We start from the raw sequence: 144,179 nt of genomic DNA, 5'->3' as shown, positions 1-144,179 counted from the left end.
ATGGGGGTGGAAACATCATGCTTTGGGGCTGTTTTTCTGCAAAGGGACCAGGACGACTGATCCGTGTAAAGGAAAGAATGAATGGGGCCATGTGTCGTGAGTTTTTGAGTAAAAACCTCCTTCCATCAGCAAGGGCATTGAAGATGAAACGTGGCTGGGTCTTTCAGCATGACAATGATCCCAAACACACCGCCCGGGCAACGAAGGAGTGGCTTCGTAAGAAGCATTTCAAGGTCCTGGAGTGGCCTAGCCAGTCTCCAGATCTCAACCTCCTAGAAAATCTTTGGAGGGAGTTGAAAGTCTGTGTTGCCCAGCGACAGCCCCAAAACATCACTGCTCTAGAGGAGATCTGCATGGAGGAATGGGCCAAAATACCAGCAACAGTGTGTGAAAACCTTGTGAAGACTTACAGAAAACGTTTGACCTGTGTCATTGCCAACAAAGGGTATATAACAAAGTATTGAGAAACTTTTGTTATTGACCAAATACTTATTTTCCACCATAATTTGCAAATAAATGCATTAAAAATCCTACAATGTGATTTTCTGGAATTTTTTTCTCAATTTGTCTGTCATAGTTGACGTGTACCTATGATGAAAATTACAGGCCTCTCTCATCTTTTTAAGTGGGAGAACTTGTACAATTGGTGGCTGACTAAATACTTTTTTTCCCCACTGTATGTGCGGTGCGCATTTTAAAATAGTATTGCATTTTGGAACATTTGTGCTTAGGCCTACCGCCATGTGCACATTGCTGCACTCAAAATATGAATAACAAGTGCTCAGCATATGTGGGAACACCTTCAAGACGTTTGGCAAAGCATTCCAGGTGAAGCTGTTTGAGAGAATACCAAGAGTGTGCAAAGCTGTCATCAAGGCAAAGAGTGGCCATTTGAAGAATCTCAAATATAAAATATATTTTGATTTGTTTAACACTTTTTTGGTTAATACATGATTCCATATGTGTTATTTCATAGTTTTGATGTCTTCACTATTATTCTACAATGTAGAAAATAATAAAAAGAAAGAAAAACCCATGAATGAGTAGGTTTTTTTTTTTTTTTACTTTTGACCAGTAGTGTATGCTTTGGAGGAGAACCTGATGTGGTAACAAACCACATCCCCATTGATATGATGAAGTGAGCTTGTTATTCCCTTTGGTTTGATTGTCTGGTGTGTGGCTGTCCTGTGCCCAGGGTGATGGTGACCCATACAACATTTTACCATGGTACACTATGTTACGTACCATGGTGCACCGTGGTATACCATGGTGCTTTCATGTATACCATGGTAGTACCGGTGGTGGAAAAAGTACCTAATTGTCATACTTGAGTAAAAGTAAAGATACTGTAGCTTAATAGAAAATGACGCAAGTAAAAGTGAAATTCTACTTGAGTAAAAGTCAAAAGTATCTGGTTTTAAATATACTTAAGTATCAAAAGTAATCATACATTCTAAAATATACTTAAGTATCAAAAGTAAATGCTATAAATCATTTCAAATTCCTTATATAAATCATTATTTTATTTTATTTTTTGTGTTTACGGATAGCTATGGGCAAACGCATCTGTGTTTAGTGAGTCCCGCAGATCAGAGGCAGTAGGGAAGATCACCTGTTCTCTTGATAAGTGTGTGAATTTGGGCCATTTTCCTGTCCTCCTGCTGTGCATTCAAAATGTAACGAGTACTTTTGGGTGTCAGGGAAAATGTCTGGGAGTAAAAAGGATATATTTTCTTTAGGAATGTAGAGGAGTAAAAGTAAAAGTTGTCAAAAATATAAATAGTAAAGTCAAGTACAGATACCCCCAAAAACGACTTAAGAAGTACTTTAAAGTATTTTTACTTAGTTACTTTACACCACTGGTGTCACGTTCGTTGAAGGACGGGTCAGACCAAGGCGCAGCGTGATATACGTACATGTTTATTTACACTGAATAAACACACGACAAAACAATAAACCAACGACACGTGAAGTCCTAAGGTAACACACAACAAACCTTAAACGGAACAAGATCCCACAACTCAATAGTGCCAATAGGCTGCCTAAGTATGGTCCCCAATCAGAGACAACGAGCGACAGCTGCCTCTGATTGGGAACCACACCGGCCAACATAGAACTATACATACGAGATCCCACATAGAAAATACTACATAACAAAGAATATACACACCCTGACTCAACATATACGAGTCCCCTGAGTCAGGGCGTGACAGTACCCCCCCAAAGGTGCGGACTCCGAGCGCACAACATAAACATAACAGGGTAGGGGCCGGGTGGGCATTCCGCCTCGGAGGGGGCTCCGGCTCGGGGCGTGACGACCTCTCACTCTCCGCCTCCCTGTTGCGCCCCTGGTCTGGTCTGGACCTCGGCGCGCTGCTTCCCCTCTCCTTCCTCCCACAATACGCCAGGCCCTGTCTGGACCCTGGTGTGGGAGACCCCGAACCTGAAGAGGGGCTGACGTCATGGTCTGGACTGGAGCCGCTGACCGGAGCTGGACTGGGCACCGGTGGAGCGGACTACTCTGGCTCCGGAGTGGAGCCGCTGACCGGAGCTGGATCAGGCACCGGTGGAGCGGACTGCTCTGGCTCCGGAGTGGAGCCGCTGACCGGAGCTGGATTGGAACCCGGTGGAGCGGACTGCTCTGGCTCCGGAGTGGCGCAGCTGACCGGAGCTGGATCAGGCACCGGTGGAGCGGACTGCTCTGGCTCCGGAGTGGAGCAGCTGACCGGAGCTGGATCAGGCACCGGTGGAGCGGACTGCTCTGGCTCCGGAGTGGAGCAGCTGACGGGCCGTGCCAGACTGGACAAACGCACCACTGGTCTGGTGCGAGGAGCAGGCATGGGCCGGACCTGACTAGGAACACGCACCACTGGCTTGGAGCTAGGGGCAGGAACGGGCGGGCCGGACTAGGGACGCGCACCACTGGCTTGGTGCGAGGAGCAGGAACAGGCCGGGCCGGGCTGGCGACGCGCACCACTGGCTTGGTGCGAGGAGCAGGAACAGGCCGGGCCGGACTGGCGACGCGCACCACTGGCTTGGTGGAGGAGCAGGAACGGTCCGGACCGGACTGTGAAGGCGGACTGGAGGTCTGGAGCGGAGAGCTGGCACAACCCGTCCTGGCTGGCTGCCCACTTTCGCACTACACGTGCGGGGCGCTGGCACAGGATGCACTGGACTGTGCACGCGCACTGGCGATACAGTTCGTAGAACTGGCGCAGGATATGTGGGACCGAGGAGGCGTACTGGAGACCAGGAGCATTGAGCCGGCACAACCCGTCCTGGCTGGATGCCCATCTTCGCACGCCACGTGCGTGGTGCAAGCACAGGACGTACAGGACTGTGCCGGCGCACTGGAGACACAGTACGTAGCTCCGCATAACACAGAGCCTGCCCAGTCATACACTTCCTCGCGTGAGTACAGGGAGTTGGCTCTGCTCTGACACTAGGCTCCGCCAACCACCCCGTGTGCCCCCCCAACATTTTTTATTGAGGCTGCTTCTCGGGCTTCCTCCTCGACCGGCCTCCTCCGTGTTGCCGTTGCTCCTCTCCTGCCTGGGCATCTACCTTAGCCCATGGTCCTTTCCCCGCGAATATCTCTTCCCATGACCACAATTTGCCCACCTGTGACATGGCTATTCGCTCCGCCTGGGCACGCTGCTTGGTCCTCGTTTGGTGGGATCTTCTGTCACGTTCATTTAATGACGGGTCAGACAAAGGCGCAGCGTGATATGCGTACATGTTTATTAAAGTAATAAACAACACGACAAAACAACAAAGGAAACGAACCGTGAAGTCCAAGGTAGAACACACAACATACCTTACAAGGAACAAGATCCCACAACCCACTAGTGCCAATAGGCTGCCTAAGTATGATCCCCAATCAGAGACAACGAGCTACAGCTGCCTCTGATTGGGAACCACACCGGCCAACATAGATCTACACATAATAGATCGAAACATAGAAAACACACAACAAAGAATATACACACCCTGACTCAACATTTAAGCATCCCCTGAGTCAGGGCGTGACAACTGGGTACTACTATGGTACTTTCACCCAGTAGGTTTGTGTTGGCTGACCATGTCAGGTCGGACGAGATGTTTATGCCCAGGAACTAAAAACTGTCCACCAGCTCCACGTCAGTGCCACCTATGCTCACCGCAATGTGATTCCCCCCTGCGTCCTAAAACTCACAATGATCTCCTTTATTTTCTTTGTTGTTTTCACTGCACCAGACTATTAGACATTGCACTTCATGTCTATCAATATCTGTCTCGTCATTGTTAGTGATGAGCCCTATGAAGTTGTTAGTCTCACACAGTATTTTGAGGAATCCCCTTTCTGTTTTATTTTTTGTGCTGTGAGAACGCAAACCAACTACCTCCAATGGCCTATCAAAACCTTTTCTTTGAAAAACAGAAGACGGGGCATTCTGCGTGAAAAATGTACTTTTTTATTGTCAATGACTTGGCACACAACCATTGATACGCAATGCGACCTGTGCAATGCATATCGGCCAAGTACGCGATCACAGTAAAATGTATTTAGTGGGCTGGGCCTCAGAAGAGGAACTCAGCAGAACTTTCGTCTCTCTCTCCCCACTCAGCTATGCAGGTGTGCAGGTGGTAAAGTCCTTGGCAGCCAAGACTATGGCACAGTGACCGTAGAGAGACACACCGATGAAGTGTGTGTCAGTCATGCTGGTGTCAGCAGTAGAATAGAGAGTAAAGAGAGACAGGCCGCTGCTGCACAACATGCTGGTGCTCTGTTGTTCATTAGGGGATTTGTTTTCTTGGTCCTGGATACACAGAGTGATAGCCTTACAGAACCTTCCCTTTATTCTATGATTTTTCCCTTCCCTTCTTCTTCTGGGACACATGTTCAGGTTTAGAGATTGGCACTGGCAGCTCTTCCATCGCTACGTGAACAGACGGATCATTCACCTTTCTGTTCTCTCCTGATCTCAGGGGCTCCTCCTCAATACGATCATCATCCAAACTCTGTTCTCTAATGATCTCAGGGGCTCCTCCTCAATACGATCATCATCCAAACTCCGTTCTCTCCTGATCTCAGGGGCTCCTCCTCAATACGATCATCATCCAAACTCTGTTCTCTAATGATCTCAGGGGCTCCTCCTCAATACGATCATCATCCAAACTCTGTTCTCTAATGATCTCAGGGGCTCCTCCTCAATACGATCATCATCCAAACTCCGTTCTCTCCTGATCTCAGGGGCTCCTCCTCAGTACGATCATCATCCAAACTCTCTCTGCCTTCTTCTGTCGTCCGATCGATAAGGTGTGTTAGACGTGATACCAATTCTGCAACTTTGTTTTTAACAATATGATGACCAAAACATTCACTACTATTGGGCCTACCACCACCACCACCCACATTGGCAACATTCCTGTGTCCTCAGAGTGCTTTTCTTGAACAGGGACAGCATCTGGAATTCCCCTCTGATAAATGCCCTGATCAGAAAGGCTTAAGTTGGTGAGGGTGAGGGAAAGGTCTCCCTGTCGGTAAGCATCTTGATATTTGACACAGATACCCTGTCCTAAAATCTAGGGCCATAGGTAAAATGATCTCATATGACAGACAAAACATTATTCTGATATTTTTCCAATAGACGTGTACCTCACTGTCAGGAGTTTGTTTTTCGGTTGAGCCATGGCAAGTAAGCTTCACGTTATCTCCAACATGAGCAGATTTTACATTGGGGACCAAAACGACTAGTTCTACCTCCTGTAAAATGTTGTTGTTGCAGACACACTCATAGTAGCCCTTGTCATTGTACACAGCTGAGGTAATGGTGAGAGAGAGGTCTCAATTCTGGAGTTCAACCCTGTTCTCATAGCCCTCTCCTGGGGTGAAAACCTGCTGCTCAAGTTTAGCCACCATCTTCTGGTTATCATGCCGTCTCCACTGGAGACTACCATGACATGATCCAGAGCAGGGGAGCATTTCTGGTTCATTCGAAATCACTGTTATAGTGATAGGAAGAGACAAGGATGATTTTTTAATAAGTGCAAGTATGAAAATAGTAATGACTCTACTTGCCTTTATAATCATAATCTTCTTCTTCGAGGCAGTTCTCTCTGGCAAGCCTTAGCAGCACTCAAGCCAATCTGAGTGTTCCTGAATTCTGGCTTCGGGCCCTGTGTAGCTCAGTTGGTAAGGCAACCAGTTGCAATAGGATTGTGAGTTGGCTCAACAACATTTTCACAGACAAACTTTTGGTTGTGAGTTTGCTCAACAACATTTTGGTTGAGCAAACTCACAATCCTATTGCAGCTGGTTGCCATATAATTGTACATTGAATCAATGTTTTTATTTTTTACAGTGCATAGAATCATTCAACTAAGCACAAATCTGGTATGAGATGGGGCTGTTCCTATAGGGAAAATGTAGGGGTGACAGTCTGTCTATGCAGTTTACTCCTATAACTGCACTTCAGAAATTGGAGTCAGGCTTTTACAGTAGACAAACCAGTTGCCATAGAAACCAATCAAGGCTTTTGGCTTTCAACATCACACTATAACTTGGCAAAAATCATTAGAACTTTTTGGAATGTGGATAAAGTATCTTTCGCAGTAGCACCTCTAACTCAGGGGTGTAGATCAAGCCATTTCTACCAAAAACATTCCAAATAGAGAAGTTTTAAATGTTTATTTGCAAGCTTACATGAACATATTGAAATATAAATAACAGATCTGTGTTCTACCATAGTAATTCCTGAAGTCTTTTTTTTATTTCTTTGCTCACAGGTAGGGCTGTTATGGTGACCGTATTACAGACACACTGGCGGTCACTAGTTATGACCACAGTCAAATTCCACTTGACTGTTTAGTCACGGTAACTAGGCTTCTCCAAGCTCTGATGCTGCTGATGGTCATTAGTAGCCTACCAAACTTGCTAACTGCCTGGTACTCAGCACTCTATTGTCCCTCTAATTACTCTGACATCAATGCAAATGTTTTCGAAAATCAAACACTTCATGAGAGCCCATGAGCTCATGTTGCGCAATATTTCTATAGGCTATGCAATTGCGTGAGAAAACAGAGTTTTGATGGCCTCTTTAAAAAGAGGAGGATCCCATCAAATTTCTATAGGCTTACTATATTTATTTATCAACTTTCTCAATATTAAGCATATTGCTTTGCTTTACAACAGGAGTATAGTATACCTGGCTGGCATGAAAATTAACCACGGGAAAAGTGTCCTCCGTTCGCTATTTAAGTGCATAGATGACATGTATTTTTTCAATGCCACTGTTCCGAGACAGGTGCATGATAATGATCCATTCCTAATCAAAACTAATTTAACACATATAGTATTTAGTATATGTAAAGACAACATTAAATTAAGAATAGTCTGATGGGTGACAATATTAGCCTATCACTTGAGAATGATGTATTATCAATTGTAAATTATGCCCAGCTTGTGCAGTAAGGCAAGGCAAGGCAAGAAACAGCGCAGGCCTTTTTTTTCCAACTTTTTTTAAAAATCATAGGTGCACACCTCATGTAGCCTAGCCCATAGGCCTATATGTTTTGATAAGGTTTGTATCACAACTTATAATATGCGCTTATAATATGAAGAAATAGTTTATCAACATTTTAAGCAAAAAATTCTGATCTGTTGCATCAGCCTCATTGCTTTTAAAAGGTTTTCTTGATGCGAGTGGTTGTATTAATTTGGGAAATAGTTGTCACTTTTTGCAATGTAAAAATTACAATAAATACCATCAAAGTTAATTCGAGTTGCCTCTTCATTAATTCTCCTGCCCCCCCCCGCCCATCTCTCTCACAGAACTAGAATGAGATTTACTTTCTATGATCTCTCTCCCTCTCTCTGCTCTGATACACCTGAGCCTGCAACTCTAATCTCTCCAGCATTGCACTTCATAATGTATTTCCTTATAGAGCCAAGCGAACGGTTCTGGAGGAGCTGCAGCATGTCTGATAAATGGAAATAAATTTGCCAACGTTAAAGAGTTACTGCTGTCTGTTCAGAAAAATGAAATAATTCAGAATAGCCTACTACACCATGAGAAAGACAACATTTTTGCCACAGAGGATACATAGCTGTGGAGTGTAGCCCAATAACAAGGCAAAGCCTACAGTCGGGAACGAGCAGTAAATCTGTCAGTGAACAAAAAGCATGTAGACAAAACTGGCCTTTCGCAATATTTCAAGGGAAAACACAGGTTGGAAAGCAAATGGCTCCTGCTGAAAAGAGAAGACTCTAATCTGTCAGCTGTAGGGTAACAAAATATTTGATCAACTTCTAAATATTGTTTTACAAGGTAAAACAAGAGAGAGAGAGAGGCTTTTGGCACGAGCGCATATGCCATCACCAGCAAGTGAGCTGCACATCATTAGGTGAGTCAGTGACACTGGAAAGCATTTTTAGGACTATAATTTGCTCCTCATATTGTAGCATACAATATGTCTCCACACACCTAGGCCTAGGATATTGATGGATTCAAGACAAGGTCATTTTCATTGATCGCAGATTCTCAGTTTGTCAGTGTCAGAGTAGCCTGTCATTTCGATCATTTGTGCGGTATTATGGTGCTTTCAAGACAACTGGGAACTCTGAAAAAAACCAAGGTTGAATCATGACGTCAGTGATCTTCAGGTCGGAAAGTCGGAGCTCTAGAAAGAGGCCAGAGTTCCCCACTTGGAATTCCAAGTTGGATGACCGTTCCCAGCACCAAGTTCCCGGTTGTTTTGAACACGTCATTAAAAAAGATTATGCCAAAGTCTCCAGTCATGTAAAATGACGTAGAATTGCATGAAATGCATTTATAAAAGGCTAAACATTTCCCGGACCCTAGGCCACAAATTTTTTTCCCATATGTGCAACTTCAGTAAGTGCCTCTACTCTACTGCTTTATGCCACTACGCAAATGTGATCATATGCATGCAATGCTTTATTATAAAGGTGATTTTTTTTCTCTCATTCGTTCCAGTACCTCAGAGCTCCCCAAGTCACCCCCTCTCGCGCTCACTTTTTGTTCCGGCACCTCCCGACTTACAAATTAAGCGCTGATAATTATAATATTCAGCCCAAGGGCACAATCGCCACTTTGGCCGCAAAAGGCATGGATTTTTTAGGGAGCATTACGGCAACATAAGGGGGATGCCGCTGGGAAATTTGAGACTGATGAAGTGTGTGCACAAGAAACAAATCAGAGCTCATGCCTTTCATGCAACTTTTTTCAAATCATCATTAGAGTCGCATCATGCAGCCTCATAGTGTATTAAAAATCAAACCATACGGGCCTCCTGAGTGGTGCAGCGGTCTAAGGCACTGCATCTCAGTGCTAGACGCGTCACTACAGACCAGGGTTCGATCCCGGGCTGTATCACAACCGGCCGTGATCAGGCGGCACACAATTGGCCCAGCGTTGTCTGGGTTAGGGGAGAGTTTGGCCGGGAGGATTTTAATTGGTTTATCACGCTCTGGTGACTCCTTGTGGCGGGCCTCTTCAGTTGAAAGGTCTTTCCTCCGACACATTGGTGCGGGTGGGTGTTAAGAAGAGGGATTTGGCGGGTTATATTTTGGAGGATGCATGACTCGATCTTCGCCTCCCGAGCCAGTTGGGGAGACAAGATCGAAAAAGGGGGTGAAATGCAAAATGCTTTTTTTTTATCAAAACATATAGCCCAATGTTTGTATCACAGCTAAAGTTGCATTAATTACTCTAAATGAAGCATATAGGAGGACCTGTTTCTTTGTTAACCGCTCAACACAGAATAGCTGCATGTGTGCACTTACTTGGAAATCGTTTGGAGAAAATATCCTATTCTGTTTTTTATTTTTTATACATTTGCTAAACTTTCTAAAAACCTGTTTTCACGTTGTCAATATGGCGTATTATGTGTAGATTGATGAGGAACATTCTTTATTTAATCAATTTTAGAATAAGGCTGTAACGTAACAAAATGGTGTCTGAATACTTTCTGAATGCACTGTAGCCCTATCATGGCCTAACATAAGGACAACACAGAGTATGCTCTTCTGTACCTCTGAAACAGATTACATTTTCTTCATTTCAATTTTCTTTAGACCTGTCTAAAATAAATAATGGATTTATTGTGATGGTGTAAGCTATATTAAATTGATTTTTTTGATTTTTTTAAATGTAGATGTTCCAAAGGTCTGCATCAGTGGCTATGCGTGGAAGCCAGGAAATGCTAAACGTGTTTATGTTTATTGCCATTCAATTACCGTCAGACCGGCTGACAAAATGTCATGACCACCACAGCCCTACTCACAGTTAATTTGAGCATCATAAATCTTCTGGGACACTTGACCTGATAGTGAATTAATTATTTCCTATTAGACAAAGTGTGCACTGTCCTGGTCTCTGAAGGCATGTTGCATAATGGTGGTACAGCACAAGCAGTAGCTCAGGCAACATGCTTTAGGTTACATCTCCTGAAAGCTTTTATCAGCAACCAACCTTTAGGGAGTCAGCTCAGGAAAAAAATTTCTTGAATGTTGTGTGGGTGGTAATTGTTTTAGAAGCGCTCGGTTAAGATGATGTGAAACATGCTATTAAACTATACCCTGAGGAACTCTCAAAGTCCTGTTTTTTAACATTACAATGAATCTTCCATGATAACATGATGTGGTGTTAAAGTGTCATGTTCACTGTCAATAATGGAGATGTGCCTCCAGGAAAAGGGATCACAGGTGTTTAATTTGTCTTCTATTCCGTTTACCCTAGAGCATATACAACCAGATTAAGTAAAAAGGCTGATTAATAGTAAACCCTGCTGAGAATATTGTCAAATATCAGCAAATTACTCATTTGTACTAGCAGATATATATCCTATTTATTTTCCCTGTTAAAGATTAGATTAAAATGGAGGCAAAAGAAACGCACACCTTTTTAGGCGAGGTGCTGGCTAATGGAGTAGAACACTTGAAAAATAAAAGGAGAGCCGCTCACTCTAGGAGCTCAGATGTTATAATTTAATAACCTAATAACCAACGTTTCGACAGACAAACTGTCTTCATCAGGGTATAATGACAAACACTGCGGGTCACTAGTTTATATAGTGTCAAAGGACACACACAGGTGTCTGTAATCATGGCCGGGTGTGGCCTGATATCATTGGTTAATTCACAGATAAACAGAACATACAAAAAACATGAATAGATAGCATACGATCATAGATACAACTTGGCTACATAGGCCCACAAACATTTACAATGAATAGAAAAATCACAATAATCACAAGAATGGCTTCAAATCAAGTCTACGTTGAGACCGAAGGGAGCAAGGTCTTTAAAAATTAAAGATCCAGGCAGCCTCTCGTTTTAACAATAAGTTGTCGAGGTCATCCCCTCTCCTAGGGAGGGTGACATGTTCGATGCCGATATAACGTAGGGACTAAATCAAGTGGTTCGCTTCCAAAAAGTGGGCCGCGACTGTGTACTCCTGAGTGGCGCAGTGGTCTAAGGCACTGCATCGCAGTGCTAACTGTGCCACTAGAGATCCTGGTTCGAATCCAGGCTCTGTCGCAGCCGGCCGCGACCGGGAGACTCATGGGCGGCGCACAATTGGCCCAGCGTCGTCCAGGGTAGGGGAGGGAATGGCCGGCAGGGATGTAGCTCAGTTGATAGAGCATGGTGTTTGCAACACCAGGGTTGTGGGTTTGATTCCCACGGGGAGCCAGTATAAAAAAAAAAAGACATGTATTCACTAACTGTAAGTCGCTCTGGATAAGAGCATCTGCTAAATGACTAAAATGTATGTTGAGTTTGGCACCTAATGGTGCTGCAATGCTCAGAGATTCATACTTTTAATTTGCACTTTGTTTTACCCACATCATTTTTACCACAACGATAAGATAAATAACTGCCTTAGTGGAGCACGTAATAACACCTTTGATTGGGATCTGTTTCCCTGTTTGGGGGTGTTTGAAAGATCTACAGTGGCTTGTGAAAGTATTCACCCCCCTCTTCATTTTTCCTATTTTGTTGCCTTACAACCTGGAATTAAAATGGATTTTTGGGGGGTTTGTATCATTTGATTTACACAACATGCCTACCACTTTGAAGATGCAAAATATTTTTTATTGTGAAACAAACAAGAAATAAGACAAAAAAACAGACAACTTGAGCGTGCATAACTATTCAACCCCCCCCCCCCCAAAGTCAATACTATGTAGAGCCACCTTTTGCAGCAATTACAGCTGCAAGTTTCTTGGGGTATGTCTCTATAAGCTTGGCACATCTAGCCCCTGGGATTTTTGCCCATTCTTCAAGGCAAAACTGCTCCAGCTGGATGGGTTCCGCTGGTGTACAGCAGTCTTTAAGTCATACCACAGATTCTCAATTGGATTGAGGTCTGGACTTTGACTAGGCCATAACAAGACATTTAAATGTTTCCCCTTAAACCACTCGAGTGTTGCTTTAGCAGTATGCTTAGGGTCATTGTCCTGCTCGAAGGTGAACCTCCGTCCCAGTCTCAAATCTCTGGAAGACTGAAACAGGTTTCCTCAAGTATTTCCCTGTATTTAGCGCCATCCATCATTCCTGCAATTCTGACCAGTTTCCCAGTCCCTGACGATGTAAAACATCCCCTCAGCATGATGCTGCCACCACCATGCTTCACTGTGGGGATGGTGTTCTCGGGGTGATGAGAGGTGTTGGATTTGCGCCAGACATAGCGTTTTTCTTGATGGCCAAAAAGCTCAATTTTAGTCTCATCTGACCAGAGTACCTTCTTCCATATGTTTGGGGAGTCTCCCACATGCCTTTTGGCAAACACCAAACGTGTTTGCTTATTTTTTTCTTTAAGCAATGTCTTTTATCTGGCCACTTCTCCATAAAGCCCAGCTCTGTGGAGTATATGGCTTAAAGTTGTCCTATGGACAGATACTCCAATCTCTGCTGTGGAGCTTTGCAGCTCCTTCAGGGTTATCTTTGGTCTCTTTGTTGCCTCTCTGATTAATGCCCTCCTTGCCTGGTCTGTGAGTTTTGGTGGGCGGCCCTCTCTTGGCAGGTTTGTTGTCGTGCCATATTCTTTCAATTTTTAAATAATGGATTTAATGGTGCTCCGTGGGATGTTCAAAGTTTAGGATATTTTTTTATACCCAACCCTGATCTTTACTTCTCCACAACTTTGTCCCTGACCTGTTTGGAGAGCACCTTGGTCTTCATGGTGCCGCTTGCTTGGTGGTGCCCCTTGCTTAGTGGTGTTGCAAACTCTGGGGCCTTTCAGAACAGGTGTATACATACGGAGATCATGTGACACTTAGATTGCACACAGGTGGACTTTATTTAACTAATTATGTGACTTCTGAAGGTAATTGGTTGCACCAGATCTTATTTAGGGGCTTCATAGCAAAGGGGGTGAATACATATGCATGCACCACTTTTCCGTTATTAATTTTTTTGAGTTTTTTGAAATAAGTTATTTATTTCATTTCACTTCACCAATTTTGATTATTTTGTGTATGTCCATTAAATGAAATCCAAATAAAAATCAATTTAAAGTACAGGTTGTAATGCAACAAAATAGGAAAAACACCAAGGGGGTTGAATACTTTTGCAAGGCACTGTACTTTTGTAAGTGCCATTGCATTGAGCGCAGCCATTACACTTGTAGTTTCCATCCGGTGGAGGTGCAAATAGACGTTGTGCAGGGATATTTAGAGCTGGTAAATCCGAGTTCACCAATTGATCTCTGAGATTTCTGCCCCGCGAGAATACAACCAAGGGAGGGTCCAAAAACACATTACCGATACCGTCATCAGATCTTAGAATGTGCCAAAGTTTGAACGATTCCCTTATTTTATTCAGAGCACTTTGAATAGCGTGTAGTTAGAACACAAGAATGCTTCTTTTTGCGAGACTGTCCTTGAAAGAGATCAAGTCTCGATTTGTTTAGAATTTTCTCAATGGCAGTATTAATCTGACCATTTTTGTACCCCCTCTCCTTGAATATTTTTTTGCTTCTCAGCCATATTTCTTTTGAAATCTGATAGTTTTTTGCAAATTCTTTTGATTCGACACAATTGGCTGTAGGGCAAACTGTTTTTCAAGGGAAACGGATGACAACTATGAGCCCTCAACAAACTGTTACGATTAGTAGATTTCCTGTAAAGATCAGTGTATAGAACATTATCCTCACACAAAATCAGAAGATCAAGGAAACTGATTTGATGTGTGTCAGATTGTATAGTAAATCTCAGGTGCTCAGAACAAGAGTTAACAAAAGCATGAAATGCCTGGAGCTGTTTTGAATCACCCCTCCATAGAACAAAAATATCATCAATGTACCGTTTCCAAATAATGATGTTAGGCAAGAAAACATTTTTGAGAGGCTTGAAAATTGACTGTTTCTTCATGTAACCCACATACAAATTAGCATAGTTAGGAGCCATAGGGGATCCCATAGCAGTACCCTTCGTCTGAATAAAGAAATAATTTAGAAACATGAAGCAGTTGTTTGTGAGTACTATTTCAGCCAATGTTTGTGGGCCTATGTAGCCAAGTTGTATCTATGATCGTATGCTATCTATTCATGTTTTTTGTATGTTCTGTTTATCTGTGAATTAACCAATGATATCAGGCCACACCCGGCCATGGTTACAGACACCTGTGTGTGTCCTTTGACACAGCTTGTCTGTCGAAACGTTGGTTATTAGGTTATTAAATCATTTCATCTGAGCTCCTAGAGTGTGCGGCTTTCCTTTTCTTTTTCAAAGATTAGATTAAAATTATCAAATCAAATGTTATTTACCATGAAATGCTTACTTACGAGCCCTTAACCAACAATGCAGTGTTTTTAAAAAAATAAAGAAGAAGAATTTGCTAAATAAACAAAAGGAAAAATAGTAGCCATAACGAGGCTTTATACAAGGGATACCGGTACCGAGTCAAAGTGCAGGGGTACGGGTTAGTCAAGGTAATTAAGGTAATATGTACATGTAGGTAGGGGTAAAGTGACTATGCATAGATAATAAACAGAGAGTAGCAACAGCAGTGTATCTGAAAAGTGTAAAGGAATGTGAATGTGTGTGTGTGTGTGTGTATCCTCTTGAATATACATTATGTATACACAGCACCTTTATGATGGAGATTTCAAGTAAAGTGTTATTAATCACAAATGTACCCTTAAGTCTATATTCTGTGAACTTCTGCAAGGTCTTGTTTATGGCTAAGTTTTCTTCTTACAGATGAACTACTAGAAACACTGATTACCACAGCCAGACTCGGCCCTGCTTCCCAGTCAGATTTCATACAAACTCTGCACCTGTACATTTCACCCTGCGCTCCTCCAAAGAACAGGAAGCATGTACCGGTGTATAAGGCCCTGAGGATGCCGCCCGGCCCCACTCCAACATAGTATGTGGAGAATAATGAGCAGACTCCTAGCTGGTGCTGTGAGCATGCCAGTGGCAAATCTGCTATCCATTTGGTTCTCCAAGCATGAAAACTGTGGATGGGGAGGCCCCAAAAAATATCCACACTTGCTCGGAGGGACCATGTGAGTAAGCAAACGTGATGGAACACAGACCGACATTCTCTGGTTTTGTTTGAAGGAAGAACAGTACTTTCACATGGTTAAGAGCAGTGTTTCCCTAACTCCTCGAGTAGCCCCAACAGTTTTGTTGTCGCCCCAGACAAACTATCCTGATTCAACTAATTGAGGGTTTGATGATTAGTTGACAAGTTGAATCAGGTGTGCTTTTCCCGGGCTACAACAAAAATGTGTGCTATTGGGGGTACTCGAGGACTGGAGTTGGGAAACACTGGTTTAGAGCCTGATGACAGTCCTTTGTCACAATCAAACAGGGCCTAGATGGAAAAATGAACAGGGGAGAGGAATTGCAATCCAGGAGTTGCAATCCAAATCTCAGCCAATAACTACAAGTTTTGCACTGTCAAAAATGTTGAATAAAAATAGGTTTCTAAAATAGGTTTTCTAATTTCTAAAGCCTTTAATGCAGGGGTGTCAAACTCATTCCACGGAGGGCCGAGTGTCTGCACGTTTTTTGTTTTTCCTTTCAATTAAGACCTAGACAACCAGGTGAGGGGAGTTCCTTACTAATCAGTGACCTTAATTCATCAATCAAGTACAAGGGAGGAGCAAAAACCTGCAGACACTCGGCCCTCTGTGGAATGAGTTTGACACCTATGCTTTAACAGATAACACAATTGATATCTGGCAAGGCATTCCAATTTATTAAGGCTTCCATAAAAGTTGGGGACATCATAGTGGAATTAAAGGAACAACATGTGAAAGGTTCTATGGGCACTGTCAGGAAACTCCCAATCAAATGTCAAACATGTTTGGTATGTTAATTGCCCCCGTTGCTGCACACTCCAAAGAACATCCACCATTCTGCTGTGAAGTCATTACTGTTAGAGGAATGCTAACAACTCCGTTCTCAGAACTCTCTCCAAGGCTTGTTATGTGAAAGGTAGTGTGGTCATAGAATTTCAAAAAAGCCTGAAGTGTGTTGCAGACTTAACAGGATTTTACACAGAGAGGCTCTGAGATTAAGCTGGCAGTATACCATCCCCCCCATGATGGAACAACCTACTAACACTATGAGGTATGATGGACCAGAGAACATGTGAATGTGAGAATGCATTTGGAAGGCACTGCTAGGGAACATGGGGTTGTGTGTGACTTGTGTGAGATGTGATTGATTGTGTAGTTATTGCTAAGGACTCTCTGCCGGCTGCCTCTGGGAACCTTTTCGAACCATCCACTGTCTGTTTGTACTGCTGTTCATACATTTTAAAGCCTGCACTGAGACCTGCTGGGAGCATAAACAATTGCTTTATTGATGAATTCCCCCATACGAGGAAGAGCACCACAGACCAGTATGAGACTTGACGCCACATAGAATCTATTGTTTTACTCTCATTGTTTGAGCAGAAGTTGAATGTTAGCATTTCTTTAGTTCTGAGTATTGTCCTTAAAAGTTAAGTATAGCAGTTACAAATTGTACTCCGTAAGGCATTATTGTTCCCTACTTGACTAGTGATGTGAACTTTTCAATAATAGGAGTCACAAAGTCTGTAACAACACATGCACTGAAATTTACATTTGGAGTAGAGCTCAGATAGCCTGGTAGGCTGAATATCAGAGCTTGTAGCAGTAAATGGTCAAACAATATACTGTATCTGATACTTTAGCTCATAATTAATATCAAAGGCATTTGCACTTGATTGGTTTGCAGATAGGAAATGTATGATTCATTATCCAGTGAAGTAAATTAGATGTGATAATTTCACACAGCTAGTGTGAAAGCAGTCTTCATTCTCCCTATAATTATTGTTATTATTGAGAGGCAGGATATGCTCATTCTATTTTCAACCTGCCACTGAATAACTATTTTCTGCACATTCAGTGTTAAATGTGTGTTTTCACTTCACTGCTCCCTGAAAATCAAAGCAAAGCTCTTATTCCTGAAAGCACTGTCTTTTGGAGAAACTACATAGGGATTAACATTAAAATTGTTTAGATGACACTATGGCTACCTTTTCATCCCTGAGGTAGATCATTTACTGTACATAATTCACATTGAGAGTGTTTATTGTAGAATGTGTTCAAATGACCTAGGCTTTCTTATAACGAGATAACAACTGTGGTTATAGTGTATAGCACTATAGTATTGTTTGAAAATGCTCCTGGACTGAATGAGAGTACTTGGTGAGGTGTTAAGTGGTAATGAAAGGATTACCTTAGAGCGAGAGAGGATTAGGCTGCTTAAGAGACTGTGACAAGCATAGAATTACACTGAGGTATGTGTGTGTGTAGGGGGGAATCATGTAGTAACCAAAAAAGTGTTAAACAAATCAAAATATATTTTATATTTGAGATTCTTCAAAGTAGCCACTCTTTGCCTTGATGACAGCTTTGCCCACTCTTGGCATTCTCTCAACCAGCTTCATGAGGAATGCTTTTCCAACAGTCTTGAGGGGGTCCCACATATGCTGAGCACTTGTTGGCTGCTTTTCCTTCACTCTCCTTCACATATTTTGATTTGTTTAACACTTTTTGGGTTACTACATGATTCTGTATGTGTTATTTCATCCCAAATCATCTCAATTGGATTGAGGTCAGGGGATTGTGGAGGCTAGGTCATCTGATGCAGCACTCCATCACTCTCATTGGTCAAATAGCCCTTACACAGCCTGGAGGTGTGTTTTGGGTCATTGTCCTGTTGAAAAACAAATGATAGTCACACTAAGCGCAAATCAGATGGGATTGCGTATCGCTGCAGAATGCTGTGGTAGCCATGATGGTTAAGTATGCCTTGAATTCTAAAAACATCACTGACAGTGTCACCAGCTAAGCACTCCCACACCATCACACCTCCTCCTCCATGCGGAGATCATCCGTTCACCTACTCTGCATCTCACAAAGACACAGCGGTTGGATCCAAAAATCTCAAATTTGGACTCATCAGACCAAAGGACAGATTTCCACCGGTCTAATATCCATCGCTCGTGTTTCTTGGCCCAAGCAAGTTTCTTCTTATTATTGGTGTCCTTTAGTAGTGGTTTCTTTGCAGCAATTCGACCATGAAGGCCTGATTCACGCAGTCTCCTCTGAACAGTTAATGTTGAGATGTGTCTGTAACTTGAACTCTGTGAAGCATTTATTTGGGCTGCAATTTCTGAGGCTGGTAACTCTAATGAACTTATCCTCTGCAGCAGAGGTAACTCTGGGTCTTCCATTCCTGTGGCGGTCCTCATGAGAGCCAGTTTAATCACAGCACTTGATGGTTCTTGAAATGTTCCATATTGACTGACCTTCATGTCTTAAAGTAAAGATGACCTGTCGTTTCTCTTTGCTTATTTGAGCTGTTCTTGCCATAATATGGACTTGGTCTTTTGACAAATAGGGCTATCTTCTGTATACCACCCCTACCTTGTCACAACACAACTGATTGGCTCAAACGCATTAGCATGCACATTTCACAAATTAACATTTAACAAGGCACACCTGTTAATTGAAATGCATTCCAGGTGACTACCTCATGAAGCTTGTTGAGAAAATGCCAAGAGTGTGCAAAACTGTCATCAAGGCAAAGGGTGGCTACTTTGAACAATCTCAAATATAAAATATATTTTGATATGTTTAACACTTTTTTGGTTACTACATGTACAATGTAGAAAATAGTACAAATAAAGAAAAACCCTTGAATGAGTAGGTGTGTCCAAACTTTTGACTGGTATTGTATACAGCTGAAGTCGGACGTTTACATACACCTGTAAGGTTCTGTATTTATTTTCTTAGTTCACCTTGTGTTCTTGAACGTAGCTCTGTTTCTTTGTGTTCTTGAACGTAGCCCTGTCTATAATTTTTCTACATTGATTTCACCTGTGTTAGTTACTCACCTGGTCTCATCAGCTCCTTATTTAGTTCAGTTATTTCTGTTTGTGCCTTGAGAGGTATTGTTCGTTATGACTCTACTAAACCTTTTCCTAGCTCGATTGTGAGAACCAGTTTTAGCCTTCAGTCGTAGTTTAGATTCACCTGCCTGTTTGCCTACCTGTGTATGACCTTTGCCTGCCTGTGACTACGATTCCTGCCTTCTGAGAAGGCATAATAAACACCTGCCGCGCTCTGCGCTTGAATCTACACCTTTTTCTCCCTGAGTATTCGTTACAACAACTTAGCCAAATACATTTAAATTCAGTTTTTCACAATTCCTGACATTCAATTCTAGTACAAATTCCCTGTCTTAGGTCAGGATTACCACTTTATTTTAAGATTGTGAAATGTCAGTGGGTCAGAAGTTTACATACGCTCAATTAGTATTTGGCAGCATTGCCTTTAAATTGTTTAACTTGGGTCAAACGTTTCGGATAGCCTTCCACAAGCTTCCCACAATAAGTTGGGTGAATTTTGGCCCATTGATCCTGACAGAGCTGGTGTAACTGAGTCAGGTTTGTAGGCCTCCTTGCTCGCACACGCTTTTTCAGTTCTGCCCACAAATGTTCTATTGGATTGAGGTCAGGGCTTTGTGATGGCCACTCCAATACCTTGACTCTGTTGTCCTTAAGCTATTTTGCCACAACTTTGGAAGTATGATTGGGGTCATTGTCCGATTGGAAGACCCACTTGCAACCAAGCTTTATCTTCCTGACTGATGTCTTGAGATGTTGCTTCAATATATCCACATAATTTTCCTTCCTCATGATGCCATCTATTTTGTGAAGTGCACCAGTCCCTCCTGCAGCAAAGCACCTCCACAGCATGATGCTGCCACCCCCTTGCTTCACGGTTGGGATGGTGTTCTTCGGCTTGCAAGTTACCCCCTTTTTCCTCCAAACATAATGATGGTTATTATGGCCAAACAGTTCTATTTTGTTTCATCAGACCAGAGGACATTTCTCCAAAAAGTATGATCTTTGTCCCCATGTGGAGTTGCAAACCGTAGTCTGGCTTTTCTATGGTGGTTTTGGAGCAGTGGCTTCTTCCTTGCTGAGCGGCCTTTCTGGTTATGTCGATATAGGACATGTTTTACTGTGGATATAGATACTTTTATACCTGTTTCCTCCAGCATCTTCACAAGGTCCTTTGCTGTTGTTCTGGGATTGATTTGCACCAAAGTACGTTAATCTCTAGGAGATAGAATGCGTCTCCTTCCTGAGCGGTATGACGGCTGCGTGGTCCCATGGTGTTCATGCTTGTGTACTATTGTTTGTACAGATGAACGTGGTACCTTCAGGCGTTTGGTAATTGCTCCAAAGAATGAACTAAACTTGTTGAGGTCTACAATTCCTTTTCTGAGGTCTTGGCTGATTTCTTTTGATTTTCCCTTGATGTCAAGCAAAGAGGCACTGAGTTTGAAAGTAGGCCTTGAAATACATCCACAGGTACACCTCCAATTGACTCAAATGATGTCAACTAGCCTATCAGAAGCTTGTAAAGCCATGACATCTTTTTCTGGAATTTTCTAAGCTGTTTAAAGGCACAGTCAACTTAGTGTATGTAAACTTCTGACCTACTGGAATTGTGAAACACTGAATTATTGTTCTTTAAAAGTAATTTCCTCTCAATCTTAAATAAACATGCCCCATTCAAAAAATACAGAACTAAGAACAGATGTAGCCCCTGGTTCTCCTCAGACTTGACTGCCCTTGACCAGCACAAAAACATCCTGTGGCGTACTGCATTAGCATCAAATAGCCCCCGCGATATGCAACTTTTCAGGGAAGTTAGGAACCAATATACACAAGCAGTCAGGAAAGCAAAGGCTAACTTTTTCAAACAGAAATGTGCATCCTGTAGCACTAACTCCAAAAAGTTTTGGGACACTGTAAAGTCCATGGAAAATAAGAGCACTTCCTCCCAGCTGCCCACTGCACTGATGCTAGGAAACACTATCACCACCGATAAATCTACAATAATCGAGAATTTCAACAAGCATTTTGCTACGGCTGGCCATGCTTTCCACCTGGCTACCACTACCCCGGCCACCAGCTATGCACCCTCCGCTGCAACTTGCCCATGCCCCCCCCCGCTTCTCCTTCACACAAATTCAGACAGCTGATGTTCTGAAAGAGCTGCAAAATCTGGACCCCTACAAATCAGCTGGGCTAGACAATCTGGACCCTTTCTTTCTAAAACTAGCCGCCGAAATTGTCGCAACCCCTATTACTAGCCTGTTCAACCTCTCTTTCATAACGTCTGAGATCCCCAGAGATTGGAAAGCTGCCGCGGTCATCCCCCTCTTCAAAGGGGGTGACACTCTAGATCCAAACTGTTACAGACCCATATCCATCCTGCCCTGCCTTTCAAAAGTTTTTGAAAGCCAAGTCAACAAACAGATCACCGACCATTTCGAATCCCACCGTACCTTCTCCACTATGCAATCCGGTTTCCGAGCTGGTCATGGGTGCACTTCAGCCACGCTCAAGGTCCTAAACGATATTATAACCGCGATCGATAATGGACAGTACTGTGCAGCCGTTTTCATTGACCTGGCCAAGGCTTTCGACTCTGTCAACCACCGCATTCTTATTGGCAGACTAAATAGCCTTGGTTTCTCAAATGACTGCCTCGCCTGGTTCACCAACTACTTCTCAGATAGAGTTCAATGTGTCAAATCGGAGGGCCTGTTGTCTGGACCTATGCCAGTATCTATGGGGGTGCCACAGGGTTCAATTCTTGGGCCGACTCTTTTCTCTGTGTATATCAATGACGTCGCTCTTGCTGCTGGTGACTCTCAGATCCACCTCTACGCAGACGACACCATTTTGTATACATCTGGCCCTTCATTGGACACTGTGTTAACAAACCTCCAAACAAGCTTCAATGCCATACAACACTCCTTCAGTAGCCTCCAACTGCTCTTAAACACTAGTAAAACTAAATGCATGCTCTTCAACCGAACGCTGCTTGCACCCGCACACCCGACTAGAATCACTACTCTCGACGGGTCTGACCTAGAGTATGTGGACAACTACAAATATCTAGGTGTCTGGTTAGACTGTAAACTCTCCTTCCAGACTCACATTAAGAATCTCCAATCCAAAGTTAAATCTAGAATCGGTTTCCTATTTCTCAACAAAGCCTCCTTCACTCATGCTGCCAAACATGCCCTCGTAAAACTGACTATCCTACCGATCCTTGACTTCGGCGATGTCATTTACAAAATAGCCTCCAACACTCTACTCAGCAAATTGGATGTAGTCTATCACAGTGCCATCCATTTTGTCTCCAAAGCCCCATATAATACCCACCAGTGTGACCTGTACGCTCTTGTTGGCTGGTCCTCACTACATATTCGTCGCCAAACCCACTGGCTCCAGGCCATCTATAAATCACTGCTAGGCAAATCCCCGCCTTATCTTAGCTCATTGGTCACCATAGCAACACCCACCCGTAGTCTGCGCTCCAGCAGGTATATCTCACTGGTCATCCCCAAAGCCAACACCTCCTTTGGCCGCCATTCCTTCCAGTTCTCTGCTGCCAATGACTGGAACAAATTGCAAAAATCTCTGAAGCTGGAGACACTTATCTCCCTCACTAACTTTAAGCATCAGTTGTCAGAGCACCTTACCGATCACTGCACCTGTACACAGCCCATCTGAAATTAGCCCGCCCAACTACCTCATCCCTATATTGTTATTTATTTTACTCATTTGTACCCCAGTATCTCTATTTGCACATCATCTCTTGCACATCTATCATTCCAGTGTTAATACTAATTGTAATTATTTTGCACTATAGCCTATTTATTGCCTTACCTCCATAACTTGCTACATTTGCACACACTGTATATATATTTATTTCTGTTGTATTTTTGACTTTGTTTTGTTTTACCCCATATGTAACTCTGTGTTGTTGTTTTTATCGCACTGCTTTGCTTTATCTTGGCCAGGTCGCAGTTGTAAATGAGAACTTGTTCTCAACTGGTTTACCTGGTTAAATAAAGGTGAAATAAAATAAAATAAAAAATAAAAATAAAAAAAAGAAGTGAAATAATCAGTCTGTAAACAATTGTTGGAAAAATTACTTGTGTCATGCACAAAGTAGATTTGCTAACCGACTTGCCAAAACTATAGTTTGTTAACAAGAAATTTGTGGAGTGGTTGAAAAACGAGTTTTAATGACTCCTACCTACAGTGAGGGAAAAAAGTATTTGATCCCCTGCTGATTTTGTACGTTTGCCACTGACAAAGAAATGATCAATCTATAATTTTAATGGTAGGTTTTTTTGAACAGTGAGAGACAGAATAACAACAACAAAATCCAGAAAAACGCATGTAAAAAATGTTATAAATTGATTAGCATTTTAATGAGGGAAATAAGTATTAAACCCCTCTGCAAAACATGACTTAGTACTTGGTGGCAAAACCCTTGTTGGCAATCACAGAGGTCAGACGTTTCTTGTAGTCGGCCACCAGGTTTGCACACATCTCAGGAGGGATTTTGTCCCACTCCTCTTTGCAGATCTTCTCCAAGTCATTAAGGTTTCGAGGCTGACGTTTGGCAACTCGAACCTTCAGCTCCCTCCACAGATGTTCTATGGGATTAAGGTCTGGAGACTGGCTAGGCCACTCCAGGACCTTAATGTGCTTCTTCTTGAGCCACTCCTTTGTTGCCTTGACCGTGTGTTTTGGGTCAATGTCATGCTGGAATACCCACCCACATCCCATTTTCAATGCCCTGGCTGAGGGAAGGAGGTTCTCACACAAGATTTGACAATGGCCCCGTCCATCGTCCCTTTGATGTGATGAAGTTGTCCTGTCCCCTTAGCAGAAAAACACCCCCAAAGCATAATGATTCCACCTCCATGTTTGACGGTGGGGATGGTGTTATTGGGGTCATAGGCAGCATTCCTCCTCCTCCAAACACGGCGAGTTGAGTTGATGCCAAAGAGCTCGTTTTTGGTCTCATCTGATCACAACACTGTCACCCAGTTCTCCTCTGAATCATTCAGATGTTCATTGGCAAACTTCAGACGGGCCTGTATATGTGCATTCTTGAGCAGGGGGACCTTGCTGGCGCTGCAGGATTTCAGTCCTTCACGGCGTAGTGTGTTACCAATTGTTTTCTTGGTGACTATGGTCTCAGCTGCCTTGAGATCATTGACAAGATCCTCCCGTGTAGTTCTGGGCTGATTCCTCACCGTTCTCATGATCATTGCAACTCCACGAGGTGAGATCTTGCATGGAGCTCCAGGCCGAGGGAGATCGACAGTTATTTTCTGTTTCTTCTATTTGCGAATAATCTCACCAACTGTTGTCACCTTCTCACCAAGCTGCTTGGCGATGGTCTTGTAGCCCATTCCAGCCTTGTGTAGGTCTACAATCATGTCCCTGACATCCTTGGAGAGCTCTTTGGTCTTGGCCATGGTGGAGAGTTTGGAAACTGATTGATTGATTGCTTCTGTGGACAGGTGTCTTTTATACAGGTAACAAGCTGAGATTAGGAGCACTCCCTTTAAGAGTGAGCTTCTAATCTCAGCTGGTTACCTGTATAAAAGACACCTGGGAGCCAGAAATCTTTCTGATTGAGAGGGGGTCAAATACTTATTTCCCTCATTTTTGACATGCGTTTTTCTGGATTTTTGTTGTTGTTATTCTGTCTCTCACTGTTCAAATACACCTACCATTAAAATTATAGACTGATCATTTCTTTGTCAGTGGGAAAACGTACAAAATCAGCAGGGGATCAAATACTTTTTTTCCCTCACTGTAAGTGTATTTAATCTTCCGACTTCAACTGTATATACTGAACAAAAATATAAACACAACATCTAAAGTGTTGGTCCCATGTTTCATGAGCTGAAATAAAAGATCCCAGATATTTTCCATACGCACAAAAAATGTATTTCTCTCCAATTTTGTGAACACATTTGTTTACATCCCTGTTGGTGAGCATTTGTCCTTTGCCAAGATAATCCATCAACCTGACATTTGTGGCATATCAAGAAGCTGATTAAACAGCATGATCATTAAAAAAGATAACTACTATTAATTTGAAAGGAATTAATATGCCTATCAAATGTAAAAAAAAGAATTGACTCAGCTTAAAAGAAAAAAAGGTACAGATTGCTCTCCTAATTTGCTGTTTTATAACTGGGCTTGTCATGCTCGCATAATTGCAGAACGGCTCAGAGATTAGAATTGCTCTAACTGGGTCAGTAATGACTCCTGTTTCACATCTCCATACTCATTAATCAGTCTTATGACTGATGATAGAAACTCAGTCAGCACAGAAGTGAAACATAATCCGATTCTTAACAGCACCTTTAAGATCTAGAGACATACAGTGGCTTGCGAAACTCTTCACCCCCCTTGGCATTTTTCCTATTTTGTTGCCTTAAAACCTGGAATTAAAATTGATTTTTTGGGGGTTTGTATCATTTGATTTACACAACATGCAAAAACTTTGAAGATGCAAAATATTTTTTATTGTGAAACTAACAAGAAATCAAAAAAAAACAGAGAACTTGAGCATGCATAACTATTCACCCCCCCAAAGTAAATACTTTGTAGAGCCACCTTTTGCAGCAATTACAGCTGCAAGTCTCTTGGGGTATGTCTCTATAAGCTTGGCACATCTAGCCACTGGGATTTTTGCCCATTCTTCAAGGCAAAACAGCTCCAGCTCCTTAATATGCCATTTAGCAGACACTTTTATCCAAAGAGACTTACAGTCATGCGTGCATACATTTTTGTGTATGGGTGGTTCCGGGGATCGAACCCACTACCTTGGCGTTACAAGCGCCGTGCTCAACCAGCTGAGCTACAGAGGACCACGAGTTGGATGGGTTCCGCTGGTGTACAGCAATCTTTAAGTCATACCACAGATTCTCAATTGGATTGAGGTCTGGGCTTTGACTAGGCCATAACAAGACATTTAAATGTTTCCCCTTAAACCACTCGAGTGTTGCTTTAGCAGTATGCTTAGGGTCATTGTCCTGCTGGAAGGTGAACCTCCATCCCAGTCTCAAATCTCTGGAAGACTGAAACAGGTTTCCATCAAGAATTTCCCTGTACTTAGCGCCATCCATCATTCCTTCAATTCTGACCAGTTCCCCAGTCCCTGACGATGAAAAACATCCCCACAGCATGATGCTGCCACCTCCATGCTTCACTGTGGGGATGGTGTTCTCGGGGTGATTAGAGGTGTTGGGTTTGCAGCTGGTCCTATGGACAGATACTCCAATCTCCGCTGTGGAGCTTTGCAGATCTTTCAGGGTTATCTTTGGTCTCTTTGTTGCCTCTCTGATTAATGCCCTCCTTGCCTGGTCTGTGAGTTTTGCTGGGTGGCCCTCTCTTGGCAGGTTTGTTGTGGTGCCATATTCTTTCCATTTTTTAATAATGGATTTAATGGTGCTCCGTGGGATGTTCAAAGTTTCAGATCTTTTTTTATAACCCAACCCTGATCTGTACTTCTCCACAACTTTGTCCGACCTGTTTGGAGAGCTCCTTGGTCTTCATGGGGCCGCTTGCTTGGTGGTGCCCCTTGCTTAGTGGTGTTGCAGACTCTGAGGCCTTTCAGAACAGGTGTATATATACTGAGATCATGTGACAGATCATGTGACACTTAGATTTCACACAGGTGGACATTATTTAACTAATTATGTGACTTCTGGAGGTAATTGGTTGCACCAGATCTTATTTAGGGGCTTCATAGCAAAGGGGGTGAATACATATACACGCACCACTTTTTCGTTATTTATTCTTTAGATTTATTTTGAAACAAGTTCTTTTTTTTCATTTCACTTCACCAATTTGGACTATTTTGTGTATGTCCATTACATTAAATCCACATAAAAATCTATTTAAATTACAGGTTGTAATGCAACAAAATAGGAAAAACGTCAAGGGGGATGAATACTTTTGCAAGGCACTGTATTTTCAAACACCTTCGGAGAAAGGATTACTTTTCTGCTCTGACTCCCCTTATTAATAACAAGGTATTTTCCCCTGGCATCTGTTAGCATTTTCCACCTCTGGCACCAGAATGGTATAAGGTCAATATCAGATACAGTATGTTTGATGGTGACACATTGCTTTCGTTTCAGCAAATCCCCCCCAAAATTGCTGAACCAAAAATATGTATTTTTGGGTATCTGCAAGTATGACATTTAATTGAATCTAAGATGGTGTTCCTTCCAAAGAACCCAATACAAACCCCAGTGTATTTGTATTTGTATTTATTATGGATCCCCATTAGCTGCTGCCAAGACAGCAGCTACTCTTCCTGGGGTCCAGCAAAATTAAGGCAGTTATACATTTAAAAAACATCACAATACATTCATAACAGACTTCATAACATATTAAGTGTGTGCCCTCAGGCCTCTACTCTACTACTACAAATCTATAACACAAAATCCATGTGTACATGTGTGTATATTGCGTATGTTATCGTGTGTTTGTATGCATGTGGACAATCTCCTGTTGAAAGCTGAAAGACCTAAACACTTTATCTCTTCATTTTATGCTGCCATACACTCTAATGTTGAAAGTAACTCAAGTGCTCTGATTAGGGTATGGGAAATGGAGCTGGGGAGAGGCCCAGAAATTCAAAATTGGACAAAGGCTATGCTTGAAGCAAGAACACTTTTCACCTGCAACAAGGCGCAATAGATGCAATATAAGATTATGCAAAGGGTTCATAGGTCTCCCATTATTTGGAATAAAATGAAAGCAGAATTCACTGATAACTGTTGTAAATGTAAGAAGAAAAAGGCACTCATGGCCATCTGTTTTGGACTTGCCCATTAATTAAAGTTTTCTGAGAAAATGTCAAAAATGGAGCTGGAGGGCATGTTCATATGTCCTATAAGAATGGAACCATGGCTATTTGTACTGGATGTCGTCGGCAATGGGCCATCACTTACCTTAGCAATCTTAAAGAACTACTATTTTTGGCCGGCAAATACATTCTTCTTAACTGGATAAAAGACCAGCCACCAACAATAAATCAGTACTATTGTGAGATCTTTAGTGTTACCACAGGAGAAAATGAGTGCTATATTTAGGAACAAGGAAGGAGATTTCTATACAATATGGGAACCCTTTTTGCTGTCTCTTCCCCCTACTCTTGCAGATACCCTAAGAAATGTCATTATAAAAAATGAATTTATGGGTCAACTGGACCCTGGTCGCTTTTTTGTAGAAAATACATATCTTGTCGTATAGGCCTCTTACACTCTGTTAGGGGTACAGTGAGGGAAAAATGTATTTGATTCCCTGATGATTTTGTACGTTTGCCCACTGACAAAGACATGATCAGTCTATAATTTTAATGGTAGGTTTATTTGAACAGTGAGAGACAGAAGAACAAAAAACAAATCTAGAAAAACACATGTCAAAAATGTTATGAATTGATTTGCATTTTAATGAGGGAAATAAGTATTTGACCCCTCTGCAAAACATGACTTAGTACTTGGTGGCAAAACCCTTGTTGGCAATCACAGAGGTCAGACGTTTCTTGTAGTTGGCCACCAGGTTTGCACACATCTCAGGAGGGATTTTGTCCCACTCCCCTTTGCAGATCTTCTCCAAGTCATTAAGGTTTCGAGGCTGACATTTGGCAACTCTAACCTTCAGCTCCCTCCACAGATTTTCTATGGGATTAAGGTCTGGAGACTGGCTAGGCCACTCCAGGACCATAATGTGCTTCTTCTTGAGCCACTCCTTTGTTGCCTTGGCCGTGTGTTTTGGGTCATTGTCATGCTGGAATACCCATCCACGACCCATTTTCAATGCCCTGGCTGAGGGAAGGAGGTTATCACCCAAGATTTGACGGTACATGGCCCCATTCATCGTCCCTTTGATGCGGTGAAGTTGTCCTGTCCCCTTATCAGAAAAACACCCCCAAACCATAATGTTTCCACCTCCATGTTTGACGGTGGGGATGGTGTTCTTGGGGTCATAGGCAGCATTCCTCCTCCTTCAAACATGGCGAGTTGAGTTGATGCCAAAGAGCTCGATTTTGACCACAACACTTTCACCCAGTTCTCCTCTGAATCATTCATATGTTCATTGGCAAACTTCAGACGGGCCTGTATATGTGCTTTCTTGAGCAGGGGGACCTTGCGGGCGCTGCAGGATTTCAGTCCTTCATGGCGTAGTGTGTTACCAATTGTTTTCTTGGTGACTATGGTCCCAGCTGCCTTGAGATCATTGACAAGATCCTCCCGTGTAGTTCTGGGCTGATTCCTCACCATTCTCATGATCATTGCAACTCCACGAGGTGAGATCTTGCATGGAGTTTTCTTCCAACTGTTGTCACCTTCTCACCAAGCTGCTTGGCAATGGTCTTGTAGCCCATTCCAGCCTTGTGTAGGTCTACAATCTTGTCACTGACATCCTTGGATAGCTCTTTGGTCTTGGCCATGGTGGAGAGTTTGGAATCTGATTGATTGCTTCTGTGAACAGGTGTCTTTTATACAGGTAACAAGCTCAGATTAGGAGCACTCCCTTTAAGAGTGTGCTCCTAATCCCAGCTCGTTACCTGTATAAAAGACACCTGGGAGCCAGAAATCTTTCTGATTGAGAGGGGATCAAATACTTATTTCCCTCATTAAAATGCAAATCAATTTATAACATTTTTGACATTTTTTTTTGTGCAAATCACTTTATTCATAGTAGATGAAACAGTTAAGTTGAAATTCATTAACCCTGACACAATTAGCATAAGCCAGCTATCATTCTCATCTAGATAAAAATATTTTTCACATCTAGCCTTCACTTGTGTAAACCTTTTACAAAATAAAAGAAATGAACCCTTTAGACGTCATCCAATGAATGTGTCTGGTGTAAAACTGGTCCACTCACTCAGTGTGGAGATGAAGGTGAATGAGAAATATTATTTCTGCAGCCAATACCACAGGTAATGTGATTGATCACCACAGTATAGCAGGTTAACATTTAAGAAATCTCCACCAAACCACTATACCAACATAATAATAGTAGTGTTATTAAATGCCAAAGCCCTTATGATGTCCTCTGGGTAAATAGAATTATGTAGATTTTTTCTGTACTGCTATACAGTATACACGATTAAATCGATAAGAGAAGAGTTGTTATCATACAGGTTTTGGTAACACACACTCACACACAGGAAAATACAATTTCCTCTGTCACACGCAATACAAGCACTCACACTCTTTCAACTCCAAGGCATAACCACTACAGAATGACTGTGTAATTGTTAATAAAACATAACATTTGTAATTACATGATAGATCTATGGACAGACAGTTGGAAAAATAACATGCGGTGTCGGTGTGTGTCTACTTCAACAGTCTTGTGTTAAAAGGAGGGATCCCATATTGGATGGAATGTGAGACCACAGCTAAACTTCTATCAGCTCTTCTTCTCCAACCCCTCCTGTCTCCTCTCCTCTCCTCTCTCAGAGCCACCAGAAGCGGACGTAGACAATGAGCATAAGGAAGACCCCTCCGGCGGCCAGCTTAGCGTAGGTGGAGCGAGTGTTCAGGTACTTGGCATCACTTCTGTACTTCTTTGACAGGCTGGACAGATTACTGGCCTTGGAGTCCAGAGCAGACAAGGCCTCCCCTCGTTGCAACACTTCCTCAATGTTGGCCACCATGATCCTCTGGACATCCTGCAGCTCTGTGTTGATGCTGCCCAGGTTCCTACGGGCTCGGCTGTCTATGTACGACTTCTTGGTCTTCTGAATGTAGGTGTCAAACTCAATGAAGGAGTACGGTCGAGACACAGTGGGGACTTTCTTCCCGTGCTGTTCATGGAACTCTGCCTGCAGGTCTTCCAGGTAAGCAAAGGCAAGTTTTTTGGGAAAGCTTGCTTCAGACAGCACTAGGTAGACTACTCCTTTTTCTATGACGTAGTGGAAGGACATGGAGCCAGCCTCTAATGTGCAACGTGTGGGACTCTGGTCATTGAGTTTCCTAAACAGCTGTTTAGCCTGGCTCTGGTACTGTTGCAGGTCTCGACTCAACTGTTCGTCCTCTTGCATTGATGCGGCCAGCGGCAGTCCATCCGCCAACCGAGCGATCATTGTCAGCAGCACCATTTCGGGATTGAAATGTGTTATTCTCAACCTGGCAGTGATAGCCACAGTGTGAAAGCTACTGTAAATTATGACAGGCAGCAGCCAGATTGACAAAGGTCTGTGTTATCCGGGATCCCTGGGACGTCCCTACCCCCATTGAAGATTACATTTAAAATGGTTAGGTAATGTTAGGGTTAGGGTAGGGTTTAAGATTAGGTTTAGGTTGAGGGTATGGATGTCCCAAGAATCCCGGATAGTATTAACCGATTGACAACACAACATTTCGGACGGGTTGTCACTAGTTACCACATGTAAACAAAAATGAGCTTTTTGGTCTTAATTCAAGTTAAGGGTTAGGCATAAGGTCAGCAGTGTGGCCAGGGTTAAAATCAGATTTTAAGAAGATAAATTGTAGAAATAGGCGGGGTTTAGCCATAGTTATAACTTTGTGGCTGTGGTAACTAGTGACAACCCTCCGGACACGCTTTGCCCACAGACATTTCTTTGTCAGTGGGCAAACGTACAATATCAGCAGGGGATCAAATACTTTTTTCCCTCACTGTATATACTGTAGTAAAGTCATTGAACACTGGTCACTGTAATTTTATTTACATACTGTTTTACCCACTTTATATACACACTGTCTTCTGAAAATATTCAGACCCCTTGACTTTGTGTTACGTTACAGCCTTATTCTAAAACTGATTAAATAAAACAATTCCCTCACCAATCTACACACAATACCCCATAATGGCGAAGTAAAAACAGGTTTTTAGAAATATTTGCAAATTTATTAAAAACAAAAAACAGAAATACCTTATTTACATAAGTATTCAGACCCTTTGCTATGAGACTCGAAATGCATCATGTTTCCATTGATCATCCTTGAGATGTTTTTACAACTTGATTGGAGCCCACCTGTGGTAAATTAAATTGATTGGACATGATATGGACAGGCACACACATATCTATATGAGGTCCCACAGGGGACAGTGCATGTCAGAGCAAAAACCAGGCCATGAGGTCGAAGGAATTGTCCATAGAGCTCCAAGACAGGATTGTGTCGATGCACAGATCTGGGGAAGGGTACCAGAACATTTCTGCAGCATTAAATGTCCCCAAGAACACAGTGGCCTCCATCATTCTTAAATGGAATAAGTTTGGAACCAACAAGACTCTTTCTAGAGCTGGCCTTCCGGCAAAACTGAGCAATCGGGGAAGAAGGGCCTTGGTCAGGGAGGTGACCAAGAACCCGATGGTCACTCTGACAGAGCTCCAGAGTTCCTCTGTGGAGATGGGAGAACCTTCTAGAAGGACAACCATCTCTGCAGCACTCTACCTTATTAGGCCTTTATGGTAGAGTGGCCATGACAGTTCGCTATTAGTTTGCCAAAAGGCACCTAAATGACTCACAGACCATGAGAAACAAGATTCTCTGGTCTGATGAAATCAAGATTGAACTCTTTGGCCTGAATGCAAACGTCACGTCTGGAGGAAACCTGGCACCATCCCTACGGTGAAGCATGGTGGTGGCACCATCATGCTGTGGGGATGTTTTTCAGCGACAGGGACTGTGAGACTTGTCAGGATCGAGGCAAAGATGAACGGAGCAAAGAACAGAGAGTTCCTTGATGAAAATCTGCTCCAGAGCGCTCTGGACCTCAGACTGGGGCGAAGGTTCACCTTCCAACAGGACAACGACCCTAAGCACACAGCCAAGACAACGCAGGAGTGGCTTTGGGACAAGTCTCTGAATGTCCTTGAGTGGCCCAGCCAGAGCCCGGACTTGAACCCGATCAAACATCTCTGGAGAGACCTGAAAATAGCTGTGCAGCAATGCACCCCATCCAACCTGACAGAGCTTGAGAGGATCTGCAGAGAAGAATCTGAGAAACTCCCCAAATACAGGTGTGCCAAGCTTGTAGCGTCATACTCATTTATTAACCAAAAAAGCGTTAAACAAATCAAAATATATTTTATGTTTGAGATTCTCCAAATAGCCACCCTTTGCCTTGATGACAGCTTTGCACACTCTTGATATTCTCTCAACCAGCTTCATGAGGTAGTCACCTAGAATGCACATCAATTAACAGGTGTACCTTCTTAAAAGTTAATTTGTGGAATTTCTTTCCTTTTTAATGTGTTTGAGCCAATCAGTTGTGTTGTGACAAGGTAGGTGGGGTATACAGATACAGATAGCCCTATTTGGTAAAAGTCCAAGTCCATATTATGGCAAGAACAGCTAAAATAAGCAAAGCGAAATGACAGTCCATCATTACTTTAAGACATGAATGTCAGTCAATACGGAACATATCAAGAACTTTGAAAGTTTCTTCAAGTGCAGTCGCATAAACCATCAAGAGCTATGATGAAACTGGCTCTCATGAGGACCGCCACAGGAATGGAAGACCCAGAGTTACCTCTGCTGCAGAGGATAAGTTCATTAGAGATATCAGCCTCAGAAATAGCAGACAAAATAAATGCTTCACAGAGTTCAAGTAACAGACACATCTCAACATCAACTGTTCAGAGGGGACTGTGTGAATCAGGCCTTCATGGTCAAATTGCTGCAAAGAAACAACTACTAAAGGACACCAATAATAAGAAGAGACCTGCTTGGGCCAAGAAACACGAGCAATGGACATTAGAACAGTGGAAATTTGACCGTTGGTCTGGAGTCCGCATGTGTAGTTCCCATGGTAAAGCATGAAGGAGGAGGTGTTATGTTGTGGGGGTGCTTAGAATTCAAGGCACACTTAACCAGCATGGCTACCACAGCATTCTGCAGTGATACGCAATCCCATCTGGTTGGGGCTTAGTGGAACTATCATTTGTTTTTCAACAGGACAATAACCCAACACACCTCCAGGCTGTGTAAGGGCTATTTTACAAAGAAGGAGAGTGATGGAGTGCAGCATCAGATGACCTGGCCTCCACAATCCCCCGACCTCAACCTAATTGAGATGGTTTGGGATGAGTCGGATGGCAGAGTGAAGTAAAAGCAGCCAACAAGTGCTCAGCATATGTGGGAACTCCTTCAAGACTGTTGGAAAAGCATTCCACGTGAAGCTGGTTGAGAGAATGCCAAGATCAAGGCAAAGGGTGGCTATTTGAAGAATCTCAAATATAAAATATATTTTGATTTGTTTAACACTTTTTTGGTTACTAAATGATTCCATATGTGTTATTTCATAGTTTTGATGTCTTCACTATTATTCTACAATGTAGAAAATAGAAAAAGTAAAGAAAAACCCTTGAATGAGTAGGTGTGTCCAACTTTTGACTGGTACTGTATATGTATATATATACATTATATGTGTATTGTTTTTATTAGATTTTTTGTTGCTAGGTATTACTGTACTGTTGGAGCTAGAAACACAAGCATTTCGCTGCACCTGCAATACCATCTGGAAATCTGTGTACGCGACCAAAAATCTTTGATTTTATTTGATTTTAATAATAAATATTTCAAGAAAAACAGGTTTAATTCTTGCAAGGGTCAGCTTGAGGCTCATGGTGATTCAACAGGGGGCTGGTGAAATGGAATGCTGAAATATTTATCAGAGCATTGCATACTCAGCTGAGGGTTCTTTGTGAGTGCTCGTGTGATCTTCCGTAAAACGTTTACAAATTAAATATTTAAAGCACCCCAGCGAGAGATGGTGAGTAAGGAGAGAAGCCAGTGGTGTGCTATCAGGGATGATGTGTGTGGTGTCCCGGGAGGCGGGGGTGTGTTGAACCTATCGGTGTCCAGATATGAGAGTCGACTCAACGCAGTATCTTCTCATTCGCACAGAGTGGAATCAGCCTCAGTGTAAATGGCACACTGTGGCTTCAGAGAGCCAGAGAGGCACACAGAGACGGTGTCATCACATCTCTCTCTGTGGCTGAAAAACTACAGTGGGGAGAATGTCACACAGCAGAGATATAGGCATACCTGAAAATATTGATTTTGGCTTGCATTAATATTTTACAAACATATTTACCATTTTCTCTTTTGAAAGTACCACCGCCAGAGAGCCTGTGACCTCTTCAAATGGCAACACATTTGAGTCATTCCTAGTTCAGTGTAGAATTTTGGTTAAGCCTCCAAAGGCAAAGTAAGTAACATTTGTCATGGGTGGAAAGAAGTTGCTTTTCATTGTCTACCTTACATTACTTGGAGGCGCAGGTTAAAAACTGGGAAGGGAAGTCGATTTGTGTGGTTCGGTCTACCACTTCCAGGATGAAAGTCAACATCATATTAATTGACTTTCTTCTGAAGAGTTTCTGAAAAGAAAATCTGAAAATAAATTCCCACAGGCCATGTCAGAATGGCTGGTGATATAATTTTTCACTTGCCACGCAGGAGGCCCATGTTCACTTACTGCCAATGAAACTCTATTCATCCACCAACTCATTTAAAAGTCTGTCAAATTGTGCATGAACATCTATAGTTTTTTTCGATTTCCAAAGCTTCTGAAGGAAAGTATTTGTACTATACGTGAACCTCTGTTTCAGCCCTTGCTTTGAGCCTGTGTATGAAACCAACATGCTGAAAAAGCTTTGTTCTGCTAAAATGATGCAGTGATATTCTGAAAAGGGCCAACCTGCTGAGCGGAGGACATCTAAAATGAGCCAAACATAATCAGCAATTAAAATTGTCAGCATGTGGGAGTGTTATACATGTGGGAAGATAACTCTACATCCACAAAATAGCTAGCATGTGACAGAATGGCTCTATTGATGAGCACAACTCAGCTTGCACCCTGAATAACTCTGAGATCCACTGAGGTAGGACTTGTTCAGTTTGACTGTTCAGAGTATTTCAAAGAATATGCTTCAAAAGATGATTTGAAATGTCTATATATGTAAATATGTTTCTAGATAAGCCGGTGCCATGGTGTCAAATAGACCCATCGACTCGTGGCATGTTTCAATCCATACAAAACATACATACCATGTACACAAGCACAGGTCACAGAGGTCAGAGCAGACCCTGCTGTAATTCCTTATAGAAATAGGAGAGAAGGGATCAGATCTGGTCCTCTCTCTAATTTTCCCTTGGAAGCGAAACCATTTAAATGGACCCATAAAGAGGATTAAGAACAACATGCCTGCACTCTCCCCTCATTACACTTGGCTATGGACTTCCTGGTGGTGAGAAGGCAAATCTAACACACCCAGATGCGTTATGGTCCAGGCTCTCAATGCAATAGGAATAGGAATAGGAGGTATAAACTGTGATATATTATGTTTGACTGAATCTGAAAAGAAATTGCAAATGAACTGAGGATTCAAAATGAGTTGTAAGACCCCCCTCTTGAAATTAGAACTATTTTGGCTAAACTAAAACACCTTGTAAATATAAGAAAAGCCACAAACTCCTCACAGAGCTGCACAGTTGCTGTCGCAATTGTATATGTTTTCATTTGGTGATATTGCCTTTGTAGACAATATTCATGTTTATGAGTAGGCAAACGTGGAGAGGAATGAGGGATCATTATTTTACATAATTTGAACATGTCACTCACCCTCCCATCATCTTATCATCATCTGGTCGTCTGGGGTCGACAGGGATGAAAAGTGGATCCTCCAGAGCTGCCTGTCCTCCATTGCAGACTCAATCTGCTCGTCTTCCAGTCCAGTGTCTATCCTGAGCTGGTCCATGTGATCTCTGGCCTGCCCCTTCTGCTGGTACCATGCTGTGGTTGCCAGAGGATCAGGTCACTAGCAGAGGTGTCCTTCGACCTGTATAAAACAATATCATAATAGGTCTAATTTCACTTCAAATTAAAGAATACTGTAGGGTTGGAATCAGTTAAGATGAAAGAAAGTTGATCTACACCACCTCACAAGAGAGCTCTAGTAAATGCAGTAGCTCAGCACTGTTATCCGTCACAGACTCACATTAAAGAAATGGTATTGCCTCAAACCTCTGAGACTGCCTCTCGTAGTGCAGCTAATTGGAGGGGAAGTCTGTGGCAGGTCAGGGTTGTGTTGGGAGGTACTTTCTCTTTTTAATTAATACCAGTGGGCCTCCAAAGGACTCTGAATGAGAAGTCATGAAAGGTGAATGCTCAGTCAACCATATTGTTCCGACAGGGTGGAATCCACAAGCATCGGACAAATGTTTGTATTTATCTTTCTGTGCAATGTATAGGCCTACACAATATATTCCTACCGATTTACTGCACCGTTTACGTTGAGATTACACAACTACTGACACATTCCTGACACATGTTTATGATGTGTTGAAAGTGAGTGCTTTGGAACTTTACGAATTGTTCTTTAGTATTGTATGAGCAACATAAAAATATTCAAAGCTGAGTCAAAACATTTGCCCATATGTAGACTATATAGCAGGGTTTCCCAACTGGCGGCCCACGGGTGGTTTTATTTGGCGCCCCAAGTTTTCAAAAATAAAAAATAGAAAATGATGTAATGTTTTGAATTATTTGAATTTTCATTGTTGTACATAAAATACTGTAAAAACACCAGGAAATCAGTTCCAAGTGATTTTAATTTAGGAAATCTGTTCCAAAGTATTCCCACGTATAATAGAGAGATGTGATCGTATACAAATAATAAATAATAATTGATTGGATTTATATAGCACTTTTCTACTAACTGAGGTACTCAATTCACTTTACATAGTAGGGGGAAACTCACCTCATCCACCATCAATGTGTAGCACCCACCTCAGTGACGCACAGTGACCATTTTGTGCCTGAATGCTCACCACACATCAGCTATCAGGTGGAGAGGTGAGCAGTGATATATGCCAATTAGGAATGAGGGGGATGATTAGGTGGCCATGATGGAATGTTGCCAGGTTGGGAATTTAGCCATGACACGGGGGTGAAGACCCCTACTCTTACAACATATGCCATGGGATTTTGAATGACCACAAAGAGTCAGGACACCCGTTTTAACGTCCCATCTGAAAGACGGCACCCTACGCAGGGCAATGTCCCCAAATGTAATCAAGGTTTGAAATTATTATGTTTTAGTCAAATATTTGTCACGAACAGAAGAGGACCCAAGAGCGCAAGTTCAAATTCAGAGTTCTTTATTCAAGGTTACAGGCGGGAAGAGGAGTCCCAGGGGTGTCAGGGGTCTTTCAGGGTCCTCCTGTGGGTACCTGTGCTCCGGGGGTCACCAAATGTCCGGGGGTGTCCAGTCCAAGTGCTTAGTGTGTGTGTTCCCCAGTGATGGAGCGGCGTATCGGGCTGAGGGTGGTGAAACGTCTGGGCACGCTCATCTGGTGGTCGGAGACCTGGGGGAACACACACACACAACAGCAATATGAATGGCAGGCAGAAGTACAGATCAGGGCTGGGCAAATATCGTGGTGAGAGACAGAAGGCAGAAACGAGTTACCGGAGGGGCTGAAGATCGGAGAGTAGTCGAGGTCCAGAAGGCAGGTTGGGATAGACGGGGCAGTAGAACAAGGAGGCAGTCAAGAAAGGATCGGTATCACAAACAGGAGTCAGAGCGCAGACAGGCAGGTTACTGGTCCGGGTTTGAAGACGATCTGACAGGGCTTGGCTGAAAAACAGGGCTTGATATACTGGGAGAGGTAGTGGGGAAATGCAGTTCAGCTGGCAGAGTAATTAGAACAGAGTGAGGCAAGGTGAGGATGGTGAGTGGGAAATGCAGTGCAGCTGGCCAGGTAACAAGAGCAGAGCAGGGCAGGTGGAGCTAGTTAGGCTGAGTAGAGAGAGGGAGGTGAGCAGAGTGGAAGATAATTGAATGCAATCAATGTTGCTACCAGGGAGAGAGAGTGCTCATGACAGGACCCCCCCTCCAAGGGACGGCCCCAGAAGTCCCAAGAACAACATCAACCGGGAGGGTGGAGGGGAGCAGGCGGCGGGTCAGAACTCCTCCGAGCGGTCCGAGTGAATCTCCTCATCCTCAGAAGGAGCTGGAGGGTCACGGTCGGGAGACAGGACAGGCACTGAGACAGGAGCAGGGCGGGCCGGACGGCTAGGAACCCCTCTTGGACGGCCCCTACGGATTGCAGGCTGATCAGGATGTAGTCGGTGGAAGTCAGTGATAAGGGTCCGGTCCACTATCCTCCTGGCCGGGATCCAGGTCCTCTCCTCTGGACCATATCCCTCCCAATCAACGAGGTACTGGAGACCCCTACCCCTTCGCCTAGAGCGGAGCAGCCGCCGGACGGTGAAGACAGGACCGCCATCTACGAGGCGCGGAGGAGGTGGCGCCGGAGCTGCAGGGACCAGGGGACTTTCATGGACCGGCTTGACCTTGGAGACGTGGAAGGTGGGGTGGACCCGCATGGAAGCGGGCAACTGAAGTCGGACCGCCGTTGGACTGATGACTTTCTGCACAGGAAAAGGACCAATGAAGCGAGGGGCCAGCTTTCGTGATACAACCCGCAGCGGCAGATCCCGGGCAGACAGCCAGACCTTCTGACCAACCCGGTAAGTAGGTGCTGGGGTCCTCCGTCGGTTGGCACCGACGGCGTAGCTGGTTCCAGACTTCAGGAGCACAGTGCGAGCCTGGGCCCAAGTGCGGCGGCAGCGGCGGGCATACGCAAGAGCAGACGGACAGGTGGCATCCGCCTCCTGGCTGGCAAACAGTGGAGGTTGATACCCGTAGACACACTGAAAGGGGGAGAGCCCGGTGGAGGAACTGGTGAGTGAATTATGGGCATATTCCACCCAGAGCAGGTGTTGAGCCCAGGCCCGGGGATTTTGGGAAGCCACACACCTCAGTGCCTTCTCCAGCTCCTGGTTCATGCGTTCAGTCTGGCCGTTTGACTGCGGGTGGAATCCAGACGATAGGCTGGCGGTGGCCCCAAGGAGATGACAGAACTCCTTCCAAAAGGTTGCTGAGAATTGCGGGCCCCGGTCTGACACTATATCCTGGGGTAGGCCATGGATACGAAACACATGTTCCAGGACCACCTGGGAGGTCTCTTTAGCAGAGGGTAGTTTGGGAAGGGGCACGAAGTGGGTCATCTTACTAAAGCGGTCAACAATGGTAAGGATGACTGTGTGTCCGTCAGAGGGCGGAAGGCCCGTAACAAAGTCCAGTGAAACGTGGGACCAGGGCCTCTTGGGTATGAGTAGGGGTTGCAGCAACCCAGCAGGAGGCTGGTTGGGAGTCTTGTTACGGTTACAAGTGGGACAAGCTCGGATGAATTCTCGGACATCCCGTCTCATCCCCCGCCACCAGAACCGCTGGCGGACCAGATGAAGGGTGCGAGTGATGCCGGGATGACAGGCCAGACGGGATTCGTGCCCCCACTGAATCACAGGTGACCTGAGATTTGCTGGAACAAACAGACGGTTGGGGGCGCTGGTGCTTGGACCTGGCTGGTCCCGAAGAGCCTCCATGACCTGCTTCTCGATCTCCCAGGTGAGGGCCGCTACGACCAAGTGGCTGGGAAGAATGGGAGCTGTCATGGCGGTGGTCTCGTCCTTCTGAAACATCCGGGAAAGAGCATCAGGTTTGATGTTGCGAGATCCCGGGCGGTAGGAGAGCGTGAAATTGAAGCGCGTAAAGAACAGAGACCACCGCTGTTGACGGGAGTTCAGCCTCCTGGCTGTTTGGATATACTCCAGGTTCTTGTGGTCTGTCCACACTACGAATGGTTCCTTTGACCCCTCTAACCAGTGCCGCCATTCTTCAAGGGCGAGCTTGACAGCCAACAGCTCGCGGTTCCCAATGTCGTAGTTGCATTCGGCAGGGGTTAGCCGACGGGAGTAGAAGGCACAGGGGTGCATCTTGCCATCCTCAGCTGCTCTTTGAGAAAGCACTGCACCCACTCCCACGTCCGAAGCATCTACCTCCACCACAAACTGCCTTGCTGCATCTGGCATCTGGAGGATGGGAGCAGAAGTGAAACATGTCTTGAGGATATTGAAGGCCTTATCAGCAGCTGATGTCCATTGGTACGGTTGTTTAGTGCTGGTTAGCGCCGTGAGGGGTGCAGCCACTGTGCTATAGTTTCTGATGAATCTCCTATAAAAGTTGGCAAAGCCCAGGAACTGTTGCAACTTCTTCCGAGACTCAGGAACTGGCCAGGAAGTGACAGCCGACACCTTCGTGAGATCCATCTGAATGCTGCCCTCGGTCACCACATACCCCAGGAATGAAACGGTCTTGGCATGGAACTCGCACTTCTCTGCCTTCACGAAAAGAGAGTTCTCCAGCAGGCGGCGCAGGACCAACCGGACGTGGTGCGTGTGTTCTGACAGAGTCTTTGAGAATATTAAAATATCGTCAAGGTACACAAATACGAACGTATTTAGCATGTCCCTGAGGATATCATTCACTAGGGCTTGAAAAACTGCTGGGGCATTGGTGAGGCCGAAGGGCATGACGAGATATTCATAGTGGCCGGTTGGTGTGTTGAACGCTGTCTTCCATTCGTCTCCCTCCCTCATCCGCACCAGATGGTAGGCATTGCGAAGGTCCAGCTTAGTGAATACAGTGGCTCCCTGCAGCAGTTCGAAGGCAGACGAAAGTAAGGGCAGTGGGTAGCGATTCTTAACCGTGATGTCGTTCAGACCCCGGTAATCTATGCATGGACGAAGAGAACCGTCCTTCTTGCCGACAAAGAAGAATCCCGCTCCTGCGGGGAAGACGACGGTCTAATTATCCCGGAGGCAAGAGAGTCATTAATGTAGTCCTCCATGGCCTTTCTTTCCGGGGCTGACAGTGAATACAGACGACCCTTGGGAGGTGCTGTGCCAGGCAGGAGATCAATCGCGCAGTCATAGGGTCTGTGTGGGGGTAGAGATGTCGCCTTGGATTTGTTGAACACCTCTTTCAGGCTGTGGTAACAGGCCGGAACATTGGATATGTCGGAGGTAGCGCTAGATCCTTCCCGGTGAACGGGCAGGGTGGCCCCCCTTAAACAGGTCTGGTGACAACTCCTTCCCCACTCACGGACTGTTCCTGTCTCCCAGTCGATGTGGGGGTTGTGCTGACGGAGCCACGGGTATCCAAGAATGAGTGGTTGGCCAGGTGAGTGTAGGAGGTGAAACTGGATGGACTCCTGGTGGTTTCCTGACAGCAGGATTGTCACAGGGGGCGGAGATATGAGTGACAGTGCCAAGATGATGCCCATCCAGGGCTCGTGCAGGAATGGGTTGTGTCAGTTGATGATGGTTCACGCCCAGTTGCTGTGCAAGCTCAGGGTCCATGATGTTTGCTTCGGCTCCGGAATCCACAAGGGCGGCCAATGTATGAGTCTTGTCAGAAAGCTGAAGGCGGAGATGAAGCAGGGTCTTTCGGATGGAGGGAGACTGAAGGCTTGTTGAGCTCACCCGGATCTCCCCTACACCTGGTGAGCTGCGGCTTTTGCCGGACAAGTAGCGACACGGTGATTCTCGCCACCACAGTAGAGGCAAAGGTTGGAGCTTAGACGGCGCCGACGCTCCTCGGGAGTCAGAGAGGCACGGCCAATCTCCATGGGCTCAGGCTGATTGAGTTGGCTATGGGACTTGACAGGCAGGGGCTGGACAGAAGCGGTATCGACCCGAGTACGGATGGCAGGTTGACTGAGATGGCCCTTCTCCCTCCTCCGGGTCTGTATACGGCGGTCAATGCGAACGGCAAGGTCAATGGCGGCATCAAGCGTTGAGGGCGGGTCATGGGAAACAAGCTCGTCCTTGATATAGTCCGCCAGGCTATGGAGGAAGGCTTGCACCAGTGCCTCTGGGTTAAACGAGCTTTGACTGGCCAGGGTACGAAAGTCAATGGAGAAGTCTGCCACTGTCCGATTGCCCTGACGGATGGTGAGCAGAGCTTGTGACGCTTCGGCTGTTGGCGAGCCTAGGTCAAAGACCTTTAACATCTCCTCCTCAAAGGCACTGAAGGAGGCACAGGCTGGGGTTTGCCGGTCGAATTCCGCCGTTCCCCACAACCGAGCTCGACCGGTGAGATGTGTGATGACATACCCCACCTTGGCTCCCTCTGTTGAGAAAGTCCTGGGCTGTAGTGCAAACTGGATTCGGCAGCTGCTCAAGAATGGTCTTACTTGCTTCTGGTTGCCATCAAAACGTTCCGGGTTCCCAATCCTTGGTTCAGGAGCGTGGGGATCTGGTGGCAGCACTGCCGGGCCTGCAGCATTGGGACCTCCAGCGGAGGGATGAAGGAGTATCGGTGGTACAGGAACAAAAGGACCAGGGGGGGTGCAGGTGGAGTAGCCGGGCTTGAGAGTAGTTGCAGGGCTTGGGCTAGCTGTTGTTGCTGCAGTTGGAACTGTTGTTGCTGCTGGTTGAATAGCTGGAGAAGGGAAGCGATGTCGCCAGCCATCCGATTTATGTCTCCCTCAGAGCGTTCCAGTCGCTGTAGGGCAGTCTTCTCTGGCTCTTCCTCCATCGTGGTCAGGGAGTGCGCTGGGTCCATGATGGTCAGATCGTTCTGTCACGAACAGAAGAGGACCCAAGAGCGCAAGTTCAAATTCAGAGTTCTTTATTCAAGGTTACAGGCGGGAAGAGGAGTCCCAGGGGTGTCAGGGGTCTTTCAGGGTCCTCCTGTGGGTACCTGTGCTCCGGGGGTCACCAAATGTCCGGGGGTGTCCAGTCCAAGTGCTTAGTGTGTGTGTTCCCCAGTGATGGAGCGGCGTATCGGGCTGAGGGTGGTGAAACGTCTGGGCACGCTCATCTGGTGGTCGGAGACCTGGGGGAACACACACACACAACAGCAATATGAATGGCAGGCAGAAGTACAGATCAGGGCTGGGCAAATATCGTGGTGAGAGACAGAAGGCAGAAACGAGTTACCGGAGGGGCTGAAGATCGGAGAGTAGTCGAGGTCCAGAAGGCAGGTTGGGATAGACGGGGCAGTAGAACAAGGAGGCAGTCAAGAAAGGATCGGTATCACAAACAGGAGTCAGAGCGCAGACAGGCAGGTTACTGGTCCGGGTTTGAAGACGATCTGACAGGGCTTGGCTGAAAAACAGGGCTTGATATACTGGGAGAGGTAGTGGGGAAATGCAGTTCAGCTGGCAGAGTAATTAGAACAGAGTGAGGCAAGGTGAGGATGGTGAGTGGGAAATGCAGTGCAGCTGGCCAGGTAACAAGAGCAGAGCAGGGCAGGTGGAGCTAGTTAGGCTGAGTAGAGAGAGGGAGGTGAGCAGAGTGGAAGATAATTGAATGCAATCAATGTTGCTACCAGGGAGAGAGAGTGCTCATGACAATATTATATACAGTGGGGAGAACAAGTATTTGATACACTGCCGATTTTGCAGGTTTTCCTACTTACAAAGCATGTAGAGGTCTGTAATTTGTATCATACGTACACTTCAACTGTGAGAGAAGGAATCTAAAACAAAAATCCAGAAAATCACATTGTATGATTTTTAAGTAATTAATTTGCATTTTATTGCATGACATAAGTATTTGATACATCAGAACAGCAGAACTTAATATTTGGTACAGAAACCTTTGTTTGCAATTACAGAGATCATATGTTTCCTGTAGGTCTTGACCAGGTTTGCACACACTGCAGCAGGGATTTTGGCCCACTCCTCCATACAGACCTTCTCCAGATCCTTCAGGTTTCGGGGCTGTCGCTGGGCAATATGGACTTTCAGCTCCCTCCAAAGATTTTCTATTGGGTTCAGGTCTGGAGACTGGCTAGGCTCTGGCTCCAGGACCTTGAGATGCTTCTTACGGAGCCACTCCTTAGTTGCCCTGGCTGTGTGTTTCGGGTCGTTGTCATGCTGGAAGAGCCAGCCACGACCCATCTTCAATGCTCTTACTGAGGGAAGGAGGTTGTTGGCCAAGATCTCGCGATACATGGCCCCATCCATCCTCCCCTCAATACGGTGCAGTTGTCCTGTCCCCTTTGCAGAAAAGCATCCCCAAAGATTTCCACCTCCATGCTTCACGGTTGGGATGGTGTTCTTGGGGTTGTACTCATCCTTCTTCTTCCTCCAAACACGGCGAGTGGAGTTTAGACCAAAAAGCTCTATTTTTGTCTCATCAGACCACATGACCTTCTCCCATTCCTCCTCTGGATCATCCAGATGGTCATTGGCAAACTTCAGACGGGCCTGGACATGCGCTGGCTTGAGCAGGGGGACCTTGCATGCGCTGCAGGATTTTAATCCATGACGGCGTAGTGTGTTACTAATGGTTTTCTTTGAGACTGTGGTCCCAGCTCTCTTCAGGTCATTGACCAGGTCCTGCCGTGTAGTTCTGGGCTGTTCCCTCACCTTCCTCATGATCATTGATGCCCCACGAGGTGAGATCTTGCATGGAGCCCCAGACCGAGGGTGATTGACCGTAATCTTGAACTTCTTCCATTTTCTAATAATTGCGCCAACAGTTGTTGCCTTCTCACCAAGCTACTTGCCTATTGTCCTGTAGCCCATCCCAGCCTTGTGCAGGTCTACAATGTTATCCCTGATGTCCTTACACAGCTCTCTGGTCTTGGCCATTGTGGAGAGGTTGGAGTCTGTTTGATTGAGTGTGTGGACAGGTGTCTTTTATACAGGTAACGAGTTCAAACAGGTGCAGTTAATACAGGTAATGATTGGAGAACAGGAGGGCTTCTTAAAGAAAAATGAACAGGTCTGTGAGAGCCGGAATTCTTACTGGTTGGTAGGTAATCAAATACTTATGTCATGCAATAAAATGCAAATTAATTACTTAAAAATCATACAATGTGATTTTCTGGATTTTTGTTTTAGATTCCGTCTCTCACAGTTGAAGTGTACCTATGATAAAAATTACAGACCTCTACATGCTTTGTAAGTAGGAAAACCTGCAAAATCGGCAGTGTATCAAATACTTGTTCTCCCCACTGTATGTTTGGGCTTCTTGCGGTCAATTTGCAGTCTAAAATGTGTTTTTATTATGTTTTGGCCACACGACCGTCCGCTCAATAAAAAATTGGCCCGTGGCTGAATCTATTTTGATGATCCCTGCTATATGGTATGCCTCCAATAGTGATCTACTTGTTGTGTGTATGTACTGACATGTATGTGTAACTGATAGATGCGCACACACGCACACTACCTGTTAATGTTTGTAAATGCATGTACATTGTAAAGTCTTTGGCGTCGGCTAATGGGGATCCTAATAAATAAAAAATCTAATACTGTACTTTCTATCTTTATGTTCAACATTGAGCAATATTGTGTTCTCTACATTCTGTATGCCCCAGATCAATCTGTATTAATTATGCAGACTGTTAGAGAGCTTGATGATAAGCGTGTCTGCACAAATATCGGAGATTTAGTCTCAAATGATACCTCTAAATTAAGCAAATTGATTAAAAAAAATTATGATAAACAATTAGGTGTTGTGAATGTCAACGTGAAGAGCAATCCTTACAGACCCCTGCAGAGACCTGAAAATTGTGCATATAAGTAGTCAGCACCTGTGTAGTGTAAGGCTATAACCTGCTGTAGATGTCCTGGAGGGCAGGCAGCGTTACCCCGGTGATGCGTTTGGATGCCCGCACCAACCTCTGGAGAGCCATGTGGTTGAGGGCGGAGCAGTTGCCGTACCAGGCAGTGATGCAGCCCAACAGAATGCACTCAATGGTTAGAAGTGTATGAGGGTCTTAGGGGCCATGCCACATTTCTTCAGCCACCTGAGGTTGTAGAGGCGCTATTCCCCATGATATCGGTGTGACGAGACCATTTCAGGTCCTCAGTGATGTGCACTCCGAGGAAGCTTTTGACCCTATCCACTGCTGCACTGTCGATGAGGATGGAGGTGTGCTCTCTCTTCTGTCTCCTGTAGTCCATGATAAGCTCCTTTGTTTTGTTGAAGTTGAGGGAGAGGTTATTTTCCTGGCACCACTCCGCCAGGGTTCTAGCCTCCTCCCTGTAGGCTGTCTCGTTGTTGTTAGTAATCAGACCTACGACTGTCGAGTCGTCAGCAAATTTGATGATTGAGTTGGAGTCGTGTGTGGCCACACAGTCCTGGGTGAACAGGGAGTGAAGTAGGGGGCTGAGCACACACCCCTGAGGTGCCCCAGTGTTGAGGATCAGCGTTGCAGAGGTGTTGTTACCTACTCTCCCCACCTGGGGTCGGCCCGTCAGGAAATCTAGGATCCAGTTGCACAGGGAGGAGTTCAGACCCAAGGCCCCGAGCTTAGTGACGAGCTTGAAGGGCACTATGGTGTTAAAAGCTGAATACAGTAAATAGCTTAAAGTTAAAGCTATCTAATTAATGTAACATTCAACCTGAAAATGAGTACCACATTCCACGGCCACATTTTGAGCTTACTGTAACTATACATTACAACTAACAATTGGCTGTCTTTTTGAATGAGTGAATATAGGTTGTAAACTCGTTGATCAACGTCTCAACCAAATATTACCCCGTTATCCACATTGAAATGACGTGGTGTGCCCAGTGGGTGCCTTCTCTGACTGAAGAACAAACTGAGTGGAGTTTGATACTACTCCTCTCTCCGGCATTGGGTTGCAGGGTGGCAGATCGCCAGCTAGGGAATGGAATCATTGGCTTGCATGGACCCATGCATGTTATGGAGCACTCAGAAAGTATTTATCATCCGGCACATGCTTTAGAATGGTACAGGTGGATGAGAACAATGCTCAGTAGGAGACAGCAATGTTTTCACAATCGACTGGGTGTGAAACCACAGCAGGTTTCAGTTTTAGCACTGAAGTGAATCTGATGACTTCATGTTATCTTGAATTCTAAATTTCTTCGTTTTTTTGTTGTTGACAGGATTCGGAATCTCTGAGCGCTAATGAATAAAAGTTTGCACCTTTGGTTTTTGTGGTTTCATTTTTGGATGTGTGATGACTACTGACTTGTTTGAACTGCATCAGCTCATCTCTTCATTAAGTGAACTGCAATCTATCTTACAAACTATAGGCTAGAGATATGATACATGATCTGATTTGCTCTTCAAAGGTCTTAGTGTTGAGTGAAGTGGATGCAACACAGCATACTGTATATTGTCATTGACTGCATCAGGATTGTTGTAAAGATAAAACAAGCAGTATAGGATATCAGAAATTCAACAAACTCATTGCATCTTGTGGAATCGTTAGGGACATTATTAACTGACTGTATATAATATAATAATAATATAATATGCCATTTAGCAGACGCTTTTATCCAAAGCGACTTACAGTCATGCGTGCATACATTTTTGTGTATGGGTGGTCCCGGGGATCGAACCCACTACCTTGGCGTTACAAGCGCCGTGCTCTACCAGCTGAGCTACAGAGGACCATATCAGTATGGGAGAAAGTTCCAAGTACTAATATAAAACAATCTGTGTTGTCCTTGCAAGCATCAATATTTATTCTAGTCATCCACACCTCTAAACAAACAGCTAAGCTAATTTCCTGACTTTTGTCTGGGCTTTTCCTCCATCCATCTCTGATGGGTGCCTGCAGTGAATTAGTTTGTTAGACACTGCTGGAGGTGTCTAATGGTTAATGTTTCCAAGGCAGTCTAATTTGTATTGTCGTATTTTATCTGCAGCTCATGTCTTTATCCCCATCTAACCTCTCCTCAGATCCTCTCTGGATTTTTCCTCTGCATCTTTAGGGGAGCCACTGTAATGAAATTGCTGAATGTATAAAGGAAAATTGAAAAACTGTGAGTTCATACATAGTTCAATGTGGGTATTAAAAGTCAACTTTCATTCAGATGTACCTTTATCTACACACACGCCTAATACATACATAAACACTTTTATTTCTGTTGATAATTTGTTTAGATTATATAATTATGAAATTATGCATTTTATTGGAAAAGGAGCAGCAACATTAACAATACATCACAATGATGGGCTTTGACTTATAACATATTTTTCCACAGACAAATAATGATCACAACACCTGTGACGTAACATGGTATAATACCATTCCAAGTGTGAATTTACTACCCCACCATTGTTGATGCCCATGGCTGTATCTTGCAGCCATTGTTAACCTGTCAGTGTCGAGGGTTGAGGCCAACATTCCTAGAGGCAGCATTTCCTCTCAAAGTGTCGCTGTTAAAATTGCATGAATACATTTCCACAGTAATGTTCTATCTATTACGGTTGACTGAAGAGCCATTAATTAATGATGCTTGAGAAGAAATGTGTGTTAGGCTACTTCACTGAGTTTTCTAGGCAATACCATGTGTTACATTCAAAAGCATGGCTCTCAAGATAATTACAGGGAAAATTGTCTATTGTGTCTTTACAACGCTCAACAATAAGCATCTCAGCACCTGACTATCAAATCAAATCAAATCACATTTTATTGGTCACATGCTTCGTAAACAACAGGTGTAGTCTAACAGTGAAATGCTTACTTACGGGCCCATCCCAACAATGCAGAGAGAACAAATTAAGAAATAATATAAAAATAATAACACAAGGAATAAATACACAATGAGTAATGATAACTTGACTATAAACACAGGGTCCCAGTACCGAGTCGATGTGCAGGTGTACTAGGTAATTGAGGTAGATACAGTACATGGGTGTCCACATACAAAGTATGTGGACACCCCTTAAAATTAGTGGATTCGGCTATTTCAGCCACACCCGTTGCTGATAGGTGTATAAAAGCGAGCACAGAGCCATGCAATCTCCATAGACAAACATTGGCAGTACTGAAGAGCTCAGTGACTTTCAACGTGGCACCGTCATAGGATGCCACCTTTCCAACAAGTCAGTTCATAAAATTTCTGCCCTGCTAGAGCTGTAAGTGCTGTTATTGTGAAGTGGAAACATCTAGAAGCAACAACGGCTCAGCCTCAACCCCATCGAACACCTTTGGGATGAATTGGAACGCCGACTGCGAGCCAGGCCTAATCACCCAACATCAGTGCCCGACCTCACTAATGCTGAAGCAAGTCCCCACAGCAATGTTCCAACATCTAGTGGAAAGCCTTCCCAGAAGAGTGGAGGCTGTTATAGCAGCAAAGGGGGGACCAACTCCATATTAATGCCCATGATTTTGGAATGAGATGTTCGACAAGCAGGTGTCCACATGCTTTTGGCCATGTAGTGTATGTACATATAGGTAAGGATAAAGTGAGTAGGCAAAAGGATAGATAATAAACAGTAGCAGCAGCGTGTGTGATGAGTCAAAATAGTTAGTACAAAAAGGGTCAATTCAGATAGTCCGGGTAGCTATTGGTTAACTATCAGCAAAGGGAGTGAAGGACCTTAGATTCATGCTCAGCTCAGATTAGCTAAATCCTTTCCTTTTCTACCCCTTACTAGCTCTGACTTTGCTGATCGCTTCTGTACTGAGGAAAATGTACTTACTATGACTGTGATATGTGGTTGTCCCACGTAGCTATCTTAAGATGAATGCACTAACTGTAAGTCGCTGTTGGTAAGAGTGTCTGCTAAATTACTAAAATGTAAATGTAAAAATTCAGAATCGCTCTATAAATTCTATGAACAAAGAATCGAGTGACACAGATATGTTATGGGAAATTAGAACATGGCATTGCCATTCATTTCTCCTGGAGCAGCAAATAAACCATATGGCTCTTCCACACCTTCCTGCCTTTGAAGTGAGAAATCCCAGCAGGAAATCCCCCAAATGAGGGATCAAATTCTGTTTGATGCCTTCTCCAACTGCATTGCAACATAAAACAATTAACTGACATGTTTTTGTGGTGGGCCACTGACTAGCATATAACCAAACTTGACATATTCCTCTCCACCCATGCAACTGCTTATGACCCGCAGCTGCAATATGACACCACATTCAGGTTGAAATCATGTCATGAAGCCATCTGTTTAAATGGGGCCTACATTTGCATATGTTTTAAATTGAGTGCTCACAATTCATAAGGCTGGTTTAAATGTGAACTGGTAACATTGTATAAACAACATTGTAATATTATGGTAAATAATATATAATATCTGTTTTATTATTATACCAATTATTATTTAATCATTAATGAGCAGAAGGCTACATATTAATTCAATCAATCAAGTTTATTTATAAAGCCATTTTTACATCAGCAGTTGTCACAAAGTGATTATACAGAAACCCAGCCTAAAACCCCAAAGAGCAGGCAAGGCAGATGTAGAAGCACAGTGGCTATGAAAAACTCCCTAGAAAGTCAGGAACCTAGGAAGAAACCTAGAGAGGTACCAGGCTCTGAGGGGGGGTCAACTCTTTTCTGACTGTGTCCCGGGTGGAGATTATAAGAGTACATGGCCATTAAGGCCAGATCCTTCTTCAAGATGTTCAAACGCTCATAGATGACTAGCAGGGTCAAATAATAATCACAGTGTGGTTATAGAGGGCAGAACAGGTCAGCACCTCAGGAGTAAATTGGTTGGCTTTTCATAACCGAGCATTCAGAGGTCAAGACAGCAGGGGTAGTAATCATTCATACTACTTTCTTAAGTGTGTTAGTATCTTGTTGGTACGTTAGTAATTCTGTTAGAATGTTTATAGATTTAATGATATCATATATGACAGCAGCAACCACGAACACAATGGAAATTGCAGTGCTGTGCTCACAGACTTATTGTTGACCTGGAAAGCAGCATCTTTATCGGATTACAAGACGGCACTCCGGGACATACAGATACTGCAGAGTTGAGTGCACATGGTGTAAGAGCTGCCAAATGTGCCATGGTGTCGACCACCCTGTTTTTACAAACCCAGTACTCCCTTTCACAAACATGGTCATCTGTTATTTATCCAGCTGTTTTGCTCTGACTTGAGGTTAAAGGATAGACTACTCAGCCTATGGAAGCTGTGAATATCTAAATAGAATTTTAGGCTCATACCACAATTGTGACCTAAATTCATCAACATTCCCTTCAGTAGGCCTACACTTTTAACTGTAGCATATGTGTGAACGTTATGCTCTTACATTTGCTGTGCTGGTATAACAACATGTAATTGTGAAAAGCAACACTTTTTCTGATTTTAAATAATGAATGTAGGCCTACTATGATAATATTAGTCTGTGAGTACTCCTATACCACAACAAACTGGTCTCTATTTCAGGCATAAAGCACAACATCTAAAGTAAATCCCCAGTGACGTCATGTGGTGATCACATGCGGATTGTGACTGTTGCATGTCATTTTCCCTACCTAAATACCCACTCGCTCATTTTGATAAAGATAGTCAGAATTTGGCTATTAAAATGTGTAGGCCTACTTTACGCCCCACACTGAAAACATCACACTGAAAACATGTTTTTGCCACGTTGTTTCCACCAATGCCTAGTTAATTACATCGCATTGATTATGCAAACGCTGTTTGTGAGAGCATACCGCGATTTAGCAACAGTAGTCAGCCATATCCCCTGATTGTAGCTCATTACAGTAACGTTTTTGTCAAGACCTTTATTTTCTCTGCCTTTGAGTAATTTGAGTTAGCTATAATTCCAATATTCAACAAAGGTGTTTCTTACCTGTATCAGGTAAGACACAGGGGAGAGTGGGTAATAGTTTGGGAATGGGCGTAGGCCCATCCATTGTCGTCGTGAAAACAGGTGAGTTTACTTTTGAGAAAAGTTTGTAATTCTCATAACAGTGTTTATTGTCATGTTTTCCTTCCTTATACATACCTGTTATCATTTGTCAGATACATGTTCATGCATTTAGTGGTTTTGTTCCAACATGTAGGCCTGAAAGGAATGTTGTGATAACAACATAGGCCTATTACCTGATGCCACCTATTTATAATATGGGGGTAGTATATTCCACTAGCTCGGGCTTCCTGACATAGAGGGTATTTAATTCATTTGGTTTCAGTCCTTTGAGTTTGACCAAGGGGCCAGGGTTCTATTTACGCTGATCTTAACTTTTTTTTGCACATAATGTCTCCGGCATCATTTCCTATAACCGGAAACAGCTTCTGGACATCAGAACAGCAATCACTAACCTTGATTTGGATTAACATTTCTACTTCAACAAGTCAGAAGCTCTGGACATTATGCTTATTCCGTACCAGGCCCTAATCCCCGAGACTCGAAAAAGGAAGCAGCGTCAAAAGAGAGGCATGTGAGGCGGCATCCTGACGATACTATGTAGGCGAGCAAATAGACCGCCAATGCCCTCTGTTCTATTGGCGAACGTCCAGTCACTTGAGATCAAACCGGGACCTGAAAAACTGTAATATCACATGTTTCTCTGAGTCGTGGCTGAACGGAGACATGGATAATATGTATCTCGCTGGTTTTTCTATGCATCGTTAAGACCGGACGGCAGACTCAGGTAAGGGAGGAGGGGTGTGTCTCTTTGTTAACAACAGCTGGTGCGCAATCTCTAATGTTAAGGAAGTCTCAAGATTTTGCTCGCCTGAGTTAGAATAGCTCATGATAAGCTGCAGACCATACTACTTACCAAGAGAGTCTTACCATCTCTATTTTTCATAGCTGTATATTTACCATTCCAAACTGATGCTGGTGCTAAGACTGGACTCAACAAGCTGTATAGGGCCATACGCAAACAAGAAAATGCACATTCAGAGGCGGCTCGTGGCCGGTGATTTTAATGCAGGGAAAATTGAAATCCGTTTTACCCCATTTTTACCAGCATATCACCTGTGCAACTAGAGGCGACAAATCTCTAAATCACCTTTGCTCCACACACAGAAACGCCTACAAGGCCCTCACTCGCCCTCCCTTTGGCAAATCAGACCATAACTCTATCCTCCTGCTTCCTGCTTTCAAGCAAGAACTCAAACAGTGACGCGCTCAATATGTAAGTGATCCAATGAAGCGGATGCTAATCTACAGGATTGTTTCGCTAGCACATACTGGAATATGTTCCGGGATTCCTCCGATAACATTGGGGAGTTTACCACATCAGTCACCGTCTTCATTAATAAGTGCATCGACGACGTCATCCCCACAGTGACCGTACATACATACCCCAACCAGAAGCCATGGATTACAGGCAACATCTGCACTGAGCTAAAGGCTAGAACTGAAGCTTTCAAGGAGCGTAACACTAATCTGGACGCTTATAAGAAATCCTGCTATGACCTCCGAGACATCAAACAGGCAAAGCGTCAATACAGAACTAAGATCGGATCCTACTACACCGGCTCTGACACTCGACGGATGTGGCAGGGCTTGCAAACTATCACGGATTACAAAGGGAAACCCAGCCGCAAGTGCCCAGCAACACGAGCATACCAGACGAGCTAATTGCCTTCTATGCTCGCTTCGAGGCAAGCAACACTGAACCATGCATGAGTCACCAGCTGTTCTGATGTGAGTAAGACCTTTAAAAAGGTTAACATTCGCAAGGCCGCAGGGCCAGACAGTGTTTTCACTGACATTTTCAACCTATCCCTGACCTGGTCTGTAATACCAACTGGTTTCAATCAGACCACCATAGTCCCTGTGTCCAAAAAACGCCAAGGTAACCTGCCTAAATGACCATTGCCCCGTAGCACTGACATCTATAGCCATGATATGCTTTGAAAGGCTGGTCATGGCTCAAATCAACACCATCATCCCAGACACCCTGGACCCACTCCAATTTGCATACCGCCCCAAAATATCCACAGATGACACTTTCTCTATTGCACTCCACACTGCCCTCACCCACCTGGACAAAAATAATACCTATGTAAGAATGCTGTTGATTGACTACAGCTCAGCATTCAACACCATAGTCCCCTCCAAGCTCATCACCAAGCTCAGGACTCTGGGACTGAACACCTACCTCTACAATTGGATCCTGGACTTCCTGATGGGCCGCTCCCAGGCGGTGAGGGTAGGCAACAACATATCCGCCACGCTGACCATCAACAAGGGGGCCCCTCAGGGGTGTTTGATTAGTCCCCTCCTGTACTCCCTGTTCACACATGACTGCGTGGCCACGCACGACTTCAACAGCATCATCAGGTTTGCTGACAAAACAATGGTGGCAGGACTGATCAACAACGATGATGAGGCAGCCTTTAGGGAGGAGGAGAGAGACCTGGCAGTGTGGTGCCAGGACAACATCCTCTCCCTCAACGTCAGCAAGACAAAGGAGCTGATCGTGGACTACAGGAAACGGAGGGGCGAGCTCGCTCCATCCACATCGATGGGGCAGTAGTGAAGCGGGTCGAGAGCTTCAAGTTCCTCGATGTCAACATAACTAAGGAATTAACATGGTCCACACACACCCACACAGTTGTGAATAGGGCACGACAGCGCCTCTTCCCCCTCAGGAGACTGAAAAGATTTGGCATGGGCACTCAGATCCTCGAAATGTTCTACAGCTGCACCATTGAGAGCCTCTTGACTGGCTGCGTCACTACTTGATACGGCAACTGCAAAGCACCCTACCGCAAGGCGCTACAGAGGGTGGTGAGTACGGCCCAGTACATCACTGTGGCTGACCTCCCTGCCATCCAGGACCTCTATACAAGGCGGTGTCAGAGGAAGGCTCAAACATTTTTCCAAGACTCCAACCACCCAACCCATAGACTGTTTTCTCTGCTACTGCATTTACATTTAGCAGACGCTCTTATCCAGAGCGACTTACAAATTGGTGCATTCACCTTATAGCCAGTGGGATAACCACTTTACAATATGTTTTTTTATTTTATTTTTTTATTTTTTATTTTTTGGGGGGTTGGGGTGGGGTAAGGGGTGGGTAGAAGGATTACTTTATCCTATCCCAGGTATTCCTTAAAGAGGTGGGGTTTCAAGTGTTTCCGGAAGGTGGTGAGTGACTCCGCTGTCCTGGCGTCATGAGGGAGCTTGTTCCACCATTGGGGTGCCAGAGCAGCGAACAGTTTTGACTGGGTTGAGCGGGAACTGTGCTTCCGCAGAGGTAGGGGGGCCAGCAGGCCAGAGGTGGATGAACGCAATGCAAGTGGACCACTGCAAGTCTGGAACCAACAGGACCCTGAACAGCATCTATCCCCAAGCCATAAGACTGCTAAATAGCTAATCAAATGGCTACCCGGACTACCTGCATTGACACATTTTTGCACTAACTCTCTTGCACTGACTCTATGCACATACTTTGGACTCTACCCACACACTCACACATACTTACACTGACACCACAACATACACATACACATACACATACACACACGCACTACATACGCCCACACACACATAACATGTGCACACATACATACTGAGGCCACACTCACACACACTCACACATTCACACACACACACACACACACACACACACACACACACACAACACACAAACACACACACAAACACACACACATACACACTTCCACACACACAAACACACTTCCACACGCTGCTGCTACTGTCTTACCTATCCTGTTGCCTAGTCACTTTACCCCTACCTGTACCTCTGTTACCTCGTACCCCTGCACATCGACTCGGTACTGGTACTCACATTATTTAGCCATGTTATTTTTACTCATTATTGTTATTCGTTATTCACTGTGTATTTATTCCTTGTGTCACTATTTCATTTGTTCTTTTTTTTCTTTATCTTTAACTCTGCATTGTTGGAAAAAGACCCATAAGTAAGCATTTCACTGTTAGTCTACACCTGATTAGGCCCACTCAGCACTTTTATTCAATAAATCCGGTGGCACCTTTTGGAAATCCTGTGCCTACCCATCACCTCCTCCCTTGGCCGTGAGAAAAGGTACCCTCTGACACATCAACCATGTTAAGCATAATGAAGGCCTACTATTTTGCTACATTGTATAACGAGTTATAGCCCCACAGACTAGACTAGCTGTTTCCATATCAGACATGAAAAAATATATAGCATATGAGCACTTCATAAGCCATGGCAAAATGTCTCCCGAGTGGCGCAGTGGTCTAAGGCACTGCATCGCAGTGCTAGCTGTGCCACTAGAGATCCTGGTTCAAATCCAGGCTCTGCTGTAGCCGGCTGCAACCGGGAGACCAATGGGGCGGCGCACAATTGGCCCAGGGTAAGGGAGGGAATGGCCGGCAGGGAGGTAGCTCAGTTGGTAGAGCATGGTGTTTGCAACGCCAGGGTTGTGGGTTTGATTCCCATGGGGTATGAAAATTAAAAAGAATAATGTATGCACTAACTGTAAGTCGCTCTGGATAAGAGTGTCTGCTAAATGATGTAAATGTAAAATGTTTAGAATTACTGGACATTTGCTTTACAACTGCAAAATTGTCTGTCTGCCCATTGGCAAAATGTGTAGAATAGCATGAGATTAGATACAAAACTGCACATTTTTCTCTCTGCCCCATGGCATAATGTGTAGAAGTTTGCTGCCTTGAAGAGCCTCGCAAAACTGAGGTAGCTTGTCCACTGACTCTAGCCTCAACTGTAGGCCAAACTCAAATCTAGGCTGTCTTCACACTGGCTCAGTTCGGATGTCCTGTTTATTGGTTGCACACAGGCTACGTTAGAAGCCTACAGCTTTCTGAACCATTGAGCTTTCAACACATGATACATTTTTTTGTAGGATATTGCATATAGGCCTAGAGCTAAATAGATGTAGTAGATATAGCTAAATGCACTAGCCCTACTGTGGAATACATTTGAATTGGGCTATTGACTTTGAATCCTGGTCTTAATTTAATAATCATCTCAGGACGATATGACTTTCATAACATTCACTATGCAATCACCATGAGGTATTACACAAATTACCCTGACAGTCGTGAAATAAAACTACAGCTGAAACTCCCTCCATTTGGATGGCTGTGACTAATTCCAAATGGGCAACGCATATACATTACCGTGTGCCATGTTATATATATATATATAAAAAATGGATCTATTTGGCTTTGAATGTGGAAATTAGAGTATGCAGGGTGTGTATTGAGAGCCTGACCGGTGGTGCATTTCATTTGCCCGCGTGTTTTCACGTGTCACCAGTGAGCGCTTCACTGCCTCTGCACAAAGGCTGAAGCCCGGGGATGCGCAGAATGTAAATACATCTCAGCTCAGAGATCACTCTGTCACAGTATTCCTCCAGACTGGCACCATTTCTGGAGTGTCTTAGTTGTTGAAAGCACCTGTGAGTGAGAAGGCGACGTCGGAGCTGGAGCTGGAGCTCTGTGACTAGCTAATTGCGTGGGACTTGCGGGACTTTTTACGAGAAGTGTAGTGTGCTCGGACTGGGATTCTGCGGACCAGCGTTTATGCACAACCTCTCGTTGGGATCCTGAATGAGAGCGCCAAAGCTGTTATGAAAATGTATATTTTTTAGAAAAATACCACCGCTTATGTCCGGCTCATTTCTCTGATCATACAATTTCATGAAGAGGAAAAAACATTCTGTTTAACAACTCGGTAAGTATTTATTAGTTGACTTGATAAGCTTCTACATAGGTCAAAAAGCTATTTTAAATGTCTCTCATAATAGTGTATACATTGCATGTGAGTATGAGTGTCTATCAATTCCACAATCCCTCATAGGCTATAGCCTACTAGTATTTTTCGACATGCTGGGAAGTTTATTTTTCATTATCAGTAATTGAAAAGGCAGTGTGAAATATCCGAATTATTTCATAGTTAACAATGTTATGGTAACCGCAACGTAAATCACACGGTGCCTATAGCCTATAAGCACATTGTTATGGTTGGTTTGTCATGCTTCCCATTTTCACTTATGGTCAGTGGCAAGAGTGAAACATAGAAACAACACCCTGATTCAAGCATTTATTCAACTTCCTATCTTCTGAATTGTAGAAAACGCTATATATATATATTGAAGTGTGTGAGGGGGCACCAGCAGACATTACGGGATATATAATGGTTGTGCATGATCATCTCATGCATAATGCTGATATAGTAGGCTGCTCCAGGCTACTGAGATTTATCTTGCTGCTCAGGCTCAGGGGCTGCTTTGCTTTGTGCCATGCGGTCAGGGAAGGTACTGGAGTCTTCATAGCTCTTGACTGCAGATAGGCTATAATGCTGTTGGTTGCAACAGAGTCCCTTTCTCCACATACAATTCAGTCAGATACACCTTGTGGCTCTTTTGCACACCAGCTTTTCAATTTTAAACCGTGATTAGTCATCCAACACATAATTAAATTATGCTTTTAATTATGTTGTTATGCTTTTAATTATGTTGTTATGCTTTTAATTATGTTGCTGGCATTGTATTTTTTATTGTATTTTTTTTAATTATGTTGCTGGCATTGTATTTTTATTGTATTTTTCCTGATAAGTACTTTGACACCTCTGACTGTGTGGAATGATTGCCTACAGGCTGCCCTCTGGGGGACCTTTGTGACCAAAACCGTCTCACGTTTGTTCTATTTCCTCTAGCTAAATACATATATTAATGTCTCAAAACTCTATCTCTTCTGGTTTGACCATATTATGGACCCCTTAAAAAAAGACAGAACACCAGCTGCAGCAGAATTGCACATGCTCAGCCAATAAACATCTTCAAAGTATGAGCTATTCATGAAGGATTTTGATCGTTCTCTTCTCTATTCATGTTTATTTATAGATTTCTCTCACATGCTTTGCTCATCTCATTTTGTGGCTAACAAGCACAGCCAAATGAGAGGTGAAAACATCATAAGCACCTATGGTTCTGAATTATTCCTGAACACTGCAATATACCCCTGACATCTATTACTACAGAGGAAAGGGTTGTGTCCCTTTTTATTTGAGCTCAATTGGTTTTGAAATCCCTTCTGAAGAACATCAGAGTGGCAATCTTGGTACAGTAAGTGCATTTCTGTTTGGAAAAATCTATGAGGTTTGAATATAGTGCTGTAAATTTAGTCATTTAGCAGACATTTTAGTCATTTAGCAGACGCTCTTATCCAGAGCGACTTACAGTTAGTGAGTGCATACATTTTCATACTGGCCCACTGTGGGAAACGAACCCACAACCCTGGCATTGCAAGCGCCATGCTCTACCAACTGAGCTACAGGGGACTAAACGGTTGCAGATATCCAGAGATCTAGGTCTAGTCTAGAGAGAATGTTCCCTCTACCTCTCTTCATGCCACACCTCCCTCCAACCCAGTGATGTATCTATGGCTATTTGGATGGGGGTCTGGCGATATGCCTCCACGATGATGGGGTTGTTGAATGGATCACTGCTCCCTGTCTCACTCTGAGGTTTTGTATCATTTCAGCCAGTAGTTTTGAAAGTAGTGCTCATGAGCCAAAACAGGTCCCCGAAATTTGTGCACAATTGTGAACTACATCATCCGTCAATTCGTACAATATGTTACAAATTTGTAAGTGCTTAAAATCCCAGACTGCCTCTTTAAGTGCATTTACTTGTCTGCCTGGCCCCATGGTTTGCAACAGCTGTTGGGTTCACCGATGCATTGGCCCCTTGGTTAACATCTGAGGGAATGACTGGATTATACTGTTTGTTGTCTTTTGAACAGTGTGGCCTTCCATGAATTATTATGTTTTTCACAGTTATAAGAACCTTCCTTCTTTGGGTGACCAGATAATTATCAATCACCTCACCCTTTGTGCACAGCTGTTATTGGGGGGTTAAACAAACTTTCTTCTCCTGAAAATATCTTGTTACATAAAATGTAGTTTAATGGATTACATTTGTGACATATTGATTATGTCTTCAAATGCAAGATTGTTGATAAAAATCGTAATCTTTACAAATCATTTTCAATTTTGAGGTTTGGCGTTACTTTCTCGTTTTCAGTTAACAATTTATCTGTTATACTATACTGTAGCTACATAGAACAATTGTGACTCAACATCACTATAATGTTTCTTTGACTGACAGAAGTGAGAAACGTAATAACATTCGCCTCGTCTTTGAGCTCGGTCTATATTACTCATTGATGCGATCTGTGCATTTTTGGTCTTAGTCACAGCCAGTTTGTCAGTTTCTAATCACATGTTATCTTATGCACACATGTACGTAACGACATGCCAATCAGTCATCTTTATGGAGCGTCTCAGTGTTCTGCATTATGTGATGTGCTTCCATGGCAGCCGCACTTGAAACAGCAGACAGAGATATCTCAGGAGAGGTATTCATTTGATTATGTAAAACCATTATTTCATTGGATGGAAATGGTACAAAGCTGTAAGGAGAGGAAGGGAGGCAGTAAAATAAGAGGTTACAAAATAAGTCAATACACTGAATTGGTCTTGGACAAACACCATTCAGTTACTCAGCTCAGAGCGTTTAGACCATCATTGCAAAACAATCTCAAAGACTTCTTTCAATGGCCTTGTTCCATTTGATAAGTCTTTATTACCCAACTTTGATATACTAACCATGTGCAATGCAACATTTATTCATACTCATTGGCCCATGTGAAATTAAGTCTACTCAGCAGCCGGATCACTGGATAAACTAAACAGTGAGGCACACTCAGATGACGATGATCTCATAATCTTTCTTGGGTAAATCACAGCTCATGGTGGAACTTTGAACTGAAATCATGTCTCTGGTTGATGCTGACCGTAGAGATTTTCCAGCGGAGTGCAATAATAGTGATTACACCACAATTATATGTATCCTGTCTTAAAAAGAGACAATCTTCAATATGAATGAGGTTTTAGATGAGGCTGTCTTGTCATACATCTGATTTTCTAATCTAACTGTGTAACAGTGTCTCCTTTTGAGATGTACACTACAGTACTTGCTGGTCCAGCTTTGTTTGCCATAGGTCTTGTTGCATCAGAAAACAGCTCACCGTCTCTCTCATGTTGTGATGGAACCTCTCTCCTTTACTCCCGCCCTTATTGGATTCTTTGCAATTATGCGTCCCCTCAGGGAAAACGAATGCCTTTAACCACCTCGCCTATCATTTATGCGCCAAACAACAGCCCCTCTAACCAAGAAGTCATCTCATTTACTCTGGGATACGTTTAGACAATGACTTTCATTAGGCTTAGCTATTGTGAAGGTGAAACTGTGATGCCTCATTACATTTGGCAGAGCAATCTTGTATTCATAATTTCACTTCACCTCCGCCAGTGTATAATGATATCCAGCCACCCTTACCACTACAGTACATGGCCAAATAGAAGACAGACAGTAATTATAATGCATACCTACACTGAGTGTACAAAACATTAAGGACACCTTCCTAATTGAGTTGTGACCCCCCCCATGCTGACTCATGTTGACTCCAATGCTTCCCACAGTTGTGCCAAGTTGGCTGGATGTCCTTTTGGTGGTGGACCATTCTTTATAGACACAGGAAACTGTTAACTGTTAAGCATGAAAAGCCCAGCAGCGTTGCAGTTCTTGACACAAACTGGTGTGCCTGGCACCTACTACCATACTCCGTTCAAAGGCACTTACATTTGTTGTCTTGACCATTCACACTCTGAATGGCACCCATACACAATCCATTTCTCAATTGTCTCAAAGCTTAAAAATGCTTCTTAACCTGTCTCCTCCCTTTCATCTACACTGATTGAAGTGGATTTAACAAGTGGCATCAATAAGGGATCATAACTTTCACCTGATTTACCTGTCATGGAAAGAGCAGGTGTCTTTAATGTTTTGTACACTCAGTGTATTTGCAGTATGAGCTCTTCATTTTTGATGAACTCAGTGGAGATATTTTGCTTGACATGTTGACTGCCAAGCTTGACTTCTCTCACAAGCAGGGGATCCAACATGTCAAGCAATGTCTCCACCAGAGTATGTGAGCGGATCAGAGCTGGAGCGGAGCGTGCCCAATTTGACTGGAGCGTGGAGCGAGATTCCAAAAGGCTGGAGCGTCGGCCTTCTTGCCCGCTCCAATTTCGCTCCAGTAGTGCTCCAGTAGCGATCACTTCACGAGTTCAGAGCATGCCCGCCCCAGCATGCATTTGTAGTCTACTTGTGTGCTGCTAATAGCCCCTTGCTTTAGCTACTGTCATGGAGTTCACTAAATGTTTTCATTAAGAAACTGATAAAACACACAGGTGCTAAATCAAGGTGACTTACAAAGATGAGGACCAAGTGCAAGAGAGGGAGTGCGGTGATGTAGTGCCCACAACTAAAGAGTAATTGTGGAATCTGAAAAGACACTTATCCCAAAAGTATGATGGTGTACTTACTACGTGCACATGCTAAAAGAAAGGAATGAGGTTGGTAGATAACTACAGTTGAAGTCGGAAGTTTACATACACTTAGGTTGGAATCATTAAAACTTGTTTTTCAACCACTCCACAAATTTCTTGTTAACAAACTATAGTTTTGGCAAGTCGGTTAGGACATCTACTTTGTGCATGACACAAGTATTTTTTCCAACAATTGTTTACAGACAGATTATTTCACTTATAATTCACTGTATCACAATTCCAGTGGGTCAGAAGTTTACATACACTATGTTGACGGTGCCTTTAAACAGCTTGGAAAATTCCAGAAAATGATGTCATTGCTTTAGAAGCTTCTGATAGGCTAATTGACATCATTTGAGTCAATTGGAGGCGTACCTGTGGATGTATTTCAAGGCCTAACTTCAAACTCAGTGCCTCTTTGCTTGACATCATGGGAAAATCAAAAGAAATCAGCCAAGACCTCAGATTCTTTTTTTAGACCTCCACAGGTCTGCTTGATCCTTGGGAGCAATTTCCAAACGCCTGAAGGTACCATGTTCATCTGTACAAACAATAGTACGCAAGTATAAACACCATGGGACCACGCAGCCGTCATACCGCTCAGGAAGGAGACGCGTTCTGTCTCCTAGAGATTAACTTACTTTGGTGCGAAAAGTGCAAATCAATTCCAGAACAACAGCAAAGGACCTTGTGAAGATGCTGGAGGAAACAGGTACAAAAGTATCTATATCCACAGTAAAACGAGTCCTATATCGACATAACCTGAAAGGCCACTCAGCAAGGAAGAAGCCACTGCTCCAAAACCGCCATAAAAAAAGACAGACTACGATTTGCAACTGCACATGGGGACAAAGATCGTACTTTTTGGAGAAATGTCCTCTGATATGATGAAACAAAAATAGAACTGTTTGGCCATAATGACCATCGTTATGTTTGGAGGAAAAAGGAGGTTACTTGCAAGCCGAAGAACACCATCCCAACCATGAAGCACAGGGATGGCAGCATCATGCTGTGGGGGTGCTTTGCTGCAGGAGGGACTGGTGCACTTCACAAAATAGATGGCATCATGAGGAAGGAAAATTATGTGGATATATTGAAGCAACGGCTCAAGCCATCAGTCAGGAAGTTAAAGCTTGGTCGCAAATGGGTCTTCCAAATGGACAATGACCCAAAGCATACTTCCAAAGTTGTGCCAAAATGGCTTAAGGACAACAAAGTCAAGGTATTGGAGTGGCCATCACAAAGCCCTGACCTCAATCCTATAGAAAATGTGTGGGCAGAACTGAAAAAGCGTGTGCGAGCAAGGAGGCCTACAAACCTGACTCAGTGACACCAGCTCTGTCAGGAGGAATGGGCCAAAATTCACCCAACTTAGTGGGAAGCTTGTGGAAGGCTACCTGAAACGTTTGACCCAAGTTAAACAATTTAAAGGCAATGCTACCAAATACTAATTGAGTGTATGTAAACTTCTGACCCACTGGGAATGTGATGAAATAAATAAAAGCTTAAATAAATCATTCTATTATTCTGACATTTCACATTCTTAAAATAAAGTGGTGATCCTAACTGACCTAAAACAGGGAATTTTTACAAGGATTAAATGTCAGGAATTGTGAAAAACTGAGTTTAAATGTATTTGGCTAAGGTGTATGTAAACTTCTGACTTCAACTGTAAGTGTGTATTTGTATCAAAGTATTTATAAACTAAATGTCAGATCTGTTAAACGTTTCGTTCATTTTTGTTCTATTATCTATACAATAGGCCATCATTGATTTTGGCCCAATAGGCCTGGCATATTCCCACGTTCAAGGAGCTTTCCATTTTGATTTGGTTATTTTGCCTAAAAACTCTGCATCTCTGCTCATCCTGGCAAGAGTGGCCAAAAGGGTGTTTAGTATCCCCAGTGGCTCTGCGAATGTGGAGAGTATATTCTCCAGTGCTGATGAATTCAAAGGCACTAATAAGTCATTTTTCGTTTAATTTGTATTTAATTCTAAGTAAATCACAACCTGTATGCACCTATATGCACCATTTCTAGACTATAATGATTGAATACAATTAAATGTTGTTTAAATGCTGAGCGTTTTATGTCCCTACCAGCCTACTGTGTTGCACTCACTAATGCTTCACAATGTATTCCTTTGTAGGCTATAGCCTTGAAATAATAGAAATAATATAGCCTAAATAATTTATTTTCGTTCCTTCTTAGGCTCCCTGTCTGGCTCCTGACCTATTTTGAGTGTTTATATGCTGTGTAATATAAAATGTAGCCTATTTGAAATTATGTTATCTTCTTACATTCACCTTTTCATGTTTATTCAAATGTCCTTAAAAAACAATTGGTAGATTCAGGTAGTGACAAAAATAGATGAGTGTTGGTTAAATTGTGATTTTTATGAATGGAGCTAACAGTTTTTTTTTCCTGTGAGCATGGAGCGGTTTTTAGCGGAGCAGTAGGAAAAGACATGGAGCACAAGCACCGCTCCACGAGCCATGAGCATGTGTTCCAACTGCTCAACTCTGCTCACATGCTCTGGTCTCCACTGAGTTTGTCAAAATAAAGCACTCATCTTGAAAATACTAGAGGAATGCATTATAAATGCATTATAAATACAGTCTGTCCTCTTTGGGTCCCTGCATTAGACTGGGAAGGATAGGATGGGATGACTGAGATGGCAGACAAACTGAGGAATGTGGCACACATCTCTACCCAGTACGATCTCAAAGCGTGTAATCCAATGTGACACGATTTACAGTGGCATAATGCCCCCTAAAACTTGAAAGACACCAGGAAATCCATTCTGAGACACACTGTGCCCCGCAATTACAGCAGATGAGGAACAATTACTGGCACCAGAACCATGGTGCCAAACCAGCACTGGCCGGAATATTATGTAATCTGGAACCAAATGAGATCACCCCCCTGAAGAGTGTGTTCTGGGCGACAGTATAGGTGGCTGCAGGAGGCTGGTGCTTCTTGCAAAATGTGACTCATAACAATGGATGTACAATAACAGCTAGGCCTATATTGCTCCCTTTAAACTGCACACACAATTCTGTAATTGTAGCTATTGCAATGTCTTGGTTTGTAAAACATCTTAAGACGATGAAACCATAGTTTTATATGCGATGCTACTGCTATATTAAGAATGCAAAAGATAATAGTAGCCTACTGGGTTAATCCACAAAAGTGTCACATTCTCAGTATATGGAGAAAGGTTAGAATGCTTAATCCTGAGAGGCATATCAGTTACCAGTGGTAACAGGGATGTAGGTGAAAGCTTTAGGAAAGAAAGCTTTTACCATTGGAATAATGCTAGAATTGGAATTGTAGAACAATAGGCACCACTTCCAGATCAGAAGGCCCATTAGATTTAGATTTTTAGTCATTTAGCAGACGCTCTTATCCAGAGCGACTTACAGGAGCAATTAGGGTTAAGTGCCTTGCTCAAGGGCACATTTACGTCATTTAGCAGACGCTCTTATCCAGAGCGACTTACAAATTGGTGCATTCACCCTATAGCTAGTGGGATAACCACTTTACAATTGGTTATTTTTTTATTTTTTTATATATATATATTTATATATATATATATATATATATATATATATATATATATATATATAATTTTTTTTTGGGGGGTAGAAGGATTACTTTATCCTATCCCAGGTATTCCTTAAAGAGGTGGGGTTTCAAATGTCTCCGGAAGGTGGTGAGTGACTCCGCTGTCCTGGCGTCGTGAGGGAGATTGTTCCACCATTGGGGTGCCAGAGCAGCGAACAGTTTTGACTGGGCTGAGCGGGAACTATGCTTCCGCAGAGGAAGGGAGCCAGCAGGCCAGAGGTGGATGAACGCAATGCCCTCGTTTGGGTGTAGGGACTGATCAGAGCCTGAAGGTACGGAGGTGCCGTTCCCCTCACTGCTCCATAGGCAAGCACCATGGTCTTGTAACGGATGCGAGCTTCAACTGGAAGCCAGTGGAGTGTGCGGAGGAGGGGGTGACGTGAGAGAACTTGGGAAGGTTGAACACCAGATGGGCTGCGGCATTCTGGATGAGTTGTAGGGGGTTTAATGGCACAGGCAGGGAGCCCAGCCAACAGCGAATTGCAGTAATCCAGACGGGAGATGACAAGTGCCTGGATTAGGACCTGTGCCGCTTCCTGTGTAAGGCAGGGTCGTACTCTCCGAATGTTGTAGAGCATGAACCTGCAGGATCGGGTCACCGCCTTGATGTTAGCGGAGAACGACAGGGTGTTGTCCAGGGTCACGCCAAGGCTCTTCGCACTCTGGGAGGAGGACACAACGGAGTTGTCAACCGTGATGGCGAGATCATGGAACGGGCAGTCCTTCCCCGGGAGGAAGAGCAGCTCCGTCTTGCCAGGGTTCAGCTTGAGGTGGTGATCCGTCATCCATACTGATATGTCTGCCAGACATGCAGAGATGCGATTCGCCACCTGGTTATCAGAAGGGGGAAAGGAGAAGATTAGTTGTGTATCGTCAGCGTAGCAATGATAGGAGAGGCCATGTGAGGATATGACAGAGCCAAGTGACTTGGTGTATAGGGAGAAAAGGAGAGGGCCTAGAACTGAGCCCTGGGGGACACCAGTGGTGAGAGCACGTGGTGCGGAGACAGCTTCTCGCCACGCCACTTGGTAGGAGCGACCGGTCAGGTAGGACGCAATCCAGGAGTGAGCCGCGCCGGAGATGCCCAGCTCGGAGAGGGTGGAGAGGAGGATCTGATGGTTCACAGTATCAAAGGCAGCAGACAGGTCTAGAAGGACAAGAGCAGAGGAGAGAGAGTTAGCTTTAGCAGTGCGGAGAGCCTCCGTGACACAGAGAAGAGCAGTCTCAGTTGAATGACCAGTCCTGAAACCTGACTGGTTTGGATCAAGAAGGTCATTCTGAGAGAGATAGCAAGAGAGTTGGCTAAAGATTAGATTACTTGTCAGACAATATTATGCGTGATGCATTGTGAATTCAGTTCAGACTTTGCGAGCATGGCATACGCTCAATGGAAAAACGTCCCTCTAGCTTATGTCTGTGAAACCAGGTTTGAAAGCTTTTGAAAGGGAATATTGAAAACCTTAGTAAGTAACCCTATGCTTTAGGGACATATCACACAGGTCTAAGCAATAAATAAATAAAACATAGGAGTGAAATAATGTAATATACTATATAATTTCAATGGATTATAAGGTAATGGAATAAATATCCGCACACTCAGGACCAATGCACACATTTAAATTAATTAGGCTAAGGTTTCGGATGCAAGACCTTCATCAGAGCATGGATTATAAGGTAAAATGACAAGCAATATCCCACCTCTGCAAAAATGGGAGCATAAAACCTTTTTCTGCCAGTCAAAGGAGATCGAAAGTGTTTTGAAAGGAAAATGTACACTACCGTTCAAAAGTTTGGGGTCACTTAGAAATGTCCTTGTTTTCGAAAGAAAAGCCTTTTTTTTGTCCATTAAAATAACATCAAATTGATCAGAAATACAGTGTAGACATTGTTAATGTTGTAAATGGCTATTGTAGCTGGAAACAGCTGATTTTTAGCGTAGGCGTACAGAGGCCCATTATCAGCAACCATCAGTCCTGTGTTCCAATGGCACGTTGTGTTTGCTAATCCAAGTTTATAATTTTAAAAGGCTAATTGATCATTAGAAAACCCTTTTACAATTATGTTAGCACAGCTGAAAACTGTTGTGCTGATTAAAGAAGCAATACAACTGGCCTTCTTGAGACTAGTTGAGTATCTGGAGCATAAGCAATTGTGGGTTCGATTACAGGCTCAAAATGGCCAGAAACAAATAACTTTCTTCTGAAACTCGTCAGTCTATTCTTGTTCTGAGAAATGAAGGCTATTCTATGTGAGAAATTGCCAAGAAACTGAAGATCTCGTACAACGCTGTGTACGAGTTTATCTAGAGCAGGTGTTATGGAGAACATTTGAAAGTGTCACAGATGATGGCTGGCTATGCATCTATACCTGGTATTCAAATGTGTTGCATGCCTATTTTCTTTTTGATATATATACAGTATGTCCTTCCTTACTTACTCACAATGTGTCAACATTTGTATTTTCCATTACATTTAGTCATCAAAGGGCATACAGTATAATTAATAATGTAATTATTCAACCATTGCATACAGTAACGTCGTAATGTGCGTATGTTGTCCTTAGTGAGTGGATTTAATTTACAGTGCTTTCACTGTTTGTTTTTTACTTAATGTATTCTAAAAACTATTAAAGAATAAAGAACATGAATAGTGCAACTTTAGCAATACTGGAATAATGTTCTGATGTTGAATGCTTGAAATATTTGGCTCATAATGTCTTATTTTAATTATTTCTATAATTACTTTCCCCTCAGATTAAGATTCTCGTAATCAAGGGAGAACATTCCATTCAGAAGCAATTGGATGAGTCGTATTTGCCCTTGGCAACTGAAGATGATGTTACTATGGAAACGACTTCTGCTGCTATCAATCATTGGTTGCCTTGCCGGTAAGATGTTCTACTACACATTTTATTCAAGATGAAGTATTTACTGTTATAATCCTACAAACTCCTAATCATATATGATTTTCCATTAGTGGGATGATTAATGTTTATATTAATGTTATTACTTGCACAATATTAGTAGGCCTTATTGCTCTTTTTGTTACAAATTAGAAACTGGTATACCTTTTTTGCAAGTTTACTGCAATACCGCTCAATGGAGCACTGATAGTTTGAAGTTGACAGTATGACACTGATGTGTGTTGTCTCTTTGGTCTCATATGGAAATGTAGGGATCTCATGCTTACAGTGTTGCCTACATCATTTTAAAGTGCTATATGCATTCTCCAGATTTGGCTTGAAAGAACGCTATGAACTGAAATGAACCATTCTGTGCACTGACTACACAATTCTACAGATTTAGTATTGCATTACATTTGATGGCAGTCAGATACCAAGCCTAGATCTAATCTTCTCTTTTGCTGTTTATAAGAAACTGATAGAGACACCCACACATTATTTGCAACCAAACATATCATCTTTTATACTGACAAGGTTCAATTGATTAGAATGCAGTTTTTCATTTACGGTAGGCTACTTCCCCTGTTGCCCTTCAGCCATCCCTTGAGCAGCCTACTGCATTTGCACCTCCAGGGACATCTGTGATTCCATTCCTATTCCTGTGTATGAGATGTCAGAGATCCTTATCAGGATCCTTGGGATGGAACTGCGCCTGTATTTCATCACAATCCACTTGCCACACTGACCCTGTGGTCACCTGGGATTGGGATGAAAATCTCTCTCTCACTCTCTCACTCTCACTCTCACTCTCACTCTCTCTCTATCTCTCTCTTTTTCCACTGAAAGGCAACCATAACAAATAATAATTATAAATAATAATAATTTATTCAACTTTTATAGCGCTATTCATTACATTAAATACATCTCAAAGCGCTGTAACAAAGAGGAGGTTGAATTGTTTTAGCTTGTACAAATGACATTGCAAATCCCAATGTATGTCATTTTAATTGTTTTGAAATAGCATATTGGTAATTTACACCTATTTCTCAAGGGAAGGTAGTGTAGACTAAATCAGCATAGCTAATATACCCATCAAACTTAGCATGTGACTTTTGTATCAATGGGACTCAGTAAAATGGGGAAGGCAGCACTACAGGCACTAGGGTTGTATGTGAAAAAGTCCAGAGGATATTGAGATAAATCAACCTCACTAGGTATTACATGTCTAAATCATGTTGAAACCATTCCTTACATTTTAAGAAGTAAGTGCCACTGCACACTGGGAATTCAATGTTCTTCAATGATTGATGCAGCAGTGTTTGGAGACATCACACTCGGTTGGCCAAAAAGTTGAAAAGTGTGTTATTGATTGGCCACTTTTGATGGACTGCACTCTGCCTATTGATGCAGCATTCCAACAACTAATCGAACGTGTAGGCTTTAAGGAGCTCAACAATCAACACATACAATGGGGAAAAAATGTATTTAGTCAGCCACCAATTGTGCAAGTTCTCCCACTTAAAAAGATGAGAGAGGCCTGTAATTTTCATCATAGGTACACGTCAACTATGACAGACAAAATGAGAAAAAAAAAATCCAGAAAATCACATTGTAGGATTTTTAATGAATTCATTTGCAAATTATGGTGGAAAATAAGTATTCGGTCAATAACAAAAGTTTCTCAATACTTTGTTATATACCCTTTGTTGGCAATGACACAGGTCAAACGTTTTCTGTAAGTCTTCACAAGGTTTTCACACACTGTTGCTGGTATTTTGGCCCATTCCTCCATGCAGATCTCCTCTAGAGCAGTGATGTTTTGGGGCTGTCGCTGGGCAACACAGATTTTCAACTCCCTCCAAAGATTTTCTATGGGGTTGAGATCTGGAGACTGGCTAGGCCACTCCAGGACCTTGAAATGCTTCTTACGAAGCCACTCCTTCGTTGCCCGGGCGGTGTGTTTGGGATCATTGTCATGCTGAAAGACCCAGCCACGTTTAATCTTCAATGCCCTTGCTGATGGAAGGAGGTTTTCACTCAAAATCTCACGATACATGGCCCCATTCATTCTTTCCTTTACACGGATCAGTCGTCCTGGTCCCTTTGCAGAAAAACAGCCCCAAAGCATGATGTTTCCAGCCCCATGCTTCACAGTAGGTATGGTGTTCTTTGGATGCAACTCAGTATTCTTTGTCCTCCAAACACGACGAGTTGAGTTTTTACCAAAAAGTTATATTTTGGTTTCATCTGACCATATGACATTCTCCCAATCCTCTTCTGGATCATCCAAATGCACTCTAGCAAACTTCAGACGGGCCTGGACATGTACTGGCTTAAGCAGGGGGACACGTCTGGCACTGCAGGATTTGAGTCCCTTGCGGCGTAGTGTGTTACTGATGGTAGGCTTTGTTACTTTGGTCCCAGCTCTCTGCAGGTCATTCGCTAGGTCCCCCCGTGTGGTTCTGGGATTTTTGCTCACCGTTCTTGTGATCATTTTGACCCCACGGGGTGAGATCTTGTGTGGAGCGCCAGATCGAGGGAGATTATCAGTGGTCTTGTATGTCTTCCCTTTCCTAATAATTGCTCCCACAGTTGATTTCTTCAAACCAAGCTGCTTACCTATTGCAGACTCAGTCTTCCCAGCCTGGTGCAGGTCTACAATTTTGTTTCTGGTGTCCTTTGACAGCTCTTTGGTCTTGGCCATAGTGGAGTTTGGAGTGTGACTCTTTGAGGTTGTGGACAGGTGTCTTTTATACTGATAACAAGTTCAAACAGGTGCCATTAATACAGGTAACGAGTGGAGGACAGAGGAGCCTCTTAAAGAAGAAGTTACAGGTCTGTGAGAGCCAGAAATCTTGCTTGTTTGTAGGTGACCAAATACTTATTTTCCACCATAATTTGCAAATCAATTCATAAAAAATCCTACAATGTGATTTTCTGGAAAAAAAATTCTCAGTTTGTTTGTCATAGTTGACGTGTACCTATGATGAAAATTACAGGTCTCTCTCATCTTTTTAAGTGGGAGAACTTGCACAATTGGTGGCTGACTAAATACTTTTTTCCCCCACTGTAAGTATCCGAAACATAACGTCTTAGGCTACCAATAAAAACGTCCAAAATATTTTGAGGTTGGCACAATGATGTAACACTAAGAAAGCAGGCAGAGATTAGTTGGTTTTCATAAATCGTACTGCTTCCAAATGGATTCACGCGGGTGCAAGCATGTGACTGACCTTTCAACGTCACATGAAGTCTCCACGCTTTTTGCAGTGCTCAGATGCTTTTTTGTAGTGCCAACATCGAATTAGTTCTGCCAACAATAACGTTTTTCATGGATAAGCTATTATAATTATCGGGGTTAGTAGCACACTATTTAATAAAATAATGGTTTCCTTATCTCTCGTCAAAATCGAATATTTTAATGGCCCTGTCGCACTTGTACAGTGTATTAACATCTTGTAATTAAAGACATGGTTTTCAAATGTGTCATCAGTTTTTGTCACCTCTGTTAGCGAGTGCTGGCGTGTCACGATTCACAAGTTTTCACCCTCTACCTGTTTGTTCAGACTAATTTGTTATCCTTAGATGTTAGATGACTGAAATGTCACACATTGATGAAAACCAATTGTTTAAGGCCTGAGTATCACAGCACATGTTTCTTATCTTCTCCAGCTCGTGCACAAGATGTCCTATTCCAAGGGCCAAAATGGAGGACAGAGCCCAGTGACCTCATTCTCCCCAACAACTCCCCTGACCAGGAAGCCACCATTACATGTGAGGCAGAGGGGAACCCCTCCCCACAGTACAGGTACTGGATTCCATCTATTTACACTATAATTCCACAAGTCAGTGTGGAACTGCCATTAGCTGCCTATTAACAAGTCAATCAAACAGGATACTGATAGCATTAATTGTTATTGATGTGTAGAGAAAAACATTGGGCTGGCCATATTTGCAGTAGAGATACTACAATATCCAAGAAACAAGATTAACCAGACAGTTAACCAGACAGAAAATGATTCATAGGGCATGCTCATTCCAAAACCCACAGATACTGTGGGGAGGTCAGCCAATCATTAGCTTATAAATACTTCAGAGATGTGAGTGTAGTTATCTTTATTACAAATTTGATTTAGGTTGCTCTAGGATTGAAGCTAATGTGTGCTGCACTGCTTAAGAAATCATTAGTAATGTTGGGAGATTTCAGTGACTAATTCTACTCTAGATTCTCTGATATCCCTCCGGTTATTCCCCGGTGGTGAGTCTATCTGAAAATGGCATCCCGCACTGGTTTTGTGGTAGACTGTGTTTCGTAGCTTGGTCAGCATCATGTAAATGCACAGCAAGCAGTCGAGAGAGGCAATAACCTTGTGAGTGACATTCCCTTCTTAAACGCTTACATTTCCTCTAATGCGTCTGTGCTGAAAACATGGTCTTAGAGCAGCAGCAGGGGGTATCATTATACGTGTTGTGCAAGCTGAGCGATCCAAGGATGAGCTGAACCATTACAACTTGAACTGCTTGAAAAAGAAGTCGAGTGCATGTCCCACTATCAAACTTAACAATTGTGACTTTTAGTACTGCTCTGACTATTCAGGCTTAAGTGTTTCTGCACAGGTACAAGCATATATTGTGGTTATGAATATGTTGATAAAATGTGCTGTAGTCAACTGTGACACATAAAGTGGAACAGCTCTTGCATGCTGTGAGTAAAAGCCTCTTTAGATGTTTAAGTGCAGCTCCAAAGTTTCCTGCATTAGTAAAGTAACAGCGATATGTTTTCCCTGGTTTAATATTGGATGGATAAAACATTAGTCATCATAAGCAATAAAAAATATTAAGATTGTTTTTATGCAGGCTAATAACTTACTCCAGTTAAGTGTATATTAATGAGCTATTTCCCACGATTAATGTCAATTCTAAAATCCAATCCAAGACAAATTAAAGACAATCCAAGCTTTCATTGTGAACATGGACAGAACCCAAGTCAATAATTTGAAAAGCAGGACTTCAAGCCCACATTTTATGTAAGGTATTTGTATTAAAACAAAATTAATACAGAGCATAGGTCTTAATAGAGTAGAAGTGAGTCACTTTATTAATTAAACAAACCCCCATGCCAGGGGATTGACATTTATGGCAATACTTTTAAATATACTGCATTGTTTAGTCCTTGGACTCACTGCAAGTGAAGGGATCATTTATCGTTTTATTTGGTTTTCACCAGCGTATGTTTGACACTGACTGTTCTTGACTTGTGTCCCCTCCGGCAAGAAGAGGACTTTTGTCTCTATGATTAAAAGCGAAACATAAATGTTTAGCATTAGGCCTGCATTTCCCTAACACAAAAATCTCAAGACCTCAAATACCCCCAATGAACTGCCCTAGCTGTCCCTCAGAGCTGCAAATGGCAAGCTTTGACCTCCCACAATTCTGCAGGAACGCATCAACTAATACTACTCAGTTTCTTACTCAGATCTAAGATTTGATTTCCGGTTCTTCACATTTTCCAATTCATGCCAAAGTAACGATATCATACCATTAAAGTGATGCTCTTTAGTAGTGTCTTTCACTACCAGTTCCACTTCACCCCAAATGTCACACCACTCCACCCCACCCCACATGTCACACCACTCCCCTCTACCCCACAAGTCACACCACTCCACTCCACCCCACATGTCACACCACTCCACTCCACCCCACATGTCACACCACTCCCCTCCACCCCACATGTCACACCATTCCCCTCTACCCCACAAGTCACACCACTCCCCTCCACCCCACATGTCACACCATTCCCCTCTACCCCACAAGTCACACCACTCCACTCCACCCCACATGTCACACCACTCCACCCCACCCCACATGTCACACCACTCCACTCCTCCCCACATGTCACACCACTCCACTCCACCCCACATATCACACCACTCCACTCTACCCCACATGTCACACCACTCCACTCCACCCCACATGTCACACCACTCCACCCCACCCAACATGTCACACCACTCCACCCCACCCCACATGTCACTCCACCCCACCCCACATGTCACACCATCCCACCCCACCCCACTTGTCAAACCACTCCACACCACCCCACTTGTCACTCCACTCCACTCCACACCACCCACGTCACACCAGCCCACATGTCACACCACTCCACCCCACCCCACATGTCACACCATCCCACCCCACCCCACTTGTCAAACAACTCCACACCACCCCACTTGTCACTCCACTCCACTCCACACCACCCACGTCACACCAGCCCACATGTCACACCACTCCACCCCACCCCACATGTCACACCATCCCACACTCCCCATTTGTAAAACCACTCCACTCCACACCTCATGTCAAATACTACTGTTTGATTTGTTACAGCATTTTTAAGTCTTTGTTCTCACTTTGGTTGTCACAATTGATTTGTGTCCTTATAAGTGACCCATAATGAACACTACTTTGGGCAGTGTGACTGTCTACTGAATGTACTGCAATGTACTGTAGAACAGAGGGCATAGTGGCCATTGGACAACAATAATAATTAGTTTTTTATGTTCCCGTCTCTTAATGTGACATCAGGGAGATGTTGTCATCATCTCTTACTTTGTAGTCTTGTACTGGAAAAATACTTCAATAGCACTCAGAGGAGACGTTAGGCTATTTGACTTTCTCATTTATTCTGGAAGCGATCACAGCGTGGGGCCAGAGGAGAGAACTTTGCATGCATCTCCTGCCCTGACAAAGTCTCAGACTACTGACATATTAATTCTTCAATTTCAAATACAACCATGTTTAATGATGATATCCAGTATTATCTGATGAGCTGTTAGTCTTATTGTCTGACAACTATCAGGGTTGAGACCAAGGGCCCTCTGTCTCCTGGTCAGCTGTGTGGTTTTTAAGGGCCAGGATTAACTACACTACATATAAAAAAGTATGTGGACACCCCTTCAAATTAGTGGATTTGGCTATTTCAGCCACACCCTTTGCTGACAGGTGTATAAAATAGAGCACACACCCATGCAATCTCCATAGACAAACACTGGCAGTAGAATAGCCTTACTGAAGAGCTCAGTGACTTTCAACGTGGTACTGTCATAGGATGCCACCTTTCCAACAAGTCAGTTTGTCAAATGTATGCTCTGCCAGAGCGGCCCCGGTCAAATGTAAATGCTGTTATTGTGAAGTGGAAACTTCTAGGAGCAACAACGGCTCAGCCGCGAAGTGGTAGGCCACACAAGCTCACAGAACAGGTCCGCCTAGTGCTTAAGTACGTAGCGTGTAAAAAATAATCTGTCCTCTGTTGCAACACTCACTACCGAGTTCCAAACTGCCTCTGGAAGCAACGTCAGCACAAGAACTGTAAGTCGGGAGCCGAGCAGCCGCACACAAGCCTAAGATCACCGTGTGCAATGCCAAGCGTCGGCTGGAGTGGTGTAAAGCTCACCGCCACTGAACTCTGGAGCAGCGGAAACGCGTTCTCTGAAGTGATTAATCACGCTTCACCATCTGGCAGTCCGACGGACAAATCTGGGTTTGGCGGATGCCTGGAGAACGCTACCTGCTAGAATGCATAGTGCCAACTGTAAAGTTGGAGGAGGAATAATGCTCTGGGGCTGTTATTCATGGTTCGGGATAGGCCCCTTAGTTCCACTGAAGGGAAATCTTAATGCTAAAGCATACAATGACATTCTAGACGATTCTGTGCTTCCTATCCTGTTTCAGCATGACAAAGCCCCCCATGCACAAAGCGAAGTTCATACAGAAATGGTTTGTCAAGATCGGTGTGGAAGAACTAGACATAGCTGCACAGAGCCCTGACCTCAACCCCATCAAACACCTTTGGGATTAATTGGAACGCCAACTGCGAGCCAGGCCTAATCGCCCAACATCAGTGCCCGACCTCACTAATGCACTTGTGGCTGAATGGAAGCAAGTCTCCGCAGCAATGTTCCAACATCTAGTGGAAAGCCTTCCCAGAAGAGTGAAGGCTGATATAGCAGCAAAGGGGAGACCAACTCCATATTAATGCCCATGATTTTGGAATGAGATGTTCGACGAGCAGGTGTCCACATACCTTTGGTCATGTAGTGAGTGTGTGTGTGAGTGTGTGTGTGAGTGTACATGTGAGTGTGCGTGTGAGTGTGAGTGTGTGGGCCTGCTTTTGCCTGTGTGTGTGGCCTCAGGGGAAACCAGGTGAGGTCTGCAGCTGGAGACAACTCTGAGCATGGCTCGATTCCCTGCCTGTATTTGATGAAGAGGCCTCATGCAACATTGATGTAAACCTCAAGGTCGGCCAGTGTTCATCCAGACTAGGAGCAGCCCATGGCCTGGAGGCTGGAACAGGCTAGGACAGCCACAGCAAATAAGGGAACCATTCTCTTGGAGTCTTGGTTGTTTTTTAGTACCCTACTGTCTGGTGTGTAAAATTCCATCTATTCACTCTATAAGGTTCCACTAATGCTAAGGTCCCAGGTAGATTGTGACTTCAAAGTACTGTCTTGCCTTTATTTGTGAAGCACTTAAGTTGGAGTCCTCATCTGTGGTTGAGTTAAGACTTGAGGGGTCAATGAAGAGGAGATGAGACCATTACTGTTTAGAATGCAGAAAGATTCCCATGGTGTTGGAGTCGTGCTGGTTTTAGTCCTGAGCTGGCAACAGGTTTGAAGGCACAGGCTGCTATACAGGTCAGAGCAGGCTGCTTGCAACAATCATATACTCTCACAGTAAAAATATAATTGGAGCCTGATGTCTAATTTTATGTTTTTGCCTCCATATATGAGGTTTTGCTCATAACCTCACAGCTGATGAGAACCATTTTACTGACTGTTAGAGAGATACACATCACTGCATATGATGATGATGGTGATGATGATGGTGACAACTCAAATACAATATGACTATGCTAACATGGATACTTATGGTTTGGATAGTGGATAGCAAAGGATAGTTATGTCCGCATGGGCTTTAATTGGTGGAGTGATAATAACATCTCAGTGTGATGACTGCTTGGTAATTTGGAATTTATTTCGTATGAGGACAATGTGTGATTTCAGTTATACTGGTTCAGGTTAAATAACTCCACAGCTTCTTGTGTCGTGGTGAAATGACACTAGCAGCAGCACTGTGGTCTACCGTCGTTGTTTACTCCACTCTCATGGAATGGATGCTGTGTATGTGACGGGATTTTCATTCTCTGTCACCTAGCCTTCACCCTCGGGGGGGTTTCATACCAGGCCTTTTCTGGTGGCTACTTAGTGGTGGCAGGTGAGAGGTGTCTCTGACAGCTTGTCCCACTGTTCAAATGGAGCTGAGGCTTGCAGTTTGAGATGTTTGCGCTGCTACTGCTGCTAGATGGGGTCGCTGGCATAGTGACTTGCTGTGTCGTGCATAGACATCCTCACACCCAGCAGAGGCAGAGCCCAGCCATCTGCTCCAGGGGTGTCTGATCTGCTCAGCCTGCCTACTGTCTTCTCCCATTAAGTTCAGATATGCTGGAGTGGCTGCGAATACAACCAGCCACCCAACCCCCTCTCCCGCTCCCCTTCTCCTCTTTATTATAAATCAAATCAAATCCGATCCAATTTGATTGGTCACATACACATATTTAGCAGATGTTATTGAAGGTGTAGCGAAATGCTTGTGTTCCTAGCTCCAACATGCAGTAGTATCTAACAATTCACAACAATACACACAAATCTAAAAGTAAAACAATGGAATTAAGAAATATATAAATATTAGGACTTAGATTAAACATGTGAGATCCTCCTTCTATAGGCTGTATACCTACGGTAACATGATGGATCATATCAACTGAGCCATTTGGAACATGTATAAACAAGCTGTTCTTTTAAAGGAAATTAAGATTCAATAAGTCATCAAACTTCCTTGTTTGTTGCATTCATATTTGTGCGCCCAGTAAACATAGGCTTCATCACACACTGTAACTTCAAACGTTAAAAAAATTATTTTGGTATCTGGAATGGTGACACAATAAGTCTGATTAAGTGAAAACCACACTGTGATAGATGAATAATGCAGTCAACAACATGAAAGACAGCTATATCTTTTGTAGTCTGTCAGGCGGGAGTCTGGGGAGAGTCATGGCTGGTTTTAAGGCTGTGTGAAGAATCATTTTCTCTGCTCGTTAGTTTACTGAAAAGGGGAAAAATATTATAGATGTATTTTTCTCATCATTGGAATTGTCATTTCACGGTCCCCGAATGGCATTGTTCAAACTAGCTGGCTCAAAGTCTCATCCTAATCATTCACCATTACTTGCATTCTTAAGTGGAAAATAATCCATACTTATCATGCCTCTCAGCTTTGTTAATTTGTCTTTTTCGTTTTTTGGTTTCTGTCTAACTTTGGAAAAACAAAAATAATTTTTCCATTTTGTAAATTGTTTATTGCAGCAAATCATTAGAGTTGTAAACAGTCCAAAACATTTTATGTTTTACTTTCTTTGACCTCACTCAGTGTATATCCCTGGATGTATCTTAGCTGGTGATTGATTTTTTTAGACAACTTGGAAATATTATCTGTTTTGCTCTACTCATGACTCATGAAATGTATTTTATATCAGTAATGTGAGATGTGAAATATTTTGTATACAATTATGTAAAATAGAAACAACTAGGCCACAGTCTTTGAAATACCAAGGCAGCTAGCTAGGCTAACCCAATACACTATGAATAGTCTCATGCTAAAAACACCAACAATTACAGTGTGATTATATCCAATATTTTTCATTTGATTCAATTGTCTTTATCATGAGGGAATCATAAAGATTCAAACTAATGTTTTGATATTTCCTGTCTCGTGTTGTTCACAGAATAATGGCCACCTGCACCCATCAAATTGATCCATGTTATAAATGTTTGCGAGTGTACATCTCCAGAGGCCCGGCTGCTGATTGTGTTTGCGTCTTTCCAGATGGTCGCTTAACGGAACACTCATTGATCTGGGGAGTGACTACCGGCGTCACATGTCTGGAGGCAACCTGATCATTAACAGTCTGGACAGGGATGAAGACACGGGGATATACCAGTGCACTGCCTTCAACACATGGGGGACTATCCTCAGCCGCAGAGCCACTCTGCAATTTGCATGTAAGGGATTGGGCTATCCCTAACACATCTGTGTGTGTGTGTGTGTGTGTGCGCGCATGCGTGCTTGCACGCTTGCATATGTGCATGCATGTTTGTGTATGTGTGTCTGTGTGAGTGTGTTGCTGTGGCTTTAGCATTCCGATTTCTTGTTTGGTTTGCTTCAAATAGATTTTTTTAAGGGGTAATTGAATGAAATGTCAGATGCAACAAAATGGGTAAGGCAGCGGGTAAGGCAGCTTCTGACTCCATTGATTCTCATTAGTCGCTGTGTTTCCAGCTTGGACAGCATCTGTGCTCACTCGGTATTGACTGATACTTTGCCAATCTATGCCAGCGTCTGCGATCTGGACTTGAAAGGAAAACAACACAAATAAAGCTTACAACTTTGCAAACCAGACACAATCATTTATGTGAATATGAGGCTTTGGCGTGATTCCCTACCTTATAGAGAGCCGACAGACAGACAGTGTAGAGACACCTCTCCCCTCTCACTGATCATGCCGTCTCACTATTGACCATGTCCTAGGGATAGAGAGCCTTTCATTCCCCTTAAGAGATGGACTGCCTTTACCCTTATGGTCTGGATAATGAATCTCACTTGTGGTGCCTAGGTGAGGAGGGAAGCTGCTTGATATTTGTCTAGTAGTTGAATGCACAGAGGTGGTCTTGGAGATAATTTACATGGGGATTGCTGCATAGGCTGCTAGCTTTTCCTCGTAATGAAGAAGCTGCCATAGACAAGGATGGCTTGCCTCCCCCATTTCCTGTCTCCACAATTAAATTGTCATTTTGATGATGTGATTCTTTTTTGTTATGTGCTATGGCCATCAACTTCATCTTACTTTACATTCAATTTCTGAACAACTGTAAAACAACTGTAATACAAGTGTATCAAACACTGGTAGAAACCACACCAGGGAGTACTTCCTTTGTGGTAGAAATAGAATGAACCTGAAGAGCTTGCAAGGTGTTGGATAGGATACCTCTATATGTTTTTCCTGGCTTCCCTCCCGACACATTCTTATTGGCTCTCAGAGTTGTAGTCTGTGCAGAGGAGACATATTAGCCTAGAGACAGGGTAGAGCCAGTCTGCAGAGTGCTGCATTTTAGCTCCAGTCCCTGCTGTGCCTTTCTGTGTGAGGGAGAGAGGAGTAGAGAAGGGCCTCCTCTCCCTACCGTAACTGATTCCTACCTTTTAGTTCCAACACCCACTGTTTGAAAATGAATATTATCATCATGATCAGCTGCAGCTGTGTGGTTATGCTTTCCAACCAGCCTGCATCACCTGTCTGTAGATAGCCTAGCCAGCCTACCTCCTCCTGCTTTAGAATCAGCACCATGGCTGTGAGTTCTAGTTCTCTATTGCTCTGTTAGAAGATGGCCACTCACCTTGTGGCCTGTCCTCTTTTCCCAATTTGTCTTAACGGTCACATTGACTTTCTTTTGTTTGTGTTCGGGGCTGCCCTACAGTCAGTAGGCACATGGGTACAGTGGTTTGCCCATCACTCACTGAAACAGAGTAACGTTTCATCATCCCAGGTACAAGCTCAGTCTGGCAGCTTTTTCCCCTTTCATTTGCAGGGATAAATTGCGCCCAGAGTATCTATTGGGAAGCTAAGTGCGAGATTACACTGCATTTAATAATGATGTTGGTTATTGCTCTTGGCACTGAATCCTGTTTTTGGTCATGTGCTCTGTGTTTGTTCAGTCCCTCCAATTTCCTCCCCTCTTTGTTATCCCTTTGCAAGTTAATCTCCTGCTGCTACCATAACAACTGTGTGTTGTGAGGTATACATCACATACTCAAGTCCATCAATAATGTTCAATGTTACAGTTGCCTTTCAAAGTATTGTATAGCATTGGGTGTGTTCTAAAGCAATCAATCACTGTACCTGTGAATGGTTTCCTGCACCACATGTATTTTAGAGCTTTGAAGAAACCAATGTAACTGATGCATGTGTTGGTGAAAATCTAACCACAGCGGGAAACACATTGGCTGATACTGATTGAGTTGTCAACTGTATTTAGGCATGATGCTACTAAGGTTAGTGCTTAGTGTCCATTATGCTTTATAAAGCATATTCATCCATTCTGTAGTAACACTAAAGCTTGATTTTTGTGTTGATTAGACCTAGATAACTTCAAGTCCCAAATGGCACGGAGTGCTGTCAATGTCCGAGAGGGCCAAGGAGTGGTGTTGTTATGTGGACCACCCATGCATTCTGGAGGTATGTTTTTTCCTTATTAGAGATATCTATGATTAACTGAAAAGGTACCGCTCCTCTGTATCCCATTAAAATCTTTGATGCAGTATTTTAGTGAATATACAGAAGTTATTCGGTGTGCTCACAATCTGTTTATTCATAACACCTTATTTGTTAGCCCTCAAAGCGATCATTCTAGCTAGCAACCTCATATTAAACTTATTGCACACAGATGTCTGCAGAATAAAGCTGTGCTTGTTTGGCCTCTGTTTGTTTTTCATTCTGAACTATTTCCTTCAATTAGAGGCAAATCTGGTGGCAAATGAAAAGATTTTCCTCAAATTGGAGGCTTAACCTGATCCTTAGGCAATACGTTCCCAGCAAAGTGATTTTAAAACCTGGCTTACATAATCAATTGTAACTTATCCCAACTCAAATGGAATGCAGAATTCAAAGGGATTTTTCAAACTAATTTATTCTATACCCTAGAGAAAAAACAAACAAAATACCTTCTGGGATATCTTATTTGTCTTTCATGCTATTTTCAACTTGTACAGATGAATAACTCTGCACATTTGAGATTGCTATTGAAGTGTGTGTGATCGCAACCCTACTCAATTCAACTTTCCTTGGTATTGAATAATGGACTTTGCACATACAGGCGGACCCTGTTGCAGGACCATAATATATGACATTTAGCAAACGCTTTTATCCAAAGCGATTTACAGTCATGCATGCATACATTATACATATGGGTGGTCCTGGGAATCAAACCCACTATCCTGGCGTTACAAGAGCCATGCTCTACCAACTGAGCTACAAAGGACCACTACTCACTTTAATGGGATACTTCAGGATTTTGGCAATGAGGCCCTTTATCTACTTCCACAGAGTCAGATTAGCTTGTGGATACAATTTTTATGTCTATGCGTGCAGTTTGAAGGAAGTTGCTAACTAGCTCTAGCGCAATTGACTGGAAGTCTATGAGTATCTGCTACTGGCACTAACTGCTCGCGAAACTATCTCTAACTTCCTTCATACTGGACACAGAGATATAAAAATTTTATCCACAAGCTAATCTGACTGGAGAAGTAGATAAAGGGCCTCATTGCCAAAATCCCAAAGTATCCCTTTAAACGTGACCCTTTAGAGGTTCCTCTCTTTTGTATAGTACACAGTGTGCCTACAGTAGGTTTGTGTGCGTGTGTGTGTGTGTGTGTGTGCGTGTGTGCTTGTGCACGAATCCGCGTGTGTGCGTGTGTGTGTGTGTGTGTGTGTGTGTGTGTGTGTGTGTGTGTGTGTGTGTGTGTGTGCACGAACCCGCGTGTGTGTGTGTGTGTGTGTATACAGTCCTGTACAGCTGGAGGAGGTGATAATGGCCTGGTGAAGCCAGTGTGAAACACAATGCGACAGCCTCTCGCTCAGAAATGATCTTATGCCAGGCGTGTTGTTGTCACCATAGTATTGTGTTTTGTTTTGTTTTCCTATTTGAAGAAGTGAATAAGAACCAGTAAGCGTAGCACTGCTCTCATTGCATTGTGAAGCATGAATGTCACGCACAACCTTGAACTCGTTGGGCCCATCGTTATCCACTGACTATAAGAAAACCCTGCAGGTCTTTATTCTTTCTCAGCTGCTTCAAATATTGGAATAGATGTTCTCTCAAATGGCACATTATATCTAATCACATTATATCTACCCCACCTCTTTAAGGAATACCTGGGATAGGATAAAGTAATCCTTCTACCCCCCCCCTTACCCCACCCCACCCCCCAGAAAAAAATAATAATAATAATAATAATTGTAAAGTGGTTATCCAACTGAATGCACCAATTTGTAAGTCGCTCTGGATAAGAGCGTCTGCTAAATGATGTAAATGTAATGTAAATGTATAGACATGGCCACAAATAAAATATTGTTGCTAGCAAAAATGACTGCATTAGGGCTCTGCTTCATCATAAATATATGTTTATTCTCCAGGGCTCAATTATGGGACAGTTTCTTTTTGTGTTGTAGCTATGGCATGTTTGTAACGTTGTGCTTGTTACATAAATAGCCATTGTGTTCAATAAGGAAGAGGTTGTTGCACTATATTTTCATTTTCCTCTTGACTTGTATTTGCTTGACAAGTGCTATCACTGTTCATTACGGCCACATAGCTCAGAGTTGCTTCATCAGAATGAATTGGTTTTGGCTTCAGTGAACCGACTGCCAAAGCGTGATCCCAGCAGCCAAGGTTGCAAGTCATTCTGCTCCCAGGGGGACAGGAGATGAGTGACAGTACGTTGCGTACACACCTTATAGCTCCCTACACACTCTCGCCTCCACATCACGGTTGGTACAGTACCTCGCGCCTGTGAATCTGTGCTCTCTTCAAGATGACTCAGTAATGCTGTGTGGCAGCGCTCTGTGTTCTTAATTATGCTAGGCCTGTTGGCTGAGGAGAAGCATGGCATGTATGAGTCAAGCCTGGAAAGCCCTCTCCCCAGTCACGCAGGGTAGAGGACAGGGCATGTGTCATGAGAGTGCCAGTGAGGTACTGTAATCCATTTAGTTTTGCTCTCTTTCCTTTGACGCTCTTTCTTGTGCACCAATAGCTGTTCTGCTGTATTCGCCTGGTATCTACTTGAAAGGAAACTTTAAAAAGGAGAAGGAAATTGTGTGAAATGCTGACATTATCAGCTTAGAATGTGTTTATTTTGTTTTGTAGTACAGTATTTCATCAATGGGAGATATCTACACTTAAACATTTCGCATACATGCTAAATGATATTTTTAAAAGGGCTATTTTCAAAGTAGACTACTATGTCTACAAACACATTACTGTTCAGTACTACTGCTGTATTTACCACTGTCACATTCCTTTCCCTCCTAGAGCTGACATTTGCGTGGATCTTCAATGAGTACCCCTACTTTGTCCAGCAAGATAGTCGTCGATTCATCTCCCAGGAGACAGGAAGTCTGTACATCGCAAAAGTGGAGCCTTCTGATGTGGGCAACTACACCTGTGTGGTCAACAATAGCATCACTAAGGGCAAAGTCCTCAGCTCTCCTACACCGCTGGTCCTGAGGAATGACGGTAAGATCCCATCCTTTATGTTAACAGACACGCTGATCAGACTGCACAAACTGCCCAGATTAAGTCCCTTATTAAGAGATAGGCGCTACAGTAGGCTACAACATCAATAGTATACCTCGCTCAACGTGTAAAGCATTGGCAGACTATACACAGTCTACAATAGACCATTCTTTCCAGATATTCTATAATGCTAATTGTACGTGGTAAAAGACTAAAAGTAACCTTGCCTCCTCAAAGGGAAAAGTGAATGGGTCAAGTTGTTGCAGCTTGAATATTAGATTCAGTCTGAAAAGAAGTCACATCTCCACAGGAGATGAATCCCTACCATCCCCTCCCCCAGGTGTATTCTTCTTTGAATCTTTAATACACCTTTTCCATTTCTCTCCCTCTTACCAACCTCTCAGTGATCGTTTCTGTTCCACACACAAAAACCTTTGTGTTTCTGGGCACATGTTATTGTTGAGCCTTGTCTTCCAGGGCGTAAAGTGTGTGTGCCATTAATCATTGATGCCAAAATGCTGTTTGTGTATTGTTTCCCTTTCATAGGAGCAATGGGTGAATACGAACCCAAAATAGAAGTTCATTTCCCTGACACTGTTCCAGCTGCAAAGGGATCCACGGTAAAACTAGAATGCTTCGCACTGGGAAAGTAAGTCGGAGTGAATGTGCGCGTGTTCGTTTGTTATGCAGGTCTTCGGAATTAGGTTGCTGTTCTTAGGATGCTGGAATATTAGTGATATCACTTATCGTGTTGAAGTCAAGTATCACAGACTCACAGAGGAGTACAGAAAGCAATAGCACATTGTGAGGATGTGAAAATCAAACGTCCTTTCATACATCCAGGAAGTCAAAGCTGTGGGAATTTGAGACTGTGAAAATGGATTAGAGCCAGATTTCCAGATTTGTATGGTTACATTCATTATAAAGGCGTTGGCAGCCTCCTCTTTAGAGAAAAATTGAATTCCATTACACAGTAGAAGATTCTGTACAGTTAATCACATTTTTTTCTCCTTGTGTTGCAGCCCAGTCCCAGAAATAAGTTGGAGGAGAACCAGCGGCGTCCCATTTCCCAGTAAGGTGAAGATGAAGAACTCCAACGCTGTCCTTGAAATTCCACATTTCCAGCAGGAAGACACAGGGACGTATGAGTGCGTGGCAGAAAATAGCAGAGGAAAAAACACTGCACGAGGTCGTATCGCCTTCCAGGGTAAGTGATCCATTTTACATTGAAGGAATCCAGAGAGACTTATGAGTCAATGTGCTGTTGTAATAGATATCCACATTTGTAAATGGAGGCTTGGAGTCCGAATACTGGCTGTGGCCTCGGTCATCTGTTAGAAAACCTGGCTGTGTGAAGTTTTAATGTCAGGTTCACAAGTACATTGAAATGCCTTTCTTGCAAGCTCCAAACCCAACAATGCAGTAATCAATATCAATGTAGCACTAAAAATAACATAAGGTAGAACAAAAACACACAAAAAAATAAATAAAAAAGAACACAAGAAAGTAGGAAGCTATATACAGGGTTAGTTCCAATACCATATTTACAATGTGCAGGGGATACATGATTTATAGAAGTAGATACGTTTAGGGGTAAGGTGACTAGGCATCAGGATATATGATAAACAGAGTAGCAGCAGTATAAATTATGATTGTATGTGAGTGTGTGTGCGTGCGTGTGTGTAGAGTCAGTATAAATGTGTGTGCATGTAATGTGTGTGTTGGAGTGTCAGTGTATATATAAGGGTAATTTCAGATAGTCCGTGTAGCCATTCTGTTAGCTACAGTATTTAGCAGTCTTATGGCTTGGGGATAGAAGCTGTTCAGGAGCATGTTGGTGTCAAAATTGATGCACCGGTACCGCTTGACGTGTGGAAGCAGAGAGAACAGTCTATGGCTTGGGTGGCTGGAGTCTTTCACAATTTTGCTCTCAATGGTCCAGCTGTATAATTTTTGGAGGATTTGAGGGCCCATGCCAAACCTTTTCAACTTCCTGAGGGGGAAGAATCGCTGTTGCGCCTTCTTCAGGACTGTGCATGTGTGAGTGGACCATTTTAAGTCCTTAGTGATTTGGACACAGAGGAACTTGAAGCTCTAGACCGCTCCACTGCAGCCCCATCGATGTGGATGGGGGCGTGCTCCCCCCCTCTCCCCCCTCCCATTTCCTGTAGTCCACGATCAGCTCCTTGGTCTTACTGATGTTGAGGGAGAGGTTGTTGTCCTGGCACCACACTGCCAGGTCACTGACTCCCTGTAGGCTGTCTCATCGTTGCCGGTGATCAGGCCTACCACCGTCGTGTCGTCAGCAAACCTGATGATGGTGTTGGTGTTGTACGTGGCCACGCAGTCGTGGGTGAACAGGGAGTACAGGAAGGGACTAAGCACACACCTGTGGGGCCCCCGTGTTGAGGGTCAGCGTGGCGGAGGTGATGTTGCCTACCCTCACCACCTGGGATTGGCCCATCAGGAAGTCCAGGATCCAGTTGCAGAGCGAGGTGTTCAGGCTTGGTGACGATCTTGGAGGGGACAATGGTGTTGAACGCTGAGCTGTCGTCAATGAACAGCATTCTGATATAGGTATTCCTCTTATCTAGGTGGGTGAGGGCAGTGTGGAGTGCAATTGCGATTCCATTGTATATGGATCTGTTGGGTGGTATGCAAATTGGAGTAGGTCTAGGGTGTCTGGGATGATGGAGTTGATGTGTGCGATAACCAGCCTTTCAAAGCACTTCATGATTACAGAAGAGTGCTACAGGGCGGTAGTCATTGTGGCATGAAGCCTTAGAGTTCTTGGGAACAGGAATGAAGCATTTTAAAACATGTGGGGATGACAGACTGGGACTAGGAGAGGTTGAAAATTACTGTGAATATGCTAAATGATCTGCGCATGCTCTGAGAACGTGCCCTGGAATGTTGACCTGATTAAAGACCTTTTCTCACATCAGCCTCAGAGAGCGAGATCACCCAGTCATCTGGGTCGGTGGGGCCCCTCACGCACAGTATGGTGTTGTTATTGTTGAAGCGTGCATAAAATGCATTGAGTTCATCTGGAAGAGAGGCATCGTTGGGCAGATCATGGCTGGGTCTTCCTTTGTAATCCGTGATGGACTGTAGCCCCTGCCACATGCGGTGGGCATCGGAGCCTGTGTAATATGATTCCACCTTATTCCTATATTGTCTTTTTGCTCATTTGATGACTCTGCGGAGGTCGTAGACTTCTTGTACTTGTTCCTGTTCTCAGCCGTAGCCTCAGGGTTATCTGCGATAGCCCTGTGTGCGGTAGCCCTGACGTTTAGTTTAGCGCCAACCTCTGTTAATCCAGGTGCTTTTGATTGGGGAAGCAGCAATCCTTCACTGTGGGGACAAAGTCGCAGATGAATTTCCTTATGAAGCCGGTGACGGAGGTGGTTAGTTCGTTGATGTTATCGGCAGAGTCTAGGAGTCATGATCTGATTTGCCAAATGGCGGACGAGGGAGGGCCTTGTTGATGCTTGCTTGTGGGTAGAGTAACAGTGGTCTAGGACTTAATCGCCCCTAGTGGCGAGGGAGGCATGTTGATGGAAGTTGGGCATCACGTGTCTTAATGACGCAGAATTAAAATCAACGTCGACAAGAAAGGCAGCCTCCAGATGTAAGTTTCCTCCTTGTTTATAACCTCGTACAGTTCGCTAAGTGCCAGCTTGTTATATTTCTTGTCTTGAGGTGGGATGTATACAACAGTCACGAAAACAGCTGAAAACTCCGTCAGGAGGTAGAAGAGTCGGCATTTGACCATCAGGCATTCCAAGACGGGTGAACAATGGGTCGAGACTTCCACTGTGCTACAGTCAGCACACCATTTGCTGTTGATGAAGAGGCATACCCCTCCCCCTCCCCCTCTTGATTTCCCTGACTCTACTGTCCTGGCCGTTCGGTGAATGGAGAATCCAATGATGGAATATTCATTCAAACTATTTTTTATTTTACCTTTATTTAACTAGGCAAGTCAGTTAAGAACAAATTCTTATTCACAATGACGTCCTACACCAGCCAAACCCGGACGACGCTGGGCCAATTGTGTGCCACTCTATAATGCTATAATTATGTCAGCGGTCCATGATAACAATTTATTTTCAGTCTTGGCTCCGTTGTCCTTTTAATCGTCATTATGTCTTTGGAATCCCTGTCCCTGACATCTGCATATTCCCTCTTTTCATAGCGAAACCCCATTGGCTCCAGACAATGATCGACGGCGCCCTGTCCATTGAGGAGAACCTGTTCTGGGAGTGTAAGGCAAACGGGAAGCCCAAGCCCTCCTACAGTTGGCTGAGGAATGGAGACAACCTAATGGCAGAGGTATGTATGGAGTCCTGCACGTGAAACCACATCAGCATCTTCACATAGTGTGCCGTGGTTCAGGATCTCTGAACAGCTGATGGGTTTCAAATTCAGTCAGAGTAAGACATCAACAGAAAAATGTATCTGACTTGTTTTAGTGGCTTTTCCAACTTGATGGCCATGGGAAGAATAGCTTATTAGTGGTCTACTGGTATTGACAACATCACTGTCTTTGTTTTTATTGAAGCTGCAGGTCAGCATTTTCTACCCCCTCACCCTATCCTAGTCCCAATCTGAGCATACATACAAGAACAGGGTGCTATGAAGTGTTTTTTCTTCCCCTCTCTTGTCTCTTCATATTGTACAAGTAATTGCATTTGCGCCTGTGGACATAAGAGTCTGCTCCAGCGATACATATGCAGATCTGCTTGCTTTGTCGTCCACAGGGCCGGGTGCAAATCGAAAACGGGGCTCTCTCCATAGCAGCATTAAACCTGTCAGATGCCGGGATGTATCAGTGTGTGGCTGAAAACAAACATGGCATTATTTATTCCAGCGCTGAGCTAATGGTGTTAGGTAAGAAAGCTTTCCTCTCTGATTTTTATGTGTCTAGATTGCTGTGTGTTTGATCATATTCTTAAATATAATACTAGCACCCTGCCATTGCCATTTTCTACGTTCACTCGCAGCCTCATTTGATGCCACTTCGGCTCCAGAGTCGAAAATATGAATCTGATGGAGTATCTTATTTTACTTTCATTCATTTCATCATATTGATTTTGATACTAGAAACGCATTGCACAGTGGCATCAGAGGGCTTTCTCATGTAGATGACATATCGATTTATTCGGAGAGCTTTGCTGAGTTCTATCTATCTGACTGACCGGATGAGAAATTCAATTCGGTCCTGCTATTTAATGACACTGGGGGTCTCCGATGATGACTGACAAAACGTGACGATGACAGACAAAGCCCAACATTTAGAGAAGCCCATAGTGTGTAGTGAGGACTGGTCTCTATGGTGGAAGGGGGATATGGCTTCATCACTGAAGCCCTGGAGCAGTTCCTATGGAGATCATGGTTTTTATGCCAGAGGATAGGGGAAGGAGGTAGGGAATGAGTCAATCTCAGCTCAGCACAGTTGATATGGGAGTTGGTTCAAGTTGTCTTCCTCCCCTATTCCCCCCGTGTCTCCTATAGCATCACCTCCCAGTTTCTCCAAGAATCCACTGAAGGCCCTGCTGAAAGCTCGCTCAGGCAGTGAAGTGGCTCTAGAGTGCAAGCCCCAAGCCTCGCCCCGGGCAATTAGCTTGTGGAAGAAAGGCAATGAGATCTTGCAGAGAAACGAGAGGTAGTGTGAAACCCAGCATGAATTCTCTCTCATTCACATTCAAAAAGGGCAGTTGTGTGTGATTATAATATTTGCAGACGTGTGGATGAATAGGAGGAAAGGCTTATGAGAAGAAAACAAACCCCTGGAAAAATGTAGATATAGATAGTATATGTTGTATGCAGCTTCTGTGCGTATTGAATGCTTAGCTTATGCAAATACCAACATTTCAGTCATTCAGGCTTTCAGTCAGGCTTATTTTGTTTAAATACAAAAATTAACATGCAGATAACCATCTCTTGGATGATAAGCCTGGGGAGAATGATTGGCATTAGGACACCAATTTCACAGGAAATTGCAAAATGCAAAGTCGATTTTCAGTTTTCTCTGTTGGAATACAAGGACAATTTGAAATGATGTTGAAACGAAGGCAATTATGCATCCTAGCACTTGGACTGGATTCAGAAACGGCTCTTCAATTATTTACCCAAGCAACAGCTCAGAATCTCTGTTACTTATCCCCTAGGATTACTCTGCTTCCCAACGGGACACTGAAGATTGTCAACGCAACCAGGAGGGATGCGGGGAGCTACACATGCATCGCTAAGAATCAATTTGGGACTGCGAGCACCACTGGAAGACTCCTTATCACAGGTGTGGGATCATAACGGGTTCTCACAATAAGCCCGAGGCATCTCCCAAAAACCATTCACTTTGGTTCATGATTTTAACGTAATTGCAATTTTTTTTACATCAATAGCTGTCCTTATTGTCGGATATTTTGATGTACTGTCTTGTACTGATAATTGTACTAATAATCCCAGCCTAACATCTAATGAAAGTGATCGTTACTATTCTGTCCCTACAACTTCAATTGGTCATTACTATTTTGTCTGTACACTGTCAAGGTTGTTATTTTGTAATTAAAGTAATTGGAATTGATTTCACTAGAGAGAGTGGTTATATAGGCAATAAGTTATTGTACCGCAATTAAGTAAAGGTCATTATTAATGGGTGCGGTGATGTAATGTGTTGGTGCAGTTATCGGGTACATTATTTGTAAACGTCCGTCACCACCTCCATTGTTTTTCTCAGTAGCTTTTTTAGGTCATACGCCAGCAGCTGAACCCTTTAATCTAATGGAATTTAATTATCCTGACCTTTCCCTTACAAGGCTCCCGTACTCCACTGCAGCCACCATTGGGAATGTATTCTGCTTGCATAATCCTACTTCAAACATTTCGCCCCCAAATTGACCATGCAAATACGAAGTGTCAACCAGAAATGATGTTAAATGTTAGTGAGGCAACAATAGTTTGAAAGTTAAGTTCTAGAAGCAAGATACATGTAGCTATGGTGATCCTTGTCATAGTAATAGTTTGATATAGTTATAATCTTAAACACTAGAGTTTGAGCGTAATGGTTCCCACCCAGAAAGTATTAAGATGCATACTAAACAGTCATTGTCTGGACAGAGCCCACCAGAATCACCCAGAGGCCTGCTAACATGGAGATCATTGTTGGCGAGAGTATCGTGCTGCCCTGCCAGATTGCCAGCGATCCAGCCTTGGATGTGTCTTTCTCCTGGGCCTTCAACGGGCAGCTCATAGACTTCCATGGGGACGCCGACCATTTCGACAGAGTAGGAGGGGTGAGTCACCATTAGCAGTGGACAACTGCTGTGAGGCTATTGTACACTCTTAGAAAAAAGGGTTCCAAAAGGGTTCTTCAGCTGTTCCCATAGGAGAAACCTGTTTGGTTCCAGGTAGAATGCTTTTGAGTTCCATGTAGAACCCTCTGTAGAAAGGGTTCTACATGGAACCCAAAGGGGTTCTACCTGGAACCAAAAGGGTTCCACCTGGAACCAAAAAGGCTTCTTCAAAGGGTTATCCTATGGGGAAAGCCAAAGAACCCTTTTAGGTTCTAGATAGCACCTTTTTTTCTAAGAGTATGGCTAATTTGGAAACTGTATCATCTCTGTATAATAGGTTAGCTACCTCTTAAAAACATAAAAAAGCCCTATCGTCACATAGTAGGCTACTTTCAAGAAGGGTACTAATGAAGGATATGTTGGGATCAAATCTTAGCAGCAGTCTCAGCATTGAAGTGTTGCTTCAATAGGCTATATTTAATTTCCATTGTTTCAAGCTATATTGCCTCTTTTTCAATTAATCTGCCATGTATATTTCGTCTCCCTGTCCATCGGACAGCTCAAATGAATTGCGATGTTATCCGTAAGACAATATAAAGGTGAAAAGCCACAGTATTTCATAGGAGATCATACTAATCCGTAAAGTGTTTCAACGGTGGAATAAGCCTGATTAATTAAAACTCTTTTTACTTTTCATCCCTCCAACTTCTAATTTCTCCACCTCAAGGGAGAACGTTTTGTTATCATCTCTCTTTGCTGTAATTGAATTTGCATACCTATTTATGAATCTTGTACCCTGAAATAATTTTATAATGAGTTGGCTGGCATTAACCAAGGGCAAGCCTTGGCACCTGTAAAATGTTCATTTCAATTCCTCATTCCTTGAATTAACGATAAGAGACTACTCTTTGTTGAAAATATGTGTTGAGTTTTGGTATTCATTTGTTCTGCACTTGTCTCTGCCAAATTGTTTTAGGGAATCATTTTTCACTGTTTTATGGATTCACTCTTCACCCCAGGTTCATTGTATGGATACAGTTTGAAAAAAAACTAAATGAATGGATTAAAGTTGAGGTTGATATCGGAGTTGAACCCCTCCAATGTCGTGGTCATGCTAAGTTCACTCCTGCGTGGATAGACAAATGGCAATTACAAATGACATTGACATGTGGACACACATAATGAGATACAGTTTTCACAGATTCCATATCCCCATGCCCAGGGAGATTACCAGCTCTTCTCAACAGCTTCTGATGAATTAATTCACATAATTAAACCAGATCTGCCTCATAGCTTCCTGCCTGCCAAGGCATGGGATTTAACCCCTTGTTCTCCAGTTAGACAGCTGCTGGCTGGCATGTCAGTGGTAGACATGGCATGAGCATGTTAGCCTGTCAGAGGAGAGGAGTGCCATGCCGTCCCTTAGCTACACATAAGTGCCGCTTTGCTCCGCTTGGTCTTTGACTCCGAGAGGTGAGGATCCTCAGGCCGTTCATTAGAGGGTCTTCACGGATCCACCTGTACCCGAATACCCGAGACCCGATCCAGGTTCAGAGCGGATCCGGATCCACAACTCTAAATAATGTCACGGGTCTGGGTTGGAACTGATATGATTGTCATGGGTCTCAGGTATGTGTCTTCGGGTCCGTTTGGAATGGGTCTCTATATAAAAAATAATGTATTTATGCATATCGGGTCCGGGTGGGAAAGCCCCAGGTCCATTTCGGAACGGGTCCAACTTTTTGGACCGATGAAGACCTCTAGCGTTCATACACAATTGCAGCCAAGCCGAGCTGTGATCACTGCCCAGTGAGTTGATGAAATCTGGCGTGACTTGAGTGTGACTAACCTGGCTAGCCCTCAGGTGAATCATCTCTGGACAAGCACACTCCATTTTAAAAGGAGTCCTGAAGGATGACATGCTGTGTATGTGTGACAGACCACTTCACCAAGTGAACATTGGCTCTGGATTTTTTGAATGTGAGTCCATCTCCCCAGAGTGATGGGTAGCTTTGCTATGTGCCTAATAATTAACTGCAGATACAGTGACTTCAGAAAGTATTCATACCCCTTGACCTATTCCACATTTTGTTGTTTTACAGCCTGAATTCAAAAGGGATTAAATAGCTTTTTTTCTCTCACTCATCTACACACAATACCCCATAATGACAAAGTGAAAACATGTTTTTAGACATTTTTGCAAATTTATTGAAAATGAAATACAGAAATATCTAATTTCCATAAGTATTCACACCCCTGAGTCAATACTTCGTAGAAGCACCTTTGGCTGCGAATACAGCTTTGAGTCGTCTTTGGTATGTCTGTATCAGCTTTACACATCTGGATTTGGGGATTTTCTCCCATTCTTCCTTGCAGATTTTCTCAAGCTCTGTTAAATTAGATGGGGAGCGGTGGTGAACAGCAATCTTCAAGTCTTTCCACAGATTGTCAGTGGGATTTAAGTGTGGGCTTTGTCTGGGCCACTCAAGGACTTTCACATTCTTGTTCTGAAGCCATTCAAGAGTTGCTTTGGTTGTATGCTTGTCCTGTTGGAACGTACATTTTTGCACTGAGAAGCAGGTTCTCTTAAAGTATTTGCCTGTATTTGACTCCATTCATTGTTCCCTCTGTCCTTACCAGTCTCCCAGTCCCTGCCACTGAAAAGCATCCCAATAGCATAATGCTGCCACCATCATGCTTCACAGTAGGGATGATGTTAGACGGGTGATGAGCAGCATTCAGGCCAAAGAGTAAAATGTTTGGCTCATCAGACCACTGAATCTTTTGCCTTATGCTCTCAGAGTCTTTCACATGCCTTTTTCTCAGGAATGGCTTCCGTATGGCCACTCTCCCATAAAGCCCAGATTGTTAAAGTGTTGTAGAGATTGTTGTCCTTCTGGCAGGTTCTCCCATCTCAGCTAAGGAACTCTGATGTTCTGTCAGAGTGATCATTCGGTTCTTGGTCACCTCCCTGACCAATGTCCTTTTTGCCTGGTTGCTCAGTTTTATTCGGACGGCCAGCTCTAGGCAGAGTCTGGGTAGTTCCATATTTTTTCAGTTTCCCAATGATGGAGATCAATATGCTCTTGGAAACTTTAAACACTCTAGAAATTGTTTTGTACCCTTCCCCAGATATATGCCTCATCACAATTCTATCTCGGAGATCTACGGACAGTTCCTTGTACTTCATGGTATAGTTTCTGCTCTGACGTGCTGTCAACTGTGGGACCTTGTATAGACAGTTGTGTTTCTTTCTAAATCATGTCCAAACAATTGAATTGGACACAGGTGGACTCAAAACAAGTTGTAGTGACAGCTCAAGGATGATCAAAGGGAATTGGATGTACCTTAGCTCAATTTGGAGTGTCACAGCAAAGGGGTGTGAATATTTATGTGAATGAGATATTTCTGTATTTAATATTCAATAAATTAGCTAACATTTCTAAAAACATGTTTTCACTTTGTCATTATGGGGTATTGTGTGTAGATGAATATATATATATATATATATATATATTTTTATATATATATATATATATATATATATATATATATATATATATATATATATAATTAATTAATACATTTTTTATTCAGGCTCTAACAACAAAATGCGGAATAAGTCAAGGGTTATGAATACATTCTGAAGACACTGTAAATATGATCCCAAATCAATCTCATATGAAGACATTTTACTTGTATCGCTCTTCCACATTAACTTATATAACTGTACTAAGCCTCCATGGCAGACGGGAAAATGTACAGAAGCTATTTCATCACATCTCGCTCATCTTTGGGTTTTTCAACAGTTTATCAGTTTTAGGATCTCAAAGAGCACACGGTTTTATATAGAACAATATTAGCTCCTAGTCTGTGAGACGTAATAATTTCTTATCTACTCTGGCTTATGTAATTATGGAATAATTAGGATCATCTTGCCAATTAGCCGGAATGTGTTTGTCTGTTTTGTGGGTCCTGTGCGAGGCTGAGTAGGGGAACATGCAGTGCCTGAAGGGTAGCTGACAGGATTGTTTGTTTAGAACACAGCTGACGTTCTTATTGGTTCCTGTGTGTCACAAGACTCAGTGGCCTGAGGACCACATGCAGCTCTGTGCACAGAGCTTCCTCAATGTTAAAGCTAAAGTCACACTTAAAAAGAAAAATACATGTTCTGTAATGTAATACATGTATTTATTAGTCAACCTGCAGTAGGATCATGCATGCAATTGCTCAGATAGAATGATGAAACCGTTCAGAGTGTATTTCCTTTAGATTTCTTGATCTTACACCAGATATTCTTGTTTTTGTGTTATTGTTATCCCTTATAGAGCATTTCAGGAGATCTGATGATTCGTAACATCCAGCTGAATCACGGGGGGAAATATGTCTGTGTTATCGACACCGACGTGGAGAACTTGTCCGCTTCGGCCATCTTGGTTGTGAAAGGTAAGAGAACCGACTGTTAAGGTTGTAAGGGTTCCTTTATGGAATTCAAGTTGAGTTCACTCTGGCAATGAGATTCACATTTGTACAGGGACTCATTTCTCAGAAGTGATGACTTTTTAAGTTCTTTAGAAAAGTCTGAATGTCGAAATACAATATAGTGTCGGCTGTGAATGTTTGACCTTAGAGCTTGCAATGAAAAATATCGTAAACAGTTTGACAGAATTAAAATTGATTCATGGAATAAATTGGAGCTGAAATTGGAATCTAGATGGCATACTTCATTTTATAGGCCTATATGAAGAATATTGGTTAATTAAACTTGCTGTCAAGCTACCTTTATGACAAATAGGATGCTGTATTCATATTTTGGTGTGAACTGTGCAGACACATATACATCTATATAATATCTATTAATATCTTACATATTTTGTTTTTACATTTCATGACATGGCATGTTATACAATGTAATGATATGTGGTATTTGTGTAATGAGAACATTGAATTTTTATGACATCTTTTTGAAATAATTGAAAGACAATATTTGGCATCGCTGAATTTGATAATGGCACACACTGTGGCACTGGTACATTTGTGACGGCAGCTTCCACAGTGGTAGTTGATATGTTTTTGGAGTAGTGTATCATATCTCATCATTGTAGCTTATCTCTAGTGATTTACATTGGTATGCACACCCATAACACCCTGTAATAGCTGTCCCAGATGTTTTGTTTTGGAAAGCCATTGTTTATTACAGAGATGGCTTTAATTGGCTCATTTACATATCGGCAAAATACAATAGAAGCATCTGAATAATGGAACAGTGGAGCAAACAACAACATCATGGCATGCACCCATCTTTGGAGTAGATATCCATGAACACTCTCTGTCATTCTTTGCCTCTCAATGTTGCGGTCTCTCTCACTCAATCTGTTTCTCGCTCTCTATCTCTCTTTCTCTCTCACACTCTTTCTCACTTCCTCTCACTGTCCATCTTTCTAACACAAGCATATGTTTAACAAATTGTCCCCTCCCATGTTCCTGTCTGGTGTTAGTGATCCAATGTTCTTAATCACTTCTCAGCCTCACATATCACACGTCTGCATTAAAGGTCCCTGTGAAGCCGGCCCAAGGACACAGCCCTTAATTAGAGGGAGTGTGATGGCATTGGGCCAGCTGTAAAGGCAAGAGGATGATGAGTTGGGAATGGGGGCGTGGTGTTGGTGGTGTCTATGGTGGGGGTGTTGGTGGTGGGGGTGGTGCTGGTGTTTATGGTGGTGGTGGGGGTGTTGGTGGTGTTTATGGTGGTGGTGGTGGTGTTTATGGTGGTGGTGGGGGTGGTGGTGGTGTCTATGGTTGTGGTGGTGGTGGTGTTTATGGAGGTGGTGGGGGTGTTGGTGGTGTTTATGGTGGTGGTGGTGGTGGTGTTTATGTTGGTGGTGGGGTGGTGGTGGTGTCTATGGTTGTGGTGGGGGTGGTGTGTATGGTGGGGGTGGGGGTGTTGGTGGTGTTTATGGTGGTGGTGGGGGTGTTGGTGGTGTTTATGGTGGGGGTGGGGGTGGTGGGGGTGTTTATGGGGGTGGTGGTGGTGTTTATGGTGGTGGTGGGGGTGGTGGTCGTGGGTGTGGTGGTGTTGGTGTGTTGGTGGTGTTTATGGTGGTGGTGGTGGTGTTTATGGTGGTGGTGGTGGGGGTGTTTATGGTGGTGGTGGTGGTGGTGGGGGTGTTTATGGTGGTGGTGCGGTGTGGAGGCTCACTTTGCTTATTGTCTGATTGAGTCAGGTCCCCCCGGGCCACCGGACACAGTAGCGGTGGAGGAGATCACAGATAGCACGGCCCAGCTCTCCTGGAGCCCCGGCAGGGACAACGGCAGCCCTATCACCGGCTACATCATCCAGGCCCGGACCCCCTTCACTGTGGGCTGGCAGGCTGTGGACACAGGTAGCTTATACACTTACCATACAGTACATAACAGAGCACACCATAACAATGCTTATCCAGCATGATAATAATGGTCTACTTTCCACTTCCAGTTCCTGAGGTGATCAATGGCAACACACTGACAGCCACTGTGGTGGGCCTGAACGCCTGGGTGGAGTATGAGTTCAGGGTGGTGGCCCGCAACAGTGTGGGCATGGGAGAGCCCAGTCCAGCCTCAGCCAAGACCAGGACAGAGGATACCAGTGAGTGTCTCTCCTCTACTCTCTCTAAAATACATACGCAGACACACACACACTAACACACACATACACATACTAACACGTACATACACACACTAACACACACATACACATACTAACACACTAACACACTAACACACACTAATACACACACACATACACACACATACACACAAATACTGTAGATATACACAGACCCCTGACATCTGACATGAAATGCTGCTTGAACCAGTTGCTGATGTGACAGATGTCTTGTGATGGACCATTTACTTTGGGCTGGCATCAGGATGCACATGAGCGGTCCACAAATCTGTTTTGCCACCACAGTGCTATGCATGAAACCGTTGTCAAGTAAAATGGCATTTTCTGAATATTAAACTTAACAGCTAAATCTAAAAAAAAGTTGTTTATTCTTTGTGACGTTTGGCAGTTGAGTAGGACCATATACTCCAAAACATGTCGGGTCGCTAGTATCAAGGGAAATGTTTGTGGAGTGTAAAATAGAAAACAATATTGTGAATGCATTTTAAAGCTGTCTCATGAGGCTAAACGTATGGCATATACAGTGGCTTGCGAAAGTGTTCACCCCCCTTGGCATTTTTCCTATTTTGTTGCCTTACAACCTGGAATTAAAATGGATTTTGGGGGGGGTTATATCATTTGATTTACACAACATGCCTACGACTTTGAAGATGAAAAATATTTATTATTGTGAAACAAACAAGAAATAAGACCAAAAAATAGAAAACTTGAGCGTGCATAACTATTCACCCCCCCAAAGTCAATACTTTGTAGAGCCACCAGCAATTACAGCTGCAAGTCTCTTGGGGTATGTCTCTGTAAGCTTGGCACATCTAGCCACTGGGATTTTTGCCCATTCTTCAAGGCAAAACTGCTCCAGCTCCTTCAAGTTGGATGGGTTCCGCTGGTATACAGCAATCTTTAAGTCATACCACAGATTCTCAATTGGATTCCAAGACATTTAAATGTTTCCCCTTAAACCACTCGAGTGTTGCTTTAGCAGTATGCTTAGGGTCATTGTCCTGCTGGAAGGTGAACCTGCGTCCAAGTCTCAAATATCTGGAAGACTGAAACAGGTTTCCCTCAAGAATTTCCCTGTATTTAGCGACATCCATCATTCCTTCAATTCTGACCAGTTTCCCAGTCCCTGCCAATGAAAAACATCCCCACACTTTGATGCTGCCACCACCATGCTTCACTGTGGGGATGGTGTTCTCGGGTTGATGAGAGGTGTTGGGTTTGCGCCACACATTTTCCTTGATGGCCAAAAAGCTCAATTTTAGTCTCATCTGACCAGAGTACCTTCTTCCATATGTTTGGGGAGTCTCCCACATGGCTTTTGGCGAACACCAAACGTGTTTGCTTATTTTTTTCTTTAAGCAATGGCTTTTTTCTGGCCACTCTTCCGTAAAGCCCAGCTCTGTGGAGTGTACGGCTTAAAGTGGTCTTATGGACAGATACTCCAATCTCCACTGTGGAGCTTTGCAGCTCCTTCAGGGTTATCTTTGGTCTCTTTGTTGCCTCTCTGATTAATGCCCTCCTTGTTTTTGGTGGGCAGCCCTCTTGTCACGCCCTGGCTCGGGGGACTCTCGTATGTTGAGCCAGGGTGTTAGTTTCTATTTTTTGTGGTGGGTTCTAGGTTATTGTATTTCTTTGTTTGAGTGACTCCCAATCAGAGGTAACGAGTGTCAGCTGTTGGCTCGTTGTCTCTGATTGGGAGCCATATTTAACTATCTGTCTTTCACGTTGTGTTTGTGGTTTCTTGTTCATTTCGGTTTGTGTGAAACCGTAGACGTCACGTTTTCGTTTGTGTTTTTGATCGTGTGATCATTTATAGTAATAAAATATGTTCACTTTCAACGCTGCGCATTGGTCCTCTATGTTAGACGATCGTGACAGAAGAAACCACCAAGATGGGACCAAGCAGCGTGTCCAGGAGCCGTCGCCAGGGAGATCCCTCACAGATCTCCTTCGCCTCCTGGACTGGGTCAAGCCGAGGGAGGAAGACAAGGGCTTGACATTATGGCAGAAGGGCGAGAAGCTGGCGAGGGATATGGAGACGTGGTCCACGGGTAGGAGAGACGGCCCAAAATTTTTTAGGGGGGGGGCTCACGACGGCGGACCAGCAGGAGGCCGCGATAGAGCGGTCCAGTGGGTTGCCGGAGAAGGCCGCCGGGTTATGGGGGCCACTGGTAGAAGAGGGGATGGAAGGTGTGGAGGCACGGCGAGAGGTACTGGCGTGTGTTGCCAGTCCGGTCCGGCCCGTTCCAGATCCCGGTGTGGAGCCAGTGGTGTGTGTCCCCAGTACGGTCCGGTCTATTCCTGCTCCCCGCACCAAACCTGCGGTGCGCGTCGCCAGCCCAGTCCGGCCCATTCCTGCTCCCCGCATCAAGTCTGTGGTGCGTCTCGTCAGCCCGGCTCTGCCCGTTCCTGCTCCCCGCACCAGGTCTGTGGTGCGCGTCGCCAGCCCGGTCCGGCCCATTCCTGCTCCCCGCATCAAGCCTGTGGTGCGTCTCGTCAGCCCGGCTCTGCCCGTTCCTGCTCTCCGCACCAGGTCTGTGGTGCGCGTCGCCAGCCCGGTCCGGCCCATTCCTGCTCCCCGCGTCAAGTCTGTGGTGCGTCTCGTCAGCCCGGCTCTGCCCGTTCCTGCTCTCCGCACCAGGTCTGTGGTGCGCGTCGCCAGCCCGGTCCGGCCCATTCCTGCTCCCAGCACCAAGTCTGTGGGGCGGTTCGTCAGCCCTGTCCGGCCCGCTCCTGCTCCCCACACCAAGCCAGTGGTGTGCGTCGTCAGTGCAGCACGGCCCGTGCCTGTTCCCCACACCAAGCCAGTGGTGTGCGTCGTCGGTCCGGCACGGCACGTGCCTGTTCCACTGGAGCCGGATCCGCCGCCTGGCGGAGTGCCCACCCGGTCCCTCCCCTGTTGTGTTTCGTTGGCGCGGTCGGAGTCCGCGCCTTTAGGGGGGGGTACTGTCACGCCCTGGCTCGGGGGACTCTCGTATGTTGAGCCAGGGTGTTAGTTTCTATGTTTTGTGGTGGGTTCTAGGTTATTGTATTTCTTTGTTTGAGTGACTCCCAATCAGAGGTAACGAGTGTCAGCTGTTGGCTCGTTGTCTCTGATTGGGAGCCATATTTAACTATCTGTCTTTCACGTTGTGTTTGTGGTTTCTTGTTCATTTCGGTTTGTGTGAAACCGTAGACGTCACGTTTTCGTTTGTGTTTTTGATCGTGTGATCATTTATAGTAATAAAATATGTTCACCTTCAACGCTGCGCATTGGTCCTCTATGTTAGACGATCGTGACACCTCTCTTGGCAGATTTGTTGTGGTGCCATATTCTTTCAATTTTTTAATAATGGATTTAATGGTGCTCCGTGGGATGTTCAACGTTTCTGATATATAACCCAACCCTGATCTGTACTTCTCCACAACATTTTCCCTGACCTGTTTGGAGAGCTCCTTGGTCTTCATGGTGCCACTTGCTTGGTGGTGCCTCTTGCACCCGATCTTATTTAGTGGCTTCATAGCAAAGGGGGTGAATACATATGCACGCACCAGTTTTCCGTTATTTATCTTTTAGGATTTTTTGAAACAAGCTATTTTTTTCATTTCATTTCACCAATTTGGACTATTTTGTGTATGTCCATTACATGAAATCCAAATAAATATTCATTTAAATTACAGGTTGTAATGCAACAAAATAGGAAAAACGCCAAGGGGGATGAATACTTTTACAAGGCACTGTAGTCCTGTAGTTCATCTCTGTTAACAGCCTTATAATTGCTCTCTTCTGGGCTTTGCCTTACAGTGCCTGATACAGCTCCCACTGATGTTGGAGGCGGAGGAGGCACAAAATCTGAATTAGTGATAACTTGGGAGGTAAGTCATCTGTCAGGTTTTGCTGTTCTCTACATAGCCGGGTAATGTTTTTACTGTTCTCTACATAGCCGGGTAATGTTTTTATTGTTCTCTACATAGCCAGGTAATGGTTTTACTGTTCTCTCCATAGCCAGGTAATGGTTTTACGGTTCTCTCCATAGCCAGGTAATGGTTTTGCTTAATTGTGCAGAATTGAATGAAGCAATATTATAATCTGCACTAGAGCCAGCCCCTCTCTTCAGTGCTGGCCATGGAGTGCCATTTCTCCCTTCCAATGTGATTCAACTGAGGGACAGAGATTGTTTCTTTGAAGCCCACTTCATCCACAATTATGTGCTAATGCAGGGAGAAAAACATGAAACAATCAGTGATTTCTGCTCATCTGTGGGTTGTGGTGTAGGTGTAAGCCAGGGATCATCAACTATATTCAGCTGTTGGCCAATTTATTATTGAGCGCATGGTCAGGGGGCCGGAGCATCATTACAAATAATTTGTAGAATGTAAGAAGTAAGAAGCCCAAGCAGATATAAGACAGTAAGAAGCCCAAGCAGATATAATATTTGACTAAAACATAATCATTTCAAAACTTGCTTACATTTGTATACGATCACATATATCTCTATTATGCGTGGGAATACTTTGGAACAGATTTTCTAAATGAAAATCACTTGGAGCTGATTTGCTGGTGTTTTTAATATAATCATTTTTTGCTCAGAACACTTGGGGGGCCAAATAAAATCACCGCCAGTTGGGGAATCCTTGTGTAAACACTACATCTAATCATTGCAATCACGGTTGAAGCCCTCTTTGGCAGGTGCTTGACGACAAACGCAGGGGTGTCAGTGTCTTTGCCTGTATGCGTTTTAATATCACTATAGTTTTGTGTTTCGCTCCCAGCCCGTGCCTGAGGAACTGCAGAATGGAGAGGGTTTCGGTTATATCATCGCCTTCCGGCCGCTGGGTGCCGTCACCTGGACACGAGCGGTCATCTCCACGCCCGGGGTGGCCCGATACATCTTCCGCAACGACACTATCCCACCTTTCTCGCCGTTCAATGTGAAGGTTGGGGCGTACAACAACCGTGGGGAGGGGCCTTTCAGTTCCATAGCCACAGTGTTCTCAGCAGAGGAAGGTAAAGGAAACGGCTGCCAGTGGAAGTCACGCTCAAACAGCCCCTAATCTTTTCATTCTGGAGGCACAACCTTCTAAGTTGGTTCAGATACTTTCCCCCTCTCAAGCTGGGAGTGTCAACTTGATATTAGTTATTGCATCGGTAGATTACAGGAAATCCTAGCAGACACTTTCTACAATGGGCTGTCAGTGAGGTACTGTGTTAATAGAATTTGCCATGCAGATAGTCTTCCCGTATGTCAGTCACAGATCCCAATAAAAACCAAGCAGAGGCAAAATCTCTCTCCAGTGAAACTACAGGTCTATTCTCTGCTTTCCTCTCCTTCCTATTAGTGTGTTTGATGGTGTTGAATGAGTCTGTGGGGTTCTCAACAGCTCTCTATTTCTGCAGTACCCATTGAGGCTCCTAAGAGGGTTTGGGGCAGGAGTGTATCTGCAGCTCAAATTGAAGTGATCTGGGAAGCCCTCCCCATCACCCCTGAAAGAGTGCTTGGTTATGAGGTAGGATTCACTAAATTTCCTCAATAAAACAACACATACACATTTCCATTTCTAGTGTTTATATGGAAATCAGTAGCTTTATTTCTTGAAATATCCCCTGGGGTGCTGTGTACTGTAACATCTCACTGTATAAGATATCATGAGGAGTTCTGTAACGTCGACTACATCTTGTTAATATGTTGACTCCTATATGTACTGTATGTCACAGTATTACTTAGACACAGCTGCTCTAAAGACCACCACCATTTAGCTGCAGCAGCTTTTAAAGCCGGGTGAGAAAAGCTCTCATCCATCCATTTAAGAACGCAAGAAGAGCTTTTCCTTTTCTCCCAGTGCTCTTTCAATCCTTCTCACCTCTGCCCCTCGGAACAAAACCCTTTGGTTGCCATGGCACTGGCTATATTGTGTTGATACAATAGTGCTATCAGGTCAGCAAACATGATTTGAGAGAGAGGGGCTTTTAAGGGGGTAAGCTGTTACTATGCATCTTGAGCCTTAGAGGTTGGGTACAGTGGAAGTCATAGGATTTAGAAAGAGATGACACCTTTCACAGACAGATGCATTAGTATTGTTGATGTTAGTAGCCAAACTGGCAGGATAGGTAAAAACTGCTAGGCACAATAATAGGCCCATCATCTACAGTATGGATCTGTTTTTTTACTCCAGTACGGTATATTATAGAGTTTTTTACGTGAAAAGAATGGTATCTAATAGGTTAATTTAGTTGCATGGCTAAAACCAGGAATATAGATGTGCCTGTCCCAAGAGCAGACTTCACATTTTCTCTCTAATTATTTATTGACTTTACTCTTATGTCACTTAATACCAGAAACATGAATATTGAAAATGAACCTAAGCTACTAGCATTGGATTATTTCATTTGCTTCATCAAATATATCTTCACCTGCACCGTTAATTGAAAGCTAATACCCTCAAGGAAAGTAATTAAGTTAAAGAGAATACAATATTCCTCCATGCTGTAGCTGGTTGTGTTAATTTCTAAGTACAGAAACTGTATTTTAATCATTGAAAATACAGATTTGTGAGGGGAATACATTTTATTGAACCAAAAACAGGGGATCTTAAACACATTATTGTGACAAGAATATCCCTATACTGTGTCACACAAGCACTTTGTCATTTTACTTTGTGGGTTACTCTTGGGTGCCTTTGTAGAATGACCATGGGCTGATACAATTGAGGACCCAGATATCATTCACTGCGAAGCCAGTCCTCTACTGCACACTAAATGGCATTACAGATTGAATGATGAGGATGTTCTAATAATGTGATGAAGTGAATCACTTGTGAGAGTTAAAAAAATAATTCAATTGCTCATGTCTGATATCTCAATCTCTTGTTGTTTTCTTTCCATTGGTAAACAGGTGGTGTACTGGGAAGATGACACCAAGCCTGACACAGTAGGCAAAGTGAGAATCTCTGGAAACTACTCAGCGGTCAATGTGACTGGACTGAACGCTAACACACAGTATTACCTAGCTGTGTGCGCTTTTAACACTGCAGGGACAGGGCCACAGTCTATACCCATCAACGCCACCACCAAGAAGCCAGGTGAGTGAATCTCATTTACATTTACAATTTAGTCATTTAGCAGTTACTCTTCTCCAGAACGACTTACAATTAGTGCATTCTTCTTAAGATAGCTAGGTGACACAACTACAATTATCACAGTCGTAGTAAGTACATTTTCCTTCAGCTGTTTGGGGGATTGTATATACATTTTTACTTAAAAATTTAGGGAGAACAGAAACTCATTATTTTGTAAAACTATTCACGTATTATATGAACATCTCTCTGTTCCTCTCTCTTTCCTCATCCCTTCTCTCTTAGCACCAGGCCAGCCTCCTTTGAATGTAGAGTGGACCATGATTGGCTCTCTGCTCACTCTACACTGGGGTCCTGTGATAGCCATGGAGACAGAGGCAGAGGTCATCGGATATCGTGTACGTCTCATGTCACTGTGGCTCTATTCTTTTGTCAAACACAACACGACCATCTCAAATCCACTCTTTCCATCATATTGGTAAGGTTTTCCACAGGGACAAAACATCCATAGCTCCAACCAGCCAGCCTCACTGTACTGTCACCAAGCATTAGGAGCCATCTTATCATCCTATAAGCAAAATCGAGTTTAAATTCCCTCACTCCTCACTGCTCATTTCAGCCCATCTTTCATTTTTGATTGTGTGTTTTGCATTGCCGTTTCTAGGTGCTGTTGAGAAGACACCGGTACAATGACGTAAACAGCATCGTAACAAACAAAACCAGGATGGAACTGACGCTGTCTCCCAACGACAACTACCTGATCCAGATCAAGGCCCTGAGTGAGGGCGGTGAAGGTGTGGGCAGCGAACCCATCCACATCCACAGATTAAGTATGTTTGCCATTTCCTCTCTCTCCCCTCTCCACTTCCTGTGTCCCTTGATAAAGCTTTGATGATTATTCAATCAGCCAAACAGAACATGTATTTTGGGCTCTTGCATCCCTCTTCAACCTTGTGTAATAGACTTATTTTGGGTGCAAGAAATGCGACCTTTTTAGAAATGCATGTGCAGTGCAATCCATCTCTGCCATTCCTTGTTGACTGCCCAGGTCTGCAGCATATAACATAGTACAACACCCCCACACACTCTAAAGAGATCTGCTCTCTGATGTGATATACAGTGGGGGAAAAAAGTATTTAGTCAGCCACCAATTGTGCAAGTTCTCCCACTTGAAAAGATGAGAGAGGCCTGTAATTTTCAATCATAGGTACACGTCAACTATGACAGACAAATTGAAGAAAAAAAATCCAGAAAATCACATTGTAGGATTTTTAATGAATTTATTTGCAAATTATGGTGGAAAATAAGTATTTGGTCAATTACAAAAGTTTCTTAATACTTTGTTATATACCCTTTGTTGGCAATGACACAGGTCAAACGTTTTCTGTAAGTCTTCACAAGGTTTTCACACACTGTTGCTGGTATTTTGGCACATTCCTCCATGCAGATCTCCTCTAGAGCAGTGATGTTTTGGGGCTGTCGCTGGGCAACACGGACTTTCAACTCCCTCCAAAGATTTTCTATGGGGTTGAGATCTGGAGACTGGCTAGGCCACTCCAGGACCTTGAAATGCTTCTTACGAAGCCACTCCTTCGTTGCCCGGGCGGTGTGTTTGGGATCATTGTCATGCTGAAAGACCCAGCCACGTTTCATCTTCAATGCCCTTGATGATGGAAGGAGGTTTTCACTCAAAATCTCACGATACATGGCCCCATTCATTCTTTCCTTTACACGGATCAGTCGTCCTGGTCCCTTTGCAGAAAAACAGCCCCAAAGCATGATGTTTCCACCCCCATGCTTCACAGTAGGTATGGTGTTCTTTGGATGCAACTCAGCATTCTTTGTCCTCCAAACACGACGAGTTGAGTTTTTACCAAAAAGTTATATTTTGGTTTCATCTGACCATATGACATTCTCCCAATCCTCTTCTGGATCATCCAAATGCACTCTAGCAAACTTCAGACGGGCCTGAACATGTACTGGCTTAAGCTTAAGATTTGAGTCCCTGGCGGCGTAGTGTGTTACTGATGGTAGGCTTTGTTACTTTGGTCCCAGCTCTCTGCAGGTCATTCACTAGGTCCCCCCGTGTGGTTCTGGGATTTTTGCTCACCGTTCTTGTGATCAGTTTGACCCCACGGGGTGAGATCTTGCGTGGAGCCCCAGATCGAGGGAGATTATCAGTGGTCTTGTATGACTTCCATTTCCTAATAATTGCTCCCACAGTTGATTTCTTCAAACCAAGCTGCTTACCTATTGCAGATTCAGTCTTCCCAGCCTGGTGCAGGTCTACAATTTTGTTTCTGGTGTCCTTTGACAGCTCTTTGGTCTTGGCCATAGTGGAGTTTGGAGTGTGACTGTTTGAGGTTGTGGACAGGTGTCTTTTATACTGATAACAAGTTAAAACAGGTGCCATTAATATAGGTAACGAGTGGAGGACAGAGGAGCCTCTTAAAGAAGAAGTTACAGGTCTGTGAGAGCCAGAAATCTTGCTTGTTTGTAGGTGACCAAATACTTATTTTCCACCATAATTTGGAAATATATTCATTAAAAATCTTACAATGTGATTTTCTGGATTTTTTTTTCTCAATTTGTCTGTCATAGTTGACGTGTACCTATGATGAAAATTACAGGCCTCTCTCATCTTTTTAAGTGGGAGAACTTGCACAGTTGGTGGCTGCCTAAATACTTTTTTTCCCCACTGTAAGCCTCATCATCTCTGTATACTTTAATGGCCTATCCTGTTGAAAGACATTAATAATGGAGCTAAGGAAAGCACTACATAATTCACAGTTGCCCTTTGATTTACAACGAATTGTCATCAAATTTAGAAAATAGAGACAGAAACATTTTTTGTTGAAAAGTGGAATTTTCAGTTCTTGAAGAGCTTCTCTGACTGCTGGTTTGTGGTTTCAGGCATGGGTGCACGGGGCTCGGGAGCGTCTAGTCTCAATCCGCTATCGCTGTCTCATCTCTCTGCATTCCTCATCAGCGCTCTCCTCCTCCTCAACTCCTCCTGGTGATGTCTGATCACAGTCATAGCCCTCCTACCGGCCCTCCTCTCTCCCTCTCCCTCTCCTCTAGCAGCCTGCTCCTGCATTCAGATGGGCATGGGTGCAACCCTCTGTGGCAGTGCTGGACAGAACAGGAATTTTGAAGGGGCCATGCATTGAATATTTAAATGACGGTCTGGTAGAAAACATGAATTTGTTTGCATGATATTTTACAGTTTCCTCTCATGTCATAAGTGCTGTCATGCTGTACAGTTGAAGTCGGAAGTTTACATACACTTAGGTTGGAGTCATTAAAACTCATTTTTCAACCACTCCACAAATGTCTTGTTAACAAACTATAGTTTTGGCAAGTCGGTTAGGACATCTACTTTGTGCATGACAAGTAATTTTTCCAACAATTGTTTACAGACAGATTATTTCACACACTAATTCACTGTATCACAATTCCAGTGGGTCAGAAGTTTACATACACTAAGTTGACTGTGCCTTTAAACAGCTTGGGAAAATTCCAGAAAATTATGTCATGGCTTTAGAAGCTTCTGATAGGCTAATTGACATCAGTTGAGTCAATTGGAGGTGTACCTGTGGATGTATTTCAAGGCCTACCTTCAAACTCAGCGCCTCTTTGCTTGACATCATGGGAAAATCAAAATAAATCAGCCAAGACCTCAGAAAATTGTTTTGTAGACCTCAACAAGTCTGGTTCATACTTGGGCGCAATTTCCAAACGCCTGAAGGTTAATCTGTACAAACAATAGTACGCAAGTATAAACACCATGGGACCACGCAGCCGTCATACCGCTCAGGAAGGAGACGCGTTCTGTCTTCTAGAGATGAATGTACTTTTGTGCGCAAAGTGCAAATCAATCCCAGAACAACAGCGAAGCACCTTGTGAAGATGCTGGAGGAAACAGGTACAAAAGTATCTATATCCACAGTAAAACGAGTCCTATATGAACATAACCTGAAAGGCTGCTCAGCAAGGAAGAAGCCACTGCTCCAAAACCGCCATAAAAAAAACCAGACTACGGTTTGCAACTGCACATGGGGACAAAGATCGTACTTTTTGGAGAAATGTCCTCTGGTCTGATGAAACAAAAATAGAACTGTTTGGCCATAATGACCGTCGTTATGTTTGGAGGAAAAAGGGGGTTGCTTGCAAGCCGAAGAACACCATCCCAACCGTGAAGCACGGGGGTGCCAGCATCATGCTGTGGGGGTGCTTTGCTGCAGGAGGGACTGGTGCACTTCACAAAATAGATGGCATCATGAGGAAGGAAAATTATGTGGATATATTGAAGCAACATCTCAAGACATCAGTCAGGAAGTTAAAGCTTGGTCGCAAATGGGTCTTCCAAATGGACATTGACCCCAAGCATACTTCCAAAGTTGTGGCAATATGGCTTATGTCAAGATATTGGAGTGGCCATCACAAAGCCCTGACCTCAATCCTATAGAAAGTTTGTGGGCAGAACTGAAAAGGCGTGTGCGAGCAAGGAGGCCTACAAACCTGACTCAGTTACACCAGCTCTGTCTGGAGGAATGGGCCAAAATTCACCCAACTTATTGTGGGAAGCTTGTGGAATGCTACCCGAAACGTTTGACCCAAGTTAAGCAATTTAAAGGCAATGCTACCAAATACTAATTGAGTGTATATAAACTTCTGACCCACTGGGAATGTGATTAAAGAAATATAAGCTGAAATAAATCGTTCTCTCTACTATTATTCTGATATTTCACATTCTTAAAATAAAGTGGTGATCCTAACTGACTAAAACAGGGAATTTTTTACTAGGATTAAATGTCAGGAATTGTGAAAAACTGAGTTTAAATGTAGTTGGCTAAGGTGTATGTAAACTTCCGACTTCAACTGTATATATGTTTGACACTGATCCTTGAAGATTACTAATGCCTTAAATCCATTTACATGTTTTCAAAAGTAATGTGAGGTTTTAAAAAATGGTTTTACCAAATGAAGGTATGTTCACATAATTGTGGTGTCAGCTGCTCAATGGAGAGATATGTTTTGGTTTATATGGGTTGGCTGTCCTTTGATATAACTAACTGTACATGGCATCTTGGGTTATTATGATGAGGTTGAAAAACAACTAATTATCTAACTGACAACATGCCCAGACTAATGTCAAATTTGAATCATATAATATTTTATAAAGTGATTTTGTAGCTGCAGCTAGACCATTACCTTGTATGCTTTGTGTTTGAGCCGTGTTAACTCATAAGGACCAGTGCTGAATACCAGTTTGGTCACCTGTGCCTCTAAGCCACTCATCTCTGCATAGTGAAATAGAATTAGGCCCCTTACAGAGCTGTTGGCTCTTGAGCTTTAGACCCCTCTCTACAACAAGCTGATGGGACTTGGCATTTTGTTCTGTATCTCATGGTCCTCTTAATAATTGATGCATATCACACTCTGCATTCTGCACACAGTGAAATGTTAAGGTTCCCGAGAATAGAATCATGTGGAGTTACTGTGTCAAGCAAATCCCACTTGTCATTTTCTGCATTCAAATTACCTCTAAATGCTACATATGTCTATCATTTATGACCTCCTGATTATTCAGAATTCCGATCACCAGTCGACAAAATATATATAAATCATAGATGTTTAAGTATAGGACATATATGAGTCCCTTCACTGGAACATCTTATAAATTGAGGGACATATCCACTCTTTCTGAATCATTTTTTGGAAAATGAATTAGCAGAGGGGTGGGGGTGGGGGGGAACTATATAACTGAGTGGCAAAAAATGTGAACCCCATTAATGGAAATTGATTAAAGTTCTATAGATATACTGACACACTGGATATATAAAAAAAAGGGTTGAAAGCTTTACAGAATTAGAGATGGATCAGACTGAAGTGTGGAAGTTTGGTCTGTACATTTATGGGCCTGAGAGATCCCGGGCATAATAAATGTATGATTGAATCTGCAGCATAATTTAGCAGCTATTAAAGCACCTAAATAAATGATGTCATGTTAATGGAGCCTTGACTGGAAATTAAGGGAAAGGTTGGCTGCTGTCATGTCCCTTTCTCAATACACTCTGAGAAAACAGGGTTATTCGGCTGTCCCCATAGGAGAACCCTTTTTGGTTCCAGGTATAACTATTTTGGGTTCCATGTAGAACCCTCTGTGGAAAGGGTTTTACACAGAACCCAAAATGATTCTTCAAAGGGTTCTCCTATGGGGACAGCCAAAGAACCGTTTTAGGTTCTAGATAGCGCCTTCTTTTTTAAGAGTGTATAAAGTACATCCTGAGCTGCAAGACTAGAGAACTGCTACAGTACTCTTTTAAAGAACTGCGACTAGCCTGATGATGAGTGAGAAACTGTTTCCTGTTCAGGTTATTGTACGATGGGTCCACCATCATGAGCTATCATTCTGGGGCCACTGGTGTAAGTTTGCACTTGTAGTAAACAGTCGACTACTGCTATAAGGAATTGTGCCTTCACTGAACTTGGGACTGATTAGGGCTGGCTGAGCAATGATCACGTTGTTATGGGACTGTTCCCGTCATCTGCGTTTGCACTTATTCCCCAAAGTCGAATGAAAGCAGAAGGAAGTGATCCAAGGTGACTGTGTAACTCTGTCTCTCTGCTCAGCCACCAGAGCAGGTGTGCAGGCCCCAGAGGCCCGTAAAGCCCAAACAGTGGATGCAATCAGCCTGTCCTATCTGCTCCTACAGTGGTTTCATAAAGGCCTTTGCTCATTGATTAGACTGCTGCAGCCCAGTCAATGGGATATTGATTTCCCTGCCCCATTATTGCAGCTGTCACAATTCAGCTGCTTGATTGACTGATGCTGGGGCTTCCTGTTGCGCATGTTTTTGTTGGTTACTATTTGAGATGTCCTCCGGATGGAGTGGTCTCTGTGTCCACTCCATCCAGAGGAGACAAGTCAAAATCATAATAATGCAATGTAATATACATTACATGTTTATTTTTTATAAGAGCTACTGTGTAAACTGATGTTTTAGGTAACATCCCCCTACTAGTTTCGAGTACTTTTAACGGATTTAAACTGCTCCACATTTATAAATTCCTTTACTGAAATTCATATGAAAATTAACAGCATTTTGTTAATCGTTAAAGGTCATAAGAGGACAATTATCATGTTCCTTTGTTGTAATGCATTTTTGACTCTTCAGCTCTTTTTTGAAAAACTCTAATCTGAGGCTGAGGAGATACATTCATATAGTAGTGATATCCTTTTCTTTTTCTACAAATGATGAACAATGGCTTTTTAGGTGTCAAACTGTCTGGGGACTTAGACTGTGTAATAATAGTACTGTAAAAAAAAAAAATACAGCGCAGTGTCAAACAAATTATAGGATAAAACATAGTAACACAGTGTTTAATACAAATAGTATAACTCTTAGACCTTATTCCTGATTCCTATACCCATCACCTATCATTATTTCTGTATGCTGGTTAGTAGAATAGTGTATACTTACCAGTACACATCCTTCACATCACACAGCGCTAGAGTATGTGGATTTACAAATAAGTCCTTTATCAACTTGGCCAAACTGTCCTATAATTTACGTAGCTATATATGTTACACCCTGCTGACTGTAAAATATAGAAGGAATGCTGTACCTTTTTTGGGCTTGTACTTTGTGAATTACTACGAAATACAATCCAAGAAAATTATTGTTAGCCATCAGGTCAGCTGTGTTTGAGTTTACATTTTACAACGTGACATGATAAATACTGATTTTGGTTACTTAAAGATTGCGCTTTAGTTCTGACAAATGTGCTTGGTCTAATGTAAATAGCTTGCATATATATTTTTAAAGATGGCCTACAAAGACAACCTACTGATATTTTATACAACTTGTGGCCCTTGATTTTAATACTGATGTATTAATCCATTATCTCCATGAGATAACTGACCTATAGAACTGCGTTTCATATTGAAAAGTAACTGTTTTGTCTTGTATACTAAAATTGTGCATGTAAATCATTGTTTTGTGCGTTTGTGTTGAATTTTCTAACACTGTAACTTAATAAAACGTTAACTGCAGCAAGTTGTTTACTTTAAAGAGCTACTTATTTTTTCTCTTTTCACACATACAGTATTTGACCTACAGTATCATCTTTTCAACTGCCACATCAGACAGTTAAAGGTTTTCCAGCACTATTTGACCTTTTACTATTCATTATTAGGCACATTTAGTATATATAAAAAGCAGCCTACAGAATGGGATTCATTATTTGGCACCCATTTGAGCTTTGATGGTCTTCAGCAGCCCCACTCTGAGAGTGTTGGCAACACAGCCATTGTAAATCAATTTGACGACTTAGCATAATTTCAGAGAGGGGTGACAGAATTACAGATACTTAAGTGCTGTATTATGAAGTGTTTTTTTGTACATGCATGGGTAACACATAGTAATGCCTAATTGGTTCGAAGACAGTTCCCTCATGTAATCTAATGCAGGGATTGCAAAATTCAGTACGTCTTGGGAAAGCTGTGCTCCAGGGATTCACACGTCAATGATAAGCAAGGCTTTTTAGTCAGTGGGATCCAGATAGGATTACTTTTTGCCATATCAGTTTGTAGAACAAAGTACTGCTTCTGCGTGTAATCACTTTTCAACATCAGAGAGAGAGTACAGTGTTCAAGAGCTTTCACTGCTGCCCATATTAACTAGCCTACCCACACACACACACACACACACACACACACACACACACACACAGGCCCAATATTTTCCTTAATCTTAATTAGTTTGAATTATAAATATGAACCAGCGCATGCAATTCATGCAGCCTACTGTATGCATGCTCAATCTTCATTTTTAGAATATCCTAACCTAATGAACATAACGTGGCGATACAAACAAGTGGAATAAAATCTATACAGACATACAGGTAACTGCCAAAATAAAGGAACACCAACATAAACATACTGGGCACACACTGGTTGAATCAACATTGTTTCCACATAATTTCAATTAAATTACATTGAACCAACACGGAATAAACGTCGAATTGACGTCTGTGCCCAGTGGGAAGTGTCTTAATGGGCCACCACAAGCCAGAACAACTTCAATGCACCATGGCAAAGATTTTTTAGACATAACTCTAAGCATGATGGGATGTTAATTGCTTAATTAACTCAGGTACCACACCTGTGTGGAAGCACCTGACTTCAATAGACATTGTATCTGACTCCCGAGTGGCGCAGTGGTCAAAGGCACTGCATTGCAGTGCTAGCTGTGCCATTAGAGATCCTGGTTCAAATCCAGGCTCTGTCATAGTCAATGGGGGGATGCACAATCGGCCCAGGGTAGGGGAGGGAATGGCCGGCAGGCATGTAGAGCAGGGTTGTGGGTTCGATTCCCACGGGGGGCCTGTATGAAAAATAATGTATGCACTAACTGTAAGTTGCTCTGGATAAGAGTGTCTGCTAAAATGTAAATGTATCCCTAATTTACTCAAGTGTTTCCATTATTTTGGCAGTTACCTGTATGGACAGTAGCTACAGTATATACTGTATAGTGTATGTCATTACGTTTGAATCTCTACACGTAATTACATATTTTCTTGTTGGTCTCACTCTAAACAACAACAAAAAACCACTCAACAGGTGGATGCTGAAGATTGATTTAAGGTTGGTGCATTGTTTTTTCCTGTGACATTTCGAGGGCTTTGGTAGATTTCAGATAATTTTGAGCGGATCACATTTGAACAGTCGGTGACCATCGTTGCTCACCGCCTTTCAACGTGTGTTGCATTATGGGGATAACATTTTTCCAACTTAAGCCTACATGTCAACTGCATGAACTTTACAAAAATCACGTGATCATGTTTTGATTGCAGTCGACTGCAAGTTTCTGCAATTGGTCTTCACCAACTTCATCCTGCAGCCATCACCTGCATAGCGGAAGGCTCTATTATCAACCAATCATTAGGGTGTTTTTGTTTAACCCACGCGAACGTGACCAAAGAAGTGACTGAAACAGGAACCAACTTTGACACAATTCATTGATTGTTCAATGTACACACATGTATCTTAAGTTTGTGAGTGTGTGATATGGGGGTTGGAGAAATGTTTATTTCGACATTATAAAGAACAACTTTTATAAACAATGGCAACACTACCATGTTGCACTGAGCCTTTCTGTTGGAAAACCACATCAGTGTCCGACTTTCGGCTGTCACAGATGCACCTTCCCCTACTTCACTCAGAGACTTTCGTCTACAGTCGGTTGCTATCGCCTTGCCACTCAAACCAGCCCAATGCTCTGAATACTGTATAATTAGGGGTTGAGCAGCATTTTCCTAATTAAGTTGAAATGCCAAGCTCGTCAGACAGTGGCCAACGCAGCGTCTGAATGCCAACCACTGCAGCTATTAGTAAATAAAGTGTCAGTAAAGTAAAGTGGGCCTGTCCTTACTCTAGACATACACGTTCACAGCTTTCACTTTAGCTTTTGCTTATTGCATAAGCAATTTATTTATATTTTTTCTGTTTTAGCTTAATTTAATGTTAAGCATTTTGCTTAACTAAATGCACAACATTTAGTGTGGTGAAAAAACTCACTTAGTTATGATTGATTGTTATTTGGTCTTGAAGTAATACTTAAAAGTAGCAGCCTACCCAAAAGGTTGAAATAGTTTGCTCTTACACATTCAAACATAAGGGCGCACAGTTAGGTCACAGTTTTGATCCCCGGGTCGAAGGTACACATAATGTACCTTCAGAGGTAAACATATGATCTCCCTTGAGACTGTTTGATACTTTTTAGGCTACATGTGTATAAGGTAGGCTACCATCATCTGCGCTTTATGTTTGATTGATTGGTCTATCGACCAATAACATGGAGCTCTGATGTCATCCCACATCATCTGAGGGGGCTCAACATTGTCTTAAGTTGATGGTATCACTCCTACATGACACTCGTCCTGACGTAAGACAATGGGGGCTCGAACGCTTCAAAGTAATTTGATTTTGCCGCAAAGTGAGATGATTGTGCAATAGATGAACTGTCAACTACCAATCCAAGAACTGGAAAGCTGTTTGAGAAAGTGACTCTAAAGTAGTTTTGGCTTGCTAAGGTGAGTCATTTGACATATTTTTTACATGATTTGGTAGTTGACTTACTTAACTTAGCTAGATAGCTAGCGTTTTTAGCATCTTCATATACTGTAGAGAGCTAGCAAAGTTGTATGTAACATTTGCTCATAGTTCACGGGTCTGCTTAAATTATCTAAGAGTAATACGCTGGGAAAGTCCTTTTACGATATACAGTGCCTTCATAAAGTATTCACAGCCCTTGACCTTTTCCACATTTTGTTGATTTACAAAGTGGGATTAAAATGGATTTAACTGTCATTTTTTGGTCAACACAAAATACTCTAATGTCAAAGTGGATATTTCTTTCTAATATTTATAATGGAACATTAAACACAATATATCTTGATTAGATAAGTATTCACCCCGCTGAGACAATACATGTTGGAAACATCTTTGGCAGTGATTACAGCTGTGAGTCTTTTTGGGTAAGTCTCTAAGAGCTTTGCTCACCTGCCTTCCAGTTGAAGCTCGCATCTGCTACAAGACCATGGTGCTTGCCTACAGAGCTGTGAGGGGAATGGCACCTCCGTACCTTCAGGCTCTGATCAGTCCCTACACCCAAACGAGGGCATTGTGTTCATCCACCTCTGGCCTGCTGGCCCCCCTACCTCTGCGGAAGCACAGTTCCCGCTCAGCCCAGTCAAAACTGTTCACTGCTCTGGCACCCCAATGGTGGAACAAGCTCCCTCACAACGCCAGGACAGCGGAGTCACTCACCACCTTCCGGAGACACTTGAAACCCCACCTCTTTAAGGAATACCTGGGATAGGAAAAAGTAATCCTTCTACCCCCCCCCCAAAAAAAAATATAAAAATTGTGAAGTGGTTATCCCACTTGCTATAAGGTGAATGCACCAATTTGTAAGTCGCTCTGGATAAGAGCGTCTGCTAAATGACGTAAATGTAAATGTAAAATGATTGTACAATATTTTGCACATTATTCTTTTTGAGATTTTTCAAGCTCTGTCAAGTTGGCTGTTGATCATAGCTAGAAAGCCATTTTCAAGTCTTACCATAGATTTTAAGCTGGTTTAAGTCAAAAAATTAACTAGGCCACTCAGGAACATTCAATGTCGTCTTGGTAAGCAACTCCAGTGCAGATTTGGCCTTGTGTTTTAGGTTATTGTCCTGCTGAAAGGTGAATTTGTCTCCCAGTGTTTGTTGGAAAGCAGACTGACTCAGGTTTTCGCTAGGAATTTGCCTGTGCTTAGCTGTATTCCGTTTATTTTTATCCTAAAAAAACTCCCTAGTCCTTGCCGATGCCAAGCATACCCATAACATGATGCATCCATCACCATGCTTGAAAATATGAAGAATGGTACTCAATGATGTGTTGTGTTGGATTTGTCCCAAACATAACACTTGTATTCTGGACAAAAAATATATATATTTATTTGCCAAATTTTTTGCAGTATTACTTAAGTGCCTTGTTGCAAACAGGATGCATGTTTTGGAATATTTTTATTCTGTACAGGCTTCCTTCTTTTCACTCTGTCATTTAGGCTAGTATTGTGGAGTAACTACAATGTTGTTGATCCATCCTCAGTTTTCTAATCTCACAACCATTCAACTCTGCAACTGTTTATAAAATCACCATTGGCCTCATAGTGAAATCCTTGAACAGTTTCCTCTCTCTCTGGCAACTGAGTGAGGAAGGACACCTGTATCTTTGTGTTGACTGGGTGTATTGATACACCATCCAAAGCTTTTTTAATAACTTCACCATGCTCAAAGTGATATTCAGTATTTGCTTTTTTTATTTTTACATTTTCATTTTAATTAATTTAGAAGATTTTCTACAAACAAAATTCCACTTTGACATTATGGGGTATTGTGTGTAGATCAGTGACACAACATTTCAATTACATAATTTTTTTATTCAGGCTGTAACACAACAAAATATGAGAAACGTAAAGGGGTATGAATACTTTCTGAAGGCACTGTAGGTAAAAAATGATTAATTTTTTAATGTTTAATTTACTTCTACCCAATGCCTGTAATTAAGGTTTTCGATTAACAAAAACAAAATGCAATCAAAAACCTTAATGAAAGGCATCAGGGAGAAGTAAACTAATCCACAAATACGAATAGTATTATTGTACATATCTTAAATGAAATCTTGATAAAATAATATTTAAGCCCAGGCAGCACTTTCCCAGCATATTACTATGCAGCTAGGTTGTTAAAACACTATCTAGATAGTGTTTTAACAACCTAGTTCCATTGTGCGCCGCCCCATGGGTCTCCGGCTACAACAGGTCGCGGCCGGCTACAACAGAGCCTGGATTCGAACCAGGATCTCTAGTGGCACAGATGGCACTGCAATGCAGTGCCTTACACCACTGCGCCACTATATAACTCCCGAGTGGCGCAGTGGTGTAAGGCAGATGTTGCTTCAGTCTTGAGATGTTGCTTGTCTTGAGATGTTGCTTCAATATATTCACATAATTGTCCTTCCTCATGATGCCATCTATTTTGTGAAGTGCACCAGTCCCTCCTGCAGCAAAGCACCCCCACAGCATGATGCTGTCACCCCCGTGCATTTTTTTTTCTTTAGTCATTTTAGCAGACGCTCTTATCCAGAGCGACTTACAGTTAGTGAGTGCATACATTTTTTCATACTGGCCCCCCGTGGGAATCGAACCCACAACCCTGGCATTGCAAACGCCATGCAAACCAACTGAGCTACACGGGACTGTGCTTCACGGTTGGGATGGTATTCTTCAGCTTGCAGGCTGTCCCCATTTTCCTCCAAACATAACAATGGTCATTATGGCCAAACAGTTCTATTTTTGTTTCATCAGACCAGAGGACATTTCTCCAAAAAGTACGATCTTTGTCCCCATGTGCAGTTGCAAACCGTAGTCTGGCTTTTTTATGGCGGTTTTGGAGCAGTGGCTTCTTCCTTGCTGAGCGGCCTTTCAGGTTATGTTGATATAGGACTCGTCTTACTGTGGATATAGATACTTTTGTACCTGTTTCCTCCAGCATCTTCACAAGGTCCTTTGCTCTTGTTCTGGGATTGATTTGCACTTTTCGCACCAAAGTACGTTAATCTCTAGGAGACAGAACGCGTCTCCTTCCTGAGCGGTATGACGGCTGCGTGGTCCCATGGTGTTTATACTTGCGTGCTATTGTTTGTACAGATGAACGTGGTACCTTCAGGCGTTTGGAAATTGCTCCGAAGGATGAACCAGACTTGTGGAGGTCTACAGTTTTTTGTCTGAGGTCTTGGCTGATTTATTTTGATTTTCCCATGATGTCAAGCAAAGAGGCACTGAGTTTGAAGGTAGGCATTGAAATACATCCACAGGTACACCTCCAATTGACTCAAATGATGTAAATTAGCCTATCAGAAGCTTCTAAAGCCATGACATAATTTTCTGGAATTTTCCAAGCTGTTTAAAGGCACAGTCAACTTAGTGTATGTAAACTTCTGACCCACTGGAATTGTGATACAGTGAATTATAAGTGAAATAATCTGTCTGTAAACAATTGTTGGAAAAAATTACTTGTGTCATGCACAAAGTAGATGTTCTAACAGACTTGCCAAAACTATAATTTGTTAACAAGAAATTTGTGGAGTGGTTGAAAAACAAGTTTTAATGTCTCCAACCTAAGTGTATGTAAACTTCCGACTTAAACTGTATATGACAAATCTGGTTTACGCATGATTGAGAATGTAGTCTCAGTGGACACGGAAGTATTCAACTTTCCAGCATCCCAAGCTAGTCATAGATGGATAAAGACATGTTATGATCCCTCTACATATGAAATTATCCAACCTGTGGGAGTTCATGTGCAAGGACAGCATCATTACTGAAGAACAGCTTCATCCTCTATTTTAGTGTGGCTTCTGAGTTCACTGCATTTCTCCTCTAGGTTGAATATCCAATTTTCCCAACACAAAAGGCTGGATATGAATCCTTGGTTTTGACCCTGGGAGGACGGACACTCAATCAGGCTTCACTAATTAGGTGGGCACCTTTTCAACACATGACAAGGGAGCGGAGAAAGGAGGGAGGTTTTGCAATTAATCACACAGGTTTATTAATAGGGTATCTGCTCTGTATCGCCAGACAACAATATGAGACGTGAAATATCGGAGGTTATCTCCATCAATCACTGGCTAAACTGTAGACATCAATTGGGTCCAGCTTTTGGAAACCATCTTTATTTGTGGGAATTGAAGAACGGAATAGACATGGAAGTTGGTTAAGGAACTCAATTAGGTATGCCTAAGTTAGGTATGCCTAAATTAGGTATGCCTAAAACAGATATGAAACACAACGAGATTGATTTGAATGACATTAATCTTATAATAAAATGGTATCAATCTGTTCATCCTACACTGGCAGGTAATGTAGCGTGGGTGGAGAGGGGGTGGAGGTTGAAGTGGTCAGCTCGTTAGGGATGTGAGTCATGACATTACACTGTTTCTTTTCATCCCAATATTCAAATTTACCATAGACTGGTTGGTTGCTTAGCAACAAAACCGACGCGTGTGCATGTCACGACTTCCACCGAGGCTGCCTCCCCTCCTTGTTCGTGCAGGCTTCGGCGTTCGTCGTCACCGGAGTACTAACCACTGCCGCCCCAATCATCATATCAATTGTCTTGTCAATGACACACACCTGGTTCTATTCCCCTAATTTGTCCATGTATAAGTGTTCCCTCTGCCCCCTTGTCCTTGTGGGTGATTGTTTGTTGTGGAGGTTAGTAGCTCGGTGGAGCTCTTGTATTTGGTATCGACGGGAGTATTTTTCCCGTGTGCCTTGTATTTTCCAGTGCACCTGTTTTGTGCTCTGGAGTGTGTTTGACGCATTTCTGCGTAAACCTGTCTTTTTCGGATTAAAGCCTGTTTCTGTGATTTACCCTCCTGCGCCTGACTCCTTCAACACCACCTTATCACAGTGCATCTATGGGACAAAACAGACGGGTTTGGCTTAGATTGTTGACAACATGTAAACTATACTGGACAAAAATATAAACGCAACATGTAAAGTGTTGGTTCAATGTTCCATGAGCTGAAATAAAATATCCCAGAAATCTTCCATACGCACAAAAAGCTTATTTCTTGTTTACATCTCTGTTAGTGAGCATTTCTCCTTTGCCAAGATAATTCATCCACCTGACAGGTGTGGCATATCAAGAAGCTGATTAAACAGCATGGTCATTACACAGTGCACCTTGTGCTGGGGACAATAAAAGTCTACTCTAAAATGTGCAGTTTGTCACACAACACAATGCAACCGATGTCTCAAGTTTTGAGGGAGCATGCAATTGGCATGCTGACTGCAGAAATGTCCACCAGAGCTGTTGCCAGAGAATGTAATGCTCATTTCTCTACCATAAGCTGCCTCCAATGTCATTTTAGAGAATTTGGCAGTACGGCCAACCGGGCCTCAAAACCGCAGACCATGTGTAACCACGCCAGCCCAGGACCTCTACATCCGCAGGATAGTCTGAGACCAGCCACCCGGACAGCTGATGAAACAGAAATCATCTCAGGGAAGCTCATCTGTGTGCTCGTCGTCCTCACCAGGGTCTTGACCTGACTACAGTTCGGCGTCGTATCCGGCTTCAGTGGGCAAATGCTCACCTTCGATGGCCACTGGCACGCTGGAGAAGTGTGCTCTTCACAGATGAATACCGGTTTCAACTGTACCGGGCAGATGGCAGACAGCGTGTATGGCGTTGTGTGGGCGAACGGTTTGCTGATGTCAGCGTTGTGAACAGAGTGCCCCATGGTGGCGGCGGGGGTTATGGTATGGGCAAGCATAAGCTACGGACAACGAACACAATTGCATTTTATCGATGGCAATTTAAATGCACAGAGATATTGTGACGAGATCCTGAAGCCCATTGTCGTGCTATTCATCCACCGCCATCACCTCATGTTTCAGCATGGTAATGCACAGCCCCATGTCGCAAGGATCTGTACACAATTCATGGAAGCTGAAAATGTCCCAGTTCTTCCATGGCCTGCATACTCAGCAGACATGTCACCCATTGAGCATGTTTGGGATGCTCTGGATCGACGTGTACGACAGCGTGTTACAGTTCCCGCCAATAACCAGCAACTTCGCACAGCCATTGAAGAGGAGTGGGACAACATTCCACAGGCCATGATCAACAGCCTGATCAACTCTATGCGAAGGAGATGTGTCGCACTGCTTGAGGCAAATGGTGGTCACACCAGATACTGACTGGTTTTCTGATCCACGCCCCTACCTTTTTTTAAGGTATCTTTGACCAACAGATGCATATCTGTATTCCCAGTCATGTGAAATCCATAGATTAGGGCCTAATCGGACTGATTTCCTTGTATGAACTGTAACTCAGTAAAATCTTTGAAATTGTTGCATGTTGCATTTATGTTTTTGTTAAGTATACTTTTCGTCTCCAATGTTTATTGAAAACAAATACATTTCCACAATGAGCACTTGTTGTTTCTCAAATACATTGTTACAGTTGTTGGTTAGCTAGCGAATTTTAGCCATATTAGCATAGACGTGATATTAGTCAAAACACCTCAAAACAAGACATGGTGTCAATAACAAGATACAACAAGCTGAAACTAGTAACTTACGATTCCCCACATGGTAGCTTCTTGTCATTGTTGCTAGCTATCTGGATATCCAGAATCACAACAACACACAGACTTCTGCCCCATTGAAGCATACACATTGTTTTTGTGACGTTGTCAGTTAACCCATCTATAGGTGACGGCAAATACACTGCTCAAAAAAATTAAAGGAACACTTAAACAACACAATGTAACGCCAAGTCAATCACACTTCTGTGAAATCAAACTGTCCACTTAGGAAGCAACACTGATTAACAATACATTTCACATGCTGTTGTGCAAATGGAATAGACAACAGGTGGAAATTATAGGCAATTAGCAAGACACCCCCAATAAAGAACTGGTTCTGCAGGTGGTGACCACAGACTACTTCTCAGTTCCTATGCTTCCTGGCTGATGTTTTGGTCACTTTTGAAAGCTGGCGGTGCTTTCACTCTAGTGGTAGCATGAGACGGAGTCTACAACCCACACAAGTGGCTCAGGTAGTGCAGCTCGTCCAGGATGGCACATCAATGAGAGCTGTGGCAAGAAGGTTTGCTGTGTCTGTCAGCGTAGTGTCCAGAGCATGGAGGTGCTACCAGGAGACATGCCAGTACATCAGGAGACGTGGAGGAGGCAGTAGGAGGGCAACAACCCAGCAGCAGGACCGCTACCTCCGCCTTTATGCAAGGAGGAGCAGGAAGAGCACTGCCAGAGCCCTGCAAAATGACCTCCAGCAGGCCACAAATGTGCATGTGTCTGCTCAAACGGTCAGAAACAGACTCCATGAGGGTGGTATGAGGGCCCGACGTCCACAGGTGGGGGTTGTGCTTACAGCCCAACACCGTGCAGGACGTTTGGCATTTGCCAGAGAACACCAAGATTGGCAAATTCGCCACTGGCGCCCTGTGCTCTTCACAGATGAAAGCAGGTTCACACTGAGCACATGTGACAGACGTGACAGAGTCTGGAGACGCCGTGGAGAACGTTCTGCTGCCTGCAACATCCTCCAGCATGACCGGTTTGGCGGTGGGTCAGTCATGGTGTGGGGTGGCATTTCTTTGGGGGCCGCACAGCCCTCCATGTGATCGCCGGAGGTAGCCTGACTGCCATTAGGTACCGAGATGAGATCCTCAGACCCCTTGTGAGACCATATGCTGGTGCGGTTGGCCCTGGGTTCCTCCTAATGCAAGACAATGCTAGACCTCATGTGGCTGGAGGGTGTCAGCAGTTCCTGCAAGAGGAAGGCATTGATGCTATGGACCGCCCGTTCCCCAGACCTGAATCCAATTGAGCACATCTGGGACATCATGTCTCGCTCCATCCACCAATGCCACGTTGCACCACAGACTGTCCAGGAGTTGGCGGATGCTTTAGTCCAGGTCTGGGAGGAGAACCCTCAGGAGACCATCCGCCACCTCATCAGAAGCATGCCCAGGCGTTGTAGGGAGGTCATACAGGCACGTGGAGGCCACACACACTACTGAGCCTCATTTTGACTTGTTTTAAGGACATTACATCAAAGTTGGATCAGCCTGTAGTGTGGTTTTCCACTTTAATTTTGAGGGTGACTCCAAATCCAGACCTCCATGGGTTGATACATTTGATTTCCATTGATCATTTTTGTGTGATGTTGTTGTCAGCACATTCAACTATGTAAAGAAAATAGTATTTAATAAGATTGTTTCATTCATTCAGATCTAGGATGTGTTGTTTAAGTGTTCCCTTTATTTTTTTGAGCAGTGTATATTTTCATGCAAACTAACTTTCACCAAATGTATGCATGACGCACTACAAACGTAAACTAGTTGTTGAATAAAACATAGGCCTAGCTAGGTTGAGGTTCCTTAAAAACAACATGTAACCAGTGGTATTCTGACATACAGAATGAGCATGTGTGTCCCTCCTTGAATACCATCATCGTGGAGTAAACACTTTTTCTGTGCATAGGCTTCTGATTTCTCTTGACGTGTGTAGACAGTTTACCATACTGAGTAGGATGTAACTTCCCACCAGGATAATTATGTCTGAGATTGCCACTAGACTCCTGATTCCGCTGCCCGCTTACAGCATCCAGGCACTATTAAATCAATGCAGTATGAATTTCATTTACACCACAACTACACCGATAAGGTTGACAAATCCTGCATGGATTTTTCTACTATTCTAATATTTCACGCATTTCTAAACTCAACAGGAGTTGAATCTGACATCCTGCAACAACATGCTGCAACATCTAATGAACATCTAATGATCTAGATATTTTTCTGACTGTGTCCTATTGTGAATATGTGCCAGTCCTTATTTCATGTTTGGAAAATATAATGTTCTAAATGCGATACTCAATGGATAAAATAAATATGGTAATTTTACAGCACGCAACGCTTTCATTTTGTATTTTTCAGCAGAGAAGAAACAAGTACACTGTAAAAATGATAATCTAAAATAAAATTGTTATTTTTCTTCATCTGAACCAACAGCAGCTTGGTGGCAGAGAAAATAATCCCTTTGCAGCTCTTTGAATATGGGTACAAGTGGATTGCCTTGAATCTCCAGTCTTTAACAATGACATGCAAAGACCTAACTCAATAAAACAGTCCATGGACATGTCTAAACTGAATAGGTAGTTTGTGCGTAATGGACTGAATACCTTGATTATTCTAGCAGACTGCTCATTATACAGTAAGTAGCTCTGAATGATGACTGTGGCTCAGTGATCTTATCCATGTCTCTTGTAAGCCCAGTCTTTTTCTCTGTTTGTCCTTGTGACTAGGTTTAGTGGGATTTTGACAGGAATCACGGAGGCCTATATACTGTTATCTTTAGCATTCTCCTCGAAGGTAGTGTTGTGGGTCTTTCAGTAAACCCATGATGAATGTGTTTGATTGTTCAGGTGCTGCAGTCCCATGGGTGATAAGTTAAACCCAGCTCTTGAGGGACATGTCAAAACTGATAGATATGAGCACGCTCAACAAACAATGATCGTATGAAGCTGGTATTCCAACTGAATCAGACATCATGAATGATGTGTCTCATAGTGTGACTGTAAAAGTTAATCGCATGTTGAGCAAAGGCCTTTGGGTCATGTAGACCATAAGAATCGCTTCAAATCGAAACCTAATAGTATTGTTCAAATCAATTCAAATATTATTTGTCACATGCTTCGTAAACAACAGGTGTAGACTAACAGTGAAATGCTTACTTACCTACCAACAATGCAGAGAAAAAAATATTCTAATAATAGAAAAACAATAATGAAGAAAAAATACACAATTAATAACTTGGCTTTGCCTTAAGAAAGTATTCACACCCATTGACTTTTTCCAAATCCTGTTGTGTTACAGCCTGAATTTAAATTGAGATTTTGTGTCACTGGCCTAAACCCAAAACCCCATAATGTCAAAGTGGTATTATGTTATTTAAAAAAAAGATAATAATAGAAATGAAAAGCTGAAAAGTATTGAGTCAATAATTATTCAACCCCTTTGTTATGGCAAGCCTAAATAAGTTCAGGAGTAAACATTTGCTTAACCTACGAAAGTATTCACCCCACTTGGTATTTTTCCTATTTTGTTGCCTTACAACCTGGAATTAAAATGGATTTTTTGGGGGTTTGTATAATTTGATTTACACAACATGTCTATCACTTTGAAAATGCAAAATATTTTTTCTTGTGAAACAAACAAGAAATAAGACAACAAAACAGAAAACCTGAGCGTGCATAACTATTCACCCCACCAAAGTCAATACTTTGTAGACCCACCTTTTGCAGCAATTACAGCTGCAAGTCTCTTGGGGTATGTCTCTATAAGCTTGGCACATCTAGCCACTGGGAATTTTGACCATTCTTCAAGGCAAAACTGCTCCAGCTCCTTCAAGTTGGATGGGTTCCGCTGCTGTACAGCAATCTTTAAGTCATACCACAGATTCTCAATTGGATTGAGGTCTGGGCTTTGACTAGGCCATTCCAAGACATTTAAATAATAATAATATGCCATTTAGCAGACGCTTTTATCCAAAGCGACTTACAGTCATGCGTGCATACATTTTTGTGTATGGGTGGTCCCGGGGATCGAACCCACTACCTTGGCGTTACAAGCGCCGTGCTCTACCAGTTGAGCTACAGATGTTTCCCCTTAAACAACTTGAGTGTTGCTTTAGCAGTATGCTTAGGGTCATTGTCCTGCTGGAAGGTGAACCACCGTCCCAGTCTCAAATCTCTGGAAGACTGAAACAGGTTTCCCTCAAGAATTTCTCTGTATTTAGCGCAATCCATCATTCCTTCAATTCTGACCAGTTTCTCAGTCCCTGCCGATGAAAAGCATGGTGGTGGCAGCATCATGCTGTACTGTGGGGATGGTGTTCTTGGGGTGATGAGAGGTGTTGGGTTTGCGCCAGACATAGCGTTTTCCTTGATGGCAAAAAGCTCAATTTTAGTCTCATCTGACCAGAGTACCTTCTTCCATATGTTTGGGGAGTCTCCCACATGCCTTTTGGCGAACACCAAACGTGTTTGCTTATTTTTTTCTTTAAGCAATGGCTTTTTTCTGGCCACTCTTCCGTAAAGCCCAGCTCTGTGGAGTGTACGGCTTAAAGTAGTCCTATGGACAGATACTCCAATCTCCGCTGTGGAGCTTTGCAGCTCCTTCAGGGTTATCTTTGGTCTCTTTGTTGCCTCTCTGATTAATACCCTCCTTGCCTGGTCCGTGAGTTTTGGTGGGCGGCCCTCTCTTGGCAGGTTTGTTGTGGTGCCATATTCTTTCCATGTTTTAATAATGGATTTAATGGTGCTCTGTGGGATGTTCAAAGTTTCGGATATTTTTTTTATAACCCAATGCTGATCTGTACTTCTCCACAACTTTGTCAATGACCTGTTTGGAGAGCTCCTTGGTCTTCATGGTGCCGCTTGCTTGGTGGTGCCCCTTGCTTAGTGGTGTTGCAGACTCTGGGGCCTTTCAGAACAGGTGTATATATACTGAGATCATGTGACAGATCATGTGACACTTAGATTGCACACAGGTTGACTTTATTTAACTAATTATGTGACTTCTGAAGGTAATTAGTTGCACCAGATCTTATTTAGGGGTGTAATAGCAAAGGGGGTGAAACATATGCACACACCACTTTATTTTCTTAAACAAGTTATTTTTTTCATTTCACTTCACCAATTTGGACAATTTTGTGTATGTCCATTACATGAAATCCAAATAAAAATCAATTTAAATTACAGGTTATCATGCAACAAAATAGGAAAAATGCCAAGGGGGGTGAATACTTTTGCAAGGCACTCTAAGTTGCATGGACTCTATGTGCAATAATGGTGTTTAACATGATTTTTGAATGAACACCTCATCTCTGTACCCCACACATACAATTATCTGTAAGGTCCCTCAGTCGGGTAGTGAATTTCAGACACAGATTCAACCACAAAGACCAGGGAGGTTTTTCCAATATAATAAAAAAGGCAGACGTTGAATATCCCTTTGACCATGGTGAAGTTATTAATTACACTTTGGATGGTGTATCAATACATCCAGTCACTACAAAGATACAGGCATCCTTCCTAACTCAGTTGCCAGAAAGGAAGGGAACTGCTCAGGGATTTCAACATGATGCCAATGGTGACTTTATAACAGTTACAGAGTTGAATGGGTGTGATGGGAGAAAACTGAGGATGGATCACCAACATTTTAGTTACTCCACAATACTAACCTAAATGACAGCGTGAAAAGAAGGAAGCCTGTACAGAATCAAAATATTCCAAAACATGCATCCTCTTTGCAAATCCAACACAACACATCACTGAAAACCACTCTTCACATTTTCAAGCATGGGAGTGGCTGCATCATGTTATGGGTATGCTTGTCATCAGCAAGGACTAGGGAGTTTTTTAACGATAAAAATAAATGGAATAGGGCTAAGCACAGTCAAAATCCTGGAGGAAAACCTGGTTCCGTCTGCTTTCCAACAGACACTGGGAGACAAATTCACCTTTCAGGAGGACAATAACCTAAAACATAAGGCCAAATATTCACTGGAGTTGCTTACCAAGATGACATTGAAGGTTCCTGAGTGGCCTAGTTACAGTTTTAACTTAAATCGGCTTGAAAATCTATGGCAAGACTTGACAGAGGTTGACTAGCAATGATCAACAACCAACTTGACAGAGGTTGACTAATTTTTTTTAAAATAATGTGCAAATATTGTACAATCCATGTGTGCAAATCTCTTAGAGACTTACCCAGAAAGACTCACAGCTTTTATTTCTTTCATCACATTCCCAGTGGGTCAGACGTTTACATACACTCAATTAGTATTTGGTAGCATTGCCTTTAAATTGTTTAACTTGGGTCAAACACTTCGGGTAGCCTTCCACAAGCTTCCCACAATAAGTTGGGTGAATTTTGGCCCATTCCTCCTGACAGAGCTAGTGTAACTGAATCAGGTTTGTAGGCCTCCTTGCTCGCACATGCTTTTTAAGTTCTGCCCACACATTTTCTATAGGATTGAGGTCAGGGCTTTGTGATGGCCACTCCAATACCTTAACTTTGTTGTCCTTAAGCCATTTTGCCACAACTTTGGAAGTATACTTGGGGTCATTGTCCATTTGGAAGACCCATTTGCGACCAAGCTTTAACTTCCTGACTGATGTCTGGAGATGTTGCTTCAATATATCCACATCATTTTCCTTCCTCATGATGCCATCTATTTTGTGAAGTGCACCAGTCCCTCCTGCAGCAAAGCACCCCCACAGCATGACGCTGCCACCCCCGTGCTTCACGGTTGGGATGGTGTTTTTCGGCTTGCAAGTTACCCCCTTTTTCCTCCAAACATAACGATGGTCATTATGGCCAAACAGTTCTATTGTTGTTTCATCAGACCAGAGGACATTTCTCCAGAAAGTACAATCTTTGTCCCCATGTGCAGTTGCAAAACGTAGTCTGGCTTTTTTATGGTGGTTTTGGAGCAGTGGCTGCTTCCTTGCTGAGCGGCCTTTCAGGTTATGTCAATATAGGACTCGTTTTACTGTGGATATAGATACTTTTGTACCTGTTTCCTCCAGCTTCTTCACAAGGTCCTTTGCTGTTGTTCTGGGATTGATTTGCACTTTTCGCACCAAAGTACATTCATCTCTAGGAGACAGAACGCGTCTCCTTCCTGACGGCTGCGTGATCCCATGGTGTTTATACTTGTGTACTATTGTTTGTACAGATGAACGTGGTACATTCAGGCGTTTGGAAATTGCTCCCAAGGATTAACCAGACTTGTGGAGGGCTACAATTTTTTTTCTGATGTCTTGGCTGATTTCCTTTGATTTTCCCATGAGGTCAAGCAAAGAGGCACTGAGTTTGAAGGTAGGCCTTTAAATACATCCACAGGTACACCTCCAATTGACTCAAATGATGTAAATTAGCCTATCAGAAGCTTCTAAAGCCATGACATCATTTTCTGGAATTTTCCAAGCTGTTTAAAGGCACAGTCAACTTAGTGTATGTAAACTTCCGACTTCAACTGTATTTGGTTAACTATTTAGCAGTCGTATGGCTTGGAGGTAGAAGCTGTTCAGGCTCCTATTGGTTACAGACTTGGTACATCGGTACCGCTTGCCGTGCGGTAGCAGAGAGAGCAGTGTATGACTTGGATGGCTGGAGTCTTTTATACTTTTTAGGGCCTTCCTCTGACACCGCCTAGTATACAGGTCATGGATGGCAGTGAACTTGGCCCCAGTGATGTACTGTGCCTTACGCACTACCCTCTGTAGTGCCTTGCGGTTGGATGCCAAGCAGTTGCCATACCAAGCGGTGATGCAGTCAGTCAAGATGCTCTCAATGGTGCAGCTGTAGAAATTTTCAGTCTTCTGAGGGGGAATAGGTATTTTTGTTCTGACTGTGTTTGTGTGTGTGGACCATGTTATTGCCTTAGTGATGTGGACACAGATGAATTTGAAGCTCTCGACCCGCTCCACTACAGCCCCGTCGATATGGATGGGGGCATGCTCGATCCTCCATTTCCTGTAGTCCACAATCAGCTCCTTTGTCTTGCTGACGTTGAGGGAGAGGTTGTTGTCCTGGCACCACACTGCCTGGTCACTGACCTCCTCCCTATAGGCTGTCTCATCGTCGTCAGTGATCAGGCCTACCACCGTCGTGTTGTTTGCAAACTTAATGATGGTGTTGGAGTCGAAGGCAGCCACGCTGTCGTAGTTGAACAAGGAGTACAGGAGGGGACTAAGCACACACCCCTGAGGGTCCCTCGTGTTGAGCGATAGTCATTTAGACAGGTTATCTTTGCTTTCTTGGGCACAGGGACTTGGCCTGTTTTATGGCTCGTTGGAGGACATAGCGGGATTTCTTATAAGCGTCCGGATTAGTGTCCCGCTCCTTGAAAGCGGCAGCTCCAGCCTTTAGCTCAGTCAAGATGTTGCCTGTAATCCATGGTTTCTGGTTGGGATATGTACATACAGTCACTGTGGGGACGACGTCGTTGATACACTTATTAATGAAGCCGGTGACTGATGTAGTAAACTCCTCTATGTTATCGGATGAATCCTGGAACATATTCCAGTCTGTGCTAGCAAAACAGTTCTGTAGCTTAACATCCGCTTCATCAGACCACTTCCGTATTGAGCGCATCACAGGTACATCCTGTTTGAGTTTTTGCTTGTAAGCAGGAATCATGAAGATAGATTTATGGTCAGATTTTCCAAAGGGAGGGTGAGGGAGAGCCTTGTATTCGTTTTTGTGTGTGGAGTAAAGGTGATCAAGAGTTGTGTTGCCTCTAGTTGCACAGGTGACATGCAAAAATTGGATCAAATGGATTTCAGTTTCCCCGCATTAAATCACTGGCCAAGAGAAGCACCGCCCCTGGATATACATTTTCTTGTTTGCTTATTGCGTTATACAGCTCGTTGACAGCCCTATACAGCTATATACAGCTTGTTCTTGTGTTGTAATGTGAATTACATTATTATAAGATAGAAAATAAGTTTGCTTTTGAGGTGCAGGATAACAAAGAACTTCTCTGATCCTCTATGTCGAGACAAATTAATGACAGTTTTATGTTGGCTCTATACTAGCATTAGCATTCATTTTTACTGCTTCTCTTCAACAAAACCATTGTTGTCAGGCAGATAGGTGTTGCAGGTCATGGTGACTTGAACAAGGAGTGAAATGTAATCTGTAACAAAGAAGCTTTTGACAATTAATATTGAACCCTTGGCACTGAGTCGTGGGCTACAGGTCAAACTATGGCAATATTTTACATTTATATGACCTTAAGGGAATGTTTCCAGATCTTGGATCGATAAAAATGAGAGCACTGTGGCAGAGAGGGAACTTGTACATCGATAAGCCACAAATTGGATCGGCCTCATAAATTCAAGAGCCCTCAGGAGTGGCCATGTTTGCCAACATCAACTTGATTATTGGTTTTGCTATTTGTTTTTGACAGTGCATTAATTCAAATGCACCTGTGCCTCTCGTTGCTAAGAGCAGTATCCCTCTCTTTGTCAAGCCAAAGGGGAGATGGGTCTCTCAAATCAGTCATCTCTTTACAAATAATGATTTGCCACACAGTTTTTCTTAATTGGTTAGTGGGTTCACATTAAGACTTCTTGAATCATTGATATTATGAAAGTCTTCTGCCAGTTAACTATGGTTTTAGGATAAACAATATGATTACTTCAGCAATATAAAAACAGCCTATATAATGTACAGTAGCTGTTCAGTTGGGAATTTAGAAGAAGTTTGTTTAGTAGAAGGTAGTATCACCTTCTTCACAGCAGTTGGTATTTATCTGGCTGCTTTGAAGTGTTGTGTCTGGGAGCATTCAGTAATATCAACACAATTTCCCACAATTCTTAATAATATGGAGTTACAACAGGCATTGTCATGGGGTAGCATCAAAGACCAACCTATTCAACAGATGCAACTCTTTCAATATGCCTTCTTGAAAGCTTTTGTTCACTGATACTTGCAGCATGTTTTATTTGAAGATACTCCAAAACAAATACTTTATATCTTTGTGAGCTTATGTAAAACAATTAACTAGCTTTGTGTTGAACCTCAGCTGATGACCTTATGGGGAACGGTGAAACTCACTCCTCAGCCTGAAGTCTCTCCACTTACATTGCCATAATAGCTAGCTTTTAGGTGGCGAGACTGGGTATGGCCCTTCAGTAAGGCGGTCACATGTGTTTGCGAGGCAGAGATCCTGGGTTCGAGCCTCGGTATGAGCCGAATCAGGAAGCGGTACTCACTAAGCAAGCAGCATGATGTCCTTGACAACAACAGCTGTGTTGATACAGTTAATTCTCCACAATTTGAAATAATCTACAAACGTGTCATTCAAACACCACAAACCAATATCTTGAGTTCAATTTCAACCAAGCATGTTTGGCTTGACTGCTTGCATTTTAGATTGCTTAGCACAAGCTTTTAAATATTCTGTTAAAAGGCCACCTTTTTGTTTCAGTCCCAGTGGAGGTTATGGTCGCGTTCCCCTGCTCAGACATTGCATGCATCATCCAATGGTTGCGTGCCACATCATCGACTGTGTCATCGACTGACAGATTGCTATAACATATGATGTGGTTAGCTGATACTTAATTACCTATTCAGGCATTGTAAGAACTGGCAGGTGTCAGCAACGCCTGGGCAGAGGAACGCACCCAGTATCTAGGCAGGACTTCAGCAACACCAGCTGTTCTCGTTCCCTCTAATAGCGATTGTGGTAAAAACAAATCTGCCATTCCTAACAATCTATTTTAGGCTTTTGCAACAGGGGAGAGGTTTTTATACTAGATGGCATTTCAGCAAATCTTTTTTTAATTTAAAAGTTCACAGTCATTCTCATACATCCCTATGGCATTGCTGGCAGTTAATTAAGAATTAGAGGAACTTGGTGCTGTCCAAGAGAAAATATGTAATTCCATGAATTTGCCCATAACAGTGTACTTCTAAAATAGCTCAAGTGGGGTGCTCCAAAATCTAATGAAACTCTAATTTGCTGATCTGCACATAAGCCTCAAGCAAACTACGTTTGTACTTCAATTATACATGTGTATTATGAGAAAAATAAAGCAATGAATTGTGAGGTTATTACCATTCATGTCCCACTGCCACATGGAGTCATCAACCAGAGCGTTTCAAGTAAAATAGCACGAATAACATTTCATTGTAGTGTTCTCTAAAGGTCACGTATGTCCAACACAAAATGTTGTCAGTGTCATTTTACCATAATCTGACAGAGGGACCTTCCACGTCTTTCAGTTGTTGTTGTGTAGTTAGGTACCCTCTCTCGATCATGTGTCACAGAGTCAAAAAAACATTTGTCGGAGATTATATTTATTTTTTCTGATGGTGGTGGTGATGTCCTTGTGCCCATATAGTGATGAGCTATGCCTACAGTACAGTGTGATGTGCCAGTCATATGGAGGAGCTGGAGCTTAGCGGTGTAAATTAGTTGTGTGACTCTGGGCACCATGACTCTCTGGGCTGGATGTTGCATGGAAGCCCCTTGGTTATGGCTTCATGAAGCCACGCAAAGCACAGCAGATGTGGATAGTGAATACTGATCACAATGAAGTAGCCAGCTACTACTGTGGACTGGTATTCTGAATTAAACATACTCACAGGACTTCAGGCAGTATGGGGTGCTTGGTGCTTTGCTGGGTTCTCACATCAAGCTAGTGCTGTAGATAATTGTTCTGAGATTCAGCGACACATGACCTTGTGCCATGACCTCATGCCACTGTAGACCGTGGAGAACATTCTGCCATGTGTTATGCTCTGTATTGTTTTTAAAATGTTTTATTCACAGTCCATCCATAGACTTTGATCTGAAGAAATCTAAAGATGGTTTGCATGAGAGTGAGCAGATGAGAGTGACATTATTTGCCACTGACATGTATTGCAAGGGAGACTATGCATTGGACTCCTGCATTGGAACTGAAATGTCTTATTTTTTAAAAATAAAGTCAAAATCTAATTTTATTTGTCAAAAGGCGCCGAATACAACGGGAGTAGACTTAACTGTGAAATGCTTGCTTCACAACGATGCAGAGTTAAAAAATACTTCACTACATTCCTAAAGAAAATAATGTACTTTTTACTCCATACATTTCCCTGACACCCAAAAGTTACATTTCAAATGCTTAGTGGCACAGGAAAAGTGTTCAATTCACACACTTATTGAGAGAACATCCCTGTTCATCCCTACTGCCTATGATCTGGCGGACTCACTAAATACAAATGTTTAGTTTGTAAACAACGTCTGAGTGTTGGAGAGTGCCATGGCTATTCGTAAAAAAAAAAAAATCTAGAAAAGAATTCCATAATATATGGAATGTAAAATGATTTATACTTTTACTAGTACTTTTGATACTTAAATATATTTAAAACCAAATGCTTTTAGACTTTTACTCAAGTAGTATTTTACCGGGTGACTTTCACTTTTACTTGAGTCATTTTCTATTAAGGTATCTTTACTTTTACTCAAGTATGACAATTGGGTACTTTTTCCACCACTGCTAACAACAAACATTCCCACAACTTTAGAGAACGTTCCTTCAAGAGTCTCATTAGGTCATTAACTAACATTTTCATAGGAATGTTCCCATGATGTGCAAGGAATGCTTCCAGGAGACCATTCCCTTAATGTAAAATAGAACTTACCCAGAACGTGGTTAAAATGTTCTCACAACTTATGATATTCATGTTTTAGACATGTTTCATACATCACTGTGCCAATCAAGGTCCTTGTGTCAAATATGTAAGCAAAGTGTGTCAAATATGTAAGTTGAAAACGCTATGTTAAAAGCACTGTGTGTGAGTATCCCTAACCTAGCCAACAGACAAAAAGAGCTGTGAATGGATCAGTGGTTCACCAATCAATGCCTTGATGGGCTTGGCAACAGTAACAAGGCGTGATGTGTAATAAATAAATAAAATTGGGGGGGTTTCTTTGGGACCACGTCCTGACAACTGATACACAGAAATGTTCTTGCAACGTTCCCATGAATCGTGTCTAGATCTTTAATATCTTATATTCTGAGAGCATGGCAACCATGTTCTGTGTATGTTTATTGTGACGTTGATGGAATATTCTCCTAACCCTCAGAAAACTGGACACATGAATGATCTTGCATTGTCCAATAAAACATCTCTAAAACATTGTTGTATAGTCTGATAACGTTTTAAAGACGTTCTAGACAAGTTCTGTTTGACATTAAGGGAATGTTCTCCTAACTTTAACACCAAAACATGCTAAAAAGGTTCTCAGAAGGTTTTTGCTAACATAGATTGAATTTTCCCCTAACGGAAAACTGGACACTCAAACATTAGGAGAACATTATGGGTAACATTACAAAAATCTATGTGCAGCGGTATGAGGTATTTGAGGAAGATACATTATGTACATGAAGGCAGGGTAAAGTGACTAGGCATCAGGATAAATAATAATAAGGTATTTGAGGAAGATACATTATGTACATGAAGGCAGGGTAAAGTGACTAGGCATCAGGATAGATAATAATAAGGTATTTGAGGAAGATACATTATGTACATGAAGGCAGGGTAAAGTGACTAGGCATCAGGATAGATAACAATAAAAGTAAAACAAAGAGTAGCAGCAGCATATGATGAGTGCAAAAGTGTGTGTGTGTGTGCACGTGCGTGTGTTTGTGTTGAATCAGTATGCGTGTGTGTGTGTTGTGTATGTGTGCGTATGTAGTGTATGTGAATGTGTGTGGGATTTGTGTGAGAGTGTCAGTGTAGTGTGTTTGTGAGTGTGTATATCAAATCAAATCAAATCAAATTTTATTGGTCACATGCGCCGAATACAACAGGTGCAGATATTACAGTGAAATGCTTACTTACAGCCCTTAACCAACAGTGCATTTATTTTTAACAAAAAAAGTAAAAATAAAACAACAACAAAAAAAGTGTTGAGAAAAAAATAGCAGAAGTCAAATAAAATAACAGTAGGGAGGCTATATATACAGGGGGGTACCGGTGCAGAGTCAATGTGCGGGGGCACCGGCTAATTGAGATAGTTGAAGTAATATGTACATGTGGGTAGAGTTAAAGTGACTATGCATAAATAATTAACAGAGTAGCAGCAGCGTAAAAAGGATGGGGTGGGGGGGCAGTGCAAATAGTCCGGGTAGCCATGATTAGCTGTTCAGGAGTCTTATGGCTTGGGGGTAGAAGCTGTTGAGAAGTCTTTTGGACCTAGACTTGGCACTCCGGTACCGCTTGCCGTGCGGTAGCAGAGAGAACAGTCTATGACTAGGGTGGCTGGAGTCTTTGACAATTTTGAGGGCCTTCCTCTGACACCGCCTGGTATAGAGGTCCTGGATGGCAGGAAGCTTGGCCCCAGTGATGTACTGGGCCGTACGCACTACGCTCTGTAGTGCCTTGCGGTCGGAGGCCAAGCAGTTGCCATACCAGGCGGTGATGCAACCAGTCAGGATGCTCTCGATGGTGCAGCTGTAGAATTTTTTGAGGATCTGAGGACCCATGCCAAATATTTTCAGTCTCCTGAGGGGGAATAGGCTTTGTCGTGCCCTCTTCACGACTGTCTTGGTGTGTTTGGACCATGATAGTTCGTTGGTGATGTGGACACCATGGAACTTGAAGCTCTCAACCTGTTCCACTACAGCCCCGTCGATGAGAATGTGGGCGTGCTCAGTCCTCTTTTTTTTCCTGTAGTCCACAATCATCTCCTTTGTCTTGGTCACGTTGAGGGAGAGGTTGTTGTCCTGGCACCACACGGCCAGGTCTCTGACCTCCTCCCTATAGGCTGTCTCATTGTTGTCGGTGATCAGGCTTACCACTGTTTGGTCGTCGGCAAACTTAATGATGGTGTTGGAGTCGTGCCTGGCCATGCAGTCATGGGTGAACAGAGAGTACAGGAGGGGAATGAGCACGCACCCCTGAGGGGCTCCCATGTTGAGGATCAGTGTGGCAGATGTGTTGTTACCTACCCTTACCACCTGGGGGCGGCCCATCAGGAAGTCCAGGATCCAGTTGCAGAGGGAGGTGTTTAGTCCCAGGATCCTTAGCTTAGTGATTAGATTAGAGGGCACCATGGTGTTGAATGCTGAGCTGTAGTCAATGAATAGCATTCTCACGTAGGTGTTCCTCTTGTCCAGGTGGGAAAGGGCAGTGTGGAGTGCAATAGAGATTGCATCATCTGTGGATCTGTTGGGGCGGTATGCAAATTGGAGTGGGTCTAGGGTTTCTGGGATAATGCTGTTGATGTGAGCCATGACCAGCCTTTCAAAGCACTTCATGGCTACAGACGTCAGTGCTACGGGTCGGTAGTCATTTAGGCAGGTTATCTTAGAGTCCTTGGGTACGGGGACTATGGTGGTCTGCTTGAAACATGTTGGTATTACAGACTCAGTCAGGGACATGTTGAAAATGTCAGTGAAGACACTTGCCAGTTGGTCAGCACATGCTCGGAGTACACATCCTGGTAATCAGTCTGGCCCTGCGGCCTTGTGAATGTTTTTTTTTTTATATACTTTGTTTATTGAATTTTCAGTACCAGCATTTAGTAAATAATTGCACTTGAAAGTTATATGGTATGAATATGGAACAACAATTTGAAGACAACGATACAGCAAAACATAGAGAGACAGACCTGAAATAAAAAATAGACATTAAATACATAAATAAGATAAAACACAAAAAAAAAAAAAAAAAAAAAGGAAAAATATCTGTTTTGATCCAGTTGTTATAGGTCAGCTAGCACAGTTATTACCGTCCTTAACATCCGAGATGTCGTATATGCACATACCAGGCTTCTTACATCACCAATATATAAATATACATCACTCTGGAACTGCAGGGAAATGTATTCTTTTAACATAAGAAAAGAAGGGAGCCCACTTTGCATAGAATTTGTCTACAGACCCATTGAGTGTCTGTTTTATTTTCTCCAACTTTATGCAATTCAAAATAGATTTAATCCAAAGAGCATGAGAAGGGGCTGCAGAGGATTTCCATCTAAGTAAAATTAATCGTCTCGCTAACAACGTGACAAAGGCAATTACATCCTTATTCATTTTGGTCAATTGTATTGTGGGTAAGGAAACTCCAAATAATGCAATGAGAGGGTCTGGCTCGATCTGTGTGCCGCTTAATTCTGAGAGTGTGTTAAAGATGTCTTTCCAGAAACCAACAAGAGATGGGCAGCACCAAAACATGTGCACATGATTAGCAGGGGACTGGTTACATCGAACACAATTAGGGTTCACATCCTTGTAAATTTTTGATAGTCTTGCTTTGGTCCAGTGGGCCCTATGAATGAGTTTGCATTGGATGAGGCCGTGTCGAGCGCAAATAGAAGAGCTATGTACCCTTTTGAGTGCCCCTTCCCATAGTTCATCAGATATTTCCTCACCCAGTTCCTCCTCCCAAGAGGATTTGATATTGTTTAATGAGATGGCTTGTAGTGAGCAAATTTGACTATAGATTATTGACAATGTGCCTTTCTGATTAGGAAGTGGGGTGAGAAATGTGTCGAACTGTGTTCCACCAGAAAGGTTGGGGAATCCTGGATCTATGCTGCGGACGTAACTCCGGACATGTAAGAACCTAAAAAAATGATGTCTGGGGAGACCAAATTTAGCTGATAATTGTTGAAACGTACTAAATGTATTGTTAGTATACAGATCTCTGAATCTTTTAATACCGAGATTAGACCATGTTGAGAAAGCACCATCAATCATAGATGGGGGAAAAGCTGGGTTTGAGGCTACCGGAGCCAAGGAAGAGGTTGTTTGAAACCCAAAGTGGCGCCTAAATTGATTCCAGATCTTCAATGTTGTTTTGACACATGTATTATTGGTGAAGGAGGAGTAAGTAATGTAATAGAGGAGTGAGCGAGGGAAGACAGTGATGCCGGTGTAGACGAGGCAGCCTCCATCTCCAGCCAAGTTGGGGGTGGGAATATCACTCTGCTCTGCAACCAGTACTGAATGATCCTAAGGTTAGCGGCCCAATAATAGAATCTGAAATCTGGTAGAGCTAGACCGCCGTCTGGTTTGGGCCTCTGCAAGAGCTGTTTTCGCATCCTAGGAGGCTTTTTGTCCCATATAAAGGGTAGAATTAGGCCGTCGATCTTTTTGAAAAATGTATTGGGTAGAAATATTGGAAGGCACTGATAGAGGTATAAGAATTTAGGGAGAGTATTCATTTTAATAGAGTTAATTCTAGCAACTAAGGAGAGGTGTAGCAAAGACCACCGTTCCAAATCGTCCTTAGTACGGGTTAAGAGAGGAGCAAAGTTGGCTTGAAAAAGGTTTTCAAACCTAATTGTGACATGTACCCCGAGATAAATAAAACTACTGTGAGCTATTTTAAATGGCAAGTTATGTAAAGGGGATTTTTTGCAGCCATGTTAAGTGGCATCAATTCACTTTTACTGAGATTTAGTTTATACCCTGATAAGTGACCGAAGGATGCGAAAGTGGCAAGGGCAGCAGGGACAGAGACAGAAAGATTGGATGTGTATATTAATAAATCATCTGCATATAAAGACAGTTTGTGTTCGTGCCCGTATCTGACTATGCCTTTGATGAGGGGGTTGGAGCGAAGTGCTATTGCAAGTGGCTCTATGGCGAGGGCAAACAGTAAGGGACTTAAAGGGCAACCCTGACGTGTCGATCTTTGCAAAGGGAAGCGATCTGATTGAGTGTTATTAGTCCTGACAGAGGCTTGGGGGGATGAGTACAGAAGTTTTATCCAGGTCATGAATTTGGAGCCAAAGCCAAATTTATTTAGAGTGTAAAAAGGTATTTCCATTCCACCCGATCAAACGCTTTCTCCGCGTCCAGGGATATAATGGCTTCAGAGGTATTGTCGACAGAAGGATTGTATATAATATTAAATAATCTTCGGAGATTGAAGAATGAGTGTCTATTTTTATAAATCCTGTTTGATCCGGAGAGATAATTGATGGGAGGACTGTTTCTAGCCGCGTTGCCAGAATTTTGGCTAGAATTTTATAGTCCACATTTAGCAGGCTAATTGGACGGTATGATGCACAGTCAAGAGGGTCTTTGTTTTTTTTAAGAATAACACAAATGGTTGCTTGAGTGAGAGTATGTGGGAGAGCACCATTTACAAATGCATCATTGTACATTTCAATTAGAATAGGGGCAATTTTGGTGATAAACTTTTTATAAAACTCTGTCGGGTAGCCATCAGGCCCTGGGCTTCTCCCAGATTGAAGGGATTTAACAGCGTTAGACAGTTCTTCAACAGTGATCGGCTGCTCTAATTTTTTAACCAAATCCCGGCCGACCGAAGGCACAGATAGTGAGTGGAAGAAATTATCCAATTCCAGTGTATCCGCTTTACTTTCAGAGGTATATAGAGACTGGTAAAATCTCTTAAACTCCTCATTGATCCCCCCAGGATCTAATGATATCCCAGATGATGTACGAATTTTTGTAATCTGAGATGATGATGATTGTTGACGTAACTTGTGAGCTAATAATTTACTGGCTTTATCTCCTTGTTCATAGTAAGTGCTCCTAGACTTGACAAGCATTTCAGTAACCTGGTCTGTTAATAGTGTGTCAAATTCTGCTTGCAGAGTTAAACGTTCCTTATAAATATCCGGGGGATGGTGAAACGGCATAAATGTCATCTAATTGGGCAATACAGCGTGTTAGCATAGATAACCTATTCCTTTTCAATTTGTTCTCATGTGCGGTGTAGGAGATAATTTCACCTCTGATATAAGCTTTCAAAGTTTCCCAGAGAGTAGACGCAGAGATGTTTGGGGTTCTATTTGTAATCATGAAAAAGTCGATTTGACTCAAAACAAAACTGACAAAGTGTTCATTGCTGAGCAGTTGAGTTTTTAGTCGCCAAGGCGGTCGCTGATTGTCAACATTTTGAAAAGCTACTTCCATAGTAACAGGGGCGTGGTCAGATACAACAATTGGGTTATATGAACATGAAGTTATGGAGTGGAGGAGCCGGTCATCAACAAGGAAGTAGTCTATGCGCGTAAAAGTGTGGTGAACCGATGAGAAAAAAGAGTATGCTTTCCCAGCTGGATTAACCATTCTCCAAGGATCTGAGACTGCGAATTCAGACATAAAGGTTCGAACAACTCTAGCTGAGGTTGATAA

General features: G+C 43.1%; 2 protein-coding genes across 2 annotated transcripts; one reads left to right on the top strand and one right to left on the bottom strand.

Moving 5' to 3' along the window:
• Positions 1-30,671: 30,671 nt before the first annotated feature.
• Positions 30,672-31,630, bottom strand: LOC121575797 (vesicle-trafficking protein SEC22b-B-like). Its single transcript, XM_041889088.2, has one exon. The coding sequence runs from the start codon at positions 31,524-31,526 to the stop codon at positions 30,882-30,884; it is 645 nt and encodes a 214-aa protein (XP_041745022.2). The 5' UTR covers positions 31,527-31,630; the 3' UTR covers positions 30,672-30,881.
• Positions 31,631-58,275: 26,645 nt separating this feature from the next.
• Positions 58,276-110,659, top strand: LOC121574816 (contactin-3-like). Its single transcript, XM_041887411.2, has 23 exons — positions 58,276-58,676; positions 69,777-69,910; positions 73,598-73,733; positions 80,867-81,042; positions 83,172-83,270; positions 86,122-86,325; positions 86,872-86,974; positions 87,348-87,532; positions 90,524-90,660; positions 91,089-91,218; positions 91,843-91,993; positions 92,499-92,626; positions 93,448-93,623; positions 97,952-98,069; positions 99,848-100,006; positions 100,099-100,248; positions 104,072-104,142; positions 105,040-105,274; positions 105,665-105,774; positions 107,160-107,346; positions 107,626-107,738; positions 108,005-108,170; positions 110,254-110,659. The coding sequence occupies exons 2-23, from the start codon at positions 69,826-69,828 to the stop codon at positions 110,358-110,360; spliced, it is 3,126 nt and encodes a 1,041-aa protein (XP_041743345.2). The 5' UTR covers positions 58,276-58,676; positions 69,777-69,825; the 3' UTR covers positions 110,361-110,659.
• The last annotated feature ends 33,520 nt before the right edge of the window (positions 110,660-144,179 follow it).

The sequence above is a fragment of the Coregonus clupeaformis genome, chromosome 10 (assembly GCF_020615455.1).
Source record: "Coregonus clupeaformis isolate EN_2021a chromosome 10, ASM2061545v1, whole genome shotgun sequence".
Taxonomy (NCBI): domain Eukaryota; kingdom Metazoa; phylum Chordata; class Actinopteri; order Salmoniformes; family Salmonidae; genus Coregonus; species Coregonus clupeaformis.
The sequence above is the reverse complement of the archived record's forward strand: the minus strand, read 5'-3'. Positions and strand labels throughout refer to the sequence as shown.

Bases quoted from the DNA above. Each gene is read 5' to 3' on its own strand.
- LOC121575797 (XM_041889088.2), bottom strand. From the start codon at position 31,526: ATGGTGCTGCTGACAATGATCGCTCGGTTGGCGGATGGACTGCCGCTG.
- LOC121574816 (XM_041887411.2), top strand. From the start codon at position 69,826: ATGAGTCGTATTTGCCCTTGGCAACTGAAGATGATGTTACTATGGAAA. The intron at 73,734-80,866 runs GTACTGGATTCC...GCGTCTTTCCAG, and splicing joins AACCCCTCCCCACAGTACAG to ATGGTCGCTTAACGGAACAC. The intron at 98,070-99,847 runs GTAAGAGAACCG...TGATTGAGTCAG, and splicing joins GGCCATCTTGGTTGTGAAAG to GTCCCCCCGGGCCACCGGAC.